At 40.5% G+C, this 144,179-nt stretch overlaps 1 protein-coding gene across 1 annotated transcript; it reads right to left on the bottom strand.

The window, feature by feature from the left end:
* Window positions 1-48,729: 48,729 nt before the first annotated feature.
* Window positions 48,730-124,262, bottom strand: DPY19L3 (dpy-19 like C-mannosyltransferase 3). The gene is made up of 18 exons (XM_052656515.1): window positions 123,942-124,262; window positions 120,663-120,796; window positions 97,943-98,033; window positions 90,723-90,844; window positions 89,998-90,143; window positions 86,794-86,917; window positions 86,132-86,266; window positions 73,534-73,665; window positions 72,098-72,199; window positions 69,902-69,975; window positions 69,579-69,737; window positions 66,339-66,461; window positions 65,859-65,970; window positions 65,011-65,067; window positions 60,767-60,849; window positions 53,571-53,703; window positions 50,682-50,840; window positions 48,730-48,891 (listed from the first exon to the last, which is right to left on the bottom strand). The coding sequence occupies exons 1-18, from the start codon at window positions 124,042-124,044 to the stop codon at window positions 48,730-48,732; spliced, it is 2,151 nt and encodes a 716-aa protein (XP_052512475.1). The 5' UTR covers window positions 124,045-124,262.
* Window positions 124,263-144,179: the final 19,917 nt, after the last annotated feature.

The raw sequence follows: 144,179 nt of genomic DNA, 5'->3' as shown, positions 1-144,179 counted from the left end.
TTGTTTGGGGGCACGTCTTGTGCTTCTGTTGCCTAGTTTTGTTGTTAAGCAAGCCTGCTTGGTTTTGTGGTTAAGCAAACCTGCTCTCTTGAGTAATCATTAACTTACAGGGGCCTCCTATATATTTTTTTACTTACAATCTCCTAGTGGGATTAATTATTTTATCACTTCCTTTGTCCCTTTGGGCTTCACTGATGGGTCAGCTGGTAAAGAATCTGCCTGCAATATGGGAGACCTGGGTTCAGTCCCTAGGTTGGGAAGATCCCCTGGAGAAGGGAAAGGCTACACTCCAGTATTCTGGCCTGGAGAATTCCACGGACTGTATAGTCCATGGGGTCACAAGGAGTCGGAAATGACTGAGCGACTTTCACTTTTTGCCCCTTTATTCTGTCCCTATCAATAGGATTGCTGGTCTAGATAGAAAACTGATTCATCTCCTACAGGACTATAACCATAGCATCTGGGTTTTTTTTTTTGTTTGTTTGTTTGTTGTTTTCACTGCTCAGAGATTATTTGCATATCTAACTGAAAAAAGCCTTTAACCTCCATTCTGCTCATGCAGAGTTGTATAATAGCCCTGTCAATAGAAAAGCAGTCACAGGTGCAAACCCAGCAATGCACTGGACATTCGACCAGCAAATCTCATTAATCTATTTTCAAGTTTTGGATAGCTTTTGTGACACTGAAAATAGATCTCTCCTTAACCTAGTCTGAGAGTTTTGGTACTCACATCCGAAGTTCTGATGAGAAGAAAGGGAATCGAGCAGTGGGGAGCAACCAGGTATATCCTCAACTGCTTGGAGGACCAGCCCAGAGCACACATACTCCCATACAAGTGTCCCTCCCCACATTTCTAAGTCAAGCTCTGTAAAAGAGCAACATTTGACAAATACCAGTGAATTTTAGTTCATTATAAATTAACCAAGCTATCAATCAACGTGTGTCTTTGAGAATCTGCTGCATAATCATGATCTGATTGGAAGCACAGTCTGCCCTCGGTAACCATGGGTTCCACATCCACGATTTCAGCTGATCAGATCCATGGTTGGTTGAATCCTTGATGTGACTGGGGATAAGGAGGGGCCCACTGCACTACACCTTTTTACAGAAGGAACTTGAGTGTCCACAGAGTTTGGTATCTGCTGAGGTCTGGGAAACAATCCCCTGCACAGATGCAGAAGTACTCTAAGACTACCCTGCAAGGCTTCATAGTTGTAACTAGAACATTGAAATTTGTTTTGCATGTATCATCATATACTTATTATTTTTTCCTAGAAACTTTTTATAAGCATGATCATAGATGTTACTGTGACTTATGGAGAGACCAGGAATACTATGTGAATTAACACAGCAGCAATACTTACTAGTGAAAAAAAATGAGAAAAAGGCACTTTTATGTTTTCAGGGATTATTCATGGTAGTCACACCCACTGTGGTGGTCTCTGGTATCATAGGGACATTCCTGGAAAACTGGAGATTTGGAGACAGTGTCAGTTATCTAAGGATGCTTAACAAACCACTCCCAACTTTAATGTTTAGAAACAACAATAACTTATTATTTTTCGAGTCCATGAATTGGCTGGGCTCAGCAGGGGTATCCTTCTGTTGGTCTCCCCTTACATTTCTTAAATGACTATAGCTATTTGGCAGCTGGAGGGTCCAAGATGGTCTCCTCACACGTCTGGGGCCTTGATGCTGTCAGCTGGACTTCTCACTCCACGTGGCCCCTCATCACTTGGGAGTCTCGGGAAGACTCACAGAGCAAGCTGGAACATTCCAAGAACCAGAACAGGAAGCTGCAAGGTTTCTGCTTGCCTAGTTTCATGTCTACCGTGTTCTACCAGCCAAACTTAACAAAGCTTAGATCCAAGTGGTGGGGAAACTGGGCCACACACCCCCGATGGGAGGAGCTACAAAGTCACGGGGAGTAAAGGGCGTGGCCCTAGGGAGATGGGCCGGATTTGCAGTCTTGTCTCATCTACTGCAAAACTGAAGGAGTTGCATGAGACAGGCTATTGGCACCTATGATTCAGGCAGGGCCCAGCGAGTGGGAGAATTTTAATAAACACTTACTGTATTGAACCAGACTGAATTAATTTAGGCCCAAAATGTTTTGTCTCCTTGTTTTATAACCTTTATAACCTTACCTTGTACAGTCAATGGACCAAAAACCCTGAAAAAGATAGTTAGAGGATTGAGTAAAACTGTCTTCAAAATTTTTCATTCTACTTAATTGTAACAAATAGTATATGTATCAGCTAATGAATATTTCAGTCTTTCATGTATGAACCAAAAATGTAATTATGGATTTGATTGTACCAGCGTTTGCTGCCTGCAGTAGTCAGTGATCACAAATCGCATTAAATGAAAGGTGAACCCCATTATGGTATCTAGAAAATGGAACTTAATAAGTTATGTAATTATGGGGCAAATCTATGCAAATTGCAATTTTTATTAGGCAATTTTCCATCTTCATCTAGGCTCTAATAGTCTATTAGACTTGTGGCAGTTCAGTGCTTTTATTAAGGAAGTTCTTTAACTTCTTTTCTGTTTGGTTCTTTATAATGAAGAAATTGTGTTTTGGGGTAAAATGGTCACAAGCCTGCTTTAACTTATCTTTTTCAATCTTATTACAAATAACCTGAATTATAAGTTAATTATTCAGCTAAAACTTCTGTAGAGCCAATTTATGCCCATCTTATATAAAGACTTAGAACATAAGAGACTTTTATGAAAAAAATCATACAATTGAAATCTTTTCCATTTATTGCACCATGCTGAAATGTTGGCTGAAAGAAAAAGAACTTGATTTTTAAATTTTCCCAGGTCAGTTTTTCATCCTAAAAATGTTGTTTCGCCTGTTTGGTGATTATGAAACTATAAATCATTTTATAGACTGGAAATTCAAAATTGACACATGAAATTACTTATCACACTACCTTTTTCTGTACTATTTTGTGGTTGTAGGAAGATTTTTATATGTCAGATCTAGTAATTCTGTGTTTAGCAAGTTCTCAGGTCTTACTGTCATTTAAAATCTTTTGTAGTATGTTTTAAAATTGTGATTTGATGAGAAGTAAATGACCCTGTGTTGCTAAGTATTAAGAATAGCCTCAGACTTCCCTGGTGGTCTGGTGGTTAAAAACCCACCTGCTGATGCAGGGGACATTGGTTCAATCCTTGGTCCAAGAAGATCCTCCATGCCAAGAGGCAACTAGGCCTTTGCATCCCAACTACTGAGCCCTCACGCCTGAGCTCTGCAACAAGAGAAGCCACAAGAGCGGCAGCCCACACACTGAAATGAAGAGTAGCCCCCACTCAGTGCAATTAGAGCAAGCCTGAGCAGCAAGGAAGACTCAGCACAGACAAATAAACTAATTAATTAATTTTAAAAAGCCTTGTGGAAGGTTTTTCCAGGTTGCCTGTATATTTCTATATGCAGTGTTGGAGGTGGCTCAGGTAGGACAGGGCTGGACTCTGCTCTAAACTCAGTTAGGGATTTAAAGAATGAACTTGACCTAGAAACAGAGAGCATGACAAATAATGCTTGCCAGGAATAATTCCCAGTGCACCAGAACTCTCCTGACTAGGCCCAGGGACAGGCACACTTTTGGTTTCGTTTTAAGAAGGTTTTATGCCAGGTACTCATGTCTCCATAATACTTTAGGTTTTCAAGGATGTGAAAAACACAACTGTCTTTTCCAACAAATTACTTTACATCTTGTACATGTTGCCCTTGCAGACGGTGCAAATAACCTCTTACTTGGTGGGGTGGGTGTTCCCAAGTAAATGATTATCTGAGTTTTCTTGGGATCAATGATCCAACAGAATTATTAAATTTGATCAAGATTTGGCATTCATTAATATCCATGTTGTAAGACAGTTCCTCTTTCCTCTCTTGTTAAAGTGATAGGTGACATCAATCTGACAACTGAGATATAACTATACTTGCATTAGTATCTTTCTTTACTAATGTGGTACGATTCCTGGCTCCTCAATGTCTGTTTTTGTCATCTGATTCTTAATTTGGAAAGATAATCAGACTGGGAATGGTATTCTAGGTGCAGAATTATTTCCCTTAAAACCTTGAAGATGTTGCTTTCTTGTCTTATGATTAGGGTTGTTCTTGAGAAGTTTGGACTTTCCTGGTGGCTCAGATGGTACAGGATCCAATTGCAATGCAGGAGACCTGGGTTTGCTCCCTGGGTCAGGAAGATCCCCTGGAGAAGGGAATGGCTACCCACTTTAATGTTATTGCCTGGAAAATTCCATGGACAGAAGAGCCTGGCAGGCTACAGTCCATGGTGTCACAAAGAGTTGGACACAACTGAGTCACTAACACACTTTGAGAAGTTTACTGATTCTTCTCTGTTGTAGGAAATATTTCATTGGAACCTGCTAAAAGTTTTCTTTCTCTGCCTCTCTTTCCCCGCCCCGCCTCTCTCTCTCTCTCTCTTTTTCTGATCCTCTGCCTTTCTCTCTCCCTCTCTGTGCTGTTCTGAATTTTACATGCTATGTCTGAGGTAGGTCGCCTTTCCTACTGATGTTCAGAGGGCACTTGGATCTGGGGACTCAGGTGTCTTCAGTGTCGGGTATTCTTCCTCCATTTTTTTTTCTCCTCCATTTTCCTTCTGGATCTTCTGCTGAATTGCTGTTAAAATTCCTAGATCTCTCTCTGGCTCTCAGCCTTCAGGCTTTCCATCCTGATCTCGTGTGTGTCCAGATCCATACTGGATTCTCTCCCTGGCTCCTCGACACTATCCATTCTGTTGCTTGGCCCATCCCTTCATTTTCAAGATTCTTTTTCACACAGCCCTTTCTACCCACTCCAGTATTCTTAGGCTTCCCTTGTGGCTCAGCTGGTAAAGAATCTTCCTGCAATATGGGAGACCTGGGTTCGATCCCTGGGTTGGGAAGATTCCTTAGAGAAAAGAAAGGCTACCCACTCCAGTATTCTGGCCTGGAGAATTCCATGGACTGTATAGTCCATGGGGTCCATAAAGAGTCGGACATGATTGAGCGACTTTCATTTTTCTTGCTTTGTGGATTCCCAGGAGCTCTTCCTCTTTGCTCTTGACCACTGTTTGGCATGGCCTGGTGGGGGGAGGCAGACTCGGTGGGCCTGCCTAGGGGTCACTGCTGCAGTGTGACCAGCATCTGTTTGAACACCTACTGGAGCGTGTAGCCCCCTCCGGTCCCAGCATTCCAGCTACTGTCACAGTCCACAGAGGTTCACTCTTGTGCGTGTTTTGGCCTGGTGAGTTCCTCCAATTCAGGCCCATCTGCCTTCTGAATTTCAGGAATTCTTCATAATTACTGTGTATTGAAGACGTTTCTTCTTTTTTTGAGGACTATGTCATAGATTAAAACATACGTGTGTGTGTGAGTATGCATGCATGCGATTTTTAGGCAGTTGCGATTAAAGGAAGCTGGGTACACTATCTTGTCTAGTCTCTTTGTGTTGTTCTGAGTGTTTTTGCCCATTGTGCGTGCGTGCTTAGTTGCAAAGTCGTGTCCAATTCTTGGCGACCCCATGGACTGTAGCCCGCCAGGTTCCTCTGTCCATGGAATTTTCTAGGCAAGAATATTGGAGCTGGTTGCCATTTCCTACTCCAGCAGATCTTCTTGACCCAGGGATCAAACCCACTTCTCCTGTATTGTCAGGCGAATTCTTTACCACTGGCTCCACCAGGGAAGCCTTTTTTCCCATTAGATGATATATTTTTCAGTATCTTAGAGTAGTCTTGAGAACAAGATTCTTAGTGGTTGCATGACATTTTGTTGTCTCTATCGTTGTTTATTTAACTAACCTCATATTATTAGATTATGATTTTTGCTATCATAGAAAGATGTATAACAAATATTATATACATTATAACTGAGGACTTCTTTCTAGTTATTACCTTTTCATTTGTATTTCCTTGTGTTATTATTCATATATTCCATCTCTTGTCTTTGAGACTATGACCTTTTTGTTTCTTTTGGCGTTATAAATCACATTTCTTTTTAATTGAAATATAATTGGTTTGCAATGTTGTGTTGATTTCTGCTGGGCAGCAAAGTGGTTCACACACACACACACACACACACACATATTCTTTTTTATGAATCACAGTTCTAGTGACTCATTTTCCAAATGTCTCTTGAGGTACATGTGAAGGATTTCCTTTAGTTGGGGAATTACTGGATCAAAGAATATGTGTGTGTCCAACGTCACAAAATTGCGTGTTCTTTTCCAGAGTGGTTTTAGGAGTTCACACTCTGATCAGCAGAGGGGCAAGTTCTTGCTGATCTGTGAGCTCATCAACATGGGTCAGGCTTCCTTTTCTGCTAGTCAGTTGGGTGGAAAATTATGGGCTGAATCGTGTTCCCCCAAATTCACATGTTGAAGTCCTAAGCTTCAGAACCTCAGAATGTGACTGCGTTTGGAGACAAGAGCTTTAAAGAGGTAATTAAGTTGAAATGAGGTCACTACGGTGGGCCCTATTCCAATATGCCTGGTGTCCTTAACTGAAGAGCAAATTCTGACACAGATATGAGCAGAGGAAAGAGGGTGTGAAGATGCAGGAGGAAGACAGCCAGCTGTAAACCATGGAGAGGGTCTGCAGCAGATACCCACCCAGCTGACACCTGGATCTCAGACTTCCAGTTCTCAGAACTGTAAGAAAATAAATTTGTGTTGTTTAAGTCCCCTGGTTTGTGATACCTTGTTATGGCTGCCTGAGCAAACTAATATAGTCTTTGTACAGTTTTGGAAAACTTTTTAATATGGACATTTTCAAGTGTTTTTAAGTAGAGAGAATAGTATAGCTGGCCTCATTTCCCCATCACCCAGCTGTGTTTATTTACTGAAGCAGTTTAAGGCAGGTCACAGACATCATATTCACTGCGGTCTTCAGTTGCGTTTCCTGGATGTCTAATGAGGTTGAGTCATGATTATGTTTATGGGTCATTCTTGTGTGAAATGACAGTTTATCTGTTTTTGCTTTATTTTTGTGTTTAGTATTTTGTGTGTCTGTGTATGTACTTTTTTGTCTATTAGGTTATTTGTATTTTTTTTCTTATTAGCTTTTAGTGGTTCTTCACATAGTCAAGACATTAATCCTTTTAAAAAATATATATTTGTTTTATTTTTGACTACACTGGGTCTTGGTTGCTGCGCACAGGCTTTCTCTAGTTTGGGTCACCAGGGGCCACTGCCCAGTTGCAGGCTTCTCGTTGCAGTGACCTCTCTTGTTGCAGAGCACAGGCTCTAGGGCACACAGGCTTCAGGAGTTGTGGAGTGTGGTGTCAGTAGTTGCGGCTTATGGGGTCCAGAGCACAGACTCATTAGTTGTGGCACACCAGCTCAGCTGCCCCTTGGCATGCGGGATCGTCCTGGACCAGGGATCGAACTGGTGTCCCTCGCATTGCTAGCCAGATTCTTAATCTCTGAACCACCAGGGAAACCATGACATTAATCCTTTGGCTGCTTATATGTGTTGCAAATATTCTGTGGCTGATCTCTTCACTTTCCCTATACTTGGTTTTAAACTTTTAATTTTGAGATTATTTGAGACTAATAGAATAATTGCAACATAATACAGGAAATTCTTATATACCCTTTACCTACTTTCCTTTCTGTTAACATCTTATATGACCTGCATAACATTTTTGGATGAACAAAAGTTCTTAATTTTAATGTATGCATTCAAATTAATATATAATTTATGTAATATATATCTATATACAAATCTATATAATATATAACATATTATTTAAAATATAATATAAAAATATATTCAAGTAACTAAATTAATATAATTGTATATAAGCATACAATGTGTTGATATTCCTTTACATTTGGTGCTTTCTATATCTTATTTAAGGAATTCTTCTCTACTCAAGGTGTTATCCTCTACTAGCTACGAGGCATTTTTAAAAATTTATTTTTTGGTCTCGCCAATGTGGGATCTTAGTTTCCCTACCAGGGATCCATCCGGTGCCCCCTGCATTGGAAGAGCAGCGTCTTAAACATCCAACACTAGTGAAGTCTCTCCTAGGCATTTTTAAAGTCTTGCCCTTCATATTTAAATCTTTATAACCCATCAAGAATTTCACTCATCTGTTAAAAGATAGGGCTTCGATTTCATCTTATCTATATAGATGTCCTTTTCATTATAGGGGACTGGAATGCAAAAGTAGGAAGTCAAGAAACACCTCGAGTCACAGGCAAATTTGGCCTTGGAATGCAGAATGAAGAAGGGCAAAGACTAATAGAGTTTTGCCAAGAAAATGCACTGGTCATAGCAAACACCCTCTTCCAACAACACAAGAGAAGACTCTACACATGGACATCACCAGATGGTCAACACCAAAATCAGATTGATTATATTCTTTGCAGCCAAAGATGGAGAAGCTCTATACAGTCAACAAAAACAAGAACAGGAGCTGACTGTGGCTCAGATCATGAACTCCTTATTACCAAATGCAGACTTAAATTGAAGAAAGCAGGGAAAACCGCTAGACCATTCAGGTATGACCTAAATCAAATCCCTTATGATTATACAGTGGAAGTGAGAAATAGATTTAAGGGCCGAGATCTGGTGGATACAATGCCTGATGAACTATGGAATGAGGTTCGTGACATTGTACAGGAGACAGGGATCAAGACCATCCCCATGGAAAAGAAATGCAAAAAAGCAAAATGGCTGTCTGGGGAGGCCTTACAAATAGCTGTGAAAAGAAGAGAAGCAAAAAGCAAAGGAGAAAAGGAAAGATATAAGCATCTGAATGCAGAATTTCAAAGAATAGCAAGAAGAGATAAGAAAGCCTTCTTCAGCGATCAATGCAAAGAAATAGAGGAAAACAACAGAGTGGGAAAGACTAGAGATGTCTTCAAGAAAATTAGAGATACCAAGGGAACATTTCATGCAAAGATGGGCTTGATAAAGGACAGAAATGATATGGACCTAACAGAAGCAGAAGATATTAAGAAGAGGTGGAAAGAATACATAGAACTGTACAAAAAAGATCTTCATGACCTGGATAATCATGATGGTGTGATCACTCATCTAGAGCCAGACATCCTGGAATGTGCAGTCAAGTGGGCCTTAGAAAGCATCACTACGAACAAAGCTAGTGGAGGTGATGGAATTCCAGTTGAGCTGTTTCAAATCCTGAAAGATGATGCTGTGAAAGTGCTGCACTCAATATGCCAGCAAATTTGGAAAACTCAGCAGTGGCCACAGGACTAGAAAATGTCAGTTTTTATTCCAATCCCAAAGAAAGGTAATGCCAAAGAATGCTCAAACTACTACACAATTGCACTCATCTCACATGCTAGTAAAGTAATGCTCAAAATTCTCCAAGCCAGGCTTCAGCAATACGTGAACCGTGAACTTCCAGATGTTCAAGCTGGTTTTAGAAAAGGCAGAGGAACCAGAGATCAAATTGCCAACATCCACTGGATCATGGAAAAAGCAAGAGAGTTCCAGAAAAACATCTATTTCTGCTTTATTGACTATGCCAAAGCCTTTGACTGTGTGGATCACAATAAACTGTCGAAAATTCTGAAAGAGATGGGAATACCAGACCACCTAACCTGCCTCTTGAGAAACCTGTATGCAGGTCAGGAAGCAACAGTTAGAACTGGACATGGTTAGAACAGACTGGTTCCAAATAGGAAAAGGAGTACGTCAAGGCTGTATATTGTCACCCTGCTTATTTAACTTCTATGCAGAGTACATCACGAGAAATGCTGGACTGGAAGAAACACAAGCTGGAATCAAGATTGCCGGGAGATATATCAATAACATCAGATATGCAGATGACACCACCCTTATGGCAGAAAGTGAAGAGGAACTAAAGAGCCTCTTGATGAAAGTGAAAGTGGAGAGTGATATAGTTGGCTTAAAGCTCAACATTCAGAAAACAAAGAGCATGGCATCTGGTCCCATCACTTCATGGGAAATAAATGGGGAAACAGTGGAAACAGTGTCAGACTATTTTTTTGGGCTCCCAAATCACTGCAGATGGTGACTGCAGCCATGAAATTAAAAGATGCTTACTCCTTGGAAGAAAAGTTATGACCAACCTAGATAGTATATTCAAAAGCAGAGATATTACTTTGCCGACTAAGGTCCATCTAGTCAAGGCTGTGGTTTTTCCAGTGGTCATGTATGGATGTGAGAGTTGGACTGTGAAGAAGGCTGAGCACCAAAGAATTGATGCTTTTGAACTGTGGTGTTGGAGAAGACTCTTGAGAATCCCTTGGACTGCAAGGAGATCCAACCAGTCCATTCTGAAGGAGATCAGCCCTGGGATTTCTTTGGAAGGAATGAGGCTAAAGCTGAAGCCTCATGGGGTTGCAAAGAGTCGGACACGACTGAGTGACTGAACTGAACTGATATAGATTCAGTTCAGTTCAGCTGACTCTTTGTGACCCCATGGACTGCAGCACGCCAGGCTTCCCTGTCTCTCACCAACTCCCAGAGCTTTCACAAACTCATGTCCATCAAGTCGGTGATGCCCTCCAACCATCTCATCCTCTGTGGTCCCTGTCTCCTCCCACCTTCAATCTTTCCCAGCATCAGGATCTTTTCCAGTGAGTCAGTTTTTCACATCAGGTGGCCAAAGTATTGGAATTTCAGCTTCAGCATCAGTCCTTCCAGTGAATATCCAGAAGTGTTTCCTTTAGAATGGACTTGTTGGATCTCCTTGCAGTCCAAGGGACTCTCGAGAGTCTTCTCCAACACCACAGTTCAAAAGCACCAATTCTTCGGCGCTCAGCTTTCTTTATGGTCCAGCTCTCACGTCACACATTATCTTGATGCTATTACTGAATGCTCTAGCCTGTAGTGCCTCCTCTGTCACATAGGGTTTCAACATCTGCCAATGTGACACGTGAGAAGGCACACCTAAGTGCAAGTTTAATGTGCATTTCTCTTATGCATTTAGGCTTATCTTTTAAGTAATATTTTCAAGACAAGAGATAAGAAGTGGTGGGTGGAGGAAGAATGAACAATTGCTGAGAACCCTTTATGAGGCCCAGATGCTGCACTTCATTTAATTCTCATGGTGGCCTGATGAGGAACCATTACCTTCCCCATTCTCGGTGAGGATGCTGTGCTCACTGAGCCAGCAAGTGGCTGAGCAGTGGCTCTGGCCAAGGCTGTCTGGCTCCCCCATTCTGCCCCCTGCAACGCCTTCAGGGATGGTGCATACGCCCCAGCCCGTATGGGGTCAGAGGTCTTTGCTGCCAGCTGTACTGCCTCTCTCACTGCGGAAATGACAATGATGGGGACTGGTTAGCTGCATAGGGCCTTGGTCTATGTGGAATGCAGGCTTACTCCTTGCCTGACTCCTTGTCTACCTTCTCCGCATTGGGACACAAAGCTTTATTGAAAGAAATAATCTTGCTGTAGACACATAAAGCTTTATGATTTTTCTAAAGAATTAAATCTATCAATCACGGAGATATTGTGATTTATAGGAAATATATATTGGGTCATTCAGATGGCCACAATACCTTTCTCATATATATTTGGTCTGCATTCACAGTTCCTGGCTCACAACTCCCCAAACCCTTGGAACTTCCTAAATGTTGAGAATGATAAAGGTGTCTTTTACTATGTGAATGAGGTAACTTTTAGAAGCACCTAAGAAAGGGGGCTGGTTGCCTGGAGAACTAGGCAGGTGATTAGAGGGTGGGGGAGGAGAAAGGGACTAGGGGTTGAATAAATCATCATCAGCTCGTTTAGTTAATCATGACTGTGTTATGGAGCTACCATGCAGACTCGGCATGGGTACTGTGCGGGTTTCGTTGCTCAGTCGAGTCCGACTCTGCTGTCCTTTAGGTTGTAGTCTGCCAGGCTCCTCTGTCCACTGAATTTTCCAGGCAAGAGGGGATCTTCCTGATCCAGGGATTGAACCTGCATCTCCTGCATTGCAGGTGGGTTCCTTACCCGCTGAGCCCTCGGGGAAGCCCAGTAAAGATCCAGAAGGACAGCTTTTTGGCCCCTTTTCACATCAGGCAAACTGACTGCTTCTAAGTGCCCCCTTGTGTGCCCAGGGCTTCATGAAGACAGAGCTTCTCTGTTTGGAACCTTGCTTTATGTATCTCTTCACTCGGCTGTTGATTCATATCCTTTAACAGCCTTTTATAATAAAGTGGCAATCGAGTAAGTAAATGGGCTTCCCTGAGTTCTCTGAGCTTTTCCAACAAATTAATCAAACCCAAGGAGACGTTGTGGAAACTTCTAGCTTATGGTCAGTTGGTCGGAAACACAGGTAACAACCTACGTTAACTCCTGGTGCCTGAGGTAGAGGGCGGTTTTGTAGGACTGAGTCCTCTACCTGTGGAGTCTGATTCTATCTCTAGGTAGAGAGGGTCAGAATTGAGGTGTAGGACACCCTCCTGGCATCTGAGAATCACCGGCTGTGGGTGTGGGGCAGCCTCCACACACACGAGTTAAAACTGGGTCCAGGAACCCTTTCCAATCACTGACTATAGGAAGAAGCTACAGAGTCTCTTGGTTTAGGCAGATATTTTAAATAAGGTTGGCTTTGTTTATTTACTTTAAAATTTGCTTGATTAGTTTTGGCTGTGCTGGGTCTTTGTTGCTGCATGCGGGCTTCCTCTAGTTGCGGCAAGCAGGGGCCGCTCCCAGCGGTGGAGCACAGGCTTCTCATTGGGGTGGCCTCCCTTGTTGCGGAGCACAGACTCTAGGGGCCCTGGCTTCCGTACTTGAGGCGTGTGAGCTCAGTAGTTGTGGCACATGGGCTTAGTTGTCCCACGGCATGTGGAACCTTCCGGGACCAGAGATTGAACCTGTGTCCCCTGCATTGGCAGGCAGATTCTTCACCACAGGATCACCAGGAAAGTTCCTATATATATATATATACATATTTTTTTTAATTGATAGTTTTGATTGAACAGAGTTAAACTTGAGTTGTTGTGACTTTAAGATAAAAAAGTTATGACTCTAAATTGTTCAATGACATTTGGCAACAATTATTTACATGTATGTCTGTTTCAGTGAATTGGATGTGACGCTCATTTGATACCCTAGAGCTTTTGAGTCAATGTGCTTTTGGTATGTAAGTGGTCTAGAGCCCTAAGGGTCTATCTCTGTGTTGCCTACAGATTCATCTTCATTTGTGTGCAGGGAGACAGCCTAAGGAATCCCAGGGGACAGAAGCATCTTAGACAGGGTGCTTTAATCTCTTGCTTCTTGCCTCCGTAGACAACGTGCAAGAGCACATTTTTATCAATGACATGAATGATAAAAGCAAAGTCTCAGGATTTCTGCTTTCAGCCCCAACATCTAAACAGCTTAGAAGAAATAGATAAATCCACTATTTGGAGATTTTAACCTCTTCTGTCAGTAATTGATAGATCAAGTAGGCAGAAAATCAGTAAGGATATAAATGATCTGAGTGTTATCAATCAGCTTCATCTAATTGACACTTATGGAGTACTCCATCCAACCACAGAAGATCACCAAGAGAGACCAACATCCTGGGCCATAAAACACAACTTAACAAATTTAAAAGAGCATAAAGCATATAAAGTATGTTCTCAGAACAAAATGTAATGAAGCTAAAAATCTGTAACAGAAAGCTGGAAAGTAACAGAAAGCAATAAAGATAGCTGGAAAATTCCCAAATACTTGGATATGAAACAACCTATTTCTAAACAGCACACGTGTTGAAGAAGAAGTCTCAAGACCAGGTGGCCAACAGGTTCATTAAAAGATGCTCGACACCACTAATCATTAGGGGGCTTCCCTCATAGCTCAGTCAGTAAAGAATCTACGTGCAATGCAGGATACCCAGGTTCAATTCCTAGGTCGGGAAGACCCTCTGGAGAAGGAATTGGCAACCCACTCCAGTATTCTTGCCTGGAGAATCCCATGGACAGAAAAGCCTGGCAGGCTGTACAGTCCATGGGGTCACAAGAGTCGAACACGACTTAGTGACTAGACCACAAATCATTAGGGAAATGAAAAGCAAAACTGTGATGTGATACTACCTCACACATTCAGAATGGCAGGAATGAAAAAGACAAAACACAAGTGCTGGAGAACACTTGTTAAAAGGGAACACTTGTGCACTGTTGGTGGGAATGTAAATTGGTGTAGCTACTATGGAAACAGTAATTTCAAAAAACTAAAAATAAAACTTCTACAAGAAAACATAAAAAAGCTTCTTGACTTAGAGTTGGTGATGAGTTTTTCGGTACAACACTAGAAGCACAATCCATGAATGAAAAAAATTGATAAGCTGGACTTTATTCAAAGGAAAGCCTTCTTCTTTGTGCAAGACACTCACTGTTAAGAGCATGAAAAGACAAACCATGGTAATTAACATATATATGACAGACGACTCGCATCTAAGATATACAAAGAACGCTAAAAATTCAAGGATAAGAAAGCAAACCCCAGTTTAAAAATAGGCAAGATACCTGAACAGAAACTTTATCAAAGAAGCTATCAGTTCAGTTACAAATAAACATATGAAAAGATACCAAACATCTTTTGCATTAAGGAAATAGAAATGAAAATAATAAAACACCACTAACATCTATTAGAACGGCTGAAATCCAAAAAACTAAATGCCAATTGTTGGCAAGGATTCAGAGCAAGAAGCACTCTTACTAACTGCTGGTGAGAAGGCAAAATGGAACAAGTACTTAAGAAGACTTGTTTGGTGGCTTTTTTTGAGGCTAAGCTTAGTCTTACCGTATAATCCAGCAATTGTGTACCTAGGTATTTACACAACTGATTAAAAAGCTTACATCCATACAAACCTTGCACACTAATATTTATAGCAGTTGTAATCATGATCACTAAGAACTGGAAGCAGGGACCTTCCCTGGTGATACAGTGGTTAACAATCTGTCTTGCAATTCAGGTTCAATCCCTGGTCTGGGGCTAGATCCCATATGCTGCCGAACAATTAAGCCTGCCCATCACAGCTTACTGAGCCTGTGTGCTTCAGAGCCCAAGCACCACAAGGAAAGATCCCACGTGACACAACTAAGACCTCATGCAGCCAAATAAATAACTAGATGTTTTGAAAAAGAACTTGAAGTAGCCCAAAATGAAATATTTTCTCCTCATCAAGGTAAAATGTATGTAATATCAAGCCACACAAAAATACAAGTGAATCTGAAAAACATTGCTAAATGAAAGAAGCCAGTCTGTAAGGCTACATACTGTATGACTGTGATTACATGACGTTCTGGAAAAGGCAAAATTGTAAAAACAGTAAATAGATCAGTGATTGCCAGGGCTTTGAACAGGTGAATTACAGGGGAGGTTTTTAGAGCAGTGAAACTATTCTGTATGACATGAATGGTGGTGACGGATATGCAAGACGGGCATTGATCAAAACCATCAAGAGGTTTCTGTGTGCTTTAAAGTTTGAGAAGCACGGGTTTGCCATGACCCATGTATTTCCAGGTGGTACAGTGGTAAAGAATGTTCCTGCCAATGCAGGAGACGCAAGAGACACGGGTTCGATCCCTGGGTAGGAAAGATCCCCTGGAGAAGGAAATGACAATCCATTCCAGTATTCTTGCCTAGAGAATTCCATGAAGAGAGAAGCCTGGTAGGCGACAAAGAGTCAGATACGACTGAGGGACTGAACTCACAGCAACACACTCAGTCCAGCTCCACTGGTGCCAGACGTATGAGTGAAGAGGACCTCGGATGACTCCAGCCCTAGGCCTCATCTGAGTGCAACAGCATGATGGACTTCCCTGGTGGTCCAGTGGCTTGGAGTCTGCCTGCCAATGCGAGGGACACAGGTTCGATTCCTGGTCCAGGAGGATCCCACATGCTGCAGCTCGTGTGCCTAGAGCTCGGACACTGACTACAACGGAGAGTAGCCCCTGCTCACCACAACTAGAGGAAGTCTGTGTGCACGGAGAAAGACCCAGCACAGCTAAAAATAAATAAATGCGATAGCATGAGACACGAGAGTCACTCAGCTGTGCCCAGTCAACCCACAGACTTGTAAAGAGATAATAATAAATTGTTGGTCTTTGCTATTCAGTACTGGAGTGGTTTATAAGGCCACAATAGATAACCAGTCCAGATGTCTCAGAGGGTAAAGAATCCGCCTGAAGTGCAAGAGATACAGGAGACGCGATTTGGTCCCCTGGAGTAGGAAATGGCAACCCACTCCAGTATTTTTGCCTGAAAAATCTCATGGACAGAGGAGCCTGTCAGACTACAGTCCATGGGGTTGCAAAGAGTCAGACACAACCGAGGAGAGCCAGACCTCTAAGGTTGTACCTTGATCTGGGGACTCCTACCATGTTGCCTTGCTTACACCAAAGAGAGAAATGCCTGAACTATCAGAGGAGAAAAATGGAAAAGATCTCTAGGCAACATTCCCAAGTCAAGGCAAACAGTTACTCCAGCTCATTCCTCACCCTTCTCACCCATTCTCCAGCAGAATGAACAGATTTCATTATAAATGGTCAATAGCTAGTTCTTCAGCTCTCTTTCTAAGGGAAGAATTATAACAATGCTCAGGTTATCAGGAAAAAAATGGGGATGGCATCATGCAGTTATCAGGAAGGCTCTGAGAGCTACCCCACTCAGTGTGACCAGAAAGGAACCAGCGAGGGACTCAGGCCTAGATGTTACAAAAATAGCGGTGCAGAGTACAGATACACACTTGAACAAGAATTAGCTCATGCAACGGAAGAAGTGAAAGTGAAAGTGAAAGTCGCTCAGTCATGTCCAACTGTTTGCAACCCCATGGACTATACAGTTCATGGAATTCTCCAGGCCAGAATACTGGAGTGGGTAGCCATTCCCTTCTCCAGGGGATCTTCCCAACCCAGGAACTGAACTGAAGAAACATACTTCTTTTCTGGCTGCGCTCTGAGACCTGCAGAATCTTAGTTTCCTGGCCAGGGATTGAACTAGGCCAGCAGTGAAAGCGCTGAGTCCTAACCCCTGGATTGGCAGGGAATTCTCTGAAGAAACATTTATATAAAACATCTCTGAAGTCTCAACGAAATGATCTTTAATCTTAATCATAGGGCATGCCTACAAAGCAAGAGGTTAAACAAAAGGTCAAAGGCAAGAGCATCAACCAGCAGAAAGAGAAGGGAAGTGGCTCTTGGAAGCTGAGCAGAGGGGAAAACTTTATAGAATGAAAAGCACCTCAGAAGCACCTCGAAGCCAAATGTGTCTTGCTGCCTTGGAGATGAGGTCCAAGGGAAAACCTGTCAGATGCATGGGGCAAAGGCAGCGGAGAAACATGAGGAGATGATGGATAAGAAGCTGGCAGTAACGATGCAGCACACAGTGGGTTTTCCCAATGAGAACAGAGCAGTGTAACACAACCAAATCTGTAAATAAAGTAGAAGGATGACTGTAATGTGTCTACTAAAAGGATTCTCTTACTATAAGACGACAAACAGTGTAAAACCATCAGAACCAATAAAAACCCTATAAGCATCAGGGCAGAATAAGGCCAGCTTATCATGGGAAATTTAAGGCTGGCTTTAGACTTTCCTCCAAAATTCAAGATGCCAAAGGAGAACGGAATAGTCATTTGTAGAGTATGGTGGGAAAGCCTTTGAGCTGAGAACTCACAAATGCTTCTTAAACTATATGCTTCAAGGGAAGACATATTAAAAGAAGAATCAAAATAAAGGACATATGAACATGAAGGACATATGAGCCTTGAATCTAAATAACAAAATTATTAGGTTAAAGTGACTGACAATTGTGGCCATACACCAGAATTTACTTATTAAAATGGTATTATTTTTACATTATGTTGCTTACTCAAGAAATGTAAGAGATCTCAAAAATCTCAGCTAGTGCCAGCAGAAGCAATGGAAGCAGAGAAAATTGGAAAGGATCTTGGCTTCTTCATTTTTTTCTACAAGGGGAGTATCTTAGTCCATTTGGGCTGCTATAACATAATTCTACAGACTGGGCAGCTTATAAACAACAGATATGTATCTCTCACAGTTCTGGAGACTGAAAATCCGAGATCAGAGGGCATGCGTGGTCAGGTGAAGGCTTTTCTTGCTGTGTTCTTGCCTGGGGGGAGGAACTGTGGGGTCTCTCTCTCTCTCTCTCTTTTCTTTTTTTCCTTATATAACATTTTATTTAGTATAAGCCTTATATCTCCTTCCTTTTTCCCCTTTGAACTTTTTATTTTGTATTGGAGTATAGCCGATTAACAATGTTTTCAGGTGAATAGCAAAGGGACTCAGCCATACATGTACATGTATCCATGCTCCCCCAAATTCCCCCACCATCCAGGCCACCACATAATATTGAACAGATTTCCATGTGCTATGTAGTAGGTCCTTGTTGGCTGTCCAATACAGCAGTGTGTACATAACCAACCCAAACTCCCTAACTATCCCTTCTGTCCTCCCAGCAACCATAAGTTCATTTTATAAGTCTGTGAGTCTCTTCTGTTTTGTAAGTAAATTCATTTACATCATTTCTTTTTAGATGTATGGGGTCTCTTTTATGAGAGCTTTAATCCCAATGGTAAGGGTTTCACCCTCATGACCTTATCATCTCCCGAAGTTCCAATATACTAATGCTATCACCTTTGGGGATTAGGATTTTAAAATATGAACTTTGCAGTGGGGAGGACACCTTCATATCATAGCAGGGAACCAAGAAATGATATTTTATTAATTTATTTGCCAAGTGGCACTTTGGGCTTCCCAGGTGGCACTAGTGGTAAAGAATCCTCCTGCCAATGCAGGAGATGAGGGTTCGATCCCTGGGTCAGGAAGATCCCCTGGAGGAGGAAATGGTAACCCACTCCAGTATTCTTGCTGGGAGAATCCCATGGACAGAGGAGCCTGGCAGGGCTACAGTCCATGGCGTTGCAAAGAGTCGGACGTGACTGAGCGTGACTCACTTCACATGTGGGATCTTAGTTCCCTGACCAGGGTGGAACACCCACTCCCTGCATTGGAAGCTCAAAGTCTAAACCATTGGACTGCCAGGGAAATCCAATAATATTTTATTTTTAAAGCTCATAAATAGGGACTTCCCTGGTGGTCCAGTGGTTATGAATCTGCCTTCCAATGCAGGAGATGCAGGTTCCATCCCTGGTTAGGGAACCAAGATCCCACATCTAAGCCCACAATTAAGCCCAGGCCCTACCACTGCAGAAGACCCAGCACAGCCAAAATTAATTAATTAAAAACATAATAAATAACTAAATAAAGCTTATAAATATACTTTAACTTTTTTATGTTATTGTTCAGTTGCTAAGTCGTGTCCAACTCTTTGTGACCCCATGGACTACAACACGCCAAGCTTCGCTGTCCTTCACTATCTTCCAGAGTTTGCTGAAATTCATGTCTATTGAGTCAGTGATGCTGTCTAATCATCTCATCTTCTGCTGCCCTCTTCTCCTTTTACCTTCAATCTTTTCCAGCATCAGGGTCTTTTCCAATGACTCGGTTCTTCACATCAGGTGGCCAAAGTATTGGAGCTTCAGCTTCAGCATCAGTCCTTCCAGTGAATATTCAGGGTTGATTTCCTTTAGGATTGACTGGTTTGGTCTACTTGCAGTCCAAGACTCTTGAGCATCTTCTCTAGCAGCACAGTTCTAAAGCATCAGTTCTTCTGCACTCAGCCTTCTTTATGATCCAACTCACATCGGTACATGACTACTAGAAAAACCATAGCTTTGACTAGACGGACCTTTGTAGCAAAGTGATGTCTCTGCTTTTTAATATGCTGTCTAGGTTTGTCCTAGCTTTTCTTCCAAGGAGCAAGCATCTTTTAGTTTCATGGCTGCAGTCACCATCTGCAGTAATTTTGGAGCCCAAGAAAATAAAATCTGCCGTGGTTTCCACTTTTCCCCCATCTATTTGCCATGCAGTGATGGGCAATGAAGGGCAGAGTAGGCATGGGTGATTCCAGTAACAAATCTGTTTCCTCCAAGACAAAAATATACTTCCCTTAATAAGCATTTCCCCACTTTTATGTTGCAAGCTTAATTTAGAGTTTTACTTGTAAATGAATCTTTGAAGATGAAGATATCATGCAAAGACAGCCTAGTGTAGTGGTTCGGAGCAGACCCTGGACCTAGGCTGCTGGTCAACTCCAGCACGTACTAGCTGGGGGATAATTTTTTTGCCATGTGGCATTTGACATCTTGGGCTTCCTTGGTGGCTCAGCTGTAAAGAATCTGCCTGTGATACAGGAGACACAGGAAACAAGGGTTGGACCCTTGGGTCAGAAAGATCCTCCTGAGGAGGGCATGGCAACCCACTCCAGTATCCTTGCCTGGAGAATCCCATGGACAGAAAAGCCTGGTAGGCTACAGTCCATGGGGTCACAAAGAGTCAGACATGACTGAAGCAACTTAGCACACACCCATGCATGTGGGATCTTAGTTCCCCAACCAGGGTTCAAACCTTGAACTTGTACCCCCTGCATTGGAAGCACAGAGTTGTAACCACTGGACCACTACGGAAATCCAGCTGGGGAATCTTGAACAAATGCATTGGTTGAATTTTCTCATCTGAAAAATGGGGTTTGTGATAGTACCTTTCTCATGGTGCTGAAGTGAGGATTAAATAAATTGCTATATGTATATCACCTAGAGGGCTTCCTGGCGGAGAAATGATGCTATGGAAATGTTAACTGCAATAAATACAATAGATAAAGGGAAATAGAATGTCTGACTGCCTTTTACTGTTGCCCTTGCTAAAGGGTGCGTTGATCGTGGTTAGGCCAGCACATGAGTATTCTATCTTTGTATGTTGTGAGTGGGGCAACACACTGGAGTTGGAGTGATGAACTCGGCATCTGGCTCTTAAGTCTCTGGGTGGAGAGAGCACCTCCTTCCACTCAATTTAGAAATTCCTGTCCAACACCCGTAGATTCTGGACTTTAAGCTTGATGCCATGACTGGATGGAACTTTTGGATATCATCCGTGGAGGGCAGGTGTGTAAGTATATATTGCTTGTAGGGAAGAAGGGTGGTCTAAATATTTAATGACAAGAAGCATAGACTGTGATAATCTTAAGTTGGCCAATATTTCCACTTCTCCCATTTCTGGGTACCCTGCAGGGTGCACTTTGGGGCCCCCTGGTGGTAGAATGAGTTGTGAGCAAAAGAGATGTATCATTTCCAGGTCAGAGTTTGGGGTGTGTTTCTTTTTAAGTATTTATTTATTGATTTTTAGTTGCGCTGGGTCTCTGTTGCTGTGTGCAGGCTTTCTCTAGTTGTGGAGAGCGGGGCTACTCTAGTTGCAGTGTGCAGGCTTCTCATTGTGATGCCTTCTCTTGTTACAGAGCATTGGCTCCAGGACGTGCAGGCTCAAGTAGCTGTGGGGCACAGGCTTAGCTGTCCTGTGACATCTGGGATCTTCGGGACCAGGGATCAAACCTGTGTCCCTTGCACTGGCAGGGATGCTTAACCACTGGACCACCAGGGAAGTCCAGGCCAGAGCTTTTAATTACTGGTGCAAGACCCCCTCAAAGCCATCTCTTCCTCTGCCTCGGTGACCAGGTGCATACCACACAAGGGCCGCTTCATCAATCAGTCTAGGGGGGCGGATAGCATGATGGAAATTTCCAGTCAACTTGCTGGATATGTAGGGAGAGTGGGAAATAACATTTCATCGCTACAAGCCGCTGAGATTTTAGGGCTGCTGGCAGCAGAATTAAGCCTATCCTGAAGACACAGAAATGTGAAGGGAACATTTCACTTGTGTGAAATTGCCTTACACTCCATCTCCCTGTTTGGGGGCCAAAACCCTTGTTAAGGCCAGAGAGGAACCACCACAGCGCTGATATGTCGTGGCTGCCTAGAAGGTAGTTTATGATTGATCGGTGAACGTCATATTTTTCATGCTAGAAATTCACTTCCATTGGACCTCTAAGGTCTCCACTAAGCTATTATTAGAACATAAATTGGAGCAGACTGCTTTGCAGTGACAGGAATATGAAAGTTGGTAACTTAGAGGCACTTCATTTTGAAACCGTTTGGACAGCTCACATTCAGGTATTACAGCAGGAGAGTTATAAGGAAAGATGAGCATGGGGAAGGCAGACAGGTTTAAAATGCAGCTGCTAGAAATACTCTGAGGGGATTCCAGCATCTCAGTATTTACTATGTGATGAGTGTTGAAGGGAGGCAGATGCTTTTTAGCATATCAATGTCCAATGACTTTGTTTTCTCATAGACCAGAAAAGGGGCCTAGTAACCCATGGGTATTAAATTTAAGTATTTAAACAATTTAAGTATTAAATTGTTGGATGTTAAGTTGTTGGGTATTGAGCAGGCCGAGGCCAAGTTCAAAGTCATTCTTTTTTTGAAAGATTAAATGTGTTTGAAGTATAGTTGATTGACAATGTGTTAATTTCTGCTGTACAGCAAAGTGACTCAGATAAAAACACATATACATACTTTTTAATATTTTCCTTTATGATTTATCCTAGAATATTGAATATAGTTCCCTGTGCTATACAGTAGCACCTTATTGTTTATCCATCCTATATGTAACATTTTGCATCCACTAACCCCGAACTCCCAATTCATCCTTTCCCTACTCTCCTTCTCCTTGGTATAACCACAAGTTTGTTCTTTGTCTGTGAGTCTGGCTCGGTTTCATTGTTGTTGTTGTTCAGTTGCTAAGTTGCATATAACTCTTTGCGACCCCATGGACTGCAGCATGCCAGGCTTCCCTGTCCTTCACTATCTCCCATAGTTTGCGCAAACTCATGTCCATTGAGTCGGTGATGCGATCCAACCATGTCATTCCCTTCTCTTCCTGCCTTCAATCTTTCCCTGCATCAGGGTCTTTCCCAATGAGTTGGCTCTTTGCATCAGGTGGTGTTTTGGCGAAAGTTTTCACTTTCATCTCAGGTTCAAAGGATTTGTTAACAAAATAAGCCACACATTATATACAGATAAATAATATAGATATTTATTAGAGAATTACCTAGCTTACTTTCAATAAGAGAAATAGAAAGACCAAATCGGGTTTTGACCAACATCCAGACTTAAACTGCGCTGGGACGTCCCGTGTCGCAGCACATCTGGAGTCACAATTGGGAAAATGTCTCAGGCACTGTGTCCACTCCGTGGGTGAGACTTTAAGATTGCAGTTCAGGGTTCCCGGTTATAATCCCAGGAAGGATGCCAACTGATGCCATCATCAATCTGTGACCAAACTGTAAACCTGGTTTCCTGTTAATGCTGTTTGTTTTGTCTTGTAAAACTTGGAATGTTGCTAAGCTTGGGGCTTGGCTGGCCAGGCCCCCTCAAGGGGCTCAACAATCTCAAGATTCCTCCCCCATCCCACCTATGGTGTTGCACGTCTTGCACTCACAGCAGGCAGTCACTTAGAGTCACTCCCAGTCAGGGCAGTGTCCCGGCAGGGTAAAAGCAAGGTCAGAGGCCTGCTCTGCTTAGTCTCTGAAGCCTAAACAAGGCTGTTCATTTAATTCCCCAAGAGGTGGCCAAAGTACCGGAGCTTCAGCTTCAGCATCAGTCCTTCCAATGAATATTCAGGGTTGATTTCCTTTAGGATGGACTGGTTGGATCTCCTTGCAGTCCAAGGGACTCTCAAGAATCTTCTTCAACACCTCAATTTGAAAGCATCAATTCTTTGGGGCTCAGTCTTCTTTATGGTTCAACTCTCACATCCATACATGACTACTGGAAAAACCATGGCTTTGACTATATGGACCTTGTCGATAAAGTGATGTCTCTGCTTTTTAATATACTGTCTCTGTATCATGGATAAGTTCATTTGTGCCATATTTTAAATTCCTCATATAAGTGATAGCAAAGAGTATTTGTCTTTCTCTTTCTGACTTACTTTACTGAAAGTGATTATCTTTAGTTGCATCCATGTTGCTACAAATGGCCTTATTTCATTCTTTCTATGGCTGAGCAGTATTCCATTGTGTACATGTCTCACATCTTCTGTATCTATTCGTCAGTCGATGGCCATTTAGGTTGTCTCCATGTCTTGGCTAGGGGTGCATGCAAAATCATTCATTTTTGTAGTGACTCTTCTTAATTGTTTTACAAAACATTTCTTTGCCTGCTATATATCACCTTTTTCAAGACTTCATAGAGTTTATCCTTTTAATTCATTCTCATTTTTAGTATGGACTGTTATTTCTATTAGTTCATTTCATAAGAGCAGTGAAAGAGGGCAAGTGGCTTGGGCAGCATAATCAGATTTGCATTTTGAAACAACTCCTCTGCAATATGGAGAAGAGATCTCGGCATAGGAGTAGGTGCAGACAGACAGAAAGCTGCCCAGGACTCTAGGTGAGAGATGATGTTAGCTTGGATTAAGTTATATAAAAATGAGGAATTGACAGGTACTAGCAATGGCACCCCACTCCAGCACTCTTGCCTGGAAAATCCCATGGATGGAGGAGCCTGGTGGGCCGTAGTCCATGGGGTCACTAAGAGTCAGACACGACTGAGCAACTTCACTTTCACTTTTCATTTTCATGCATTGGAGAAGGAAATGGCAACCCACTCCAGTGTTCTTGCCTGGAGAATCCCAGGGATGGGGGAGCCTCACAGGCTGCTGTCTATGGGGTTGCACAGAGTCGGACACAACTGAAGTGACTTAGCAGTAGCAGCAGAGATATAGAAGAAATAAAATGACTTCTGGATGTGTTGGATATTGGAGACAAGGGAAAAGATAGTACAAGGATAGGTTTCTTAAACGTCAGGCGTAAACATCAGGATGGACGAAGGTACCATTCATTGAAGTAGATGCAGTGGGTTGAATGGTGCTGTCCTCAGATGTCTACATATTAGAACCTGTGGTTGTGACCTTATTTGGATAAAGGGTCTTTGCAGAGGTATTTATGAGTTCGGATCTTGAGATGAAATCATCTTGGATTTTTCCAGGATCTTCTAAGAGAAAGGCAGAGGGAGATTTGAGACATACAAGGAGAGGAAGTGAACATCACGTGAAGTTGGAGGAAGGGACTACAATGATGCGGCCACAAGCCAAGAACACTGGGAGCCACCGGAAGCTGGAAGAGCCAAGGGAGGATTGCCCCCTAGGTCTCACCTTTTGAGGGAGGCTTGATTTCAGACTTACGGTCTCCAGAACTGAGAGGGCATACGTTTGTTGTCTGAAGTCACCAAGTTTGTGGTAGTTTGTTATAACAGCTCCAGAAGTGAATGCACTAGTGAACACTGGAAAAGGAACAAGCTTGGGAGAAGAAATAGTGAGTCTGTTTGGACATGTTGAACTTGAACTGCCTTTGAGACAGCAAGGAGGAGAAGTTGAATGGGCCCATATGTACTTGTCTAGGCTGGAAAAATCAGTTTGTGTGTCATGTACATTTAGGTGGTCTTGGAAGGCAGGACATGGTAAGATCAGAGGAGAGAAAATACAAGGAAGAAGTATTTACAAGAAGACTAAGTCCTGAAGTACCTCAGCCTCTAAAGAGGTAAGTAGTAGAAGATACGCCTGTAGAAGAGCTAGGGAAGGGGAGGGCAGGGAAAAGAATGAATCAGGAGAGCACTGTCTTAGAAAATAAGGGAAGAGGGTTATTTTGGGAAGGATGGAGTGGTTTATATTTTTTACTAAAATATACTTGATGTACAATACTGTGTCAGTTTCAGGTGTACAGAAAAGTGATTCAGTTTTATATATATGTTCATACATACTTATGTGTATATATCAATTTGGATAAGTCTGAAAATATATGTATTCTTTTTTCAGATTTTTCCCTGATAGGTTATTACCAGATATTGAATACAGTTCCCTGTGTATTGAATACAGTTCCCTATGTATACAGTAAGTCTTTATTGGTTATCTATCCGCAGTAGTGATTATATGTTAATCCCAAGCTCCTGATTTGTCCTTTCCCCACCACCTTTCCCTTTTGGTAACTATAGGTTTATTTTCTATGTCTGAGAGTCTATTTCTGTTTGTATATGAATTCATTTGCATAATTAAAAAATTCTACATATAACTGATACTATATGATATCTGCATTTATCTGACTTACTTTATTTCGTATGATAATCTCTAGGTCATCCATGTTGCTGGAAATGGCATTATTTCATTATTCTCTATGGCTGAGGACTATACCACATCTTTATCTAGTCATCTGTCAAAGGACATTTAGGTTGCTTCCATGTCTTGGCTGTTATAAACCACCAATGTTTAAAATCAAGAGAGCACAAGGACTAACAAGTGTCCCCAAGTCTCGTGAAGTCATTGGTAACAAGAGCTAGTCAAGTAATCCTGCTAAATCTACACTGGAATGGGTCAAAAGTGACTACAGGCAGCTTTTTTGGGGAGAGGACAAGGGCATTAGGCCTGTTCAACAAAGGAGAGAAATTTATACATTGGAACGAGAGGAGGTGAGGGTTTAGTTGGTTTGGTTTGTGCTTTTGTTGGTCTGTTTCTGTGAGAAGAGTCATGAGTACACTGAAAAGCTGATGAGAAAGACCCAGTTGAGCTGAGACGTAGGCTGTGGAACAAAGGAGGGATAATCCATTCTGAAAGCATCCCGAGAAGAAGGGTCAAGACGGGAACCACACCACGGGTGAGAGGGCGCTTCTCTGTTGCGACAGGTGGTAAGGGTGATAAGATGATGCAGATGAATGAGCAGATGAGAAAGTTCTCATGCCATGGCTTCTATTTCTGTGTAAAATTGGAAGTGGGCTGTGGTTGGTAGCCTTGAAGATGGCCCCCAGTGATGCCTCCTGGTGCTCATGCCCTTGTGTGACCCCTCCCTAGAGTGTGGGCTGGACCCAGTGACTTGCTCCCACCAGACCCAACGTGGCACAGTCACGGGAAGCCACTTCAGTTATGAGATGCCCTGAAAGGCAGTGGCTTCTGTCTTGAACTCTGTTGCCTGCAAGTGCACTTAAGGAAAGCAAGCTGAGCTGCCCTATGGAAAATCTCGAAAGGTGAGGAACTGGGGAGGGGGGCTTCTAACCAATAGCCTGCAAGGAGCTGAACACCACCAACAAGCATGGGAATGATCTTAGAAGAGGATCCTGCTCCACTTGAGTCTTCAGGGGAGGCACAGACCTTATCGACAACTTGGCTGAAACCAAATGAGATCTGGAGCCAGAGGCATCTAGCTGATCCACACCTGAATTTCTGAACAACAGAAATGATGGACAGCAAATGCTTTTCATGTTTTAAGCCATCGAGTTTTTAAAGGTAATTTATTACACAGCAATAGATCGCTAATACTCAGTTTTATCTACTGAGAATGAAGGATGGTCTTTCTGTGACATCTTCAGGGACATAGACTCATTCAGCACATTTGCTGAGGGTTTCTTATGTGCCAAACACCCTTTATGCATTAACAAATATTTACTGGGTGTCTAATTGGGCTTCCCTGATGGCTCAGACAGTAAAGAATCTGCCTGCAATGCAGGAGACCTGGGTTTGATCCCTGGGTCAGGAAGATCCCCTGGAAAAGGGAATGGCAACCCACTCCGGTATTCTTGCCTGGAGAATTCCATGGACAGAGGAGCCTGGTGGGCTATAGCCCATGGGGTCGCAAAGAGTCGGACACAACTGAGTCAGTAGCACTTTCACTTTCACTAACTGGTGCCAGGGTTTCCCTGGTGGCTCAGACAGTATAGAATCTGCCTGCAATGCGGGAGACCTGGGTTCGATCCCTGGGTAGGGAAGATCCCCTGGAGAAGAGAAAGGCTACCCACTCCAGCATTCTGGCTTGGAGAATTCCATGGACTATATGGGGTTGCAAAGAGTTGGACACAACTGAGCGACTTTCACTTCAATTGGTGTCCACTGTTCTAGACACTGTTCTTATGGGTGATGTGGAAAATTAATAAGTAAACAAAAAGGTGATGCAAACTCAAAAGGAAAGAGGAAGGGATGGGATGAAGGGGACTCTTTTATGTAGGGGGCCAGGGCAGCTTAGTTGCAGGGGCTTCTGGAAATAGAGCACAGTGCAGTGAACAAGATAAAGTCTTTGCCTTCTTGATAGTTACATTCCTGGGGAGGAAATAGAAAATAGAACAAGCACAATTGTGGGACTTCCCTGGGGGGTCCAGTGGTTAAGAATCCACTTGCTGATGCAGGGGACACAGATTCAATCCCTGGTTCAAAAGGATCCCATATGCTGTGGGGCAACTAAACCCGTGTGCCGCAACAACTGAGCCGGTGCTCTGGAGCTCCACAACAAGAGGCCCAGGCACCACAACTTAGAGTAGCCCACACTCACCCCGCTGGAGAAAGCCCATGCACAGCCGTGAAGATGCAACGCAGCTACAAATAATAATTTTTTAAAAGTATAGCTGTAGGCACTGAGAGATGGTAGGAAGCAGAATCAGAGTGAGCAGGGCACTCCTCTCATAAAGGGTAATATCTGAACAGAGTTGAATGGAGGGAGGGAGTCCTGTGGAAACAGAATCCCAAGCCAAGGGGATGATACCTAGAAATGCTCTCGGATGGGAGCTTTGGCCAGTGCTCTGGGAAGTGAGAATTGCTTTTTGCTGATGGCACGGAGTATTTCAAAATTTTCATGGAGTTAAAAAAAAAAAAACAGCAGAAATTGTCTATTAACAGATGATCTAGTCACACCAGGGGTAAACATTTTATTCCATTGGGTAAGAAGAAGAATTACACGAGCCAAACTCCCCTTTAAGAACTGTCAAAATTGTGTTAATAACAGCAGTAAATATTTATTAGGTGCTTACGCCATGCCTGACACTGCCAGAGAGCTTTAAATTATTAACTAATTTAATCCTTTCAAACCTTATGGGATGAGACTATTGATTTAATCTATTTACAGTTCAGGAAACTGAGACACAGTTTCTTGTGTTTATGTGTTTCTTGTCCAAGGTCACGCTGCTGTCAAGCGATGATGCTCTGGCAGAACCCTTCGCCCTTGTGCTGCCTTCATCCAAATCTCTTGGAAGGATACTAGAAAATATTAGCAAATAATATGCATTATGATTTAAGTTTAATGGAGTGGATTATATATGTGAAGGGGAAATTAATTTCAAATATCTTAATGTAACATTAGATTACAGTAGTTGGATAGAAAGCAGCTTAGATTTTACAGATGGCTTACTAGTTGTTTGGGTTAGAATTCTTAAAATGTCACTCACGGAGTTTGTATCTTATCATAAAATATTAATGGGCTAATGATTTATGTTGAACTCTCAGCTGCTGATACGCCAAATCTTTTCAAATATTGTCCATCTGGAAAAACCCTAACTGATCATGGGGTAGTAGTCATTCTTTGTGTTTTATAGTCTTTCTGTTTATACAGCAGGCTCAAATACTCTGCATTTGTTTTTCCTTTGATAGTTTTGAGCTCTGTCTGTTAATGACTGATTTTCATATAATTAACTTAAAAATAGACTTTATTTTTTAGAGCAGTTTTAGGTTCATAGAGAAATTGAGCAGAAAGTATAGCGGTTTCCTATACACTCCCTGCTCCCCGCTGACTCCTAGACAGCTTCCCCCACCATCATCTTCCACAAGAGGAGTGCGTTTGTTACAATTGATGAACCTACACTGACACATCCTAGTCACCCGAAGTCCACAGTTTAGGGTTCACCCTTGGTGGTGTACATTCTATGGATTTTGGCAAAGGTATAACGGCAAACATCCAACATATATTTAGGGAAGATGCATGTCCCTAAAAATCTATGGTCTGCCTATTCAACATTTCCTCCCACCAACCCCTGGAAACCACCGATGTTTTATGGTCTCCATAGTTTTGACTGTTCCAGAATGCCATATAGTTGGGATCATACAGCATGTGACCTCTTCATACTGGCTTCTTTTGCTTAGTAGAACGCCGACTCCTCTATGCTGCAGGCTTCTCATGACTTGATAGCTCATTTTGTGTGTGTGCTGAATCATATTCCACTGTCTGGACGTACTACGGTTTATCCATTCACCAACCAAAGGACATTGTTGTTTTTGTTGCCGTTGTTCAGTCGCCCAGTCGTGTCCAAATCTGACCACATGGACTGCAGCACTGAGGGACAGGGAGGCCTGGTGTGAAGGACATCTTGGTTGTTCCCAAGTACTGGCGGTTATGAATAAAGTTGCTATACAAGTAGATATACATTTCCAACACATTTGAGTAGCGTGACTTCTGTCTGGGTCATGCGGACTTGGTGGCAGAGGGACCCCTCCCTTGCTTTCAGAGGAGGACGCTGGCTGAGGGCAGCAGCTTTCCGGCTTCCCAAACTGCCCTTCCTGGCACTGCCCCTCAGCCCTATGAGTAGGGCCTGGTGCTTGCAGTGTGCCATCCTTGAGGAGAGCCCCCATCTGCGGGGGCCTGGGTGGAAGAACGGAGGGAGCCCCATACCCTTGGCCACACCTGCCTGGAGTCTAGTCTCTGCAACACGTAACTGGGGTTGAAGGGTAAGAAACGCTGTGCCTCCTCGAAAGACACTGCAGCCATCAGTTGGGAGGTTGGGGAGGGAGGTGTGTCCTCATCTACGCTGGCCTGGACTGGAGTTCCTGTCACGCTGAAAAGGCAGGGGAAGGGGAGAGAGGGGCTGGCTGTGGTTCAGATACCACAGACTTGCACTGTGTTTATTAAGTTTAAACAGATTTTCTTGAATAAATGTTTTTTTATAAGATAATTTCCAGACACTTTAAATGGTTGGGTTAAAAAAATTATTTTCTCAATTTATACTTGTTTCACTGATGAGCAGGTCCATAGAATTCCTCGTGCTACCAGTGTGGAAGTGGCACTCTTTGGAAAGGTTTTTGCTAAATTCAATTTTATTAAGACATTAATTCCTAAAGTATTATCTAAATAGCTACAAATAAAGTGTGGTAAAGAGCGAGGGTGAGGGAGATCGCTTTATGGTTAACAATAGGTACCTTCATTACCGAATACCTTCAAATAATACTGTATCACTTCAGGTAAAATATAAGAATCTTATAACAGGTGGAGACAAGGGTGAGAAATAACAGTAAACAGAATATAGTCTGACAAAGTGTAAGTTGTGACTGAAATTTGGAGGAGAAGGGAGAAAAGCCAAGGCAAATGTGATAATTGATTGTTGAACAGATAACAGGTGAGACTCAACAGACACCCGAGACAGCAGAGAGTAAAAGCTAAATGAGTTTTTCTCACTTATGCCTAATGAAGAACATCAAAAGGACAAATATAAAAGTAACCAGTGAAACAAGATACAAGCTTTCCTAAATATAAACAGTAATTTTAGAAAGAAGTTGACATATCACATAAAGAAACATGGCAAACATAACATGCACAATAATTAAAACAATACGAAGGCATTAAGACCAGACATATCATATCAATAAATGTTAATGGGCTTAACTGCTATTAAAAATGAGTAAAATTTCTATGAAAATATGTGAGATGATTTCAAGGCTATATCATTAAGAAAAAATAGCAAAGTGCAAAAGGATATATTCATTTTGCATAAGGAAAAATGAAAGGTAAGAAAACATACACACACCTGTTTAGTTTCGCAAAAAGATACAAAGAAAAAATAAACACCAGAAACTCGTAAAATGGATTGTGCACAGGAATGAAGTCAGGTGGGAAGGATAATGGAGAAAATGACACTTCTTTTTTTATTTTTTTGACTTTTGCAATCATATTAATGTTCTAAATGCTAACAAACAAAAAACAGAACAGCATGGATGGGGAGAGGGGAAAACTCAAACTAAATGCAAACATAAACCAGTGAATCCAACTGTGTTTCATAAGAATAACAACCACAATAAAGGGGGACGGGATTAATTTGAGCAATATTTGAACATAATACTTTGACTATATACCCACCCTCAGTCTAAAAAATAATAAATACTGAACACTTCCAAGTAGGTTTTATTTTCATAGTGACTTATAGGCATAGCAATTCTGAAACTATTTTATGTGATTTTGGATTGCTAACATTGGAAACCAGGGTTCTCACTGCAAAAGTAAGATATAAATATCAATTTTTTGTTTAAATAGGGAAAGCAAGGAAGAACATTGTGGAGTTGTATTGGAATTGGCTGTATCAGCACAAAGTCATGTGTATGTTTATACATACATGCATGTATATATTTATGCACACACATATATAAATTTTCTCATGCTTGAATATATGCACATGCATATGTGTGCATGTGTTTCTGTGTATTTCATCATATAGTCCACTGGAAAAGCCTAGAAGCCACAATGGTCAATAGCAATGAGCACAGCTAGCACTCAGAGTTTGGTTTCTAAATACCATTTCTTATTAAAAGGACCAGAGCTCCTTAGAGAAATGCTTGGTTATAGGGCTCAGGAAGGAATCACACAAAGTAAGTATGGACTGTCTTATTGTACCAGAAAGAGAGGAAAGGTTAAGATAAATAACAGGGCATGTGAAAAAGGCAGAAGAGTCAGCTTGAAGGACTTCCACTGTTCAAAGCTAGAAGAATGTGAACACTGATGTAATAAGATCAGGAATGGTTTGTAAATCTAGTGGAGGAGCCGGAATTGATGAAAAACAGTGTTTTTGTTCTCAAAATATCTTCCCACACATCACTTACTATTTATGTTTTCATAATTGTTAATAATAACTATACAGTGGGTTGGAGAAGGCAATGGAAACCACTCCAGTACTCTTGCCTGGAAAATCCCATGGACGAAGGAGCCTGGTGGGCTGCAGTCCATGGGGTTGCTAAGAGTCGGACACGACTGAGAGACTTCAGTTTCACTTTTCACTTTCACGCATTGGAGAAGGAAATGGCAACCGACTCCAGTGTTCTTGCCTGGAGAATCCCAGGGATGGGGGAGCCCGGTGGGCTGCCGTCTATGGGGTTGCACAGAGTCGGACATGACTGAAGCGACTTAGCAGCAGCAGCAGCATACAGTGGGTAATTGGACGACACCTTAAATAAGTGACCAAAATTAATATCATTGAGAAAAGCAAAATGGTATCATGTATCTTCAGGTGTGGTGCCCTGAGAAGGACACAAAATCACTGGTTTAGTATCACTGTATCTACATAATATATTTATCCATGATTACGCTAAAATCTAAATAAACTAAATATTTCTTGAAAAGACAACATTTTCAGAATTGAGGAAAAAAACCCTACTGTATGTTTATAAGAGACATCATAAATGTAGGAATACAGAAAGTTTCCAAGAAGAAGGGTGGAAATATATATATATATATATACCATGCAAAGAGAAATGGGGTAACTCTACTAACATCAGACAGAGTAAGCTAAGCCGATAAGCATCATTTAGAAATTAAGTGAGGAATCTCATAATACTGAAGAGATTCATCTGCTAGGAAGGCACAGCCATTTAAAACATTTTGAAATTAATTTATTTATTTTGGGTTGTGCTGGCTCTTCGTTGCTGTGTGTGTGCTTTCTCTAGTGGCGAGCAGGGGCTACCCCCCGGTTGTGGTGTTCGGGCCTCTCATCGCGGCTTCTCTTGTTGGGGAGCACAGGTTCTAGCTGCGTGGGCTTCAGCAGCTGCTGCACATGGACTCAGTAGCTGTGACCTGCGGGCTTAGGTCCCCCCATAGCATGTAGAATCCTCCCAGACCAGGGATCAGACCCATGCTCCCTGAATTGACAGGTGGATTCTTAACCACTGGACCACCAGGGAAGTCTGCAATTCTAAATCTTAATGCATCCAGTAGCATAGCTGCAAGACGTGTAAAGCAAATTAACAGGAGTAAACTGAGAAAAAGGCGCGCCCATAACCATAGTGGGTTATGGGTTCTGCCACCTTTCTCAACAACTGACAAGAAGAAACAAAGAAATAAGTCATTATATATATTGAATATGTAAATAACAAAATTAAATTTGGCCTAACAATAAATATTAGAGCACTGTATTCAATCAATGATGACATAATAGATATCCTTTTAAAGTGTACATATATATGTGTGTGTGTGTGTGTATAGTCACCATTTTTTTTTTTTTTTACTGTTGAACGCTTTGAGTGGAATTCTCATATTCATACCTTCCTTCTGGAATGTAGGTGAATCAGTTTCTTCAATAGGTAGTAGGAAGGGAAGGTTAGCTTGCCAGGAAGCATGCTCTCATTCCCTTTCTCTCCCTAAGAGGAACTGACTGACTATAGCTAGGGGAATATTTGGCCATTTTGATCTTAATTGCAGAATCCAATGCAATAAGCCCTTACAACACACTCACTCTGGGTGTCCATTCAGAGTTTGAAGATGAAAAATAAATAGTCCCTCTCAGGAAGTTCACAGCACAGTCAGAAGGGTAGAAACTTACATAAGTAACCAGACCCTGGTGCTGGGAAAGACTGAGGGCAGGAGGAGAACTTAGTGACTAAACAACAGGATGACAAGTACCACGTTAACTGTGCAGAAATGTCTCATGAAATTAAGAACATCAAAAAGAGACATCTTAAGAAAGCCAGACTCCTGAGAATTCTCCGCCTGTACTATCGTCTTCATCAGGGATCATTTGGTTGTAAGAAACAAACACACAGTAGCTCAAGTCAAAGAAGTAATTTACTGGAAAGTGAATTAACGGGTACTTCCTGGAACCCAAGAACAATGCGTGAGGCCAGCCTCAGGGGGACTATGATTAGGCTCTGATCATCCGCAACCTGCCATTTCTCCCCGTCTCGCCAGGCAGCCGCATGGCTTCTTAGGGCCGCTTTTTCTGTCTGCTTCACTCCTTCTTTGCGGGCTGGCTCTGTGTAGTTTGGTGTGCACACAGCTGCTCCAGTCTTGTGGTTTTACAACACAAAATGCCAGTGAAGACGGATGGGGTCCTGAAGTCATAGCTCCAATTGCACTTATGGTAAGATAACCCATGTAGTAAGTCAGCTGTGGGGAGGATTCAGGAATATGGTCTTTTTTGTGTTAAACAGAGGCTGAGGGGGGCAAACTCTCTGGGAAGCAGATGTGGGCAGTGCGGGTAACACTTGCCATCGATGGACAGACCCGTAAGTTTCTCAGACTTCTCTCTACATGGTTAATTATCACAGTTGTGGCATTGGAAACAAATGTTAATTATTGTTTTCATAGTATCTACAGGGAAAATGTCAAGTTAAATTTGTGGGTAGATAAAAGTTACATACATGATATCTGCAACAATTTTAGCTGAGATTAATAGTGCTCATAATGGGTTCCATGAAGGATGGGATTACTGATAAAATGGTACATGCTGGGAATTCCCTGGTGGTCCAGTGGTTAGGACTTTGCGCTCTCACTGCTGAGGGCCTGGGTTCAGTCTCCGGTCAGGGAACTAAAATCCCACAAGCCACATTCAGTGCAACCACAAACACCAAAAACAATGGTACAAGCAAAGTATCAAGCATTGTGCCAGACCTACAATAGGAACTTGAAAATGTGTTCTCCTTTTGTACTGAACATGCATTCCCAGCAGCTTCCCTCTCAAGAATGCCCTGGTTTTCCTAGTCAGGTGAATTACATGCGATTGGTTTCCCATTCAACTCCAGAGGGAGAAACTGATTGGCCTAAGTTGTCAATATAACCCATTCCCATGGTCTCAGCAGTTGGTTCTAAGACAGACACATGAACAAAATCAGGTCATAAAAACTCCATTTTTTGGATCTCTGAGCTATAGATCTTGAGAGCAGCTGACAACAAGTCTAGAAACAGGAAGAGTTCTGTGAGAATGGAGGTAATACCTTAGTACTAAATTGCACTCATTTCACATGCTAGTTAGGTTATGCTCAAAATCCTTCAAGCTAGACTTCAGCAGTTGAGCTATTTCAAATTCTGAAAGATGATGCTGTGAAAGTGCTGCACTCAATATGCCAGCAAATTTGGAAAACTCAGCAGTGGCCACAGGACTGGAAAAGGTCAGTTTTCATTCCAGTCCCAAAGAAAAGCAATGCCAAAGAATGCTCAAACTACCGCACAATTGCACTCATCTCACATGCTAGTAAAGTAATGCTCAAAATTCTCCAAGGCAGGCTTCAGCAATACGTGAACCGTGAACTTCCAGATGTTCAAGCTGGTTTTAGAAAAGGCAGAGGAACTAGAGATCAAATTGCCAACATCCGCTGGATCATGGAAAAAGCAAGAGAGTTCCAGAAAAACATCTATTTCTGCTTTATTGACTATGCCAAAGCCTTTGACTGTGTGGATCACAATAAACTGTGGAAAATCCTTCAAGAGATGGGAATACCAGACTACCTGACCTGCCTCTTGAGAAACCTGTATGCAGGTCAGGAAGCAACAGTTAGAACTGGACATGGTTAGAACAAACTGGTTCCAAATAGGAAAAGGAGTACGTCAAAGCTGTACATTGTCACCCTGCTTATTTAACTTCCATGCAGAGTACATCATGAGAAATGCTGGACTGGATGAAGCACAAACTGGAATCAAGATTGCCGGGAGAAATATCAATAACCTCAGATATGCAGATGACACCACCCTTATGGCAGAAAGTGAAGAGGAACTAAAAAGCCTGTTGATGAAAGTGAAAGGAGAGTGAAATAGTTGGCTTAAAGCTCAACATTCAGAAAATGAAGATCATGGCATCTGGTCCCATCACTTTATGGGAAATAGATGAGGAAACAGTGGAAACAGTGTCAGACTTTATTTTTTTGGGCTCCAAAATCACTGCAGATGGTGACTGCATCCATGAAATTAAAAGACGCTTACTCCTTGGAAGGAAAGTTATGACCAACCTAGATAGCATATTGAAAAGCAGGGACATTACTTTGCCAACAAAGGTCCATCTAGTCAAGGCTATGGTTTTTCCAGTGGTCATGTATGGATGTGAGAGTTGGACTGTGAAGAAGGCTGAGCGCCGAAGAATTGATGCTTTTGAACTGTGATGTTGGGAGAAGACTCTTGAGAGTCCCTTGGACTGCAAGGAGATCCAACCAGTCCATTCTGAAGGAGATCAGCCCTGGGATTTCTTTGGAAGGAATGATGCTAAAGCTGAAACTCCAGTACTTTGGCCACCTCACGCAAAGTGTTGACTCATTGAAAATGACTCTGATGCTGGGAGGGATTGGGGGCAGGAGGAAAAGGGGACGACAGAGGATGAGATGGCTGGATGGCATCACTGACTCAATGGACGTGAGTCTGAGTGAACTCCGGGAGTTGGTGATGGACAGGGAGGCCTGGCGTGATGCAATTCATGGAGTCGTGGAGTCGGACATGACTGAGTGACTGAACTGAACTGAACTGAAGGACTACAATGCTAGTCTTCTCCATTTCAAAAGGTACTACCATCATATACCCAGTTATCCAAGTTAAAAAAAAAAATTAGGTGTTCCTTTGATTTTACCCTTATTCTCAATGTATAACCAACCAGCAACTCCTATTTAACCCTCCTTCTCTTCCTTCTCCGTCACTACCATTCTGTTTCCCAAGCCACACCCTTTTACTTGGAGTACTGAAATACCCTTCCAATCTTACCCTCTGCCCACTCAAGTCTGATTTCCACACAGCATCTGTGGTAAGCTGAGTAATGCCCTCCTCCCCCAATTTCTACTTCTTAACCTCCAGAACCTGTGAATATGTCATGTTACTTGGCAAAATGGTCTTTGCAGGCTATAAACCTTGAAGGTTATAAACCCTGAGATGGGGAGATTATCCTATAACTTCTGGTGGGTCCAATCTAAGGCCACAAGCCCTTAAAAGAACACTTGGAGTTTCCTGGTGGGCCAGTGGTTAACAATTCACTTGCCAACGCAAGGGACGAGGGTCCGGGAAGATTCCATGTGCTGTGGGACAACTAAGCCCAAGCGCCACAACTACTGAGCCCGTGCTCTAGAGTCTGTGCTCTGCAACAAGAGAAGCCACCTCGAGAATAAGCCTGTGCACCCCAACTAGAGAGCAGTCCCTTTTCGTCACAACTTTCTCTTGCACACAAGAGAAAGCCCGTGTGCAGCAATGAAGACCCCAGCGCACAGTCAAACATAAATACAATGTTAAAAAGTGGAAAACTTTTCCCAGCTGAAATCAGAAAGACGCGGTAGGCAGAAGGTAGAAGTAACAAGCGATGCAGCAGAGAGGGCTCCTACACCTTGTTGCTGGTCCTGAGACGTCGGGGGCTATGGGAAAGGGTCACAGAGAGATCCCCAGGAGCTAAGGGTGCTCCCCAGCTGAGAGCCAGCAGAGAAATGGGCACCTTAGTTCCACGTGTGCTTGGAACTGAAATCTGCCAACAACCAGAATGAGGCTGGAAATGGACTCATCCCCAGAACCCTCAGAAGGGAGCCTCCATTTCTCGGGAGAGTTTGAGCAGGGCAAACAGCTGAGTTATGCAGACTTGCAACTACAAAACTGAGAGGTAAGGTTTTAAGCATAGAAAGCGAAAGTGAAGTCGCTCAGTCGTGTCTGACCCTTTGAGACCCCATGGACTGTAGCCTACCAGGCTTCTCTGTCCATGGGATTCTCCAGGCAAGAATACTGGAGTGGGTTACCATTTCCTTCTCCAGGGAATCTTCCCGACCCAGGGATCGAACCCGGGTCTCCCGCATTGGAGGCAGACGCTTTAACCGCTGAGCCGCCAGGAAAGCCCAGTAATTTGATACAACAGCAACAGAAAGTGAATATAGCATCCATGGATACCGTCTTTGAAACAGAAATTAATGTCACTACTTTGCTCAAAATCTTCCATTATTTTCCTATCATATTGGAGTAAAATTAATATCCTCTTTCCTATGGCATCCACGATCTGATGGCTGCATGCTTCCACCATTCACTTCCTTCTCTATGCTCTCCTTTCTGACCCTTAGTCGACCCAGACTCCTCCCACCTACTTGCCTCCTTCCTGCCGGTCAAACCCTAGCCTAAGTGCCATCTCCTCAGACAAGTCTTTCTGAGCACTTAAAACCAAGTAACCCCCTAATTGGGCTTTTTAGGTGGCACACAGGTAAAGTATCTGCCTGCCAGTGCAGAAGAGGGTTTGATCCCTGGGTCTGGAAGATACCCTGGAGGAGGAAATGGCAACCCACTCCAGTATTCTTGCCTGAAAAATCCCATGGAGAGAGGAGCCTGGTGAGCTACAGTCCATGCGGCAGCAAAGAGTTGGACACGACTGAGCAACTGAGCACTGTAACCCCCTAATTACACTGTCACAACACCTTATTGTCTCTCTAAACATTTAGCATTTTCTTATTTTTTTTCTTATCGTGTGTATCCTCCACTAAAATATAAGTTCAGTGAAACCATGGACCTTGTCCGTCTTGTACAGTAATGTGTTCTGAGTGCCTATGGGTCTCGATAAATATTGAGTCCATTTAGTCACTGCGACATTAGACTAAGTCTTATCTAAAGGCCTAATGTGCTAGTAAATTCCTTTTATGGTTTGAGCCAGTTTGAGTTAGGTTTTCTGTAACTCTCAACATGAAACCTCCTAACTGGCACATCCTTTGTTTTCCCTTAGAGGAGTTTTGTTTTTTTGATTAGAGGATAATTGCTTTGAAACGTTGTGTTGGTTTCTGCTATACAATGTGAATCAGCCAAAAGTATACATATGTCCCTTCCCTATTGAGCCTCCCTCCCCCTCACCTGTTTCACTCCTCTAGGTCATCACAGAGCACCAGACTGAGTTCCCTGTGTTTATACAGCAACTTCCCACTAGCTATCCATTTTACACATGGTTTCATATATATATATATATTTTTCAGTATTTACTTTCTCAATTCGTCCCGCCCTCTCCTTCTCCCACCATGTCTGCAAGTCCATTCTCTACATCTGTGTCTCTCTTCCTGCCCTGCAAGCAGGTTCGTCAGTACCATTTTCCTAGATTCCATGTATATGTGTTAATATACGATATCTGTTTTTCTTTTTCTGACTTACTTCCCTATGTATAACATGCTCTAGGTTCATCCACCTCAGTTCAACTGACTCAAATTTGTTCCTTTTTATGGCTGAGTAATATTCCATTGTATATATGTACAACTTCAGCTCTGTCTAAAGCATATCCTTATAACCTTTTCACTCAGTATAACAAGGGTATTTCTATTCATGTTTATATTATAGGACCTTCCCTATCCTTAGGTTTCACCTTATCATAGAGTAGGTCCTCAGTAAGTTCTCATGGAAGGAATCACTGAGCTGAATGATGGTACAGGGAAGGTTGTGTCCATAATGTTTATAACCCAACAGGCTCTTACAGATAATCAGATTTCCTATTAAACAAGCAAAAACTACTGCCCACAAAGCCAGAGCAAAATAGCTGTACAGCAGGCCCTCCGACAATGGTTTTGTCCATTTGTGTTACACCATTAATTATCAATAATTCCCAAATACTTTCCTGGCCAGAAAGAGAATTGAGCGTGAGATCAGGCATTGTTTAAAAGAAAAAAAAAGCATTAAGAGTGAATTTTGAATAAGCACATGTAAATAATCTTAATAGCAATGATAAAAGAGATAATTGTTCACAGGTGTCATTTCCTGGGGGAGGGAGAAATCCACCATTTCTTGCAAGAGAAAATGCTAATAGTTACATTAAATTTATGAGCTTTAATTATCATTCTGCTGTTCTAATTACTATGGTAATTCCTGAAGTCATGTTCTTTTACTCCTTTCCCTCTCTTAAGTAGATTCATACACAATCAAACACTTTTACTTTCTTCATGAATATGTGCATTTTGGCAGGGCTTTGACATTTATCTTCAATAATGATGATGTTGCTTCCAAAAACATGCAAATAATTAGCTTCTCAGTCTTTGTCTATGGCTCTTTTTTCTCTCATATATATATATATATACACTAAGCTAGCCACAGACACAAACATTCCTCTTTGTGATGTAACTCAGAAAATACTAAGAAGTTAGTTTCCTTACATGCTGTATGTCCATAAAGGTTTTTGTTTTTTAAAGATTTTTTTTTTACAGCAATACAGCAAAAATAGTTCACAAAATTATCAAGGGTTCTTCTGTCTGAGTCACATAACTTTGTTCTTCATACTCTTCTTGACATTCTAATTTTGATGACAATGATGATGGTGATAATATCCTGTAGCTTCCACCTACTGTACTCACCTTGTACAAAGTATTAGGCCTATTGCTTCAAATGTTATCTCATTTAATCCATCCAGTGACCCTATAGGTAGATTCTGGCTCAGATGGGTAAAGCATCTGCCTATAATGCGGGAGACCTGGGTTCAATCCCTGGGTTGGGAAGTTCTCCTGGAGAAGGAAATGGCACCCTACTCCAGTATTCTTGCCTGGAAAATCCCATGGACGGATGAGTCTGGTAGGCTACAGTCCATGAGGTTGCAAAGTCGGACATGACTGAGCGACTTCACTTCACTTCTTCATATACAAAAAAGGAAGCTGAAGCTAAGAGTATATGTAGCTTGTGCAAAGTCATATAGCCCCATTCTCTTCCCTCTCTCTGTGGGGCTTTAGCTATAGGAAAAGTAAAATGTTTTAACATACACATCTCATGCTTTTTCCTTTTTCACTTTTTTTCTCCTTTTAGTCTGAATATTTTCTTCTAACCTACCATCTAGTTGACTAAGTCTCTCTTCAGCTGTATCTAATTTTTTATTTAACCCTTCACTGAAGACTTCTTATTTTTCTATTCTAGTATTTCCATTTTATTCTTATTTCTCAGTTTTCAGTTCACCTAAATTTTCCATCTTGTCATTTAATTTATTGGATATAATAAGCATAGTTATTTTTGAAAGTTTAAATGGGTTTCCCAGGTGGTGCTAGTGGTAAAGAATCCACTTGCCAATGCAGGAGACATAATGAGCTGTGGGTTCAACCCCTGGGTCGGGAAGGTCCCCTGGAGAAGAACATGGCAGCCCACTCCAGTCTTCTTGCCTGGAGAATCCCATGGACGGAGGAGCATGGTGGGCTACGGTCCATGGGGTTGCAGAGTCAGACACGACTGACGTGACGTGGCAGAGCATATGCTTTAAACTCCAATGTTGGGCTTTTGTGGTGGTTCAGTGGTTAGGAATTCACCTGCCAATGCAAGGTCAGGAGTTTGGTCTCAGATCTGGGAAAATCCCACACATCCCAGGACAACTAAGCCTGTGTGAGACAACTACTGAAGCCCAAGCACCTAGAACCTGTGCTCCACAACAAGAGAAGCCACTGCAATAAGTCCACGCACGGCAGTGACCACTCACGGCAACTAGAGAGAAAAGCCTGTGCGCAGCAACGAAGGCCCGGTGCAGCCAAAATAAATAAATAAACATACAAAGATGGTGCTCTGGTCAGTTGCTGCCAGATAGTCAGTATTGGCCAGACTCTAGTTTTCTTTTTAACCTGTCTGGTAGGCAGAATTCTAAGATGGCGCCTAAGATTCCTACCCCACGGTGATGACGCTGTCTCTAATCCCTCTCCCAAGTACCAGCGGGCCCTGTAATTATGATGAATGTCACTCCTCTGATTACATCACAGTCTATGGTAATGGTGAAGGAAACTTGTTGATGTAATTCAGGCCCCAAGTCAGTTGATTTTGAGTTAATAAAAAAATGGAGATTATTCCGAGGGGGGTGGAGTTGGGTGGGTGGTGGAGTCTGACTTACTCAAGTAAAAGGCATTAAAAGAATCTTTCCTGAAGAGAGATGCATTCCTGCTGGTCTTGAAGAGGCAAAAAGCCATGTTATGAAATGCTTACAGAGAGGCATGGGCTGCAGGGGCTAATGCGCTCAGTCCTATAATCACAAGTCACTGAATTCTGCCACCAATTTTATGAGCTTTGAAGAGGATCCTGAACTCCAGATGAGCAAGCCGCCTGGCTGACATCTTGACTCAAGTCTTGTGAGACCCAGCTAAGCTGTGCTTGGACTCTGCCCCATGGAAACTTTGAGATAACAAATGTATGCTGTTTTAAGCTGCAAAGTTTGTGGTCATTTGTTATGTAGCATTAGAAAACAAATACACTATCTGTGTTGAATTCTAGTGAACTAACTGAACAGGTTTCCTAGAAGAAATGTGGGAGATTTCCTTATTTTTCCATGGCCCAAATTAAATTTGGAGTTATCCTTTCTTTAAAAGTTGGAATTTGGCTGTGTATCCTTCTTGCCCAGGTGTCCTTTACAACCTTTGGACCTCTTTCCAGATTCTTCTATGGTTCTTATCTAGTCAAGATTTCATCTTCTTCTTGGGATTCATTTTGACAATTTCTGTTTTGTTAGGAAATCACCCAATTCTGGTAGGGTTTCCCAATTTATTTTTTGCTACAAAATTGTATACATTATTTCATATATATTTTTTGTCACTTCTGATTCTGTGATTGTCTTCTTTTGCTCTTTTTCTTAATCAGGCTTACCAGATGTTGTTTTCAATAGTCTTTAAAAAAAATATCCAGCATTTTTGGGGTGGGCAATTTATTGATTCTATTGTTTTCCTATATAATTGGCTTTAGTTCTTACCTTTTAAATTTTTTATCTTCCTAGCTTCCTGGTTAAATTTGTTAGTTTTTAATAACATTACTTGGATAAGTTAATGTTTTTTTAGTTTAATTTTTATTTTTGGCTGCACTGGGTCTTTGTTGCTTTTGCATGGGCTTTCTCTAACTGTGGGAAGTGGGGGCTACTCTTCATTGCAGTGCTCAGGGTTCTCCTTGTGGTGGTGTCTCTTGTTGTGTAGCAGTTTGGCTATAAACCCTGTATATATAATCTCTCCTGTAAATATTTCAGTATATATTCTAAAAGATAAGGATCTAACAAAATAACAATGTCCATATCATACCTAAAATGTATAATTCTTTAATAACAACATCATTGTTCAAAAGGGTCTACTCTAGTAGAGTTGGGGGGACAAGCACAGAGCCAAGTTCAAGCTGCCATCCTCCCAGAGTCCTCCCTGCTGTAAGGGCATGGCTTTCAAATTGACTATGAGTTCACAGTAAGAAACACGTTTGACATTGCATTCCAGTGCACAGATATTGACATGTATAACCGAAACAAACATTTCACAAAACAATACTTATAGTTACCATATTGGCTGCCTGCTCGCTCCCTTCCCTTTTCCTCTCTCTCCCCGTCCTTCCTCTCTCTCTCTCTCTCAACTACTAAATGTTGGCTGCAACCTGCTAAGCTGATTTCACATTACACTATAGCTCTGTTATCTGCACTTCAAAGAACAATCCTATAAAGCAAACCTCTAAGTATTAACTGAAAAGGGGTACCTCCTTGGCAGCCCAGTGGTTAAAACTCTGTGATTCTATGGCAGGTGGCATGGGGTTGATCCCTGATCAGGGAGCTAACATCCCACATGCTTCATGGTATGGGCAAATAAAAATAATAAACTAGTTTAAAAATTAAGTGAAAAGGTTTGAGATGCGTTTCAGATCCCTCTTCTGAGAGGAGGGGCAGAGAACTAGCGTTTTATCTGCTCTGTGCCTGGTGTCACTCGTCAGAGCACTTCATGTTCATTCACGTCCTGAATCTCTCGCTTATCTGTACTGTTCACAATTCTCAATTTGCTACACTGTTCTAGCAACATGTACTTAACTGTAAGTATACTGAAACTGCATATGTATAAAGAGTCAGTATGAAATAGCTGAGATCCCAATGCCATTTTCTTCTGTTAGGAAGTATACTTGTCTCCCTGACCATTTTTGCTTGGAATTTCAATATCTGCTTTGAACAACAGTCAAGCACATTTGTTATCTAAACACTTAGCAAAAATGTGAACCATTGCCAATTTTCTTGAGCTACTAAAGACTGAGAATTTGATCAAGAAGTAGAAATAATTCCAAAGGTCAAAACAATAGTATTTATCTCTCTGAAGATAAATTCTGCTGATAGCAGCCTTCTCTTTAGAAACCTTAACTATAACCTTGAGTTTCAAGTGAAGCAAATAAGCAGCTAGCAAACCAAATTTTGTGAAAAAATGAACCCCTTCAACATTAGCAAGCACAATTAAGACCTTGCCACATCCATCCTTAGTGATGATACTCTATTTAGCACATATTTAATACACTTCAGTAAGCCAGTTCCTTGGTTTTTGACTTTCAAAGAACTGAGAGACACTCATTTTGTGTAACTTAAAAGAGCTTTATTCAGTACATAATCTTCATACAGTTCAGTACAACAAATTATAAAAGCTCTTTGTAAGATTTTACCCATAGGATATTAAGCACAGAAAAGGAATTGCCACAAGAAAGTAAGCCACGCTCTCATTTTCAAAGCTTTTTCCCATGAACAAACAAGCACTCTCTTTTATGCCAAAAGGTTGTTGTATATAAAGCATTTGGGAGCATACTGGCCAAGTTATATAATCTGAGAACATTTTGTCTTCCTGTTAATTTCAAGGTTTAAATGAAAATTTAAAAACTGAATATTTCTGTGTTACTTTAGGTAAGTTTTGGCCAAAGATGAGCTAAAATTGTTACAAGATTCATGTGGAATCAGAATAACCATTTTTAGCTCTTTTAAAGATGCAGGCCAGATGAAACACTGGTCTGCAGTATCTCCATATGCCCTTGCCATCACCAGCACCAACCCAACACATACAAAGACACACACACTCACATAAATACATTTGTCTAGTTGATCTCAGTGAGGTCAAGAAAATCACCTTTAAGTGGACAACAAATGACGTAGATAACACCTACTTACGGTCCTGGCTGCTATATCTGAAATGAATTTCTACTTTTAAGTCGGTAATAAAGTGACTGGAACCTTTCAGCTCTAGCAGATCAGTCACTGTGATCAGCATCAGCACCTAGTCATTTAATGAAGTTAAGTAGGTCAAAGCGGGGAATCGTAACTTCACGCGTATAATTTGTACATTCATTTGCTCATCTTTTGATGTAAAGCTGAGACCTTTCCTTTGCATAAGGGTCCAATGACTGTGGTTTTATTCTTGAATAAATCATACCAATAACATGCTCTGGGTACATTTTAACATCTTCTGATCAGTCTAGATTTTTTTAAAGGTGAAATGAGGACTAAAATAAATAAATCTGTGAAGCAATCTAAGCTCATAAATTTTCTTGAATTTTAGGTTCTCCCAATATTTTATAATTTTCCCAAACACAATTAATTTAAAAGCAGTTTTTACTAGTGGCAACGTTTATCAAATATGACCAAAGCATTCTAGCTAACTTTCACAGAAATAATCCTTTTGTTTTAGATCGAAATGTCCTGGATTTATGTTGAACCGTGTATTTACAACAGGAAGTAGAGCATGCACAGACAAGCAGAGAACTCCAAGGAGGGAGCTGAGGCCTGTGAGAACAGAGCAGCGTGGAGCAGCCCCCAGTGGTGCTGGGTGGCAGTCAGCGTACATGACGATGGAAACTATGAAGGAATCTGGTGAGTTGTGTAAGTAAAGGATAATTAAGAGCACTTACTGTACTTAGGGTTTCTTTTGAATGCTAACTCTGAAGCAAAATCAAGTGGCATTTCTATGCATAAAATACAGCCATAATTTGAGGTCATTATCAAATATTAGCACAGCCACTGAGATCCGTGTGGAAGGGATCTTGGGCTTCAGGTCACTCGCTTTGGCTCAACACAGAGCCAGGAGTCAGCCGCTTTTCCTCTCTTTCCTCCTGTGTACTCCAAGGAGAAGGTCATAAAAGAGAAAACTGAGGAGCACTAAAAATATTTAACATGATTCATTGAGAGATTTGGTCATCAGGAAATAAAACGTCAACTATACATGGTCACAGTGTTTTGGAAAGAGTGTATGTATGGATTCTGTCTTGCAAGATTTTTTGGCACTTTATATTTTTCACTGAAGACTGAACACTAAGTGTTTTGGCAACAGATGGCACCTAAACCATGAAAAAAAGATTACTGTGTGCCATCAATGCAGTGATGATAAGCATAAAAATTTAAGTACATGTTTCTAGTATATTGAAACTCCAAATACCCAAATGTGTAAATTATAATAATACATATAGAAATATTTAAAATAAATCAAAATATTTCTGAGAAGGTAATAGGGGGTTTTAAAAATGTAACTAGATAGTCTAACATACTGTACCTTACATGTGCTTGGTTTCAATTAGAGTAAGGCACTCACTGAAGAGTGGACTGACCCATGCTGTCAGCTACAACAGGCATGCATCATTACAGAATTAAAGTTTTAGCACTGATTAAAATGTTTTATTATTGTATTATCCTAAACTGCAGTGGTCTCCAACCCTATTAAGGGATACAAGATATAATTCAGGAGTTTCAGTTGCATAATTTAATAACCCAGCTACTGTCAATTTTTTATTTAAATAAGTTGTGATAAAGGCCAAGTGTCCTTGAATCCAACATGACAGTGTAAAATTTCTTTCTGAATATTGCTTAATAAGTAGTAGGTGAATATAAAATCATTTGGACATATGATATATCCATCTTCTAAGGAGGAACATTTAAATCATTTCCAACTGGCATGAGAGATGAAAGTTAATTTCATTAGCCGTCTTGATTTAGTTGAAAACACAATATGCTTTTATCAGCAACTTTTTTACATGTCCCTATCATTAGAAATTAACTATAAAAGCAATTATCAAAAAACTTTTGAGCAGGTGCAAGGTACACATAATCCTCTTCATTGTTGTTTACAAGTAAGCATGACTTAGAGGCACTTGGTTACCTTTGAGTAAGAAAAAGAACAACCTATCAAGGGCCCTTGCAGTAAGATTGGAGACCACAAATCAAACCTAGTATGAAAATGCTTTCTGCCAAAAATATCATAGTTGTAAGTTAGTTAAGATACAACAATTAAAAAATAGTAAGACTTTGCAAGGTTCTAGGCTGTAAAAAATACAAAGGCTAAAAACAAAGAGTTTACAAAATCTTGCAAACCCAGTAAATTTGAATGAGTAAGAAATAAAGAAAAATTTTCTTACTTGTAGGATAGGTTAAATAGTATCAATAGGTTTTAAAATGATAACACTAAACAGTAACGAATTCGGCTCAGCTATGTAACACTGCTGCTGCTTTAAGGACTGACAGTATGGAATTTGTAACCCTTTTCTGTGTCCAGCATTAAGAGATGCATGCACATGCTCGTGTACACACATACACACACAGACGCACACTGCTGAAGCGCTACCCGTTACATTTCAGACAGAGCACGACAAAAAATTCAGATATACACGAAGACCTAACATGATCTTTCTTTAAATACTAAAAGCATGACAAATGGAAGACATTATAAAATTTTTAGGTGAAACAGGACAGTAAAGAGCTTTTTTAAAAAAGTCACCAGTTGGTCTTCACTGGTAAAATAATATTAAATAACTTAATTATGCATTTCCTCAATTCGATTCAGCTATAGCTATTGTGAGTCAATTAAAAATTAGAAGTATTTCAAATCCTGAACAGGCTCTGGATTTACAACAGGATATGCAACTGTTCCGGGCTCCCTAGGTGGCACTAGTGGTAAAGAACCCACCTGCCAATGTAGGAGACGTAAGAGATGCAGGTCAGGAAGATCCCCTGGAGGGCATGGCAACCCACTTCAGTATTCTTGCCTGGAGAATCCCATGGACCGAGGAGCCTGGTGGGCTACAGTCCATATGGTCGCAAAGAGTCAGACACGACTGAAGTGACTTAGCATGCACACACGCATGCAGCTGTTCAGGCTTCCTAGAGAACACGTACTGTTCTCCCCAACAACAAACTTCTAGATCACTTTTAGAAAGTGGAAACGTTTAGGCTAAAGAACATTCATGGAACAGGACAAAGACTGAAGCTTGTATAAGATACTTTCAAAGATGGTAATGCTTGTGTAAACATTTGTAGACTTAATCATATCACAGCTTTAAGGTTCGGGCTACCTAATTACATATGAAACATCATCTGAGTTTCATTATGATGGAGTTTCATGTATCAAAAATAGAGATTGAATAGAAAGCTCTGTTACTTGTTTCTGGATAGCTTGTAAACGTGGAATGTTTTGTTCTGGAACACTCTAGTGAAGTATGCCGTGTAGGTGGGCAGGTTTTTTTTAATCTCTTCACAGAAGCGAGGGTGGCCTGCAAGTTTCAAATCAGGATCATTTTCTCCTGGGCCGTCCATCATCTAAAGCCAAAACAAAACCAAATACAATTTGGGAAAAAAATCATATTTACAAGCCAAACATAAGTAGGAATAGGGATTGAGTTTCTTTAAGAATGATATGCTAGTGAACTTAAATTGAATGATGTCAACGTCACCTGCTGCTTGGAGATATCTGGTTCATCCTTTTTCCCTTGGGAAGTATGACCCAGGGCTGAAGAGGAGAGTTCTGTGTCAAACAGTGTTCACCTTTAATGGTAAAGCTAGAACTAGAACTTGGATCTCCTTGTCCTGAGGAACACACTGCACTGTTCCTCTCACAAAAATCAAATATAAGACAAGAATTCCTATGACCAGAGAAAGCTTTTCAACTCATTAGATGGCCTTGTTAGAAACACTTACGAAAGTTACCCACGAAGCAAAATTTAAATGCAGGTATTTGGTCTGTACCTTCTCTGAATTCAAGATAGTTACGGACAGTTATTTTCCTTGGGCAAAAATCAAATATTCTTTTTTCTTCCCTCGGCTTTATTGAAGCATAACTGACAAATAAAATTATATATATTTAAGGCATATCAGAGAAGGCAATGGCACCCAACTCCAGTACTCTTGCCTGGAAAATCCCATGGATGGAGGAGCCTGGTAGGCTGCAGTCCATGAGGTCGCTAAGAGTCAGACACGACTGAGTGACTTCCCTTTCACTTTTCACTTTCATGCATTGGAGAAGGAAATGGCAACTCACTCCAGTGTTCTTGCCTGGAGAATCCCAGGGATGGCAGAGCCAGGTGGGTTGCCGTCTATGGGGTCGCACAGAGTTGGACACGACTGAAGTGACTTAGCAGTAAGGCATATAATTGATGATTTGTTACACATAAACATGGTGAAATTACGACCACAATCAAGTGGATCAGGACATCTGTGGTCAAAGGATATAAGCTTGCCTTTGTAAGATGAGCAAGTTCTGGTGACCTAAATGTACAGCATGGTGACTAGTGTTAATACTGTAATTTGCTAAGAAAGTAGATCATTAAGTGTTCAGAATCTCAAATTCTGTAGTTAAGTTTTTTCTTTTCAGAGTTAGGCTAGATTTATCCCCCCCCCCACCCCAATTTTAGAAATATCTATCAGCTTTTAACACAGCCCCAATAATTACAGCAAATACCACTTCTGTAGGGTGAAAATCTTCTGTTTGCTCTATCTGGCATAGCTCCAAAAATATTTTCCCTTAGAAGGGAGAAAAGAGAAGTATCTGTTTTCCTGCTCTGGAGTGTAAGCTTGGCCATAGAAACCCATCTCTGTGGAAGTGTGTCAGAGGATGAAAAGGGACACCCAACGGGAGAGCAGGGCGAGAAATGAGATTCTATCATGGGTGGCGGCAGGGTGGGGGGAGGGCACAGGGGTGGCAGCGATGTGGGGATGGGGCACTGCAGTCATTTTGAAAGAGCCAAAATGATGGTTTAGAGCAGCAGTTTTAAAAGGCTGAGGTTTCTTTTTTCACTTCTGAAGCAAAATTGTAAAAAAAAAAAAAAAAAAATTATACGCAGAGCATGACACAGACCAGGTGAAGACAAAGTTGCTTTATTTGGTGTGAAGCTGGGGACTAGAGCCCCACTCCCGTCTCTCCCACTGCCCAGCTCCCGTGGTAAGTATCTAACATGCCAAGAAAGGAATTCTGCAGAACACAGCAGATGAATACTTGATCTAACATGTAATTCTGCAGACACTCAGTCTAAAGGCTGTTATGTTCCTCAGGACTCACCCTGGACGCTCTCCTCCCTGGGAGATGCCCCGTGTGTGCTGGCTGGCATGCTTACGTGTCCATTGGCGACGTCTAGCAGGTCCCGCAGCCGGCAGCCCCGGTGGTGCCTGCGCTCGTAGCAGATGCTGTCTTCCAGGATCACGTAGTCAGTGCCAAAGGACCTCAGCAGGGCATGCACTTCCTCTGGGGCCCTCTTTGCATATATCTGATAAACCTTCAAAAGGAGATAAAAAGTGAATAAGGCAAAATACCACTTACCATAGAAAGTCAAGACCATCTATCGATGTAACTTCCCCCAGGGGTGAGTCTAATCGCAGCCACCCAGCTCCCTTATCTCTTCCCATGCAGGTCATCTCATTCACCTATAGTCCTGGAGTGTGTGGGATATTTCAAAAAAAGAAAACTGTTGGCAAGAGGGAGAGTCAGTTATGCTGAATATATTTGGATTTAGACACCAAAGAGATCTGGATTGAGAATGTATTACCTTGAGTTATGAATATATTCATTAGTAGATGTTGATTCTAAGAATGCTGCACCAAGGTAAAGAATGAGGCAAAGTGAAAGTTGCTCAGTCCTGTCTGACTCTTTGCGACCCTGTGTACTATAGCCCACCAGACTCCTCTGTCCATGGAATTCTCCAGGCAAGAATACTGGAGTGGGTTGCCATTCCCTTCTCCAAGGTAAATAATGCGATTTAGTAAATAAGACATGACCTTTCCCTTTGAAAAGGGGACCTTCAGACTAAGAGGAGTGGAGGGGCCTTTGGAGGCACAGATGCGTGTAAGGAGACCCAGCCTCTGATGATGGCAGTTGGGGAACAGGACCCTCACGGGGCCCCTGGACCCGGGCAGGGGCAGCAGCCATCCTCTACTGCTGCTCTGCTGCGCTCGGCTTGACCTGCAGACCCTACACTTTCTCTCTCGTCTTTCCTGGAGGGAAAGCAACGTGCAGAGCTCAGGGGCATCAATAGGAGGTGTCTTCCCAGTCACCGCCAGCTTCACACACCTGAAGTCCTGTCTCCTAGGACTTGGCGGGGTGGGGGCGGGGGGAGGCTGGATGGGGTGTGCATGGGGAGGGGGTGGTAAGGAAAAGCGGTGTTGCTTCCCGTGCTGCCCACTGATTCTCACACGTCTTGGGATTAAGAGCCTGGGTTCTGACAACCTCGGTCAGCGTGTCCGGACGGATGTTGAAATGGCAGAGGGTATCTGTTTATACTGCTAACACTGTTAGGTTAATCCTACCTACAGTCCAGCACCAGCCTCAGAGTAAGGCATTTCAAGGATTTGAAGGTCATGACTGAGGAGGGGCACTGGGACCTTCAGGACATCAATTTTTAGGGCCTAAAACAGCACTGAGGTAGGGACTGGATCTTGGAGAGGATGAAACACAGCACTCCCATCTCTCGAGTCAAAGCGGTGGCCACCCCCTGGCTGAATTTTGGAGTCCGGTGAGCCAGGCAGCTTCCCCTCTTCCTCAAGCTAACCTGGGGCTATCTGGAACCTTTGGGCCAGTTGGAAAATTCCCGTTTTAGCTGGAATCAGACAGTTCTCTTTAAAATGGAGGAGTTAGTAAAAATCATTTGCTTTTAGGCTGCTGCTGCTAAGTGGCTTCAGGCGTGTCCGACTCTGTGCGACCCCATAGATGGCAGCCCACCAGGCTCCCCCGTCCCTGGGATTCTCCAGGCAAGAATACTGGAGTGGGTTGCCATTTCCTTCTCCAATGCATGAAAGTGAAAAGTGAAAGTGAAGTTGCTCAGTCGTGTTCGACTCCTAGAGACCCCATGGACTGCAGCCTACCAGGCTCCTCCATCCATGGGATTTTCCAGGCAAGAGCACTGGAGTGGGTTGCCATTGCCTTCTCTGGCTTTTAGCCTAGTTATTAAGAAATCTCATCCCCCCAAAAGCCTTTTCAACAGACTTTTAGCCACCAAGATTATGAAGTGACTGACAAGAAACACTAAAAAGTCTGGAACCCCTGCTGGTAAGGACCAAGACAGGTACCCTTCTGTAGCACTGACCGGAATGTAAAGTTAGTGTAATTCATACAGACTTAGTAATTCTATCTCAATAAAAATGCCCATACCCTGTGACCCAGCAATTTCACTTCCAAGAATCTGATGAACATTTTGTACCTGTGCAGAGTGAGCCCTATACAAGTATGTTATTTGAAACACTGTTCGTGGAATTGCAGAAGACAGGAAAACAACCTAAATGGTTAAGTAAAATTTGCTATTTCCACATAACAAAATATTAGGCAGCTTTAACAACTGCAAGGAAGCTGTTGATAAACCAATATGGAACAATCGCCAAAATATATTATGTGCTCAAAAAAAGAAAGATGTAGTAGGTTCCTTTGTTTTAAAAAAAAAGAGGGAAAAGAATATGAATTTACATGTGTTTATACATACACATACATTTGTACATACATAAAATTGCTGGTAATGTTATTTGCCTTCTGGGAGAAGAACCGCTAGTTGAAAGACAGGGTTGGGATGGGGACTTTTCTCTATGTTCTCTTTTGCATGTTCTGAACTTCTTAACTGTGTGTTGCCCCCCTACACACACACACACACACACACACACTCACTCACTAGAAATGGCCCATAAACAGGGTGACCAGCGCAGCTCTCAGCACAGCTCTCCCCCTTTCTCTCCTCGCTCCAGTTCCAGGCTCCGAGGGCTCCATCCTCAAACACTCTGTCCTAAACATCTCAAGGCGCACTTCTCCTCGGGTACTGTTCTAACCCGAGAGGAACGTAAGGCCTAAATGGCACGCTTTAATGGACGGGGCAGGTCAAGGTCTAGGTTCCGGAGATGTGAGTCCTGCCAGGCACTTCAGTTGTGCCTTCCCTTCAGGACCCGCAAGACAAGCAACTGGAGCCCTGGCTTTACCAAACACAAGCCAGCCCACGGCTGCCCCATGAGAAGCCAGGTGAGGCCCTCACCGCTTTCGTCCGCTCTCTGAGGCTGTTGTCTTCGTAGTGCGGGTGGTTGGTTAAGGTCCGTCCCGTGCACAGCTTGACGCCCGCCAGCAGCTGCATGCTTCCAGCAAACACAGCCTTCTCTGGAGTGTTAGCGCTAAAAGATTTTAAGAGTCTGAATTAACCTCACTGCTAAGACTTCCACGAAGACAATGCCACACACTCAGGATGACCCGGCTGTGTTAAGAAAGGCTATGTATGAGTTGGGAAAAACAAGAGGCTGCTGTGATTCTGATCTGCACTCAAGTTGTTCTATGAAATTTTTCCTATCTGATTTTGACAATGACTGGGAAGTTTCTGATTTACTGTTTTGATGGGTTTACTCTTACAATGAATTGTCTTTGGATGTGGGTACCTCCTGAGTCTTCTAGGCTCAATCCCACAACCCTCTCCTACTCCTGTTCCAAAGGGACAGCTTCTAACAAGAGGCCTTAGAAGACTGTCAGTGCCTTTTGTATTAAACAATTAAATGGGCTGCCCAGACTAAAACAAATTATGCTAGAAACTGCAGCGACCATGAGTTGATTCCAAGGGTTTTTGGTTAAAACCAGAAAAAAGGATCACAGATACTACTATAAATTACTTTTCAGAAAAAAATAATTGCTAAAAACAAAAGAACATGGAAAGAAGATTCTGAACTAGCAGGTATCCTATTACTCAGTATGAAGCTATACAACATTTTTGATGCGGGGCAGAAGTATTTTATGTATTTCTCTCCTTTCGTCCTGATTATGAAAGACTGCATGCATCTTAAAAAGTACAGGACATTCTGATACTAAATTATGGTCTCACTTTCCAGTTATCACCAAGCTATGATTCTCTGCCTCCCCATAGGGTGTGAGGGACAGCTGACGGAGGGCCAAGGGAAGACTTCCTGATTACTGTGATACTGTGAAAGCATGTTTTTCTTTTCCCCCTGGAAAAAAATAATCTTAGTCACTGATTCAATTCCCTTCTAGTTTTTAAAACCTGGGAGCTACCATCAAATCAATGAGGTGTCATTTTATCATGAAGAACATAACAGTTGTTCTATGGACTCTCCTTAATGCAGAATTTCCAGTAAAGGTCCACTTGAATAGTGTGAGATACATTCACCCTTCTTGTGTTAAAAACAAGGAGTTGACGGCTGCTAGGCTGAGTTAAAATGGACATAGTCTGTTTGAGAAGGAGGCTAACTGAAATCATTAAAACTCAACATGAAAGTGAAAGGGAAGTCACTCAGTTGTGTCCGACTCTTTGCGACCCTGTGGACGGTAGCCCACCAGGCTCTTCCGTCTATGGGATTCTCCAGGCAAGAATACTGGAGTGGGTTGCCATTTCCTTCTCCAGGGGATCTTCCCGACCCAGGGATCAAACCCAGGTCTCCCACATTGCAGGCAGACGCTTTAACCTCTGAGCCACCAGGGAACGTTGCAGAAAAAGCCAGAGCATACCATTCTCAATGTTTTGGACATCAGGGCATGAAACTTGCTCTAATGTTCATTCTAAGAGAAGCCTCATCATATTCATATATTCCATGAGGTTGTTCTACTTATTACATTTTTACGCTAAGACTGCAGCACAAATGCCACCCAACAAAGGCCTTAGGATGTCTACAATCAAGGCATTCTACAGCTCAAGCCGAAACATTGACAAATAATATACTTTACAAAAGTGCAACATTTTCTAACAACGACATCTCCTTCACTTGAATTCCAATAACCTTTCTTAAAGTGACAGAATTACAGTGAGCACACACAGGGAATAACATAGGCTGTACCCTCCCTTATTCCTGTCGGACGCCAGAATGGATTACAAGGGAAAAACTTTTACATGAACCTGGCTGTGCTTCACAGGATATCATCATTCTGACAACCAGATCCAGAACACAGGCATAAATACATGTCTGCTCTGCCCCCCGCCCTGAACCAGCAATTTATAAGAAATTCTTGACATGTGTCCCACACGATCAAGGAAATAGGAGGGTTTAAATAAAAAAGGGTAAAGGTGCACAGAGTTCCTTAGTGAAAGATTTTCTAAAAATTTAGCTTAATTCAATGAACACTTACTAAATGCTCAGTCTGTGCCATATATACTGTGCTGCTCTCATTTACAGTGGATCATAATTGCTAAAGAGAATAGATATGAACAAATAAGATGAAAGAAAATGTCATCATTTTTCCAAATCTGTCTTCTTCCCTTCTGTATACTCTTAACTGGCACAAACTGTCCTACTGCAATAAATTATACAAAAAAGCCCTCTTTGGGTCCTCTGAACCAAAGGTTTAGAATGCAGGGAGAAGATGCGTCTGGTCTCCGTGTTTAGCAAAGCACGAGGTCAAGGTGAGAACTCACAGAGACAGAACCATCCTGGTCTATATGGTCTTACTGAAACGCAGCAGCTGTGCTGACAGTATCCACTCAAATCTTTAGGCTGTCTGAGGATCATCATTTTGAATATGCAACAGAATTCAACATCAGGGAGATGTACAGAGCTGTTGGTAATGTTGGCCAAGACGGCCGACTGGCCTGTTATCTATTCATGGCTAACGAACAAGGCTTCTTTCCCTTTCCTGGGCTATCATCAGAATACTTCAATGAGTTATATAGTTCACAAAGGTTTAAAATGTCAACAATCCTAAACTGCTTGCTGGGGACTTACAAGATTCTACTTGCTTCAGAGTTATAAAGTTCTACTTGCTTCGGCCAAAACATTACTGAGAGCCTACTACGTGCTGGGCTGGTATGATACCCTGTCTTCAAGAAGCTTACTGGTTGACAGACTCAGCTCCCACCACAGGCAAACACTTCAAAGCAAACCCACAACTAGCCCACCACATACTGATGCCTGCCTTTTGTGGGCCTGCAGCTGTGCTGGAAACAGAACACTTCAGACGCGGCAGGATCGTGGTAAACATGCCTCTCCCTTCTGACAGCACCTGCCGCCCCTGCCACCCCGCTGGCTACGGTCCCCAAGGCAACGGCAGCCTCACCAGGAGAGCAGGTCACGCCACATGACCACTTAGAGGAGGTGAGGCTCATTCGATTGCGACAAGATTTTCATGTTTGGCCTCATTAGTAAAAGAGTCAGAAAGTTTAAAAGAAATGTAATCCGTCTCAACTGCCGGTGCTACAATCCTCCGGATTCTTAAGAGTGTTTCACTAAAGGTTCTTGGTTTCATTTTCAGCAAAATACAAGCACCCCTAATGCCTATGAAATGGATTTAGATATAATAATTTCTTTGAAAACGACTGACTTCCAAGCATATAAAGATGCTGTTTATTCATGGCGTTGTTTGACTTGGTTTTATGTGCTAGCCCTGTGGTAAATCTGGGACATTTAACTGCTCCCTTAAATATTTAATTTTACCCATAAAGCAAATGCAAAAGTAAAACAAGGAAAGGGAAACAAAATGAAAAAAAAAATCACACGTTTTCTAAACTTTAAAGACCTAGGTTTGCAGTATTTCATGTTTTCCTTGGAAAGCTCAGTGGGCAAAGGGAGCAGGGGTTCTTTGTCTCGACTTAAAATATGCAGCATGACAGATGGAACGATGGGTATTCTTCCTTCACGGACACTTCTGCTGACACAGTCTGTGGTCTGTGTCTAAAATAGCTAATGTGCTTTTAACCATTGAATGACACTTCTCTATTATAGAAAAACAAAGCAATTTTTACCAATGTTTGAACAAATGATGTATAAAATGAAAGAATAATTTGTTTTTATAGCTCTCTGCCAAGCTCCATAGCAGGCTGCCCAACCTGCAAACAATTTATTCTGTAAGAAATGTCACTAAATAATGACAAGGACTCACAGGTCAAATGGATTTACATTGTATAATGTAAATGTCATTCTAGGAAGACCTGATGGCATTTTTGAACAAATAATCTCATTTATTTTTGAAGCTCTAAGCTTCAACAAGTTAATTACTGTTGAACTAATAGGTAAACTGAGCATTATAATATAACGTGTGAACATTTGCTTTATCTACACTTCAAAAATTTATAGAATTATGCAAATGCCACAAAATGATTCATTAAATATAAAAGAGGCTTATTGGCATTTAAGGTCTGAACTTAACCTACATCATATTTAAAATATACTGTAATTCTTTCTGCTTTGATTAAATGTGAAGGAAGTCTGGTCCATTTTTTCAGGCCCATTGAGAAAATATTGCACATGCAGGCTTCATCACTGGCAAGAAACTATTTCTAGTGAAAATCTCCTATAGTAGGTAAAATGTCACACCTCAAAACAGTCAGTCTATCTGAATTGCATAATGTCCGAGAAATGTTTCAGGAGCCAAAAATGAAACATTCTAAGGTTGCAAACGAACAAGGTATGAATTACCAATTGCTGTGAGATTTGGCCTTGAAGTGAATGTGCTTTCTAGTCACACATAAAACCTATAAAAGCTCCACCTGGGTTCTGCTGAAAGAGGTACCAGAAAGTAAAACAGAAAAGGCAGGTTTTTAGTTTTCGTATTCAGGAAAAACATCATTAGCAAAAAGGGGTTAATGTGAACACACACACTTAAATCTACTGGAAAATAGGGCATGTGGCAGCTCAGTATAACATGCAAGGTAGGCAACCAGCCCCGTGAACACACAGATGGGGCTGCGGAAGGTGTGCAGAGATGACGTCCTAGTTCTCACCGGGAAGACGCTGGGGGCCAGACTGCAACAAAAGGTCCTCACTGGTTAAAGAAGAATTTAATCTTCAAGCATCGAGCCCTAGCATCAAGTACATGAGGTGGACTAGGAGATGGTGGTAGCTCCTTCTGAACACTTAGCACAAGGGTTGCCCCTGTTGAAATAGAGAGTCATTTGTCTTCCCGAGTTTCTTCAGGTCACCGTTTCTTGTTTGACTCATTTTAGAGGCCGGGCAGCCATCCTGTGCTGACCCCAAAAGATGCGGTCATGTCCACCCTGACAAAGGACAGATGTGAGCATATCACTCTGGCTACCTGAGAAGAGAAGCAGACAGGACGGAGAGGAGGCATCTCTCAGTAACAGTGCTGGGTGGGACCAGAGGCCCAGCTGCTGCCTTCAGACAATTCCAAACAGGCTTTCAGATACACTCCACGAATCCTTAGCCCACAGCCTTTCCTCCAGCACAGCTCAGACCTACTCATGTCACGAACACTGTGTGATTAGTCAAGGTAGTAGAGTCAAAGTAGAAGGTCATATTTGATATTTAAAAGCAGAAGAAATCAGGACAGGTTAAATGAATAGTAAAGTACATTTGCTTGTGTTTGGAAATGAAGCCTAGACCAGAGCCGATTTAAATGTTGATTTAAACAAATGCATTTTGTGTCTAAACAGACCCTATTTTGACATACATTCATCATCACTTAAGCTTATTTCACAAACATGCCTAGCAGCTATTTTTGCAAAAACAATAATTTAGATTTGAAGACTTTGAAGGGAAAACAGGCAAGATTAGATCACAATGGAACCATTTTTAGGGGAACAATACAGATCCTTCAGCTGCTGAGATTTGTAAACAGTGAAAAGAATAAGTCTACATACAGGGAGAAGAACTGTTAGTAGAAGGAGAATATAAGAACAAAGCCCACTTTCCCAAATGCAGACCAAAAGATTATCTTCTTTACACATGGAACAGACTCTTACCCATAGTTTTTCAGAACCAGAAATGTTATTTTAAATAACCTCTGTGAGCAAGAGCATGAAAATAAAGGCACTGCAATAAGTATATCCAGTCTGACACAGCCAAAGATAACTCCACTAGAATACAATCTTAATGACACTACAATTAATTCCTAAAAGACTGGGAATTGGAGGTGGGATGTTTATAATGCCAATCCAAGTAGATCCAGAAGGTGTGCTACCTCCGGGACTGCGCCAGAGTGGGCGCCCTACACCACTCCTACCAACAGTGCAATTTGAAAAACAGAAAACAGCAGCCTCACCTTCAGACGCACATGCCATTAATTTCCAGTTGACTATAGCTAATGCCAAAGTAATCAGCTTTTCTTTATATGAATAAGCCTTTTTCCTCTTACACAATACATACGGAGGGAATTATTTACTCTACAATTGTCTGCCATGATTTAAAGTTAAATAAATAAATAAAGATAAAGCACTGCTTCACACTCTCAGCACTGGAAATATATGAAAAATTATACTCATTGCATCTAGTCAAATCCAATCCGACACTGGGACCAAAGCCACATATATATTTTAGATACAAATCTCTATCAAATCCAAGTATTGTACTCAAGAGGCCCAAGCTATCAAACATTTACCATCGCTTAATACACAAGCCGTGCTAAACTGTACTGGTTAGTAAACATCAGTCACGAGCAAGTGCCAATATGGCTACTAAAATTCTAAGTGATGGAGACAACACAGCCGATGCGTTCAGAATATGTCATATAAGATTTGCAGCATCTATTTATGTGTAAATAATTACACTGCTGCTGTTTGGTTATAAAATAGGGAAATACAACATTACAGGGCACAGGAATGCTGCTTGGAGTAAAAGAGTTAATTTTTGCTGGTGGGAGGTGGGTTTCATTAACAAAACTTTGAAAAATATGAATCTCATTCTGCTGCTGAATGCTGAGGTGAAGTAACTGTGCAGGCAAAAAGAAAAACCAATATAACATGAAAGCATTGTGATGTTCGAGGAAGGAAAAGCTCTAGCTTTTGTATTTTAAATTTTCTCTAGGCCTAATCTTGGTCTATATGATCAGTTCAAAGAAAGTCTGCACTGAGCTAGTAATTAACTATATTTTTTTTTACCGTATAATTTTTAAATGATTAACAAGGAAAGAATACTTTATATGTCAGTATTAATAGAACATTTGAATGTTATTAAAGTGGAAGAAATGCTAAAGATAAAACTGGCAGAGAACATAAAACTTGATTTCCACTGCTGCCACTGATCTGATACATCCTCCGATTCTGTTTCCCTCTCCATATCGCTACTTTCCCTTCTTCACGGGACTGTGGTTAGAGAGAACATTTCTTGAATGGAAAGAAATTATTTTCAAGTATAGAGTTTTAAAGAAAAAACTTGAGAATGAATGTATCTTCATAATTAGATTCAGGAAAAAAAAAAAAAAACCCCAAAAGACCAAAAACCAAATGAGGCCTACAGTGACTCTTAAAAAAGCACTTTAATTTTCAAAGGTTAAAAAAAAAAATCCTCTTACTTAATCCAGTTCATCAGCTCCACTGTATCTGGATCATAGAATTCTCTCAACTCGGAGAGTTCATCCATCATTCCTGGCCAGAACTGAAATTAAAAACAAAACTAAACAAAAACAAAATCCACCCCCAGGCCCACAGCTATCACTAAAATTAAAGTGAAAAAGGAGAAACTGCATATAACTTGGGAACTAAGTAAACCCAGTAACTGGAAGAGTAGAACTCCTCCACCTCTGAGGTCAACCCTTCTAAGTGTAAAGTGAGATAAAGTCTGAGAAAAGTTCCCCAAATCATTTTGAGCTGCAGCTAATTAGAAGTACTGGTGTTGCCAACTTTAGAAACTGAACTTTTATTTTACACTAACAAAAATGCTGTTGTATGTGTGTCAATATCTAGTAAAACATTAATTTGGATATGATAGGAGTGGTAACCATGAGAAAGTTCACAGGACATGAGAAAAATGTGACTAACTAACTTCCTGTATTTATCTTTAAATGCAGAATGTACCCTTTGGAATACAGAATCTCATTGTATCCTCACAACTCCTCAGGGAGAAAGATGATGCAGAAGGCATCATTACCATGAATATCTGTTCTTTATTTTTCTAGTTTAGAGACCTTGGCTGAGAGAGATAGATAACTGGACTTGCTCAGATCAGACTGGCAGAGTCATAACTGGAAACTTTTCATTCTGTGCTATGGTGAGTATATTGTTTGTACTAGAAATCTGGACAAATGGTTTGATGAACATTAATATAATTACAGGTACAAAGGGAGGGAACAATATTTGAAAGAAGGGTGGTCCAGGAAAACCTAGTACATCTGAGTATTATCTTTATGCCACTGGTCCTCCTACGCAACTTGAGTTACTTAAGCTATGAAAATATAATGCAAAAATACATGCTGAATCCACTGCTTTTATATTATAACTTGTCTGTTTAATTCAACAATTAATTAAATGTTGTTTTATCAAATGGCAGTTGCCTAAAAAGAACTGATCATCTAAATACATGTTAGGGTGAACCACAGAACTCATGACCTATATTGAAACAGAAGCCCAATATTAATGTATTTATACTTCATTAATGTTGTAAATAGAAATTTTCTATTTAAGAACCATTAACTAGAAACAAAGTGGCACCTGACTGGTCTGTGGCTGTTTTTTTAATCCCCATCACTTTCTTATCTTCTTATCATCTCATCTTTGGCCATTTTTACTGCTCATTCATATCTGGTCTCTAGGGTGGGTAAATCAGGAAAATTGTTGGTGATGGAAAATCAGGTGCCTGCACTACTAATCCTAGGTTTCAGAAGAAATGTAATAAAAATTACTGATTAAATGATAACGCTTGTAAAATTTCAATTACCCACTGTCCCTATTAATTTTGATAATAATAGAATACTAACTTTTAAATGATATTTTAATTATTTTGGTATAAAACATTTTGAAACCTGTGAATTCAATGATTATCAGATATTTTTCTAGTTTGAAAGTTGCTGTTAATTCTGAAAATGTTATAATGTAATAACACAGTCTTACGGTAAATGTCTTAAATGCTGTGTGAAAAAATGCCTAATTAACTAAATGCTGTTGGGTAAATGATCAGCAGTAGTTTCTATGAGACTTTAGATATTCAAATAAGTGAATTAACATGAGGGCGATGATTTTATTAAACTCGATTTTTGAGTGGAGACTAGCACATATTTTTCCCTTTAAAAAAGTATTATCCTAAGCAGACATAGAGCAAAATAGGTATTATTAATAAGAAAATTTGAAATCCTCATTAAAAGTGCTATGTAAATAAACTTAAATCAGACTTTGAAATATTAGTTGCTATTTCTTACAGATAAATCTGTTCAATAGTTGGAAAACATTCAGTTTCAGGGTAACTGCTAATACACATAAAATCTTTATTGTCTTTGTGATTTTGTATTTTACAAGTTCTGAGAAGCTGAACTATTTAAATTAAACTATTTTATACAGTGAAAGCTGGATGCATCAGGATTTCTCCTGAAGTCCAATACTGAGAGAGGCCTGGCCACCTCTCTTTGAAAGGATTCTTCAGAATTACTACTATCTGTCATGTGTGTGTGTGTGTGTGTCTGTGTGCGTGCACGCGCTCACATACACACACACACAAACACATTCAGTCTTGTCCGACTCTTTGCAACCCCCCGGACTGCAGCCCACCAGACTCCTCTGTCCATGGGATTTTCTGGGCAAGAGTACTGGAGTGGGTTGCCATTTCCTTCTCCAGGGGATCTTCCTGACCCAGGGATTGTACCCATGCCTCTTGCGTCTCCTGAATTAGCAGCCAGAGTCTTTACCACTGCGCCACCTGGGAAGCCCACTAACTGTCTTACTCAGGATATATCTACAAAGATTTCCTAAGGAAATGATGGCCTTTTCAGTGCTATCATTGGTTCTTTTCCGGCAATGGTTCTCAAGAGGGGTGGTGACAGGGGATTCTGCCACACCGCTAAGGGCACGTTTTGCAGTGTCTACAAATGTTTTTAATTTTGACAGTCACACCTGGAGGTTGGTGCTATTAGCATGTAGTGGGTAGAAGGTAGGGATGCTGCCAAGTGTCCTAGAACACTCAGGACAGCCCTTAAGTCAAAGAATTATCCGGACAAAGTGCCCACAGTGCTGCCGCTGAGAAGCCGTCCTACGTAGGGGTTTCTCAAGCGTGAGGGTGCAGTAGCGCCACCTGGAGGGCTGGTTAAACCTGGATCCTTGGACCCCACTCCCAGGGCTCCTGCTGCGGTAGGTTTAGAGTAGGACCCAAATTTCCGCAGTTCTAACAGGTTCCCACGTGATGCTGATGTTGTCTGTTTATTTCTTCTATTATGTCCTTCCTCAATTTTGTCCAGAACAAGAGACTTTAGTCCTCAAGTAGCTTTTTAAGAAAATCAACAAATTTTCAAATAAATATCTGAGACATCAAGGAACTCAGCCCCACACAGAACAGTGGGAGAAAAGACTGTTGGGGTGTGTGTCTTTAGTGGCGAGTCAACAATGAAGGTGAGCTGAATCTTTCCTGTGGTCTATGCCTGAGAATGAATGTGTAAAGATAAAGTTACCTCCTTCATCATCACACTTATACTCTGCTTAATCCTTAGTTGTTGCTTTCCAGATGTTTTTAAGAAGTTTCATTTACTTACAGTAGAGCAATAAAATTCCCAGAGGCATGGTGGCAGAAATGATTAGTTCTATGTTTGCCAGTATCTGGGAATTGGCACAGTGGTCTGCCTATAATAGCAAATGTTTTGGTAGACAGGAATATGATAGAACACAATTTTTTGAAATAGTTACAACAGAACTGTCCAATACAGTGATTATCAGACACTTTTCTTAGCCTAAAACCTTTGCTTCAAAAAAATCTAAAATGAAAATACAAGCAAATAAACCCAGAAGCTGAGCTGCCAAAGCTGATCTTTTCTGTGGGAGAGTCTCCCCACCTCTTGCCACCTTCTTTAGCTACCCTCCTAAATCAGAAGCTATACACAGGAGAGTTTGAAATCTACTGTTCTAAAGTCTGAAAAAAAAAAACCCTAAAGTTAAAATATATATGTTTTTTTTTTTTTCCTTTAAGAGAGGGTAAGAGCTCAATTGGATAAAAGCATCCAAGTTCCCTTACCGAGGTAACAGTTCAAGCCTCTAAATTTCAAAGATGTGAAAACACAGACTCATGGTCTTCTATGGAGGAGTCTCAGAACTGAAACACAGTTAATGCTGTTTCAGAAATCAGTCAACTGAGAATATGAAGAATTTCTTTACTTCTTGCTGAAACTGAAGGACAGATCACAAAGCTAATCTTAGACTGTATTTATATGTGCTCAGTGTTCTTACACAGATGATTTTAAGCATCTAATAAAATGTGTAGGCTAAAGTAAGATGCATTTTAAGATCTTACTCTATCAAAAGCAGGTAATGGGGAAAACTAATTTTTCTCAAAATGGGTCTGAAAACATCTTTATTTTCAGAGCTTGTATCAGCTGAATAGTAAGTCAGAACCAAAATTAATTAGAATAATTAAACTGTAGTATTTTTTTGCTATAATGTTTTTATCTGTTAAACCCCTTTTTGGGAAGTAGATTACTTTTCCTACCAATGTCAATTGCCGTAAAAACTAAGCAGATAAGTGTAAGCTCTGCAAACCACTCTCCTTGCCAATGACACTGAAGTACACTGAGTCAAAGCAATTATTCTGCTAAATAAAGACAAGAATGAGGACAATCAGTCTTACCTTATAGCACAGATACAGCAGTATTAATATCGGTATTGAATATCGCATTATACATATCTATATAAGAAAGACATTATTTAGATTACAAGTATTTGGAATAGTTTTACTTTATATTTTTGCTTTGTAAATATGTTATTTTAAAAAATATATATATAATCTAACAGGGCATGAATCTCCAATAGGCGAAAAAAACTGAGTCAATCATTTGTAAAGTATTTGTAGCTTCCATCATATTGCCACCTAGTGAATTTACAGGGCAGAACAACCCAGAACTGCACTTATGGGCTATTAATCATTACCATATTCTTATTAGTAATTATGTACATACTATATATTATAGTAATTAACAATAATAATAGTGATAACTCTAGATAATGGGATTACTGGTAATTTTTAATATTCCTTTTTGTGCTTTTCAGTATTTCCAAATTCTGTATTATGAACATATCTAACTATGAAAAAAAATTGGAAAATAAAATAAAATTAAGCACAAAATTATTTTAAAATAATTCCTTATAATGCAGGGAACCCAAAGCTGGTCCTCTGTGACAACCTGGAGGGATGGGATGGAGGGGGGAGGTGGGAGGGGGAATTCAGGAAGGAGGGGACACATGTATACCTGTGTCCAATTCATGTTGATGTATAGCAGTAGCCATCACAATACTGTAAAGTGATAATCCTCCAATTAAAATAAATTAAAAAAATCATAATATATCAATTAATTTAGTTTTAAAGTTTAGTATCCATTTTATCAAACTGATACTTAGACAACTCTTGGGAAAACAAATTGATAATGAAAGAAATACTGAAAGTCATAAAAATGAAATGGAAAAAGAGATAGCACTGACCCTCTTTGGGTTATAAAGATGGATCAACTTCAGAAGTAACTCCCATATTTCAGGGCTGCATAAGCCAAATGACGCAAATACACACATATGGGATGTCCAGAGGTACTTCATTCTATAAGGACACAGGTAGGCAAAGGTCAACAGTGCTAACTGTATAGAAGCCCGAGACAGCTGTAAAGGCAGCTATATTATTTGTGATCATAGAACTTACTAAAACTATGCAGAAACCAACCGCCAAGGTGTTAGTTATTAATTCCATTGCTTTTTGAGAATGATCATATAAGTAAAAATAGAGGAACATTTGGTAATTAGAACTGGTTTATAAGTGGTATTTTGTACTGGGAGAAGACAGTAAATAAGGATGTTTTTATGGTAACCATAATCATTTAAGAAGATGATTGTCAGTTTCCAAATTACATTGCTAAACTATGTCAGGTAAAGAGTGGTCATAAAAAAATAAATAGATAAAGACAAAAATACCTCATTGTACTCAATGCCAAGAATCCAAACAGAATCGTATGTATTAAATTGTAGGCAGTTTCTGGTTTCAGGCCAATTGTGTACTTTCCCATTTTACACATGGACTGCTGATTGGTAGAATCACTGGATAAAATAGCACATATACAAAATTAGTTCTTGATTTTAATTCAGCTAAATCTTTGTTAAAGAAGAAGATACAAGAAAGCTATGCCTTCATATATTTAGAAATATTTTATTTCCCTAAAATAAAGTGAACAGCTCTGATCAATTTTGAATTTATGAGGCCCAAACTGTCATAATATAAATATATTATTAGAGTACCTAAAATTGCATAAATTTCATTTTAATTTAAACAAAACCTTAAAGTCCTTCAATCTCTTCAATTATAAGAGACAGCAAAAAATTTTGCAATCACTAAAACTATAAGAGATCTTCAGAGGTGTTGTAGTACTCATATTTTTCTAGTTTTTACAAATAAGAAATAAAAGTATATCCATAAACTTGGAACTCAGTAGTTTTATGAACCAATGATCACATTCTTAACCTATCACCATATCTCATTACATATGTCTAACATGATTTTTAAAATCAAATATGGCTACATTAAAATGATTGTACCCATAAAATTAACAATAATCCTTTAACATCACCTAACACCCAGTTCATATTCTAGTGTCTATATTTGTTACAATAGCTTTTTTCAGGTAGTTTCTTTGAATCAGGATCCAAAGCTTTCATACTGCATTTCAGTAATGTCTGTTTTAAATTATCTTTCAATCAACAGAATTACTCCCCACTCCCGACTTTTTAAGGGCATTTACTTGTTGAAGAAAATGTATCATTTGTCCTATAACTATTCCCACCTTCTGGATTTGGCTGATTGTCTCCTTGTGGTGCCATTTAACCTAATTCTCTATTCTCATATTTTTGATAAACTTTTTACTAGATCTAGAGGTTAATTATCAGAGTCAAGTTCATTTATTTTGGCAAGTACACTTCATGAGGGTACAACGTATTCCATACTGCATCAAGTAGGAAAGTATGTACTGTCTGGTTATTCCTACTTGAGTGATACTGAGATGGATGAGTGCGTTCAGATTTGCACAATTTGTTGTCAACGGGAAAAGGAAACAAGTAATGGCTGCCAACTTAGGATAAAAATAATACTTCCATAAAGGCTCCACTTATCCTTCATACAAATCCAGTAGGCTTGGATATGTACAATGCTTCTGTATAACTACCGACCTATTATTTCCTGGAATTCTCTTTTCACAACCCTAGATACTTAAGAAAATGAAAATGATACTCTATGATAAATTTCACCACTGGTGATATTCTTTACCTAAACGTTATGTATCACAACCCAAACTCTGGCTTCCAGTGACACTAAAAGATTACTCCAGACAAGAACATACACTTTCATCCTCCCTTAATACTTGGGAGAATTCTGCAACACCTCTCCCAGGCCCTGCAACTGAGCTAGAATGCTCAATTAACTCTGTGAATATAGAGCAGGGCGCCCCTTTCAGTTATATACTGCACACTAATGTAGATGTGCTGTATAAACATAATAGTACCATCCTTCCTAGCACCAGAAGGCAGGAATACTTTAAATACTTGGCGTTGACAGTATTTCCTTCAAATTACTTAGACATTAATTCACATTAAGACACTGTAATTCTTTAGAGACTTTTAATTAACGTAGTGCTTTCCTCTAATCAAGTCCTAATATCCCTACCTGGTAGATGAAGACGCTCTAAAATCTTTATCTATAATCATATACCAAATCAGCTCCCAGGGACGGCTCATAGATTCACACTGAGCATGGCAGACATTTTCACACAATACTGCAGGCCAACTGAACTTCCTGCTTTGCATGCAGTCTAGAGTCCTGTCGACACTTGATGTGTCTGGAATAATATTAAATTACACTGTCTAGAATAATTTCCATCTATTTTCACAGGGCTAAATTTTTATCTTGGGCTCAGTATAAAAAGAACACTTCTGAAAGATACTAAAATAGTTTATAGTCAATGAAATATCTTCATGGTTCAATGTTGCTTCATTCTTAATAATCATAAAACACCTCAGCTGAGCTGGGCTCACTGTAATGACTTTCTCCCAGCCAACTCTTGGTGGCTGTGAATCAGCTCACCAGCACCTTAATTGGCAAGGTAACTACACAGAAAAAGGGCTTCCTTCTGGGCTTCATTACATTTTCACAAATGACAGCAGCTTCAACTTCTTACACTTAATTTTCTTTCAATTTAACATGGATAGTAAATGCAAAAACCTCCATCAGCTTGATAGGTAGGTATTCCATAAGGTTTTAAAAAGTCTTCATACTCCCTGACTTTTTCTTTTAAGTAGGTTAGCAGATTGCTACATTAAAAAAAAAACTGTCAATTAATACCTTAAGACTTTTAGTAGACGCTAATAATTATGGTCCATTCCAACTTCATAAGCCCTTAAACAAGATGCAACAAAACAAACAATGGTTTGTAAATCAATAATAATACCTGCTGCTGCTGCTGCTGCTGTGGCTAAGTCGCTTCAGTTGTGTCTGACTCTGTGTGACCCCATAGACGGCAGCCCACTAGGCTTCCCCGTCCCTGGGATTCTCCAGGCAAGGACACTGGAGTGGGTTGCCATTTCCTTCTCCAATGCATGAAAGTGAAAAGTGAAAGTGAAGGCGCTCAGTTGTGTCCGACTCTTCGCGACCCCCTGGACTGTAGCCCACCAGGCTCCTCCGTCCATGGGATTTTCCAGGCAAGAGTACTGGAGTGGGGTGCCATTGCCTTCTCCGAATAATACCTGATAATGATAGCTAAAACCAACAAAATACTCTATGCACAAGGCACTAAGTACTTTGTGTAATTTTAACTTATTTCTCACAAAGCTTCGATGGGTAAATACTCTTAGTGCTCTCATTCTATAGAAAGGGGAATGGAAATACGGAAAGGTTATGTAACTGGCTCAAAGATCCCATCATTCCCAAGTGCAGGGGCCAGGACTTCAACCCAGACCTGGGTGCAAGGCAACCACGACTATTTACAGTCTCTTCACTGTTCCACCCATAACAACTGAGAGTAGCGTCCATGCTAACCTGGGCATGTTCTCCCTTTAAGATGACTGTACTCTGCTCTGTATCTAATGCTTCGATTTTCAATTTAGCAATTTTTCTGCAACACAGAACAAGGTCATTAAAGCACAAAATTAGATTTCTGAAATATGCCATACCTGAGATTACGGAAGGCCACAGCTAATGCTGCAATCACTGTGATGGACAGAACAAATATATAAGCATAAAAAAGCAGAGTATCTGAAAGTCTTTCAAATGTATTAAGAGGTAGAAGGCCAAATGCTTCTTCACACAGGTATAGGTTTGCATCAAAGTCTCTGGGAAATAAAAAGAAAGCAAAGTATTTAATTCAATACAAGATAAGTAAACCTCACATTTTTCCTCAAAACAAGCCTGAAATTAAAATAACTGATAACTTACATTTTAAAGACTCTGCTGATTTAATATTAAAAACAAACACAGACTTTAAATTTAATCATACCTTGTTGCTCCAAATCCAAATTTTGCCTTGAGAAATTTAAATATGTGTTCGTCTGACTTAAGGTTAAGAATTTTCTGTCAGGGAGGGAGAAAACAAAAATTGCTAATTAGCTCCTTATACATGGTTTTCTGATCATTTCCCATTGAATACACTTATTCAATGTCCCATTTCATAGGACTGTATGTGTGTATGTATAAAATTAGTAAATGTTCAAAACAATTCTTAGAATCAAGAAATTAGAAAGCTGAGATTTTCTTTTTTTTTTTTTTTGAAGTTTTTTAATGCAGTGTGGTTGATTTACAATGTTGTGTTAGTTTCTGGTATACAGCAAAGTGACTCTGTTATACATACATATATTTGTTTCCATTATGATTTGCTACAGGATATTGAATATAGTTCCCTGTACTATACAGCAGGACCTTGTTCTTTATCTGTTTTATATATAGTAGTGTGCATCTCAGAGTCGGACACGACTGAAGTGACTTAGTAGCAGCAGCAGCAGTGTGCATCTACTAATCCCAAGCTCCTAATTTATCCTTCCCTGAACTCCTTTCCCCTTTGGTGACCATAAGCTTGTCCTCTATGTCTGTGAGTCTGTTTCTGTTTTGTAAATAAATTCATTCGTATCATATTTTAGATTCCACATGTAAGTGATGTGCGATACTTGTCTGTCTCTGTCCGATTTACTTCACTTAGTATGATAATCTCTAGATCCATCCATGTTGCTGCAGATGGCATTATTTTATTCAAAAGCTGAGCTTTTCAAATTCCCTTTCTTCCCCCTTTTTTTTTTTTTTAGCAGAATCACTTTTGCAAACAAAATCTAGGCTTAAGTTCAATATGCAAAATAGATAAAAGATGAGGTTCTTTGGTTTCAGGGAAAGCAAGATGGCTGAAGCCCCAGTGAGTACAATTTTTTAAATCAGAAAACTGATAATATCATGATCTGAAACCTCAAACAGGAACATAGTCCACAAATCCTATTTTGCTGATACAAGACTCATTCACTCAAAGATAATTCAAGACACAGGAGTAACCCTCAAGGGGTGAAGAGACAAATGCCAGTGTTTATCATTAATGAGTATAATTTTAATTCACATTATTTTATTTTTAATTTATGGCTTACAAAAATTCATATAACATAAATGGGTGAAGAAATTATATCAGAAGAAAAATGAAGATAGAAAAAAAATATGATTAATCCAGAACTGAGGTTGGTACATAAAATATATTCACTAGAGATGAGCCACAAATCTGGACTCAAGCATTCTAGCAGAAAATGCAAAGAAGGAAATAAAAGCCTTTATGCTACTCACAGGGTCATAAGATTAAAACCAATCAGTTGCTTAGAAGAGATCCTTATGGTCTTAAAATTGAGACTCAAGAGAAATCTTGTATATTAAAAACAGTGAGCAGTCTCAAAGAGTATCTCTCCCTAACTCTTCTCATTAGGTGGCTGGCAGAATGTCAAGTGCAATTCAATAGACGTTATTTTTTGGGGGAGTCAAAGAACAGTGGTCCAGATATGCAGCTCTCTCCTGGTTTAATCCAGACACAGATAACTGAACATCTAGAGTGGTGAAATGAACAGACTGCATAACTTTCAGCCAGTCTTTCAGAAATGCTGATTGTTCCGCTCAAATGTTTTTGGTGAGTACTGACCAATAATGGAGTTTAAGGACATAGTGACAAGGACCTGGAGTAAAGGTGTGTAATGTAGCTGGCTGAGTGAAGGGTCTTTTTTTCTTTCTTTGACAGTCAACACACAGGGGGAGGGACTGCCATTCTCCTAGAGAAAGGGTCTGTCCTGGTCCGGCCTTCCCAGAGGGGTGAAATCATCTCCATCAATCAATGTGGCTCTGATAATAAAGCTAGTTTTATTTATGAACTTAATCCAATAAAAATCACATCATTTTTTTTAGTACTATATATAGTACAGAAAACAATCTCTAAAAAGTAGATTTTTTAAATTTAGAGAAATGCTTGTTAAATGCTCTTAAAGCTGAGTTTTTAAAAAAGTTTAATAAACTTAAAGGTGGGTTCAAAGTAGAACATGTTAAAGAGTGAATAGAAATCAAGGACTAAAATAAAGAAAACAATCCTGTTACTGAAACAAAGGTAAAACTGAATCTGTTTAAAGTAAAACTAGTAACTCTTCAGTAATGCTAAATTAAATACATCATTTTATAAACATACCTTAATAATGTTGTTGAGAAAAAGTGTCAAACATAAAACGACAAATAAATGTAACAATAGTTTCCCAAGTCTATTAAGGAAGTTTCCAGTTTTCAGATTTTTCTAGAAATTAAGAGAGTTAAGTTTTAATTTTTTAATATTCATTTCACTTCATAAACATTTAAAATGAGATTACTTAAAAGATTTAAAACATTGAGTCATGCAACATACAGAGAAAATATAACCTAATTTTCATGCAGTAACATTGCTTAAAATTTGTTATTTTCTAATAGTAAATGAATCACTTAATAATAAGCTCCATATGATAAAGAATGTAACCAAGTCCTTTCTGTTTTAAAGACCTCTTCAACCAGAGAATGGAGTCGGTTCCTTAGAAGGTACTCAGCTCATACTGACTGAAGAAATCTTTTGATGATTTATCCACTGCTTTGTATGTCACAGACTATAACCCATTAAATAAAAACACCAGCATAAAAAATAAATTGTGCTCTTTGATATATAACAGTTTTATTGTAACACTCAAATAACTTCACAGATTATCAAATATAATATCTAAACAGTTCAAAGATGAGTGATAATTCATTTCTAATTAAGGTTAAAAGGATAAGTGAAACATACAGTTTCTAACAGTCAGCTAAAAGCCATTTACTAAAATCTTTGTGAGGATTTGCCATAGCAATTCTCACTCAAAAGACTAGTAAGAAAAAGGATTTATTCTTCCCCAAATGGAAAACAAAACAGCTTCTTGATTTAAAAGTGATTATGAGAAATGTTTCTCATATGCTTATGAGACAGAGAATAGGCTTTGCAGCATTATTAAGGAAACGACAACTAACTCAAATTTTATGTAAATTTAACAAATTTTAATTGTATAATAAAGTCAAAGATTAGGTGAATGTCAAACATGTTATTCTAGTAAGTGTCCCAAGGTATTTATTTATTTGGAACCTCAAATTCTCAAAACTGTTAATTTTAACTGACTTAAAAATCAATAATAATAATAATATAATATGTAAGAATGAGGGAGAGTGGTGTTACTACTTCAAATAACAAGGTGTCCACCAACTTTAAAGACTGTGACAAACTTCCTACAAGCAATAGGTTCTTCTCATTCTTGAGTTCACACTTGAAAAGTTAACATTTTTTTCTCTTTTACTTCAACTTTAAACCAATAGCATTCAAATAAGTATATAATAATTAAGATTTTAATTAAGATTCCAATTTTTTAGGAAATAATAATGTCACAACAAAGGGATGATGACATATCAGAGAGCTTGAAAACAAATGCTATACCATGCACTTCAAAAAAAAAAAATGCCCCTACTGTGATTTAGTGGGAGTTTGGTCATAAATTTTCCTTTGTATCCTATAAGAAGACATGGTCCAAACAAATACACATTTTTTAAAAAGTTTAAGGACAAAAAAAAAAGTCCTACCTGAAGTTTTCTTGCAATTAATACTGAAAGGTTAAAACTAATAAGCAATGATCCAAGAATCATGGAATTAAAAAACTGAAGCAGGCAGACCAGGAGTAAACCTGTGAGCTGTATACCATACAGCCATGTCACCTGCAACAACCAAAGATTAGATGGTTAAACAGATTTTATCAGGGGACTCCCACATGCTGAAGGGTTGGTCCCTAGCTGAATACATCTCTAGTTATAAATAATGCAGAAAGCACACCTAGCTTCAAGTAATACAATCTAAGAAAGGAAAATACAACATTATACCTTTTAGTTATAGAACATTTTAAACTTTATAACATTAAAAAGAAAGGAAATATATGAAGTAGAGGAAGCAAACAATGGTATAAATAAATTCTAGAAATAGGCAAATGCTGTTAATAGCTTTCAATTTTCTAAATTCCTTTACAGTTACAGTTTATAATATTTTATCATATTCCAATAACCAATGATTTAACGTATACATTATTTCCCAATCTTTTATTTCTCAATCTTCCCTAATGATGTTGAACATCTTCATGGGTTATTGAACCTTTATGTATCTTCTCTGGAGAAATATTTATTTAAGCTTTTCCTATATTTAACTATTGAAAGTACTGTAAGAATTCTTTATATATCCTGGAAATCTCTTTTCAAACATGTGATTTGCAAATTTTGTCCCCCATTTTCTAAGCTGTCTTTTTACTTTCTTGGTAATATTCTTTGAAGTACAAAAGTTTTTAATTTTGATGAAGTCCAATTCATCAATTTTTTTCTTCTTTTACATACTCGTGATTTTGTTGCTGTTGTTTAGTCGGTAAGTTGAGTCTGACTCTTTGTGACTCCCCGGGCTGCAGCACGTGACTCCTCTGTCCTCCACTATCTTACGGAGTTTCCTAAAATTCATATCCATTAAGTCAGTGATGCTATCTAATATGTCGTCCTCTGTCAGCCTTTTCTCTTTTTGCCTTCAATCTTTCCCAGCACTAGGGTCTATTTTGGTGAGTCGGCTCTTTGCATTAGATTGTCAAAGTATTGGAGCTTAAATTTCAGTCCTTCCAATGAATATTTAGGGTTGATTTCCTGTAGGATTGACTGGTTTGATCTCCTTGCAGTCCAAGGGACTCTCAAGAGTCTTCTCTAGCATTACAATTTGAAAGCATAAATTCTTCAGTGCTCAGCGTTCTTTATAGACCAACTCTCACATCCATGTGACTACTGGAAAAACCATAGCTTTGACTATACAGACCTTTGTTGGCAAAAGGATATTTCTGCTTTTTAATACGCTGTCTAGGTTTGTCATAGCTTTTCTTACAAGGAAAAAGTGTCTCTCAATTTCATGGCTGCAGTCACTGTTCACAATGATTTTGGAACCCAAGAAAATAAAATCTGTCACTGCTTCCACTCCCTCCCCCACCTTCTATCTGCCATGAAGTGATGGGCCCTGATGCCATGATCTTAGTTTTTTTGAATGTTGAATTTCAAGCCAGTGTTTTCATTTTCCTCTTTGATCCTCATTAGTTCAGATCAGTTCAGTTGCTCAGTCGTGTCCAACTCTTTGCGACCCCATGGACTGCAGAACGCCAGGCCTCCCTGTCCATCACCAACTCCCGGAGTTTACCCAAACTCATGATCCTCATCAGGATGCTCTTTATTTCCTCTATACTTTCTACCATTACAGTAGTATCATCTGGATATCTGAGGTTGCTGATATTTCTCCTGGAAAGCTTGATTCCAGCTTGAGATGTAGCCAGCCTAGCATTTCACACGATGTCCTCTACATATAAGTTAAATAAATAGGGTGATAATATACAGGCTTGACGTATTCTTTTTCCAATATGATCCAGTTTATTGTTCCATGTCCAGTTTTAACTGCTGCTTCTTCACCTGCATACAGGTTTCTCAGGAGAAAGGTAAGGTGGTCTGGTATACAGTCAAAGGCAAGCCATTCAATATCACAGTAATCCAAGTCTATGCCTCAACCAGTAATGCTGAAGAAGCTGAAGTTGAACGGTTCTATGAAGACCTACAAGGCATTCTGGATCTAATACCCAAAAAAGATGTCCTTTTCATCACAGGGGACTGGAATGCAAAAGCAGGAAGTCAAGAGATATCTAGAGTAACAAGCAAGTTTGGCCTTAAAGTACAAAATGAAACAGGGCAAAGCCTAACAGAGTTTTGCCAAAAGAACACACTGGTCATAGCAAACACCCTCTTCCAACAATACAAGAGATGACTCTACACATAAACATCACCCATATAGTCAATACCAAAATCAGATTGATTATATTCTTTGTAATTGAAAACGGACAAGCTCTATACAGTCAGGAAAAACAAGACTGGGAGCTGACTGTGGCTCAGATCATGAACTCATTGCAAAATTCAGACTTAAATTGAAGAAAGTAGGGAAAACCACTAGACCATTCAGGTATGGCCTAAATCAAATCCCTTACAATTATACAGTGGAAGTGACACACAGATAATCGATTCAAGGGATTAGATCTGAAAGAATGCCTGAAGAACTATGGACGGAGGTTCATTACATTGCACAGGAGGCAGTGATCAAAACCATCCCCGAGAAAAAGAAATGCAAAAAAGGCAAAATGGTTGTTTAAGGAACACTTACATACAGCTGAGAAAAGAAGAGAAGTGAAAGGCGAAGGAGAAAAGATATATCCAACTAAATGCAAAGTTCGAGAGAATAGCAAGGAGAAATAAGAAAACCTTCCTAAGTGAGCAATGCAAAGATATAGAGGAAAACAATAGAATGGGAAAGACTAGAGATCTCTTCAAGAAAATCAGAGATCCCAAGGGAATATTTCATGCAAAGATGGGCACAATAAAGGACAGAAATGGTATGGACTTAACAGAAGCAGAAAATATTAAGAAGAGGTGGCAAGAATATACAGAACTATACAAAAAAGATTTTAATGACCCAGATAACCATGATGGTGTGATCACTCTCTTAGAGCCAGACATCCTGGAGTGTGAAGTCAAGTGGGTCTAAGGAACCAGCACTACGAACAAAGCTAGTGGGGGTGATGGAATTCCAGTTGAGCTACTTCAAATCCTAAAAGATGATGCTGTTAAAGTGCTGTACTCAATATGCCAGCAAATTTGGAAAACTCAGCAGTGGCCAGAGGACTGGAAAAGGTCAGTTATCATTCCAATCCCAAAGAAAGGCAATGCCAAAGAATGTCAAATTACTGCACAACTGCACTCATTTCACAAGTGAGCAAAGTCAAGCTCAAAATCCTCCAATTCAGCAGTACGTAAACTGAGAACTTCCAGATGTACAAGATGCATTTAGAAAAGGCAGAGAAACCAGAGATCAAATTGCCAGCATACACTAGATCATAGAAAAAGCAAGGAAATTCCAAAAAACTTCTACTTCTGGTTCATTGACTACACTAAAGTCTTTGTGTGGATTGTAACAAAGTGTGTGAAATTCTTAAAAGGTGGGAATACCTGACCACCTTACCTGCTTCCTGAAAAATATGTATGCAGGTCAAGAAGCAACAGTTAGAACTGAAGATGGAACAAGAGACTGGTTCAAACTTGGGAAAGGAGCACATCAAGGCTGTATATTGTTGCCCTGTTTATTTAACTTATATGCAGAGTACATCATGTGAAATGCTGGGTTGGATGAAGCACTAACTAGAATCAAGATTGCAGGGAGAAATATCAATAACCTCAGATATGCGGATGACACCATCCTTACGGCAGAAAGCGAAGAGGAACTAAAGAGCCTGTTGATGAAGGTGAAACAGAAGAGTGAAAAAACTGGCTTAAAACTCAACTTTCAAAAAACTAAGATCATGGTATCTGGTCCCATCACTTCATGGCATATAGATGGGGAAACAACGCAAACAGTAACAGACTTTATTTTCTTGGGCTCCAAAATCACTGCAGATGGTAACCGCAGCCATGAAATTAAAAGACATTTGCTCCTTGGAAGAAAAGCAATGACAAACCTAGACAGCATATTAAAAAGCAGAGACATTAATTTGCCGACAAAGGTCCATCTAGTCAAAGCTATGGTTTTTCTAGTAGTCATGTATGGACATGAGAACTGGACCATAAAGAAGGCTGAGCATCAAAGAATTGATGCTTTTGAACTGTAATGTTAGGGAAGACTTTTGACAGCCTCTTGTACTGCAAGGAGATCAAGTCAGTCCATCCTAAAGAAATCAACTCTGGATATTCATTGGAAGGACTGAAGCTGAAGCTGAAGCTCCAATCCTTTGGCCACCTGAGGCAAAGAGCTAACTTACTGGAAAAGACCTTGATGTTGGGAAAGACTGAAGGCAGTAAGAGAAGGGGATGACAGAGAATGAGATGGTTGGATGGCATCACTGACACAAGCTCTGGGAGATGGTGAAGGACAGGGAAGCCTGGCATACTGCAGTCCACGGGGTTGGAAAGAGTCATACATGACTGAGTGACTGAACAAGAGAGCAGATTAAAGACAGAGACATCATTTTGCTGACAAAGGTCTGAATAGTAAAAACTATGGTTTTTCCAGTAGCCATGTATGGATTGTGAGAGTTGGACCATAAAGAAAGCTGAGGGCCAAAGAATTAATGTGTTTGAATTGTGGTGCTAGAGAAGATTCTTGAGAGTCCCTTGGACAGCAAAAGATCAAAGCAGTCAGTCCTAAAGGAAATAAACCCTGAATATTCTTTGGACTAAAGCTGAAGCTCCAATACTTTGGCCACCTGATGTGAAGAGTCAACTCACTGGACAAGACCCTGATGTTGAGAAAGATTGAGGGCCAGGGTCCCTGTTCAGGTGCCAAATGTTGGGACCAGCCCAACAACGAACCGACCCGAGGGAAGAGTGCCACAGAAGAATAAAGAAAAAGAACACTCAGAAATAAAAAGACGACTCAGGGGTCTGATGCCATTCACAGGCAAAAGCCCAGATCCTAATCCTTGCATGCCTTTTATTGTTAACTTCTACTTCCTTGTTTGTGCTCTAAAGGCATCTGTTCTTTACAATCTCAGATTGGGGATAAACATCTACAATGCACGGTCCACAATGTCAAGCCTTCAGGCCTTTCATGACTTTGTTTAGCTCTTTGGTTAGTGACAACCTTTCTCAGCAATGCCCTCAAGGCTCTGGTTACGGTTTTCCATCAGTCACATCAAAACTTCAACATCTTGTTTTCAAGATGTCTTTCCATGATATACGTTTTACTGCTCCCAGCCCTTCATCAGGGGGTGAGGAGAAAGTCATTCTTTTTCAAAGAAGCCATGTTAATTATAGTACAAGCCTGTGCATAGCATATCCCCTACATAGGAAAAGGGGACGGACAAAGGAGGAGATGGTTGGAAGGCATCACCAACTCAATGCGCATGAGTGTGAGCAAACTCTGGGAGATAGTGAAGGACACGGAAGGCTGACATGCTGCAGTCCACGGTGTTGCAGAGAGTTAGACACAGCTTCGTGACTGAACAACAAAAAGCCGGCAGCTTGGTCGTGACTGAGGTCCCCCTTTGTGAGTGAGCATGTAAGTATGCAGTGCTCCAGATTTCTCTCTTCGTGCTGCTCTAGCTGCACCCCGAAAGGCTTGACGTCTTGCATTTTTGTTGTCACTGAATTCATTGTTTGCTCAAGGCTGCCTTTTTGTCCCATAGATTATTTAGAAGTGCACTATTTAGTCTCCAAGTTTGGAAAGTTTCCTACCTTTTTGTATGATTTCCAGTTTGAATCCACTGATTCAATCCACTGGGTATTCTGCTGTTGTTGGGTGGGGTGTTCTATAAACGTTAGTTAGATCCTGTCGGTTGATGATGGTGTTGTTCAGTGCTATATCCTCAATGATTTCTGTCTGGTTCTCAATTGTTGAGAGAGGGTTGCTGATATCCTCGACCCTGTCTGTAGGTTTGTCTATTTCTCCTTTTAGTTCTGTCCGTTTCTGTTTCATATATATTGTGGCACTGCTGTTTAGTACATATGCATTTAGAGTTCTCATGTCTTCTTGGTAGATGAATCCTTTTTTCAATATACAGTATTCTGGTAATTTCCTTTGTTCTCATGCCTACTTTATCTGATATTAATACAGCCACTCCTACTTTTTTTGGTTAATATTTGCAACGGTGTTATCTTTTCCAACTCTCTTAGTTTCAATCTTCCTATATTGTTTGTTTTGTGTGAAGTGAATTTCTTATGGAAAACATTTTGGTTGTGTGTTTTTAATCTGCTTTAACCCATCTCTGTCTTCAAGTTTTTGTATTTCATTGCCCTGTGTGTGTTAGTAGCCATATGTGTGTTAATAGCTCAGTCGTCTCTGACTCTTTGTGACCCCGTGGACTGTAGCTCACCAGGCTCTTCTCGCCATGGAATTCTCCAGGCAAGAATACTGGAGTGGTATGCCATTCCCTTCTCCAGGGCATCTTCTCAACCTGGGGACTGAACCCAAGCTCCCTGCACTGCAGGCAGACTCTTTACCCTCTGAGCCACCAGGGAAGCCCTAAGTAATTATTGCTGTGCTAGATCTTAAAATCAGTCATTTTATCATTTGCTCTTTGTTCACTCTGTTTTCTATTTGTTTTCTCTTTTCTGCCTTCCTGTGGGTCACTTGAACATTCTTTGAATTCTATTTTTACTTATTTATAGTATTTCTGAATGTATCTCTTTGTACAGGTTTTTAGTGGCTGTCCTGGATTATTACATTATGCATTCTAACTTATTCTAGTCTACTGGTGTAGACATTTTATCAGTTTGAATCAAGTCTAGAAATTTTACCTCAATTTAAGTCCCTTCACTTTTCTCATTTACAACTGTCTTAAGTATTTCCTCTACATAGAGAACCACAGGCAATATTAGTAACTTTTGCTTCAGCTATCAAACATAATTTAGAACACTCAAGATGAGACAAGTTTATTATACTTAATTCATATTTTTAAATTAAGTATAACTCAAAATTAAGGGAGCTACTCACTCCAGTATTCAGTATTCTGGCCTGGAGAATTCTATGGACAGAGGAGCCTGGTAGGCTACAGTCCATGGGGTTGCAAAGAGCTGGACATGCCTGAGCAACTTTCACAAAACAAACTTGCTTCATCTGGTTCCAAATTGGGAAAGGAGTACCACAAGGCTGTATCTTGCCACCCTCCTTATTTAATTTATATGCAGAGTACATCATGCGAAATGTTGGGCTGGATGAAGCACAAGCTGGAATCAAGATTGCAGGGAGAAATATCAATAACCTCAGATATGCAGATGATACCACTCTTATGGCAGAAAGCAAAGAGGAACTAAAGAGCCTCTTGATGCTAGTGAAAGAGGAGAGTGAAAAAGCTGGCTTAAACCTCAACTTTCAAAAAACTAAGATCATGGCATCAGTTCCCATTACTTCATGGCAAATAGATGGGGAAACCATGGAAACAGTGACAGACTTTATTTTCTTGGGCTCCAAACTCACTGCAGGTGGTGACTGCCATCATGAAATTAAAAGACACTGGCTCCTTGGAAGAAAAGCTATGACCAACCTAGACAGAATATTAAAAAGCAGAGATATTACTTTGCTGACAAAGGTTGATGCAGTCAAGGCTATGGTTTTTCCATTAGTCATAAAGCTGAGTGCTGAAGAATTGATGCTTTTGAACTGTGGTGTTGGAGAAGACTCTTGAGAGTCCCTTGGACTGCAAGGAGATCAAGCTAGTCAATCCTAAAGAAAATCAGTCCTGAACATTCATTAGAAGGACTGATGATGAAGTTGAAGCTCCAATACTTTGGCCACCTGATGAGAAGAACTGACTCCTTAGAAAAGACCCTGATGCTGGGAAAGACTGAAGGCAGAAGGAGAAGGGAACGTCAGAGGATTAATGGTTGGATGGCACCACCAACTTGATGGACATGAATCTGAGCGAGTTCCAGGAGTTGGTGATGGACAGGTAAGCCTGGTGTGCTGCAGTCCACGGGGTTGCAGAGTCAGACATGGCTGAATGACTGAAGTCAACTGAATTAATATTTTTATTTTTAATTGCCTTTTATTTGTTCTTGATGTCCCAACATTTCTCCTTTTATCACTTCCTTCTGTTTCAATAACTTCATTTACCAGTTTTTAAAAACAGTAGGTCTGTTGGTAAGAAATTCTGTTAGTTTTCCTTCATCTGAGAATGTTTTGCTTTCTCTGTCTTTCCTGAAAGATATTTTGGCTGGGCATAAGACTCTGGGTTGACCATTGTTTTCTTTCAGCACCATGGTTTCTGATGAGAAATTCACTGTCATTCAAATTGGTTTACCCCTATCAGTATCATTTTTCTCTGATGGATTTCACAGAAAAATCCTTAGCCTCCAGAAGTTTGATTATGATGCATTTTGGCATTGATTTATTTGGTTTATACTATTCGACATTAGCTCAACGTCTTGATTCTGTAGGTTCTCCCAAATATGTAAAGTTTTTGATCATTCCTTCAAAAACGTATTTTTTGACATACTTTTTTCCAGTTTAACACTCCTTCTCTCCTCTCGGGGTTCTGATTACATGAATTCAAGTTCCTGCTACGGTCCCACCAGTTTCTGAGGCTCTGTTCACTTTTTCCAGTCTATTTTCATGTTCAAATTAGTTAATTTCTAAATTGTCCTACCTTCAAGTTCACTGATTCTTTCCTCTGACCATTCCAGTCCACTGTTGAATTGATCTTCTGAGGCTTTTACTTTCATTATTGGAATTTTTCAGTTGTAAAATTTTCATTTGCTTTTTATCTTTTAAATCTCAGTTGAGAGTTTCTATTTTTTCTTTTGTTTCTGTGCATTTGTAATTGCTCAATGACAATTTTATGATGGCTGCTTTAAATTCCTTGTCAGATAATTCAACTTTCGTGTGTCTTGGTGTTGCCACCTGTTCATCTCTGTTCATTCAAGAGATTTCCCTGGTTCTTAGTTTAATAAATGATCTTCAACTGTACTGTAGGATATTATGGATCTTGGAACCTTCTGTAAACCTTCATTGTCAGCAGACCTCCTCTGATACCATCCCAGCCTCAGGCCACTGAGGAAAGAAGGATGCTGCCTAATTATTTCCAGATGAATCTGGCTGTCCAGGATGCCCATTTGACCTCTGCTGACTTTTAAGGGGGCATCTCATTACTGCAAGGTGAAGACGAAAGTTTAGGCTCCCCAAAAGGCATCTGCTGACACCATCCTGGCAAAGAGGGGAAGGGCTGTCTTATTACCAATAGTTAGAAGTTGGAGATTCCCCATGTGGCATTCATGCTTCACCTTTTCCTTGAGGCTTTTTTCCCCTCTGAATCCATTTCCTGGTTGTTAACTACTCTAGTACTTAGTCTGAGATAAATACAACAAAGAGAAAATTGAGGGAACTCACTGTCATGTTTTTCTTTGGTCTTGAGGTCTCGAGGCATAGTCTACTTTCTTTTCTCCACCTCTCAAAATCTTATGTTTGTTTTTTATATAACATCTAAGGCTGCTTTTAATTCTACTTAGTAGGAGGAATAGGAGAAGGCAATGGCACCCCACTCCAGTATTCTTGCCTGGAAAATTCCATGGATGGAGGAGCCTGGTGGGCTGCAGTCCATGGGGTCGCTAAGAGTTGGACACGACTGAGCGACTTCACTTTCCCTTTTCACTTTCCTGCATTGGAGAAGGAAATGGCAGCCCACTCCAGTGTTCTTGCCTGGAGAATCCCAGGGACAGGGGAGCCTGGTGGGCTTCCATCTATGGGGTTGCACAGAGTCAGAGACGACTGAAGCAACTTAGCAGTAGCAGCAGCAGTAGGAGGAATAAGGAGAAGTGTGTTTACTTCATTTCGTCTGGAAATTTATTGAGTATTTTTAAATTGCCTCCCAGGTATTAATCACTAATGTGTCTTGTTTTCATAATAGGTAATCTCTATATTCTTAGTAATGGAACAGAATTACATGCTTAATAATAACATTTACTGTTCTATTTTATATTTTTAAATTCTGTACACATTTCTCACTGAAAACTTCACTTTTGATTTTAAGAGATTTTCCATCATCCATGAAAAGATGATGTGTACAGAAAAATATAGTTTTTTATCACCACATCAGGCTCTGAATTTGTATTATCCTTTTCTGTATCAATTATTCTGACTCTTTCCCATGTGACATGATTAGAGATCATGATTCCAGTTTATGAAGAAACTAAGGCTCTTAAAGAGCTAGTTATTTTCAGAACTGATAGTAGCAACTTGGTATTATAAGCCAGGATCCTTTCATTATGATACTGTTCCTCCTTAAATTCTGACACTACTTCTAACACCAACAGAGTTTCAAATATGAAAAGTTCGGTGAAGTTCAGAACTGAATATAAAATAAATCAGCTGTATTATTCTTTAGTTTTGCGTGTGCAAAAATAGTATCTTTTATTGTTTTCTATTTAAAAAAAAAGAAAGATGTTTATTATGGAAAATCCAAGAGATCTATAGAACAAAAAGAAAATAAGAGTACTAAGCACATTTTGTTGTTGTTTAGTTGCTAAGTCATATCTGACTCTTTTGCGACACCATGGACTATAGCTCACGAGACTCCTCTGTCCATGGGATTTCCCAGGCAAGGATACTACAGCGGACTGTCATTTCCTTCCTCAGGGGATGTTCCCCACCCACGGATCAGATGACTGCTAATACTTAATGTATATATTTCTGGAAACTTTCCTTTCTATATACATGTTTTACTCTTGGAAACAAGGGAGAAGGAAAACTAATGGTTATATAACACTCTGTTACATAGTTAAGACATGTTTATTTAACAGTACTCTATTGCTATTGACTTAGGTCATTTCCAGACTTTTCTTATTACAATACAACTAAAATGAACATCTTTGATTATTTCCTTATGATAAATTTCAAGAAGTGCAAGTCTGGTGAAAAGACAAAACACGTTTTCTTGGGCTTTTGATACTTACTGTAAAAATACACTAGAGAAAATTATATACTACAGAAAAACTTCATAATTATATTTTCAAAATTTATCATTATTTATTTTTAAATTTCTTCCATTAATTAATTAATAAATCAATTTATTTATGTTACAGTGGACAGTGTTCTTTTGAACGTACTTGTTGGTGGGGGTGGGGGAGTGATATGAAGACACCAACTGGCCTAGGAGTGTATGACAAGGAGAAATACAGAGGCATCTAGGCAGTCTTTCCCCTTAACTTGCAAGTCTCCATGAGCTAAGTATAAAGAGTTAACAAAACAGGAAAGCCAAAATAAACCGACAGGAATGGACTCAGCTTCATTTGTACATATAGCTTTTACAGGCACGTGGGTTCTATTATTATTATCCAGTATCACACATATACACATACACACGTATACATTCTAGCTTTCGCTTATCCACCTGCTTTCTTTTTTAATTTTTTCTAAATTTTAAAATTTTTATTTTATGTTGGAGTTTACTTGATTAACAATGATGTGTTGGCTATTAGGTGCACAGCAAAGTGATTCAGTTATACCCATATCAGTATCCATTCTTTTTTGATTCTTTTCCCATTTATCCACCTGCTTTCTTTACTGTATTTTACCTTTATTATTTTGCCTTCTCACACTCCATCCAAATTCTACTCTCTTCATTTTTTGTCCAGCTCGAGCATCTCATTTCTGTGAAACCTTTTTAGCCTAAAAATAACTTTCCTCTCCTAGACTTCTATTGCTTATTATCACTACAAATTGACATCTATCTATATAGATAGAGGAGAGATATAGATATATAGATGTATATATTAGACATCTAATTGTATAGACATCTTCATTTCCCAAGTTAGATGGCAAACTCCCAATGGATGGGACAACATCTTGTATGGGTTCCCATCTGTGTTTTCTGTGCTGACTGATTTTAATATTTCCTAATTCAGATTCAGTCAGTTTTCAAAGAGTGCTACACCTCTTCGGACATGGAATATGTGAGCTCAACTCTTCTCTATTAGATTATATTGCTGCCCTAGGTCTGGGGATAATATTTCATTGTACTTGGGAAATACTTAAGAATATTTACTTTATATACTTTACTTTAGAATAGTAACTATGAGCAAGTTAAAATTATACACAATACATTATAACATATTTCTGCACGTGACAAAAACCATGCAGTTAAATGACAGCAGCACACACTGGGAGACAAACAACGCTTTCCTTCATAATTTCCTTATTTCATAGGTGGCCTCTGACCAATCAATAGGGATTCAGACCCCACACTGGTAAATGCTACTACGAAAATTTTATAAAGTACCACAGCAAAGTTGTTATACATCCACTGATTTCCTTAGGGGGGAAAAGGATGGGGCAATACACAGTAACGCATTTTAAGACAGCTATCCTATATTTTACCATTTAAGTAAACTCTATAAAGGACCACTGACTCAGACACTAGTGCTCCAAATAAATATGTCTTTTAATGTAAAATAAGCAGGACAAAAGTTAAAATCATCAAACTAGGCTGTATAAATTACTCAACTTCAACTGACTACAACATATTTACATTACAGTTAAGAAGCAGCTTCAACTTTATCATTAAGCATGTGCATATTTTGAGCTCACTCTATGATATAAAACATTAAACAATGACCATCTCAACTGAGAAAAGAAAGCAAAGCTTACCTTCACTGCTGGCAACATGTCTAGGGAGTCCAGAATGAACAGCACTAATGCTTGCATCAGCATCATAAATTGATTAAATTGCCATGTTAGACTAAAGAGAAAAGTTGATATGAAAATGGCAAGAAGTGTCAGCCTCTGTAAAAAGAAAATCTTATATAATTTACACGTCTCTACTAATAAAAAGCCTCTCAGACAAGTGTTCTCAAGAGCAGCCAATATCTCTATAAACAAAACAGAAAAAAACTATAAAATGTTGCTCTGAAAACTCTTGCATTTGTTACTTATGCTCTAAATATCCTAAAGTGACACTTTGCATATAAATATTCACATACAGTATGTGTACTCCATATTATTATGGAGGCGATAATGCACCAAGTCACATCTCAAGAGCAATCGCTTAAAAATTCTGACAGCTCTGCAGAAATTTTGTGTGGGTTTGCTGCAACTATTTAAGGGCAGATGATACAAAGAACATTTTTAACATCAAAAATGAAAACATTTTCTTTGTAAAGTAGTGAAAGGCTTGGGAAAAAAGTTAAAAAGCTAGTCGTGGAATAAGAATTATCAACAGACACTGGGACACTATGAACATCACATTTTCTGAAGCTTCTAAGATAAAACTGGAGAACTAAAAATAGACACAAAGGATTGTAAAAACTTACTTGAGAGAGAGGCTGTAAGTTTGGTCTCAGGAAGTATGTAATTGCTGCTATCTGGATTGCAAAGAATGGCAGCGCCCAGTTCTCTCTCAGGGGGATGGTAAACTCCACCCTTGTGGTATCTATTCTGTACACGGAAAACACAAAGGCCAAAAGGGTAATTATTACTATCACTACCTCAAAGATTTCCTGAAGTGAAAGATGTATTACATTAAATATATTTAGATTTTGGTTCTTGGTTCTCACTAATTTGTCCTTATCATCATCCCTGTAACATAAAACTGTCATTGAGAAAATTTAAATAACCTGTCCACAGGTAGACAGGGGTGGAACTGGTAGTGTTTTATACTCGAGTCTTAATTTTGTCATTAATAATATGTAAAAGTGGTACCGAAGAATTTATTTACAGGGCAACAGTGGAGAAACAGACATACAGAACAGAATTATGGACATGTGGAGAGGGAAGGAGAGGGTGAGATGGATGGAGAGAGTAACATGGAAACTTACATTACCTATGTAAAATAGATAGCCAACGGGAGTTTGGTATATGGCTCAGGAAACTCAAACAGGGGCTCTGCATCAACCTAGAGGGGTGGGGTGGGGTGGAGAGGGAGATGGGAGGGAGTTTCAAAAAGGAAGGGATATATGTATACCTATGGCTGATTCATGATGAGGTTTGACGGAAAATAACAAAATTCTGTAAAGCACTTATCCTTCAATAAAAAATAAATAAATTTAAAAAATACTGGTAAAAACTGCTTGACCCACCCCTGCTAGAATGTGAACACCCACAGGGCAAGAATAGTTTTCAAGTTTGTATACCCAGTACCAAGAACCATTCCTACACACACTAGGTATCCAACAAATGCCTTTTATTTACTTTTAATAGAAGCAAATTTGACTTTTAGCAGGAATTATATGTTAGATTAAAATGTTAAGAAGCAGCATAACACAGCGGTCTCACACTTTGCATCTGAATTCTGATCAAAACTTAGCTCCGTGTGTGTGTGTATACCTTTCTATATAAGTATATATACCTAATAAATAGTCTCATATACATGTCTATGCATATAACTTAACCTTTTACATATATTTATATATATAATATATACTATAAAACTCAACCTTTGAAGCTTCAATTACCTCATCTCTGAAATAGTAATAATAATAGTACCTGCACTATAAGGTTGCTAAAATAATATACATAAAGCACTAATGTAGAGTGCTTGGCATATAGTAACCACTTAATAATGTTATAATAAAAAGTAATCTGTTGAGGATTAACCAGGATCATCAAAAAAGCAAGAGTTCCAGAAAAACATTTATTTCTGCTTTATTGACTATGCCAAAGCCTTTGACTCTGTGGATCACAAGAAACTGTGGAAAATTCTGAAAGAGATGGGAATACCAGACCAACTGACCCGCCTCTTGAGAAACCTATATGCAGGTCAGGAAGCAACAGTTAGAACTGGACATGGAACAACAGACTGGTTCCAAATAGGAAAAGGAGTACGTCAAGGCTGTATATTGTCACCCTGCTTATTTAACTTACATGCAGAGTACATCATGAGAAACGCTGGGCTGGAAGAAGCACAAGCTGGAATCAAGAGTGCCGGGAGAAATATCAATAACCTCAGATATGCAGATGACACCACCCTTATGGCAGAAAGTGAAGAGGGACTAAAAAGCCTCTTGATGAAAGTGAAAGTGGAGAGTGAAGAAGTTGGCTTAAAGCTCAACATTCAGAAAACAAAGATCATGGCATCTGGTCCCATCACTTCATGGGAAATAGATGGGGAAACAGTCGAAACAGTGTCAGACTTTATTTTTTTGGGCTCCAAATCACTGCAGATGGTGATTGCAGCCATGAAATTAAAAGACGCTTACTCCTTGGAAGAAAAGTTATGACCAACCTAGATAGTATATTCAAAAGCAGAGACATTACTTTGCCAACAAAGGTCTGTCTAGTCAAGACTATGGTTTTTCCAGTGGTCATGTATGGATGTGAGAGTTGGACTCTGAAGAAAGCTGAGTGCTGAAGAATTGATGCTTTTGAACTGTGGTGTTGGAGAAGACTCCTGAGAGGCCCTTGGACTACAAGGAGATCCAACCAGTCCATTTTAAAGGAGATCAGCCCTGGGATTTCTTTGGAAGGAATGATGCTAAAGCTGAAACTCCAGTACTTTGGCCACCTCTTGAGAAGAGTTGACTCATTGGAAAAGACTCTGATGCTGGGAGGGATTGGGGGCAGGAGGAAAAGGGGATGACAGAGGATGAGATGGCTGGATGGCATCACTGACTCGATGGACTTGAGTTTAAGTGAACTCTGGGAGTTGGTGATGGACAGGGAGGCCTGGCGTGCTGCGATTCATGGGGTCGCAGAGTCAGACACAACTGAGTGACTGAACTGAACTGAACTGAACCAGTATTAGAACTCATGTTCAAATTTTAAGACTGATACTGAATACTGATGTTGCTTTTACAGGTCAGGCAATAATTCGATATATATTGAATATGTTTTTTTTAATGTTATTTCATAATGCTCTGGTATTTGGAAATTAATATATATTAATTAAATAATGTAAGAACTTCCTTACATTTATACAGTGCTTTATGCTTTGCTAATTAGGAGGTCCACACAATCTTATTGAGGTTGATAATAAAGATATTATTAAACCTTTAAGAAATGAGATTGATGACTAGAGAAATATTAATCATACAGCAAGTTAGTAACAGGATTGGGACTATTATAGATGATTCTTTTGACTTACAATTCAATGTTTTATTCCTCAGTTATAGATATATTAATACAGAAGTAGGACTTTCTATGTTACTAGATAAAAACTTCACGAGCTAACCCAAAGAGAAAATGGTGGTTGTTTCGTCACCAAGTCGTGTCCAATTCTTTTTCAACTCCATGGACTGTATCATGCCAGGCTCCTCTGTTCATCGAATTTTCCAGGCAAGAATACTGGAGGGGGTTACCAATTTCTTCTCCAAGGGATCTTCCCAACCCAGGGATCAGACCCATGTCTCTGGCACTGCAGGTGGCTTCTTTACCACTGAGCCACCAGGGCTTCCCCAAAGAGAAGCCCACACTCTCACCCAAATGTGGAAGAACAACCTTCTTTAAACTGGAAATGAAGTAACTTCACTTCCTAAACTTACACTTTAGAAAGGGAGAAAGGAATACTGACTCCAACTCACCTGTTTGTGACGTACCAGAAGGCTGCTAACAGTCCTGACAGCCACGTGCCACTCAGGAGCCAGCTGGTTACGTAAAGAGCTGTGACGTAAATTGCTTGGAGTCCAAATAAGGTGTAGATATAAAAATAAACTGGCTCTATATATTTCTGTAAAAGGGAATGATAAAAAAAATGTTTGTTACAGAACTCCTACTCCTACTCATTGCCACTTAAAAAACATGCCAGTGGAAATTTAGTATTTAGAAGTTTGGTATTAATTCCAAGAAATAAGCATATATCACTCCTGCCCATGTAAAAGTGTGCTAGCAGCCTTCTTTCTCAGTATCAAGAGCAGAAGAGGGAAGTTCCTGAGGACTTTGGCTTCAGAAAAGTTTTACACCTAATTTTGTCTAGCATTCCCTTATTTAGGTAAGGAGGGTCACTGTGATCTGCTAATCTTCCAGGTTTTTTTTTTTAATTCAAAGGTAAATGAGGAGTGATTACACATTTCCAATTGAAAATATTTACCATCTTTCAAACTGCACACTTATAAGCCTTGAAGTATCTATATGTAAAAATATCTTATAAAATATAAATAAAAAGCAAAATTCACAATATGTAAGGAGAAAATTAGCATACTGTTGTTTTTATATCAAGACAGCTGAAGATCAGAAAAACCTATGTGAAACATTTCAACACTTTTACTTTCATCTGATATTAAATTCAATGTCACAGATCACAACATACCTGTATGGGTAGAACTCTATACAAAATACTGAGAAAAACCTCTTGGTAAATATTCATTCGTTGAAGGAGGTTAATTGTCCTCATAGATTCCGTTTTGTTATCATATATTAAGCCACGAAAACCTAAGATTAATATTTGAAAATTCAGGAAAAGATAATTATAATTACTCATTCAAAACTATTCATAGATTCTTTAGTATATGTCAGAGAATGTGCTAGGTACTGGGGATATAATATAGTCCTATCCACAAAAGGCTTGGGCTTCCCAGGTGGCTCAGCAGTAAAGAATCCACCTGAAATGCAATGCAGGAGATGTGGGTTTGATCCCTGGGTTGGGTAGATCCCCTGGAAGAGGGCACAGCAACCCACTCCAGTATTCTTGCCTGGAGAATTCCGTGGACAGAGAAGCCTGGCAGGCTACGGCAAGTGGGGTTGCAAAAGAGTTGGACCCGACTTAGCGACTAAACAACAGCAACATTCACAAAGAGCTTACCCCCCATACATCAGATGGACACTTGTTTAAATGTTTACACAAACATAAGTAAATCGTAACTTTCGTGATGTGAGAGAATCTTCTACAGAAATTTGCACAAGAGGATTTTATATTTTTCTGCCCTGCCTTCCTGTCATGGGGCCTGTAGGACCTCCTTGGGGAGAATATATGAAGCCTCCCTTACTCCCCTGGGAGGGGTTTGGCCGCATGACTTGCTCTGAGCAATGGCATGTGAGTGGATGTGACAGAATCATCAGCAGAATCACTGCATGTTTCCACCAGCAGCCTTGCTTTTCCCTCTGCTGTGATAACAGTATGCTCCACATAGGGGTTGGATAATAGGAGTGAGAAATAAATCTGTTGTTAAAGAATTCCACTGCTATAATTTGGTCATCTGCTACTGTAACCAAGTCAACTATTCAACAGAAGGTATGAATAGATAGTTCAAAGAAGAACATGCACACAATTCTTACACATTTGAAAAGATGCTCAACCTTACCCCTACTAGAAATGCAAATTAAGATTTCACTGAGATACCACTTCTCAACTACCAGCTTGGGAACAATCAAGAAGCTTGACAATAAATTCTATTAGTGAGCCTACAAGGGAAAGGAGTGTGTCAAGGCTGCATATTGTCACCCTGCTTATTTAACTTACATGCAGAGTACATCATGTGAAATGCCGGGTGGAGAAAGCACAAGTGGGAATCAAAATTGCTGGGAGAAATATCAATAACCTCAGATATGCAGATGACACCACCCTTATGGCAGAAAGTGAAGAGGAACTAAAACGCCTCTTGTTCAAAGTGAAAGAGGAGAGTGAAAAAGCTGGCTTAAAACTCAACATGCAAAGAATGAAGATCATGGTATCTGGTCCCATCACTTCATGGCGAATAGATGGGGAAACCATGGAAACAGTGTCAGACTATTTTCTTGGGCTCCAAACTCACTGCAGATGGTGACTGCAGCCATGAAATTAAAAGACACTTACTCCTTGGAAGAAAAGCTATCGCAAACCTAGACAGCATATTAAAAAGCAGAGACATTACTTTGCCAACAAAGGTCCGTCTAGTCAAAGCTATGGTTTTTCCAGTAGTCATGTATGGATGTGATAGTGGGACCATAAAGAATGCTGAGTGCCAAAGAATTGATGCTTTTGAACTGTGGTGTTGGAGAAGATGCTTGAGAGTCCCTTGGACTGCAAGGATATCAAACCAGTTGTTCCTAAAAGAAATCAACCCTGAATATTCATTGGAAGGACTGATGCTGAAGCTGAAGCTCCAGTACTTTGGTCACCTTATGCAAAGGACTGCCGGACTGCCTCACTGGAAAAGACCCTGATGCTGGGAAAGATTGAAGGCAGGAGGAGAAGGGGACAACAGAGGAAAGATGGTTGGATGGCATCACCGACTTGATGGACATAAGTCTGAGCAAGTTCCAGGAGCTGGTGATGGACAGGCAAGCCTGGTGTGCAGCAGTCCATGGGGTCACAGAGTCAGACATGACTGATGGACTGGACTGAACTGAAGGTACTTTCATACACTGTAGCTGGGAAGGCAAAATGATATAACCCTTGTGTAAGAGAATTTGGCAACACCTAGCAAAATTACATATGCATTTACTCTTTGATCCAGGAAGCCCATGTCTAGGAATTATTTCCACAGACAGACTGGCAGAAAGACAAAATGACATGGGTACCAAATTATGCATGCAACTCCAAAGTCCATCAATGGGAGGTGTTTTGGACTGAAGTGCGTCTCCCCAGATTTCTGTGTTGAAGCCTTAATCCCAATGTGTCTGTATTTGGATAGGGTCTATAAGGAGGTAAAAAGGTTAATATGTGAGGTCATAGGGCGGGACCTTAATCTGACAGGACTGCTGTCCTTATAAGAGGAACCGACAAAAGGGGACTCTCTCCCTCTCTCTAAGAATACACATGGCGGAAAGGGCATCTAAGACCACGGCAAGAATGGGGCCATCTATAAGCCAGAAAGAGGCTTTACTAGAAACCAACCCTGACAGTACCTGATTGCAGACCTCTGGCCTCCACAACAGAAAAAAAAAAAAAAATTTATACCGTTTAAGCCACCCAGTCTGGGTTATTTTGTTACAGCAGTCCTACTAGACTAACGTAGCAGTGTTACGGAGTCTTTAAGTGCCTCCCGTCCATGTCAAAGACCCAAGGACCCCCAGTGTGATGGTATTTGAAGATGAGCCTTTGGGACGTAATTAGGTAGAGATGAAGGTTAGAAGAGGGGGACCCTCATGATGGGATTAGTGCCCTTATCAGAAGAGACGCTGGAGAGCTTGCTCTCTGTCTCTCCTCCACGTGAGGGTGCAGCGGCGGCCATCAACAGGCCCGGAGAGTCCTCACCAGAGCCCGACTGTGCTGGCACTCTGATCTCAGACTGCCAGCTTTCGGAACTGTGAGGAAATAAACTTCTGTTTTTTAAGCCACCCAGTCTGTGTTAGTTTGCTATGGCATTCCAAGAAGACAAAGAAGACTACCTGAATAAAATATGGTTACCCACACAAAGGACTACTGTGCCACTGCACGGATGTAAGTAAGCAAATAAATAAGGAATATCATGATACTCTACTACAGAGTGATGAAGATTTCAGTCAAGTAAAAAAAAAAAGCAAAATAAAGAACAGTGTGTACAGTAAGCAGGGATTTTTCTACAGTAAAAGGGAAAATAAGAATATATAAAATATTTGCTTACATTGAAAATAGTAACTGTAGAAGAATAAACCAAAAACTAATACAAACAGTTACCTTAAGAGTAAGCAAAGAAACAGGGTGGAGATGAGACGGGGACCTTCCTGAATGCTCCCCGTTTTAAAGTTTTGACTTTGGAACCATGTAAACATTTTAAAAATAAGTATAAATAAATAAATAAATAAATAAATAAATAAATAAATAAATATATATATATATATATAAATGTTTTACAAAGCAATCCCTGAAAACCAAAAGCAAGATAAAACAAAGATACCTACTGAGTTGGTACTAAAAAAACCCCCAAAAACCCTTTTTCCAGTGTTCTTGAGAATAGAGAAACATGACTATAAATTTCTAGGAGGCCACATCCTAAGGACAAAAATCCCTGGTGGCCCAGTGGTTAGGAATCCACACTCTCACTGCCGTGGGTCCAGGTTCAATCCTTGGCCAAGGAACCAAGGTCCCATAAGTCACACAGTGTGGCCAAAGGCAAAAAACACACAAACAAAAAATACAAAAATGAAAAAGAATTACAAAGACAGCTTTGTTTTTCAGGCAGTCACACTGTTGGCAGCAATATTATCATTTCTACACTGTAAGTATTATACATAGCAGCAAAAGATAGGTAAGTGATGTAAATGTCATAAGTCAAAGTTTTTGACTTAAGTAAAAAAGATACAGATATAAAGTTGAAAAAGTAAAACCTTGTTCTAAGTTTGAACTAAAAATAGCTATATTCATATTTTCTCTCAGGGGAAAAAAAAAATCACATTTCCTAGCTCTGCTCACTAAAATAGTCTGGAAACAAAGACCAACCTAGCAGCAGTAAGGGCCTTGAGTACCCAGAATGTGGTCTCAAAATAGCCACAAAAGAGGACTGGGGCTCCTCTGGAGAAACAGCTGATTCTAAGCCAGGGGTAGAAAACACACAAAATGGGTTTGAAACAACTTGTCATGCCAAAGAAAGACTACAGGAGTCATATCAGGAAGACATGAAGAGCATCCCACTGGCCAAAGATTGGACAGCTTATTGTAAGAAGAATAATGCAGAAGATTGAAACACATCAAATATGTTAGAGATCCACGCATCTATGGTGATATTTTAAAAAGCAAACCTTTAGGGGATGCGAGAGATGTACCTCATTCTACAACAAAAAGAGAGGACCAATGCTTCTCCCACCTCTCCTTGAGGAACTGAAGTTCTGGGTTGCCAAACAGCCGAAAAGAAAATGTTTTCCTTTAGAGAGGAATTCCGTCTGATAATGATGGCAGGAATTATAGACTTGGATTATCACCACGTTATAGTCATGACACAATGAACAGATTTAGGTAGTGATCCTCAGCGGTGCCAAACCAATAGGTGAAAGGCCGAGAATTCAATAATGGATGGCCTAGGCCTAACTCCAAAAGAAAGAATTGTGCATTCCCTGATGTGGAACTGTACAACACCATCTATAAAGTATTCTTGCCAAAAAGCAGAACCTAAATCTGAGCAAGCCTCTAGATCTAACTGCCAATCAAGGGGAAATTCAGACAACAGAGAAACACCAAATGCAACCACTGGGGCTCCCGCAAAACGCAGAAAGTGGAAAACTCTCAGACAAAGCAATCCGTGTTTGTTTTCAACAAGGAATTACAAGAAAAAACGATGGTAAGAAATCTATAGCTTAAAAGAAAGAGACACAGCAAAAGATTACAATGGATGAGCTTTACTTGGATCTCAAAAAACTACATCAAAAATCTGTAAGACAATCAGGAAAATGAGAATACTGAGTGGATATTTGATACTAAGTCATTTCTCATTTGTGACAATGACAACTTGGTTATATTTACAAAAAGGAGTTGCCATTCTTTAGAGAAATATACTGATATATTTACAGATGAAGCAATATGAAGTCTTGGAATTACTCCAAAATAATCCAGATTGAGGGTGGGGGATAGTGAGGAGACAAGATTGGTCATAAATTGGTAACCACTGTAGCTGAGTGATACTTGACTGCAAACCCATTAGTGAGTTCTACATTTTTTTATGTTTGGACATTTGCAAAAGAATAATCTTAACAAATGACTTAAATGAACTGAAATATCAACTGTTGCATTCATAGTGATACTTAGGAAATACTCATTATTCACCTTTAGAGTAGTTTCTCAACTTCAGCACTACCTGTATTTTGATATTTTAGTCCTGATAATTCTTTGTTTGGGGGACTGTCCTGAGCATTGCAGGATGTTTAGAAACATCTCTGCCCTCTGCTCACTAAATTCTAGTAGCACACTCACTCCCTCCCTTCTAAATTGCAACAATCAAAAGATCTCTGGACATTCCAGTTGTCCCCCAGGGACACAACTGCCCTTCAATAAGAACCACTGCTTTAGAGAATGCTAGAGAAGCAACTCATAATTTTGAGAACTAGTGAGTACAGTTGATTCTCATACTCACTGTAGTTATGTTCTATAAACCTGCAAAGAAAACTGAGAGATACTGAACGAGTAGGAAAAACAGGGTTAGGTTCTTCCAAGCTTCTGGTCATGTGTTTTCATCAAATGATCAACTCATGACCTTGATTTATGTGAGTTTTTGTCTAAAGACATCATTTGTTGATTCACTAACATTTAACTCAACAGCACGCTAACTCACACTTGAACAAAGCGTATCTAACACATGTATTTTCTCTGTATGCCTTCCCCACAGCCTTCTCGCACTTAAGAAGACTACATAGCATTTCAGTGCTATGCTTGGGGATCACTTTAAATATCCAAGTCATCAACAAAAGGCATAGAAGTGCAAAAAACATAGCACTAAACAGACTGCGCAAAGGACTCTGCAGTCTGAGAGCTGGAACATGAAAGCAATGTACCACCTTGTTCACCTTCGGCTGGGAACACGCACACCAGGCAACTGAGATTTGTCACTGCTGTGCACACGCTTGTGAATGACCACGGAAGCACCAGAACTGCTGACTCTGGGGTTACAGATAAGTTGCAGTGAGTACGCGCATTTGCAAACACTGAATCCATGAATAATGAGGATCAACTATATGGGATGAGAAATCAACACTTGCCCTGACATTTTTTTTTTTTAAATAAACTACTTCAGGGTAACCAAACAGCTGATGAGAAAAAGGTTTTCTACATAACAGAGTTTCGGCTAATAAATGCAGGAGGAATGAGTCACTTCTGTAACTACTGAAATAATGTACATAGGCAATAGGCATCAATGGCTGCTAAAACCATTAAGTGCAAGGCTGGTGGGCAATTTGCCTTCTTATGTCTGAATGTGATTATCTACACAGGAGTCAAGGGATTAACTTTTATGGCACTAAAATGAAAGGCGGCCAAAATTTCAAGTCTCCTATTGTGATAAAATTAGAAGTACAAAACATTACCTGTGACGAATACTTGCCAAAAATATACCTGACTCCAAACAAAGCCTAGAAAAAGGCAATTCTCTGTCACTGCACCCATGTTAAGGATATAAAGCATATATTAAGTAGGAGAGAGACTTTTGTGGGGGTTCCATTTAATGGAGTAAAGGTAAAGAGTACACACAAAACCACTTAGAAACCCAGGAAATGGAGGAAAAAGGTAACTGCAAATAAAGGGACGAATGGGGGCACTGGAGACAGAAAAGACAACCGTAATTCTCATTTGTATTGCCAAAATGTCTCCTGTTTTCAGACAACACTCCTTTTAAATACAGGGACCTTTTCCAAAATGATCATGAGAAAACGACGACGACAACAGTAAAACCAAGAAACTGCAAACAGATAATCTGGGATGGAGCAGAGCTGAGATGCAAAGAGAGGAGAGCTACAGACAATATTACATGCAACTTCTTCCCGAGCAAAACATCTTCACGGATAATGTTTAGGAAAACCATACAAGTACAAAGAAAAACTACACAAGCCCTATAAAACACTGAAAATGTACTAGTGCAGAAGTATATTTTGGCTGGAATATCGAAAAGAATGCAGGAGACTCTGAATAAGACTGTTGGTTGTGATTACCTTGCATGAGGGTAGGAGCCTGCAGCATCTGCTTGTAGTAGGAGTAATACAGTCCACATTCTGTTCTGAAAGAGATTTCTCGCTCCACTTCCTGAAATAAAGTGAGGTTTATTGGGTTTACATGACCTAGTTTTTGTTTAAACATCTACTGTCACTGTAGAAACAGGACACAGAACTACAACCTAAAAAAAAAAAAAAAAAAAACTTCTGACAAAATAGTCTTAAGAAATCTTGGCAAATAAAACAATGGAAGGCTTGATACATGTATACGTATAGCCAAGTCCCTTTGCTGTTCTCCTGAAACTATCACAACACTGGTAATCAGCTATACCCCAATAGAAAACAATGGAAGGCTTGATACATAATATGTATATGTATGGCTGAGTCCCTTTACTGTTCACCTGAAACTTACAACACTGTCTGTTAACCAGATATAACCTAAAATAAAACAAAAAGTTAAAAAAATATAAACTACAAAGACATACTGTATAAGACAGGGAATATAGCCTACATTTTGTAATTACTATAAATGGAATACAACCTTTAAAAATTGTGAATCACTATATTGTATACCTGTAACTTATGTAATACTGTGTATCAACTATTAATATGCTTCAATAAATAAATAAGCAACAGAAGGTTAATAATTATTGAAGCTGGGTATATATTATAGGGGTTGATTTTACTATTCTATTTTTCTGGATGTTTAAAATTTTCTCTAATAAATAATTTTTAACAATGGATAAAACTAGTTCCATTTAAGTTAATGTTCTGGAGTTACTGTTTTTTTATTTCATACAAATTAAAACCTTAAAAAAAACACCATTCTTATGTACTATTACTTAGAAACAAAATAGGGACATCAAAAAAGTCTCTCAAATAAAAAGAACTACAATTGCATTAGATACTCACCTAAAAGCTAATAATATTATATAAGATTGATAATCTTTCTATTCTAAGAATATAAGGTATTCTTAGTAAAATGGGGCAGATTTCTTACATGTGAATTTTACTCTGATAAGTGTAGCCTTGGTGGAAATATTTTCTTGTAGGAAAATGGATATAAGAAATATTAAACTGCCTTTATATAAATATTCAATTTTAGAAGAACTGAAAACCTAAAGTCGTAGCTATTAGTCAATTTGGTTGCAAGATGCTTTTATGAAGTTTAAGATTTAAATCAGTAATACAAAATATGGAGGCAATTGGTAATAAGCATGGAGAACTTTCCAAAATCATCCTATTAATATTCTTAGACCTTATATTTCATATATATATATAAACAATATAAATGAACAAAAATTTTTATAACCTATTATAGATTTTTAACACCAGTATTTAAAAAGACCAGGTTCTGTAACACACAGTCTAAAACATAATACCATCTATGTGTTTTTCCTATACAGCAGATCCATATTCCACAAATGCAGCTTTACTGGGGAAGAAAAGCACAGAAAATCTTACTTTCTGGTTGATAACTTCTTTTAGCACATCTTTGCTTTCCCCATCTCCAATTATTTTTCAAATAACAATAAACATTTCATTAAAAGAACCATTCATGCTATTTATCTTCAGATCTGGAAATTATGCAATGTATTTCCTTTTGCCCTTACGATACTTAAACAAATATTTCTCCTACCCTTTAAAAAAGTATTATAAATCAATTCATGAATAGAGCACTGAAGAAATACTCAACTTTCAAAGAGTGTGTAAACATCCGCTTAGTGATACTGAAACAAACTGTTACGTTTTATCATTATTAACTCTTCAGCCAGGAGATATGGGGTAGCAAAACTTCTTATATACTGAGTTGCCTTTCATAGAAAACAAATTTATCCTTGGGAAATCAAACATGAAAGCAAACATTCCAGGCCCATGAGGTTCTGAAACATAATTTCATGAGCACACTTGCTTTATAAAAAGAACAGAAAATGATATAGCTCTTTTAGCTTTTACATTTGCTACTGATCTGTGATGTATCTTTTATAGCTACAAAGTTTTATCTTCTTAGCAGTCACATTAATCCATTCACCTTCAATCTTTCAGCAAAACCTGCTCCATTGCTTTTGATAACATAAAACTAAATTGTATCACTTGTTCCTAGAATGTTCAACCTCCTCCTTGATCAAGTAACCATAGAAGCTAGGAATTGACATTAAGCAAATATTAGCTTTTGTCCATACCAAAAAAAAAAAAAAAAACCCCAAAACAAACAAACACCAAACCATTAAATGTATTACATTCCCTTCCTTCTCTCCTGCTGCCTTAAGGTGTTGAAAGTATGCCTGCTTTCGGTGGAATATTATAACATCAAACTCACATGCCCAACCAAACTGGAGAACCAAACCAGCCATTCACATGTAGGGGGCTTCCAATTTGATACGCTTTTAGAAATAAAAGGATACTGACTTCATAAAGATGAGGAAAAAAAAAAAAAAAAACAACACTGCTCAAAGTACTAAAAGTAGAAAGCCACTTCTGTGCCCCATCTCCCTCTCTAACATAGCCAGAATGTGTAAAGAACAGAGGGGATCCTGATTAGTAAAAATGCATTTCGACATGATTAATTGGTAATCTTAGCACCAGCTGTATAGAACCAAATGCTGTACTTTATTAGACAGACACTTGCAAGTTTTACATCTGCTTCACGCTAGGAGAACATCTGCTTTACTCATTCAAACACTTTTCCAGTTTTTATACAGCAATTTATACTTTGCCTGGTGGATAGTGCCAATGAAAATGTACACCAATAGAAGTTACCCTCTAAAGATTGTAAAATGAACAAATATAATACTTCACATTTTAATCTGCACAAGTTCCACAGGGGAAGAAGCACTGTTGAAAGAATAAAAAGAAACATGGTCTCGGAAGATAATGACATAAAAAAGGAGAAAGACAAAAGACTGCGTTTTTAAGAAATTATACAGCTAAAACCATGTAAGCGCTAGTTTATATGGTAATTTAACAAAAGTATTAAAAAGAAATAAGCATCAGGAAAAAAATGACAGCTCACAGTTAATGATATGCATATCCTGGCAACATACAAAAGGTAACAAGCCCTTTCAGACAAAATCACACCAAATGTGCAAAGAAACCATATCATTAGCTTTTAAAAATCTCATGTAAATAACTTTTGTTTATAAAAATTGCCCCCCAAATAACTAGGCAACTGTTAGTGGGGAAGCCACTGAAAAACCAACATTAAAGATCATATTAACGTTAAAGATTACATTAAAGATAAATGTAACCTTTCAGAATTCAGTTAACAAATCATCTCACCAAGAAACAGTAGCTCATGATAAGACAGCTGTTCTTAAAGTTCTGTACAGGGAATCATGCCCTCAGCAAACATATTTATGGCACATACATGGTTTATTGTCTGGTTAAATTCATGTCCATCTGTTAGAATGGGATGATTCTTGCCCTAGAGTTGATTAAAGCAGTGACATGTGACAGTTGCCAAGCAGTGTTCGTGAGTAGGTTAGACTAGTTGAAGTGACAGTACTTCCACTGGGCTCAGTTGAAGCAATTATTATCCCTTGTTCTACCATAGTTACCACTGTGCAAATTAACCCTACTTGGTCTAAAGACTCCTTGCTTTGCAGGAGTATTTAATGGGGAGATGTACAAATTCTATAGTATCAAATACATACGCAAAAATGTTAGCATAAGGTAAAAAGACTTTTTAAAAAAGTGAGTGACTTTAGTACTTTTAGCCAAGTGTGAATTACCTATTCTCATCACTGAACATTCATTTGCTGAGGAAATAAAAGGTGTTAAGAATTCAGTCCTTGACCCCAAGCAGTTTGAGTTTCAGTGAGAAAGAACAATGCATTTTTTAAAAGGGGAAATAACTATTCCAGGAAAGACTGCTATCAATACAAAGGAACGACTATTCTTTGCCTATTCAGCTAGCCTCCCAGACATCGAAGGTGGTCTAGGGGCTGAGACTCCGAGTTCCCAGGTTGCGGGGCCTGGGTTGGACCCGGGTCGGGAATTAGATCACAGATGACACAACCAAGAGTGTGCATGCTGCAACTGCAATAAAAACACAAGGTCCTGTGCACCACGACAGAGACTGAAGGTCCTGCGCGCCATAACTGAGGCCCTGTGCAGTTAAAGAGGTAAATAAAAATAAATATAAAAAACCCAAACCTAGCCTGCCAACTGGGTTCGGTGCTTCTGATTGGTATCTTTCTAATCTCCTCATTCACTCACTCATTCATCCTTCCATCCATTCATTTATTCATTCAACAAATACCTACTAACCACCAACAATTTATAAGCAATCTTTTGCCGGGAGATTTAGCAGGGAACAAAAGAGGCACAAATCTCTGCCTTTGTGGAACTTATAACCCAGAGCAGGAAGAGAAGAGAATAAACCAGTAAAACAGAAAAGGGAAAGCAGAGAAGAGGGGTGGAAGGGAAGGGGGTGGTACTGCGGTCCTGGAGGTGGGCACTGAAGGTCTCACTGATGGACTGACACGGGCCAGAGCCTGGAAGAGGTGGGGCAGTGGGCCCCGCGGAGGTCAGAGCAGCCCACACACTCCCTGGAGAGCACGGAGAAGACAGGGTGCTTTGAGCAGAAACAGCAAAGGAGGGGTAGCCTTGTCAGAGCGGCCGAAGGTGCAGAGAGAGAAGCTGAGATATAAGGGGGGGTTGGGGGCTGGCCCCTGAGTCTGGGAGGCACACAGACTCTGGGCTTGTGCCCTGAGCTAGAAGGTGGGTGTGTAGGGAGGTGTGAGGTAGGAGTTGGGTGTTAGGCATGCTGTGCTTGACTGTGAAGGGTTTTGAGCAGACATACATTGCTGAACATCGAAAAGAATCTCACTGGCTGTTACGCTCAGGATAGACTCCACAGGGCACGGGCAGAGCACGGAAAGCAGGAGGGGAGCTGCTGAAGTAATCCTCGCAGACACAAAGGCGGAGGTTGTGAGTGGTGATCCGATTCTAGATACTATTAAAAGAGAACTGAGACTTCCCTGGCGGTCCAGTGGTTAAGACTCCATGCTTCCCAACCTAGATGTCCATCGGCAGACGAATGGATAAGGAAGCTGTGGTACATATACACAATGGAGTATTACTCAGCTATAAAAAAGAATGCATTTAAGTCAGTTCTAGTAAGATGGATGAAACTGGAGCCTATTATACAGAGTGAAGTAAGTCAGAAAGAGAAACATCAATATAGTATATTAACACATATATATGGAATTTAGAAAGACAGTAACAACAACCCTATATGCAAGGCAGCAAAAGAGACACAGATGTAAAGAACAGACTTTTAGACTATGTGGGAGAAGGCAAGGGTAGGATGATTTGAGAGAACAGCATTGAAACACGTACGCTATATGTAAAATAGATGACCAGTGCAAGTTCGATGCAGGAGCAGGGCACTCAAAGCCAGTGCTCTGGGACGACCCAGAGGGATGGGGTGGGGGGCGAGGTTGATGGTGGGGTTTCAAGACGGGGGTACACACGCACACCTGTGCCTGATTCAAGTTGATGTATGGCAAAAACCACCACAATATCGTAAAAACATTATCTTCCAATCAAAAAAAAAAAAAAAAAGACTCCATGCTTCCAATGCGGCAGAGGGGTGGGGAGGGGGGGATGGTGGGGGGGGGGGGTGGGTTCAATCCATGATGGGGAAACTAAGATCCTGCATGCTGCGCAGCGCAGCCAGAAAGAAAACTGATAGGATTTCCTAAAAGATTTAATGGTGTTTGAAAGGACTAGAATTCTCTAAGGACAGAAACCCTGAGCCAGTGAAGGACAAAGTTGCTATTTACAGATTTGGTTTTTAAGGAGAAACACCTGCAGCCAGGTAAGGTCAGGTGTTTAAGTCAGTTAAGTCCAAAATGCCTACTGGACAAATGCAGGTGATCAAGCAGGTGGCTGGATACACAAGTCTGAAGTTCAGGGGGATGTCTGAGCAGGGACATCTGGGAGCTGCAAGCGCAGAGATGGTGCATGCGTGCCCAGTCGCTTCAGTCGTGCCCAACTCTTGGCAACACTGTGGGCTATGGCCCACCAGGCTCCTCAATCCATGGAATTTTCCAGACAAGAATACTGGAGTGGGTTACCATTTCCTACTCCAGGGGATCTTTCCAACACAGGGATCCAACCTGCGTCTCCTGCACTGGCAGATTCTTGACCATTGAGCCACCTGGGGAGCCCACAGAGATGACATTTAAAGCTATAGACAGGCTGTTCTTAGCAGTTGAGGGTGGACAGAAACATACAGGAGCTGATTCTTAGGGTTCTCTGCCAATAAGAGGTCACTCAGGAGGCTGAGGAGTAGCCTGTAAAGGAGTCAAAGGAGCAGCTGGAGAGGCAGGAGGAAACCCAGGAGTCTGTGTATACTGGAGCCAAGAAAAGAAATGCTAACAGGTCAAGTAAAATGAGGACCGGGAAATGACCACTACAGTTAGTGAAGTAAGTGAAAGTGAAAGTCACTCAGTCGTGTCCGACTCTTTGCGACCCCATGGACTATGCAGTCCATGGAATTCTCCTGGCCAGAATACTGGAGTGGGTAGCCTTTCCCTTCTCCAAGGGATCTTCCCAACCCAGGGGTTGAACCCAGGTCTCTCACGTTGCAGTCAGATTATTTACCAGCTGAGCCGCAAGGGAAGCCCACAGTTAAGTAACTTGGGGGATATCCATGATGTTAGCCAGACATTTTTAAGCACAACATCATGGGTGAAGCCTGACTGCAATGGGTTTGAGAGAGAGAAGAAGAGAGGAACACAGATGACCAGTCACCAAACTCTGGGGTGGGGGGGAATTCTGGTGTTAAGATGAGCAGAAAAATGGGACAGTAAGTGCAAGAGAAGGGGGAGGGTAGAGTAGACTATTCCTTCCAGGATGGGAGAAAGTGTGAGACGGAAGTAACCGCTAGAGCGACGTGCATCAGTGGAGGACAGGGCCACGTGGGGCAGGAAGTCGGCGAGTACGTGGGCAGCTATGGAGTGGAGGCAGGCGGGCGATCTCGTCTACTCTGCTTCTACTTTCTCAGCTGACAAAGTTCAGAACACGTTACCTCAAAATATGGCACCTTGGCATACTGAACACTTTAAGCTGAAGAAACTGGATGGACGGCAGGTGCAGAATGGACTCTGACCTTTCGTTTCGCCCTGGAAGCCGTCATTAAGACTCTTGTGAGAGGTGGCTTCTGAGAGGAAAAGAACCTCTTATCTCTGAAGATGGAGGGTGCTGAGAGGACTCTGAATGAACAGGCCTTGCTCAGTGTCCCCAGTGTACTACCCTGGGCTCACACACCATCACATTCTCCCGTTACTTTTGATTCTTCATCAGATCCAGTATAAACATGCAAAGGTTTAAGGATTTCTTTGGGTCATTTCGTTATGAAGGTGTTTGTCTCTCGTAAAACTTGTATTAAAGAAATTCGTACGCTTTTCTCTTGTTAACCTGTCTTTTGCCAGTTCAATTTATGAGACTCCAGCCAGATGAACCTAGGCGGGTAGTAGGAAAAATAATTTCTTCCTTCCCTACACGGTGAAACAGGAAGCAGTGTCACTAGCTGACAGTGAAGACTGGAGGTCTGGTGAAGAGGAGGAGGGAAGAAAAGGCTAAAACAGTCACAGGAGAGCTGGGGACCGAATGAAGTGTTCTAGGACTGCCAGACAACACTTATTAAAAGGGCATGTGTGAAGTCTTCCTTCCCTATTAATTGCAGTTTTTGACAGATGTAAAAATAAAATTATCGTGGCTTCTGTATATTTAATTTTGGCTTCAGCATATCTAAACCCTGGTACATTCTGAATTTTCTTATTGCTTGTAACCATTTTTTAGATTCTCTTGGGGTGAACAGGTACATAGTTGCGCCGTCTGCCAATAACTCTATCTCCTCTTTCAGTACGGGGCAGAGCAGCACAGTGCAAGATGCCCCAGCCCCGGGGCCAGTGGACAAAGTTTGAATCCCAGCTCTGTCAAATATTAGTGGACGGCCTCAGGCAACTCATGTAACACTCCTGAACCTCATTTTTGTGTGTGTGTGTGTGAAAAAAAGAAAATAGAATCTACCAGGAGGAGATTTTAGGATTTAAGACTACAACCTCTGTGTGATATGAGTGTGCTATACACATGTACATATTTCCCCAAGAGCAGTGGTTCAGTATTCTCTAACTCACGGTTCCCAGTGACTTTATAGATCGCAACTGATGGAAATAAGAACTGACTATAGCTATATTCTGATCCTCAGGTTCAGTGTGTAATTCTTGATTTATAACAATATCTTGGAAAGTTTCTTCCTCTTTAGTGTTCTAGAATAGCTCAAATGGCAGTGGAATTTTTTAAGAGTTTGACAGAATTCCTCCATAAAATCAACAGCATTTGGTATTTTGGGGGTGGGGGTTAGGTAGGTGTTTTTCAAGTTTTCTCTATCACATGTACAGAAATAATGTGTTTACCAGGGCCATTTTGGTCATTTATATTCTTCTAGAAAATCATCCATGTTACCCACTCATCTAACTTGCATAAAATCAAACAGAACAGTATCATGTGGCTCTTTCTTACTTCATGGTCTTTATGGTTATTTCTCTGTGACCATATTTCATGATCTCTGTAATTTTTGGATATTTTCACTTCCTAACACATCTTTATCTTTCTCTAGTTTTCACTCCCCAAATAACCATTCATTCATGCACTTATTCTTACTTTTGAGGTGATAATTTCTCTTATTAATACTTTTATCCTTCCTTCTGTTGTGAGACCTCATAAGTGGAATAATTCATTTATTTCATAATAAAAGTATTTTCAGCTGTAAATTTTCTTCCAAATAATATTTCATTTCATTAATTCTGAAGGAGAAGGCAATGGCACCCCACTCCAGTACTCTTGCCTGGAAAACCCCATGGACAGAGGAGCCTGGTAGGCTGCAGTCTATGGGGTCGCTAAGAGTCGGACACGACTGAGCGACTTCGCTTTCACTGTTTACTTTCATGCACTGGAGAAGGAAATGGCAACCCACGCCAGTATTCTTGCCTGGAGAATCCCAGGGATGGGGGAGCCTGGTAGGCTGCCGTCTATGGGATCGCACAGAGTCAGACACAACTGAAGCGACTTAGCAGCAGTAGCAGCATTAATTCTGAAACATAGTTTTCAATATTTTCTAGATTTCATTTGCAATTTCTCCAAGTTCAGTTTTAATTACCCATGGTCAAAGATTATTTTTAAAATTCAAGGTACTGATTTTTCTTTTTAATTAGTTATCTCCAATCTTTATTTAAATTTGCCTTTTATTTAAATTTGTGACCTTTATGCCAAAGTCAGGAACAAGCCAAGACTATGTGCTATCACTCTGTAGTTAGAGAATATTATCATATAATTTCTGTATTTTGGGACTGAGATTTTTATTATGGCTTAGTTTATCAATGTTTTAGTGAATGTTCTGTGGAAACTGGAGATAAGTGTATATTCTCTCTTTAGATATTATAGATTAGGTCTATCATATTCAATATTACTAGGTCTTTATATCCTTATTTTTTAAAATATTTATTTATTTTGCTGTGCCAGGTCTTAATTGCAGCATATGGGATCTAGTTCCCTGACCAGGGATCAAACCCAGGCCCTCTAGCATGGACTCCTAGCTACTGGACCACCAGGGAGGTCCCTCCTTACTTATTTTTGTTCTCATGCTTTTCTATGAATGGGAAAGAACTAAAACTCAATACTAATGTATTTCTATATTCTTCTTGCATCTCCTGTGGTTTTTGCTTTGTAAATATTTTGATTATTTGATACACAGATAGTACTATTTATAGTTTGTATGTTTATCACTGAAACACTGTCCTTCTTTCCCTCAGTTCAGTTCAGTTGCTCAGTCGTGTCTGACTCTTTGTAACTCCGTGGACTGCAGCACACCAGGCTTCCCTGTCCATCACCAACTCCTGGAGCTTATTCAAACTCATACCCATTGAGTCAGTGATGCCATCCAACCGTCTCATCCTCTGTCATCCCCTTCTCCTGCCATCAATCTTACCCAGCATCAGGATCTTTTCAAATGGGTCAGATATAAGCATCTGAATGCAGAGTTCCAAAGAATAGAATGAAGAGATAAGAAAGCCTTCTTCAGCAATCAATGCAAAGAAATAGAGGAAAAGAACAGAATGGGAGACTAGAGATCTCTTCAAGAAAATTAGAGACACCAAGGGAACATTTCATGCAAAGATGGGCTCGATAAAGGACAGAAATGGTATGGACCTAACAGAAGCAGAAGATATTAAGAAGAGGTGGCAAGAATACACAGAAGAACTGTACAAAAAAGATCTTTATGACCCAGTTAATCATGATGATGTGATCACTAATCTAGAGCCAGACATCCTGGAATGTGAAGTCAAGTGGGCCTTAGAAAGCATCACTACAAACAAAGCTAGTGGAGGTGATGGAATTCCAGTTGAGCTGTTTCAAATCCTGAAAGATGATGCTGTGAAAGTGCTGCACTCAATATGCCAGCAAATTTGGAAAACTCAGCAGTGGCCACAGGACTGGAAAAGGTCAGTTTTCATTCCAATCCCAAAGAAAGGCAATGCCAAAGAATGCTCAAACAACCGCACAGTTGCACTCATCTCACATGCTAGTAAAGTAATGCTCAAAATTATCCAAGCCAGGCTTCAGCAATATGTGAACCGTGAACTTCCTGATGTTCAAGCTGGTTTTAGAAAAGGCAGAGGAACCAGAGATCAAATTGCCAACATCCGCTGGATCATGGAAAAAGCAAGAGAGTTCCAGAAAAACATCTATTTCTGCTTTATTGACTATGCCAAAGCCTTTGACTGTGTGGATCACAATAAACTGTGGAAAATTCTGAAAGAGATGGGAATACCAGACCAACTGACCCGCCTCTTGAGAAATCTGTATGCAGGTCAGGAAGCAACAGTTAGAACTGGACATGGAACAACAGATGGGTTCCAAATAGGAAAAGGAGTACGTCAAGGCTGTATATTGTCACCCTGCTTATTTAACTTACATGCAGAGTACATCATGAGAAATGCTAGACTGCAAGAAACACAAGCTGGAATCAAGATTGCCGGGAGAAATATCAATAACCTCAGATATACAGATGACACCACCCTTATGGCAGAAAGTGAAGAGGAGCTAAAAAGCCTCTTGATGAAAGTGAAAGAGAGTGAAAAAGTTGGCTTAAAGCTCAACATTCAGAAAACGAAGATCATGGCATCTGGTCCCATCACTTCATGGCAAATAGATGGAGAAACAGTGGAAACAGTGTCAGATTTTATTTTTTTGGGCTCCAAAATCACTGCAGATGGTGACTGTGGCCATGAAATTAAAAGACGCTTACTCCTTGGAAGGAAAGTTATGACCAACCTAGATAGCATATTCAAAAGCAGAGATATTACTTTGCCAACTAAGGTCCATCTAGTCAAGGCTGTGGTTTTTCCAGTGGTCATGTCTGGATGTGAGAGTTGGACTGTGAAGAAGGCTGAGCGCCAAAGAATTGATGCTTTTGAACTGTGGTGTTGGAGAAGACTCTTGAGAGTCCCTTGGACTGCAAGGAGATCCAACCAGTCCATTCTGAAGATCAACCCTGGGATTTCTTTGGAAGGAATGATGCTGAAGCTGAAACTCCAGGACTTTGGCCACCTCATGGGAAGAGTTGACTCATTGGAAAAGACTCTGATGCTGGGAGGGATTGGGGGCAGGAGGAGAAGGGGATGAGAGAGGATGAGATGGCTGGATGGCATCACGGACTCGATGGACGTGAGTCTGAGTGAACTCCAGGAGTTGGTGATGGACAGAGAGGCCTGGCGTGCTGCGATTCATGGGGTCGCAAAGAGCTGGACACGACTGAGCAACTGAACTGAACTGAACTTCCCATCAGGTGGCCAAAGTATTGGAGCTTCAGCTTCAGCATCAGTCCTTCCAATGAATATTTAGGATTGATTTCCATTAGGATGGACTGGTTGGATCTCCTTGCAGTTCAAAGGACTCTCAAGAGTCTTCTCCAACACCACAGATCAAAAGCATCAATCCTTTGGTGCTCAGCTTTCCTTATGGTCCAACTCTCATCCACACATCACTACTGGAAAAACCATAGCTTTGACTAGACAGACCTTTGTCAGCAAAGTAATATCTCTGCTTCTTAATATGCTGTCTAGGTTGGTCATAGCTTTTCTTCCAAGGAGCAAGCGTCTTTTAATTTCATGACTGCAGTCACCATCTGCAGTGATTTTGGAGCCCAGAAAAATAAAGTCTGACACTGTTTCCCCAACTATTTGCCATAATGGGACCGGATGCCTCGATCTTTGGTTTTTGAATGTTGAGTTTTAAGCCAGCTTTTTCACTTTCAATTTCATCAAGAGGCTCTTCAGTTCCTCTTCACTTTCTCATAAGGGTGGTATCATCTGCATATGAGGTTATTGATATTTCTCCCGGCAATCTTGATTCTAGCTTGTGCTTCATCCAGCCTAGCATTTCTCATGATAAGTTAAATAAGCAGGGTGACAATATACAGCCTTGATGTAGTCCTTTCCCAATTTGGAACCAGCCCGTTTTTCCATGTCCGGTTCTAACTGTTGCTTCTTGACCTGCATACAGATTTCTCAGGAGGCAGGTAAGGTGGTCTGGTATTCCCATCTATTGAAGAATGTTCCAGTTTGTTGTGATCTACAGAGTCAAAGGCTTTGGTGTAGTCAATAAAGCATGTGTTTTTCTGGAACTCTCTTGCTTTTTCAATGATCCAACAGATGTTGGCAATTTGATCTCTGGTTCCTCTGCATTTTCTAAATCCAGTTTGTACATCTGGAAGTTCTTGGTTCACATACTGTTGAGGCCTTGGTTGGAGAATTCTGAGCATTACTTTGCTAGCATGTGAGATGAGTGCAATTATGTGGTAGTCTGAATATTCTTTGGCATTGCCTTTCTTTGGGATTGGAATGAAAACTGATCTTTTTCAGTCCTCTGGCCACTGCTGAGTTTTCCAAATTTGCTGACATATTAAGTGCAGCATTTTCACAGCATCATCTTTTAGTACTTGAAATAGCTCAGCTAGAATTCCATCACCTCCACTAGCTTTGTTTGTAGTGATGCTTCCTAAGCTCCATTTGACTTCACACTCCAGGATGTCTGGCTCAAGGTGAGTGATCACACCATCGGGATTATCTTGGTCATTCAGTTCAGTCGCTCAGTCATGTCCGACTCTTTGCGACCCCATGAATCGCAGCACGCCAAGCCTCCCTGTCCATCACCAACTCCCGGAGTTCACTCAGACTCACGTCCATTGAGTCAGTGACGCCATCCAGCCATCTCATCCTCTCTCATTCCTTTCTCCTCTTGCCCCCAATCCCTCCCAGCATCAGAGTCTTTTCTAATGAGTCAACTCTTCTCATGAGGTGTCCCAAGTACTGGAATTTCAGCTTCAGCATCATTCCCTCCAAAGAAATCCCAGGGCTGATCTCCTTCAGAATGGACTGGTTGGATCTCCTTGCAGTCCAAGGGACTCTCAAGAGTCTTCTCCAACACCACAGTTCAAAAACATCAATTCTTCGGTGCTCAGCCTTCTTCACAGTCCAACTCTCACATCCAGACATGACCACTGGAAAAACCACAGCCTTGACTAGATGGACCTTAGTCGGCCAAGTAATATATCTGCTTTTGAATATGCTATCTAGGTTGGTCATGACTTTCCTTCCAAGGAGTAAGTGTCTTTTAATTTCATGGCTGCAGTCACCATCTGCAGTGATTTTGGAGCCCAAGAAAATAAAGTCTGACACTGTTTCCAGTGTCATTAAGATCTTATTTGTACAGTTCTGTGTATTCCTGCCACCTTTTCTTAGTATCTTCTGCTTCTGTTAGGTCCATACCATGTCTGTCCTTTATCGAGCCCATCTTTGCATGAAATGTTCCCTTGGTATCTCTAATTTTCTTGAAGAGGTCTCTAGTCTTCCCCGTTCTATTGTTTTCCTCTATTTCTTTGCATTGATCACTGAAGAAGTGATACCTTGCTATTCTTTGGAAATCTGCATTCAGATGGGCATATCTTTCCTTCTCCTTTGCCTTTAGCTTCTCTTTTCTCAGCTATTTGTAAGCCCTCCTCAGATAACCATTTTGCCTTTTTGGATTTCTTTTTCTTGGGGACAATCTTGATCACTGCCTCCTGTACAATATCCATTGTTCTTCAAGCTGTCTATCAGATCTAACCGCTTGAATCTATTTGTCACTTCCACTGTATAATCGTAAGGGATTTGATTTAGGTTATAACTCATTCACCTTCTTTGCTTCACTGAATAAAATTTTTTGTCTGAGAGTTTCTTTCCCTCTTTTGCATTTATTAAGTCTTTATCTACACTTTTGGTCTATGGGCTTCCCTGGTGGCTTAGAGGTTAAAGCGTCTGCCTCCAATGCGGAAGACCTGGGTTCGATCCCTGGGTCGGGAAGATCCCCTGGAGAAGGAAATAGCAACCCACTCCAGTATTCTTTCCTGGAGAATCCCATGGATGGAGGAGCCTGGTAGGCTATAGTCCATGGGGTCGCAAAGAGTCCATGGACACGAATGAGCGACTTTACCTTCACCTTCACCTTTGGTCTAATCCCTCTAAGTAACTTTGTTCTGGGAGGATAATATGCATATATGATGTGATTCGGATTTTGCTTTATGATCCAGAGTTTTTATCAGATGAGTAAAACCCATTGACACTTATTTAAACAAAAACATTTGGATATAGTTATGTCAATACATTTTGTATCATGCTTTTGGCTGCTTAGAACCCCAGGGATCGGGGAGCCTGGTTGGCTTCTATCTATGGGATTGCACAGAGTTGGACGCGACTGAAGCGACTTAGCAGCAGCAGCAACAGAACAAATCTTTCGCTACATGATTTGTCTGCTTGTTTCTATGTGTGTGTGTGGCTGCATGTGTGTACATGTGTCTTTAACTTGGACGGTTTGTTTTTGTTCTAGGGGTTACCTTTCTTTATAACCTCAGAGGATAACTTCTTTACCTCTGTGGATAGTATCTACTTACTTCCTATAAGGAGTAATGACAATCTTATTATGAAGTTCATATTTCTCCTCTGCCAATTTTACTTGATATTTTTCTTGGAATGTTCTTTTATACATACTGTGTGTCTGTTTGTGGACATGATTTTTAGTTAAAACTTTGAATTCTAGCTATAAAAAATACATCAGGATACCTCCACCATCTTTTACCTTCTCTTTCCAATTCTTCTATTTTGTGCTATTATGTTATTATTACACTGTGGTGTGTTACTATTATAGAATAACATTATTACATGTTATTACATTGTTCATGGGCTTCCCTGGTGGCTCATCTGGTAAAGAATCCACCTGCAATGTGGGAGACCTGGGTTCAATCCCTTGGTTGGGAAGACCCCCTGGAGAAGGAAAGGGCTACCCACTCCAGCATTCTGGTCTGGAGAATTCCATGGATTGTATAGTTCATAGGGTCATAAAGAGTCAGACATGACTGAGTGACTTTCAATTCATTCCCATTGTTCACGTATGTTTTGTTCTGTAACTATTTAGCCTTAGTCCTAGAGTTAAATTTGAACCTCACTGACAATCTTTGTATCACTGTTTTGCCTTTTATCTCCTGACAGGATAAAGTTTTTCCTCTACCAACTTCTCCAAGTGTTATTAAAAATACATGTTTCTCAGAGTCAAAAAAATCTGTATGGTGTTTTATATATGATGGAGTTCGCTCAGTCACGTCCGACTCTGTGACCCCATGAACTGCAGCATGCCAGGCCTCCCTGTCCATCACCAACACCTGGAGTTCACCTAAACTCATGTCCATCGAGTTGGTGATGCCATCCAGCCATCTCATCCTCTGTTGTCCCCTTCTCCTCCTGCCCCCAATCCCTCCCAGCATCAGACTTTTCCAATGGGTAACTCTTCACATGAGGTGGCCAAAGCATTGGAGTTTCAGCTTTAGCATCAGTCCTTCCAAAGAACACCCAGGAATAATCTCCTTTAGAATGGACTGGTTGGATCTCCTTGTAGTCCAAGGGACTCTCAAGAGTCATCTCCAACACCACAGTTCAAAAGCATCAATTCTTCAGCGCTCAGCCTTCTTCACAGTCCAACTCTCACATCCATACATGACCACTGGAAAAATCATAGTCTTGACTAGATGGACCGTTGTTGGCACAGTAATGTCTCTGCTTTTGAATATGCTATCTAGGTTGGTCATAACTTTCCTTCCAAGGAGTAAGCGTCTTTTAATTTCATGGCTGCAGTCACCATCTGCAGTGATTTTGGAATCCCCAAAAATAAAGTCTGCCACTGTTTCCACTGTTTCCCCATCTAATTCCCATCAAGTGATGGGACCAGATGCCATGATCTTAGTTTTCTGAAGGCTGAGCTTTAAGCCAATTTTTTCACTCTCCTCTTTCACTATCATCAAGAGGTTTTTTAGTTCCTCTTCACTTTCTGCCATAAGGGTGGTGTCATCTACATATCTGAGGTTATTGATATTTCTCCCGGCACTCTTGATTCCAGCTTGTGCTTCTTCCAGCCCAGCGTTTCTCATGATGTACTCTGCATAGAAGTTAAATAAGCAGGGTGACAATATACAGCCTTGACATATTCCTTTTCCTATTTAGGTTAAAATATGTAAATCACTTTCTTAGAAGTCATTTGTGGTCTTGGAGCACTAGATGTTACTATGGAAAACTTTGAAGCCAGGTTGATCTTTGTCTCCTATTATACGTAACTTGATGTTTTTGTCTGGATGACAAAAAGTTGTTTACTACTCAAGTACAGCCATTTCATAACTACAACTTGCTAATGACTTTTCTAGGCCAAATCTTCCTGGGACCCACTGTGCCTGTTCAATTTGTAGACTGAAGTCTTCCTTTATTTTTGGAAAGTTTTCTTGAATTACACATTTAAACTTCTTTTTCTTTTCCTGTTTCATGGTTTTGGTTCCTTTGGGACGCAAATTATGCAGTCTTGCTGCTGTTTTTCTCAGCTGTCACTTCTCTTTGCTATTTTAACTTTACTAATTTGATTTTGTTGAATCAGTCCTGTCCAACATTTCTCTCTCTGTGCTTTCTGCAGGTTCTGGCCTCCTGTAGTCATGAGTTCTATCTATTATGATTATGCCTTTAAATATTCTATTTATTGACTAGCTTCTATCAGCTCAAGTTTCGTCTCCTTTTGTCATCTTCCTGCTTCTCCTTAAAGACGGCATATACCTTGCTATATCCCTAGCCTGCATTCACCTTCTGCAGTGGCAAACACTGTACTCTGCTTGCTTTTCAGTGTGACATGACTGGCTAGAACCTTCTTGTCTCTGCTGTAAAAGTTTTCTGGTGACTATTCTTCATGTATCGTTTGTTCTTGTTTTTCTCTTCCCTTTTTTCTTGCAGTATCACTGTACAGATCCTGTACTAGCTCCTTTTTGAGTATTAAGTCATTTCTGAATGTGGCAAGTTCTTACCCAATCAGCTACATGTCGGAAGTTCATGCAGGGGAGAGGCCTGGGCCATAACTTATGCCTGCAAGAATTTTTCTGGTGCTTCAGAGTGGATTACAGAGTGAGGTTTTAGTCTTTTCCTCATTTTAGTGAACAGAGATCGGCGGCTTCGGGGCTGTTGAAAATGCAAGTTTTCTCTCTTTATCCTGGTCTTCTTAAACTTCTTAACTTTTATAAAAATGGCGTGTTTCGGTGACGCCTTTCAGCCTGTCTATCTTGTTTCTCTTTCACATCAGAGTGTCTCCAGGAAAGTTTCTGTCATTTCTCCTTACATCGAGTCCCATTAGCCATCACGGCCCCCAACTCAGGATATACCAGTGAGTTTGGAGGACTAAACTTTGGGTTTAGGTGCAGGTTTTTCTAAAATCTGCAGCTTTGAGATTCCTCTCTCAGCATGTTTCTACACTTCTAGGAGTTTCACTGGATTTGGCAGCCCTTCCTCATATACTGCGATTCCAGATTACAGGACTCTCTAGTTTCATCAGAGAAGGAATTTGACTATTTTTCATTTTCTCAATTGCTCTGAAGTAATTCTAAAAAAAGAGTAAGAGAACTAACATCTTTATCCTGCCACTTTAAAATGAGAAGTAAGCAATTTTAGGGGTCTAACCACACAGTCAGAACAATCTACCCAAATTGGGGAACAAGGAAACAGTGAAATGACCAGGGTATAAAAATGCCAAAAAGATTAAATTATATAGCTATCATTATTTACATAACAATTGTATATTGAAAAGCATATGATCATTATAAAAACTACTTATATTGAAGTCATAAATAAGTAAAATACATATACAGATACAGGATGAAGAAGAATGGAAGGGAAAATGAAAACTGTCTTCTGTTAAAGGTAATAAATACCGAGCAATGTTTTTCATTGAAAAAGTTTTTGTTGTTATCACAGTATAGTTTGTGCAATTAAAAAAAATACATGTTCAAAAAACAAAAACAAACAAGACCATACAGATATTTACTTTAGCACCTACTAAACACAAATTATTAAAAATGCAATTAACGGCTCCCCATTTGCCATTGCTAGCCATGCACTAACCTTGAAGGCAAGCTCCGAAGGCTGCACCCTTCGGCTCTAGTTCCAACCAGATTCTCTGCAGCAGTCAGTTGTCCCCAGGCTACACCACTCCCTCACCCCTAGAGGCTGACCCTGCTCCAAAAGAGCACTGGCTACTCAGCACTGATGACGTGTGGGTCACTGTGAGGGGAGCACAGCAAGTAAGAGTATGGGCTTTAAATTCTCTTTGTTTTTTTAAAATAATATAGAGCAGAAAAAAAAAAACCACGTTGCATTTAAAAGACACGTTAGAGTTAAAGTGCTTGGGCTTTGGAAACGGCCAGATTAAATAAACTATGTGTAAAATGCACCTAAAACAGGGTCTAGCACATAGCAGACATTCAATTAAGGTTATCTGAAAAAAAGCTCTTATACTCTGAAAATGACTTTTTAATTAAAGAAATATGCTAGGAAAGGATACTACATACACATTTTCTAGGACCATTTAAACCAACATTTTCTCCTTTTCAGCTCTCCAGTTCCTCTGTTCCAGAGTTTCCCGCATATTAAATTCTAACATTGCTATGATCATTAAGGAAATTACTTTGAATGCATAAACTGAATGTGTGATTAGTCTATTTTATTAGCAATATCTATACTCTCTGAAGGAGAAGGCAATGGCACCCCACTCCAGTACTCTTGCCTGGAAAATCCTATGGACGGAGGAGCCTGGTAGGCTGCAGTCCATGAGGTCGCTAAGAGTTGGACACGACTGAGCGACTTCACTTTCACTTTTCACTTTCCTGCATTGGAGAAGGAAATGGCACCCCACTCCAGTGTTCTTGCCTGGAGAATCCCAGGGACAGCGGAGCCTGGCGGGCTGCCGTCTATGGGGTCGCACAGAGTCGGTCACGACTGAAGCGACTTAGCAGCAGCAGCAGCAGCATACTCTCTGAATAATTACAACTAATTCAAAAGAGCAAACTATTTTCATAAAAAAGTAGCCTAGTAATTTTGGTAAGTTATAACTCACAAATAAAGAAGAGGAAAACAGATTTACACATCTCAAATATTTCCATAATCCTCCAAGATGAAAGTGATGAAATGGAATAAATCTAGGTATAAACTCTGAAAACGAGCTTCTCCCTTGGCTAAGTAAATCACTGATCAATAACGGCTAGAACTGTCATTGGTTTATTCACAGAAAATGTACACATACTTTAAAATTAAAGTTCAATTTAAGTAAAATTTGAAGTGCAATTCCTGTGTTGCATTAGCCACATTTCCAACGTTCAATCGCTACACCTGGCTGGCAGCTACTGTACAGGACAGTGCGGGTTTACATCATTTCCTTCAGTGCAGGGCTCTGCAGATCACTGGGTTTAGATGGTTCGAAGATGAAAAATAAACCAATGCCTGTAATCTGGTTTGAGAAATGATCACAAAATCTCAGGACTCCTCTTGTGACATAGGGGAGAAAAAGAGAGAGAGGTTGAATAGAGACCAAGAAAAAAAACGCATGAAGACTCTGGCTCAATTTTAAGCTTGAGGGGCTGGGGGTGGTGGCTGACGGTGAGAGGGAGAAACCTGTCAGAGGATGGGCCTCTTTCACGGCTTCTCCCAGATGCCACGTGAGGCGCAGCCAGAATCTAGCGTAGGGTCTCTTTCTTTTCTCACCCTACTAACTCCCCAAACAATCTTGCCCACACAGCCACAAGCTGGTAACATCAAAGTGTCTGTTTCCAACACAGATGGAATCCCTGCCTTCAGGTCTGTAAATCCAGCTTCCTTTACTCTAGGTCTTTACTTGGATTGTTTTGAAAGTGACTCACAATGTATCCAAACCCAGACTCCGCATTTCTTGCCTTACTGACTCCTATATAATAAAGGACTTGGTTGCCCTTTGTCCCCCGTTCCTGCGGGCAGCCAATGAACCCTGGAACTTCCCTGTGACAAGAGTATCTTTGTTACTCACGGTGGGCTCCTCGGGGCCCACATCTGATAGCTTGTGTTAACAAGTGACTCAGCGTGGACCCCTAGACCGTCTTCGCTAAGGAGATGATTCAGGATGGGAGTTGGTCAAGGCAGAAAGTCCAGCCATATCATCAGAGGCTTGGGGCATTGAGACAGCAGATATCAGACCAACATCTGGGGAGTGAAGAGGGGCTGGAGATTGAGTTCGACCTGTGGTCAATGATTTAATTAATAATGCATACATAATGAAACCTCAGTAAAAACTCTCAACACCAGAGCTCAGATAAATTTTGCTGGCTGGCAATACTCTATATATTGCCACACAAGAACATGACAGTCATGTCCTGACTCTGGGAGATGGGACAATGGAGACTTTGAGTCTCGGGTCCTCCCGGCCAGCTGGATGCGCCTCTCCGTTTGGCTGGTTCTGGTTTGTATCCTAGTTCTATGATGAAACTGCAATGATAAGTATAGAGCTTCCCTGAGTTCTGTCATCTGAGTGAATGTATGGCCAGTTGGTCAGAAGTGAGAGTAGCTGGGGGACCCCCAAGGTTGTGACTGGTATCTGAAGTGAGGGGCTGTTTTGGGGAGGACCGTGCCATCAACCTGTGAAGAGTGGCTTAACTCCAGGTCGTTGGTCAGATGTTACTGCCCCCTCCAGACCTTCTCTTCTCCTGGGGTTCATGATCACAGTGAATGAAGATCCACCCATCTGTCCTTCTGCTAACAGGAGAAAGGTCTTCACTGATGATTCCTCCTCCTCAATCGTCCTCCACACAAACGATCAACCATTACATCCTTCTGACTCTGTCTCGGTCAATTTCTCTCCAATTCCTGCCCAGTCCACAAAGCCCTACATGACCTGGCCTTTTCCTCAGGCTTCTTGATGAGGGGGTATATTAGTAAGGCCACTTATCAGCTTTAAATTAAAGAACTAAACTTACATTATAAAATTATGTGATCTCTTTCACCTGTTACCTGCTACACAGCTCCTAGCATTTAATTTTGGCTTTACGCCCACAAAGGGGAAATTTCCTGCTTTATTCAAAATACTTGTGTTAAATAAGTTTTAAATTTCTTTTCTCCAGGGAATCTATTTACAGGTACTCCATTTTAAAAAGACAGGTGAGTAAAATTTTTCTTGACAAGAAAAACTACCAAGCATCATTGAAAGATAAGAATTATTATTCTTTGGCACCATGATCATTTGTAAAAAGATACATACATAGATACTTGCTGTACCTATAAAGTAATATGACAGGTTTAAAAAAATAAACATAATAGACATTATTCATAAAAATAAAACTTGTCATTCAAAGTAGTCTCCTTTGGAGACTCGTTCCAATAATGGAACTGAAGCTCCAAATATTCTGGAAAACACTAGACACTGTCTTTATATTCTGCAAAGATGCTTTTGAATATTCTCACAGACAATAAACTTTGCTTGTGAAAGTCAATTTTACCTTCATAACCAAACTAGTCATTAGAAGTCATGGTGGGAAATAAGGTCAAAGATCATGACATTTTTGGATGAAAAGCAAGCTACATTTGGACGAAAAACACTGGCAACATGTTAAGTTTCCTTTTAAGTGATATCCTTGCTCTGAACTAAAGCCAAATTGAAGGATGTATAGAAATGTTGAGAGAGAGAGAAAGACACCAAGAAAACTGGTGTTTAAAGAATCACAGACCCTCCTGAAAATCTGATGACATTTATAGCTTCCCCCAATCTTTTGCATATACTTTTAGAAAGGTATACCACATCAAGGTCATCTATGGAGCCAGATTAAAACTCCTTGGTTTAGAATAGTTGTTTTGGCTTTCTTTCTTTCTCCCCATCCCCCCTTTCTTTTATACCTAACAGAAAAAAATTATAATGTGACCCGTTCTGTATATACATACATATAGTTAAAAGTTTCACAAATAATTATCAACCTTACTATGTGACCATATTCTCCTGTATCTGATTTCATTGAGAAAAATGTTACTCATGACCTACTACACCAATTTCACAATCTACAGTTTGAAAAATACTGGTTTAGAGTAACTGATACATAATTGGAATAAGTTAACGAAAATGGGAAAACTCATTTGACTATAAAACTTCTGATGTTATTTTAAATTAACAGAAGTCATTTTACTCTGCATCTAAGCGTAAGAGCCTGAATTCTTTATGGCAAAATGGAACTGTCTTGGTCATACATCTAAACGGCTAACTAGCTACTGGAGACATTGATGGGTAAATCATACAATGTTCATACCTTAATATTAGAAAACCACAAATCGTTCTCATGTAAAGTGGCCAGGTAGACAGATGTAAGAAGCCCAATGCACAGGGCAACAGTTCCGCCAATTGTAAATGACAGAATCTTCCATAATCTTCTACTGGTACAACCTTTTAGAAAAAATAAAACATGAAAAACCAAATCAGTAAAGGGTTTAGCAGGTAAAAGTTCTATTTCAGACTGTCAAGCATGCTAAGTTCCAGCTGCCTGTCATTGGAGAATTTTTCCCTGTTAAGGGCTCCTTTCTGTGATTCCACAGATCTTTCTATACTTTTATTATAGCTTTCCCCACCACTGTATCTAACTGTTCATTTGTCCATTTTGCCAACTAGAATGTGAACTTCGTCAAGACGAGCACACTATCTTATTCACCTTAAAACCTAGGACTGATGTTTGACTTAGTCTAGCTACGGTTTCTTAAATGGAAGAATAAATGTGTTATAGTTAAAATATAAAGTCTTTTAAGATGATCTACTTAAAATGTGTGGTTTATTCATTAAAAGCTACCCCAAAATTTGATTAAAATTTTAAAATCCATAGCAAAAAATCCATCACACTAAAGTTAAAGGGCATATAAACTAGGAAACATATTTATAGTACATATAAGAAAGGTTAAGTATTCTTAATATAGTATACTTTCAAGATAATAGAACAATGAATATTCCAGTAGGAAATTGATTGAGGATATGAATAGGCAATGCACAAAAGAAAAAATGGCCAATAAAATTAATAGAAAAAAAAAGGCTAGTATTAAAGAAATGGAAATCAAAACAAAGAGCTATAACTTTACAATACTGGGTAATTCGATAGCTTAAAAATGGTTAGTATTCTGTTTTGTTGTACACACAACACAAAAAAAGACATTTTAAAAACAATGCTGGTGTTAGAATAAATTGATACCTTTCTGCACTGCAACATGGCAATAGGAAGTAAAAGCCACTGTTTGAACAACAATTCTAAATCTAGGCATATGCCCTAAATAAAAAGTTTTAAACAAAACATTTGGCCACAAGGATATTTATCACAGTTCAGTTCGTATAGGTAAAAGCTTAAAAATCATCTAAATATTAAATAAGAAATTAGTTAAAGAAATTATGCCATAGTTATGCAGTGACTAAACACTGACAAATTTAAAAAATACACTAACTGATGTATGTTCATATATATCATAATAGGAAAAAGGTAGCAAGTTACACAACAGCATGTAGGATCTCAGTTTTGCAAAACCACATCTGAATGCTTGTAGGTATACATGTACAGAGAGCAACATGCAGATTGTGAGGTAATCAAAGGGCCATAAGTGGTAATCTCAGGATGAGTGGGTTTCTGGGAATATCTGTTCCTTCCTTTTTGCTTTTGTTTTTTTCTGACATAGATACTGCTTTGGTAGAATTAACAATTCTCAAAGCTGTGTTTTAATTTAATGTTAGGGAAACTAAAATGGAGGAAATCTTGTTCAGGCTTCAGAAGCAGGAGAGCAGGTCTCTGACCTGCTTCTGACCTTCCTGGACACTGCCTGAATTCTGTGCCTGCCTGCAAGTACAGCAAGTCAGGTAGCACTTTAGATAAGAATGGGAGTGTGTCCTGAAATTTTTGGGGCCCTGGAGGCTTGGCCAGTCCCCCAGGGTCTAAGAAATCTTGTGACTCACAAGGTGAAACAAACAGCATTATAAAAGTTAAAGAAAAACCAGAGCTTCATTTTTGTGTGCAAACCAATAATGATGATATCAGTTTGTGACCTGGGATTATAGATGAAAGTGGAAAGTGAAAGTGAAAGTGAAAGTGAAAGTTGCTCAGTTGTGTCCGATCTTTTGGGACCCCGTGGACTGTATAATCTATGGAATTCTCCAGGCCAGAATACTGGAGTGGGTAGCCTTTCCTTTCTCCAGGGGATCTTCCCAACCCAGGGATCAAACCCAGGTCTCTGGCATTGTAGGCGGATTCTTCACCAGCTGAACCACCAGGGAAGCCCAAGAATACTGGAGTGGGTAGCCTATTCCTTCTCCAGGGGATAGTCCCAACTCAGGAATTGAACCAGGGTCTCCTGCATTGCAGGCGGATTCTCTGCCAACTGAGCTGTGAGGGAAGCCCCGGGATTATAAGTGGGAGTCCTTCTACCTGCAATCTCAAATCTTGCCTGTTGGGTGGACACACCACCCAGGATCCTTCCCCAACTGAGAGTCCAGATTTGCTATTAAGGAGGGCCTGCCCAGCACTGTTTAAGTCTGGATGTGGGTCAGCCCAATTTGGTGATATATGTGCTGTTACTTTTCTCTATTGTTTCCATTTATCTTTTTTTAATGATTGTATATTGAAATTAAGTCAAATAATCCTCTATTAAATGCTGAAATTGTTTATTGTGTGTGACAAGTGTTTTCTTTTGTTAACGAATCCTTCCAACCTAAAATGAAAGTAAAACTTTTGGCAAAAATTTAAGAGGACAAACTTGAACTTGTGTTTCTATAAGATTTTCAGAGAGTACTCTGCATTGTCTCAATTTGCTAACAGCTTCTGCATTGTCTCAATTTGCTAACAGCTGAGTGGCATGACTGCTCAACACAGATTGTTTACTTTATAAAACTGCTACCCCCAAATTACTTTACTAGCTCTAGCTACAGTCGACATAAACTCAGTCATATCCAAAATGGCTGATGGACATGGACTTTTTCATGCCTACTTTTAAAAATCCTGATATGCTTAGTCTAAGAAAGCAACTCAGGAAGCAAAAGGTTGGCAATTAATGCCATTTGATGCATGGCTTAGCAAAAGTCTTCAACATTGTATAAACAATTTACCAAATTCTGACCACTTCCCTCTCCACCCCCCAAAAAGGTAAAGAAAAAATATTCAGGAATTTGACTGAAAATTAAAAAATGTTCTTATTCATCTTTCAATACTTTAATGAATTGAGAAACTCACCCAAGCTAAGGCTGTCTACTGTTAGCAGCATACACAAACCAGAAAAATAAGAACTAGACTAAAATCTGAACAGTGGGAAAAAGTATTACCCTGAACGTCAAAAGATCAGGTTGGCATAATCATACTGAACAGACACCTGAGAAGCAAAGGATTCTAAGCATAATTGTAAAATGAATATTATCAGATTGCAATCAAATCATCTGTAGACCCCTCAGGTAATAGAACAAGTTTCTTCAACTATTAGGTCTCTCCAAATTTTGTTCCTGTTGGAGAGTGATTATTTCAATATGCAGACAAAAAACAATCCAAAATGCTGCTTTAATTTAAATCACATACTAGATGGCAATTTATCTTCCAACTTCGCATTTTCTTCTTGTGCCGTGTAATCCTCAGAAACTTCTGTGGTTTGTATTCCTTTTCTTTGCCTGATGGATATCATGGTGTCAAAGACTCACATGCATTGTTCTTCCAACCACTCCTACAAACAACACAGAAGTAAACCACCAGCCATATGTGAGTACCCTCTCTAGCAAATACACCCTAGTGCTCATCTGTGTTTTAGAGACTTTACCTGAGCCATTTTCCCATGCTTACCATGCCCTCCCATTTTCCCATCCAAACCTTAACTAGCATTCAAAGCTACTCTCAAGACACAACACAAATATTTCTTTAACACAACCACATTTATAAAGCGCCTGTTCTATGGCAGGCACTGCCAAGAGTTAGGAATACAGGTGAGGATCACAGACAAACCCCTGCCCTTCTTCTAGGAAGTCTTCTTTTCCTGGGATGCACCGACCCCTACTGATCCTTCCCTTTTCTGAGTTATAGCAGTCATCATGCAATTTGTCACATAATTAGGTAGCTTCCATGGAAATGGTATTAAGTAGAATCTGTTGAGTGTTGATAGCCTGATTTTGAAGAACTGAAATACTGTTTTGTCTCAGGTATCTGGATTCTGATACCTGTGTTCCTTCAAACAATCCACTCTGGAAGCTTTAGGAATATGCCTGGGCGGTGATGGCAGCGAGGGTGTGCCAATCAGGGCAGCTGCTCCGCCAGGGAGCAACAGTGGGAGTGCCAGCAGGGAGCAGGAGCCTGGTTTGGAAGCAGCAAGTGGGAGGCGGGGGAGTGCTGGCAGTGAGTAAGCTGGCTACCGTCCCCCAGAACATCTTGCGTCACTCCTCCGACGAACGAACAGCCTTAACTAATTATTTATCAACTATGACCTGCAGCCGGACATGATTGTTGGGGCAATTTATTAATTCCTAAAAGTAAAGAAGTTGCTCTATTGAAAAGAACACATCATCCCACATTATGCAATTCATTCATTCAAACAAGCAAAAAAACCTGAGAGGCAAAACAGACTTCGGTGCAAACACGGAAAATGGAGAATCTGGAGCAACGAGACAGAAAAGGAGTGTCGGCAAAGTCGTATCTTCAGAGATGAGCTTATCCCCAAGTTACCTCATCCTAGAGTCACGCTCAGAAAGAGGCTCCGAGCGGAGTTGTGAAAAATCCCACAACTGATACACTGTAACATATTAGGATAGACGGCAACAAATATTTAAGTGTCAACTATGTGTGATAATTGCATGAAACCATGGAACAAAAGTTTCCCCATCAAATTACAAGCTATCTTAATGATTAAAAAGGGAAACGACAACGGTGCTTTTTTCCTCCATTGCTTAGGAGGACCAGCGCGTACTGGACATCCGGGGCGCTGCAGGGCACGTTGTTCAGCTCACCTCCGTACCCCAACCCTATAGTACCAGCGGTCCCCGCCGGCGGCCGAGGGGCCGGAGAAGTTCAGTAACTCGCCCGGACTCACCCAGGAAGTGGCGTGGCCGCCAAGGCCGGAGACCACCCGGGCCCTCCCTCCGCTCGCGTGGCCAAAGCAAAAAGTCGCCTGAGAAGGCGCCCCGCCCTCGGCAAACTTGCTCTCTCCAGAGTTACTGCCCCCGGCCCCGCACGTCGGATGGACAAGGGGCGACCCGTCCCAAATCGGGTGCCCCAAGACGCCACGAGGGGCGGGGCCGCGCCCCCAGACAGCGCGACGGAGCGGGGCGGCCAGTGGGTTTTCGGTCTTTGCGGCTGATCCGGCCGAACGCCACCAGGCAAACGCGCAGCGCCACCCACCGACCCACCCGCCGGACAGTCCCAGACCGCCGAAGCCTGGCGCCCAAGCGTCCCTTCGCGCCGCCCGCGGCCCGACACGCAACCACAAACCTGCAGCCTCAGCCGTCCTCGCGCGCGGCTCGGGACCGGGAAGGAAGGCGGCGGGCCGGCCGGGGGCGCAGAGGGTCGCGGGTGCGGGGCCTCACCACGGCCTGCAACGCGCCGGGGGTACGGCCTGGACCCCGCAGCCGCGGAGCCTTGTGCAGCACCCTGGAAATGGGGGGCTGGGGGGCGTCTGCCGCCCCGGGGAGGGGGCGCGCCGGGGAGGCTGGGCCGCTGCGGCCGCGCCCATAGGTCCCGGGAGCCGTCCGTCAGCGCGGGCCCCCGCCCCCTCCCGGGACGCCCCACCCCGTCTCGTGCAGCGCCGGCCGGAAGGAAGCAGCGCACTTCCGGTCTGCGAAACGTCCCAGCCTGCGGGGTGCAGCTACCTCCCCGGCACGCGGGACCCCGGGAAGAGCACTGGACTCGTGCTGCAGACCGCAGGGCCGGAGGCCACCTTCCCCCACGCAGACGCCCACCACCCCGGGACCAGAGCGAGCGCTGGGGCTTGGGGGAAGAGGGCCGAGCTGCGAGGAAGGGTGGCTCGGATCAGACCGCGGAGCCTTGGCACCTCTTCGTCCCCCAGGGGGAAGGTGGGCGGGCAGCAGAAAACTCTTCTTTCCGCCGGCGCCCTCCTGTCCCCTGTGCTGGTCGATCCGGAGGGGCCGGTAAGGGCCCGACGGACGGAAGCATTCCGACCGCTCGGACTTCTCAGCTTCCTGGGTGGCAGGGCCTGCGCGCCCCTTCCCCGCTCTTGGCAAACTCCCCAGGCCCCAGCTGTCGCTGCTCTGTGCTTGGAAGTCTTTCACTGACTGCCAGTGAAAGTACCTACAGAGACAATTTCGTATCTCCATAGATGCCCTTTTTGGGGGGCGGCGGCCCACTCCAGTACTCTTGCCTGGAAAATCCCATGGACAGAGGAGCCTGGTGGGCTGCAGTCTATGGGGTCGTGAAGAGTCAGACACCACTGAGCGACTTCACTTTCACTTTTCACTTTCATGCATTGGAGAAGGAAATGGCAACCCACTCCAGTGTTCTTGCCTGGAGAATCCCAGGGACGGGGGAGCCTGGTGGGCTGCCGTCCGTGGGGTCACAGAGAGTCGGACGCGACTGAAGCGACTTAGCAGCAGCAGGGCAGTAGTGTCTTCTCCCAGTTTTGTCTTCTAGAAAACAGTATGTTCCTGTTTTTACTCTCCTGTGTTACTCGTCTCAAAACTGGTGTCAGCTTTTTGGAGGGCTTTTACTGTTCTGTCTACGTAAATATCTTTCTTAATCACACTGCGATGAACAGTAGGTAAAGCCTTTTGTCAGCAGATTCTCAGAGCACATGTTAATTCATTTTTGTTAAGGAATGGCCCTCTAGGTCCTCCACCTGTGAAAAGGCTGCCCATCTGTTTAATTCCAGGAATTAACTTCAGCCAGGTGCCTTTCCTAGTTACCCCTGTTTGATATTTTTCTCCTCCTTTGTGTGTCTGTTGCTACTAATAACAAACACACATTCTGTGAGTATGGATTGAGGTAACTGCTGGGTGGTTTTAATAAAACTAAATGTCAGCTGTTTTTTCAGATGGTGTTTGTCATGTTTCAGCATGATTGTTGGTGTCTTTACTTCATGGTGTGGACTTGCGAACAGGGACTGCGTATTTATAATTTGCCTATTTCACCCTAAGATGCAGTAGTGAAATACATTTCTGTGCTTAATAAATACATATGTGAGTTGATTCCTCATTAACTAGGATTCCCCCCTTCTTATATAGGATTTTTTAATTAATAAATTTTCATGAGTCTGTTGTGAAACATGTATCTTTTGAGTAAAGGAAATACTGTTTGTTAGCAGCTGCTTGTTGTTTTAATATGAAATGGTTTTTACTAAACAAAGCTTTGAGAGAAATAGACACCCACTGCAGAGAGTAAGTCTTGGTAATAAGTTAATTAAGAATGAATTCTTCATTCTGATACAGCAGTTGTGGCTGTGGGGGTGATGGGTAATGAGTGGTAGACCTTAGCCCCCACTGAGCTCTGGTCATGGAATGTGACCGCAGAGGTGAGCACTTCTTGTTTGTATTATGTTTTGAAACACAGTGGACTCGGGCTTTTCTTTTGTTGGGGTTAGCAACAGGTAAGTTGTGCTGAAACAGGTCAACTCAAAAAGTACGGTCTGGAAACCTGGGTCATCATGGACAGCTTGTTGGAAATTGTCAGAGTCTCTCCATGCCTATTGAATCATAATCTGTAGGGGTCAGGGACTGAGAATCTGTAGAAGTTCTCCATGTCAGTCTGTGTTCAGCAAAGTTTGACACCCATAGCAGGACCTTGCTATTCAAAATGTGATCTGTGGACCAGCAGAGTTGGCATTACCTAGGACCTTAGAAGTGCTGGATCTCCAGCTCTCCCCAAGACCTACTGAATCAGAAACCTGCGTTTTAGTATAATCCTCAAGTTACTTGTATGTATGTCACACTGAGAAGCACTGCCCCAGAAGTCATTAATGCTGTTCACATCTTTCCCATAAAAGCATCTTGCCTTGGACCAGCGGAGAGAGAGAGCTCTACTCCCCCGGCTTTCTTCTCATGCACGATGTTTGTGCAGTTTTTAAGTTGTTTGGCTTAGTAGTGTGAACACTCTGGATCACTCCTGTTTTCTGTGGCAATAGACTCTCCTGGTATTCCTTCTTTGTCTTGTTCAGTCTGTTAAGCCATGCCCGACTCTTTGCAACCCCATGGACTGCAGCAAGCCAGGGTTCCCTGTCCTTCAGGGTCTCCCGGAGTTCGCTCAAGTTCATATCGATAGAGTTGGTAATACCGTCCAACCGTTTCATCCTCTGTCGCCCCCTTCTCCTGCCCTCAATCTTTTCTACCATCAGGGACTTTTCCAATGAGTTGGATCTTCCTATCAGGTGGCCAAAGTATTGGAGCTTCAGCATCAGTCCTTCCAGTGAATACTCAGGGGTGATTCTGGCAGTCCTTGATTTCTGGCTTTCCTTTTCAGTCTTTTGTAAGCTCCTTTTCCTCTCTGGCTCATGTCTCCAGTTTCCAGTGATACTGTGGTGACTCATAAGTTTTTATGTCGAGGCATAGCTCCTCACCTTCAGGTCCCATATGTTCAGTGCCTGTTGGAAATTTCCATGTTTACAAAGCACCTCAAACTCACCTTGTTAAGAATTAAACTTTTTCTAATCCCCAAAACTACTTTTCCTCCCACGTCCCCCCATGTACCTAATTGCCATTAACCTAGGAACCAGACTTTATTCCTCCCTGTTGTGTAACCCAAATACCTAGTCAAATACTGAGTCCCATTGGGTTTATTCCTACATATCTCAGAACTTGCCCAACTTTTCTCCCTATCGCCAGTCCTATAATCCAAGGTCCCATCTTTCTGTCTGGATCATTTCAATAGCCTGCTGACAGATCACCTTGCCTCTGGTTCCTGGTCCCTGGCTTTGTCCACTCCATCCACCCTCCATATAGTAACCAAACTGATCTTACTAAGACATAAATCTTTTGGTGGCTTACTAGCTTTCTATAAAAATCAAGCTCCTTAACAAGTTTCTAAGTACTGCCATGAATCAGGCTCCATTTACCTCTCCGGCCTCATCTCTACTTCCTGTTCATAAATTTCCAAGTTTTTATAAGTGGTCTCCTTGCCTGACTTATCTACTATTCAGCCTTTAAATTTCAGCTTGAACGATCCTTGCCGCTTGGTATTTATATACTCCCCTCTCACTGAATACAGCTGTTCTGTGTGCTGCATAGGATGTGGTGGAAGTGATACTGTGGGACTTCTGAGTCCAGGTCATAAAAGACATCCAGTTTTAGCTTAGCCTCTCCGGGACTGTTCAACTATAGGGCCACCAGCCCCTGTGTTGAGAGGACATTCACACAGCCTGTAGTGAAGGCCCCATGGGCAGCACCTGGCCTGTGACCAACAACCTGCCTGCCGTGTGAGCAAGCCACCTCAGAGCAAGACCTGCCAGGTCCAGGCCCTCTGTGCCACTCCCAAATATCTGATGGTGAGAATAGTAAATGTTTATTTTTGATATAGCCGAAGGGATTGGGGGGTAGTTTTGTTACACCATGATGGCTAATCAATACAGTAGTCATCCTCCATATGGATATATTGTCCATTATATCATATGGATATATTTATCATCATTTAATATTTCCCTGTAATTTGACATTTACATGGTTTCTAGCTCTATCCTATTATAAGTAATGCTATAGAGAATATCCTTATATATATATTTTTAGGATATATTTCTAGAATTAAAATTGCTAGAACTCATATTTTAAATTATGATAGACATTGTCAAACTACATTCCAAAAAGGTTAAAACTTCTGTGACTTTACACTTGGACCAGTGTGCGTTATGGTGCTTATTTCTCCGTGTCCTTGCCAACAATGGCTGTTTTACATCTTTGCCAATCTTAGGTGACAAATGATATATCACTTTAGATGTATTGCTGAGGTGGAGATAGTTATAGCCGGAGATTATTGACTTTGTATTGCTTTTTTCTGTGATTTATCTTTTCCTGTTCTTATATCCCAGGATTATTGTAGATAATGGATATTAATTTTTTGTCATTAACATGCAGATATCCTCTCAGTGTTGTGTACTTCATACTGTGTGTTTACTATGCACTGATTTTCCATTTTATGTTGTCAAATCTAGCCTCTTCCCTTTATAGCTTCAGGGGTTTTTGCTATGCTTAGGAAAACTTTTACCATCCCAAGATTGTAAAATTTTTAACATAATTTTTACTAGTTTTAAAATTATTGCATCCTTTTAATATGAGGAATGATAGAGATCTGATAGTTTTTTAAATCAGAGAATCACTTGTTTCACCTTCATTCTTACTGATTTGAATTATCTGTATCACATACTAATTCTTGTATGTATATGGCCTGTTTGTAAACTCTTGTTTAAATGATTGTAAAAAAAGAACTAGTGTGCAACAGTTCTGCATAGTGTATTATTTTACAATAGGTCCTTGCAAGGAGATCAAACCAGTCAATCCTAAAGGAAGTCAGTCCTGAATATTCATTGGAAGGACTGATGCTAAAGCTGAAACTCCAATCCTTTGGTCACCTGATGCAAAGAACTGACTCACTGGAAAAGACCCCGATGCTGGGAAAGACTGAAGGCAGGAGGAGAAGGGGATGACAGAGGATGAGATGGTTGGATGGCATCACTGACTCGATGGACCTGTGTTTGAGCAAGCTTGGGGAGTTGGGGATGGACAGGGAAGCCTGGAGTGCTGCAGTCCATAGGGTTGCAAAGAGTCAAACATGACTGAGCGACTGAACTGAACTTGCTGATCATCTGTTTTAAATATAGTAGTGTGTACATGTCAATCCCAAACTCCTTATCTGTCCTCCCCTCCACATGTCACCCCTGGTAACCATAAATTCATTTTCTAAGTCTATGAGTCTGTTTCTGTTTTATAAAGAAGTTCATTTGTAACATTAAAAAAGATACTGTATATAAGTGATATCGTATGATATTTGTCTGTCTGTCTGATTTACTTCTCTGTCTGATTTAATATGATAATCTCCAGGCCCATCCATGTTGTGAAAACTGGCAGTTTCATTCTTTTTACTGGCCGAGTAATATTCCATTGCACGTATGTACCACATCTTTATCCATTCATCTGTCAGTGGACATTTGGGTTGCCTCCGTGTCTTGGCTATTGTAGATAGTGCTGCAGTGAACACTGGGGTGCGTGTATCCTTTTGAATCATGTTTTCCTCCAGATGTATGCCCAGAAGTGGGATCGCTGCATCATACGGTAGCTCTATTGGCAGGTTCAGTCAAACAGTTCAGTCACTCAGTCGTGTCTGACTCTGCAACACCATGGACTGCAGCACACCAGGCTTCCCTGTCCATCACCAACTCCCAGAGCCTACTCAAAACTCAATCCATCACATCGGTGATGCCGTCCAACCATTTCATCCTGTCATCCCCTGCTCTTCCTGCTTTCAATCTTTTCCAGCATCAGGGTCTTTTCCAATGAGTCAGTTCTATACATCAGGTGGCCAAAGTATTGGAGTTTCAGCTTCAGCATCAGTCTTTCCAATGAATATTCAGGACTGATTTCCTTTAGGATGGAGTGGTTGGATCTCCTTGCTGTCCAAGGGACTCTCAAGAGTATTCTCCAACACCACAGTTCAAAAGCATCAATTCTTCGGTGCTCAGCTTTCTTTATAGGCCAACTCTCGCATCCATACATGACTACTGGAAAAACCATAGTTTTGACTAGACAGACTTTTGTTGGTAAAGTAATGTCTCTGCTTTTTAATATGCTCTCTATGCTGACATAGGATTAATTTCCAAAATATACAATACTCATGACTCAATACCAGGAAAATAAACAACCCAATCAAAAAGTGGGAAAAAGACTTAAACAGACATTCTCCAAAGAAGACATACAGATGGCTAACAGACACATGAAAAGGTGCTCAACATCACTTATTATTAGAGAAATGCAAGTTAAAACTACAATGAGCTACCACCTCACACCAGTCAGAATGGCTATCATCAAAAAGTCTGCAGACAATAAATGCTGGAGAGGGTGTGGAGAAAAGGTAACGCTCTTGCACTGTTGGTGTGAATGTAAATTGATACAGCCACTATGGAAGACAGTATGGAGATTCCTTAAAAAGCTAGGAATAAAACCACCATATGACCCAGCAACCTCTCTCCTACGCATATACTCTGCGGAAACCAAAATTGAAAAAAACACATGTATCCCATTGTTCATTGCAGCACTATTTACAAAAGCTAGAACGTGGAAGCAACCTAGATGTCCATTGACAGATGAATGGATTTAGAAGTTGTGGTACATATATTCAATGGAATATTACTCAGCCGTAAAAAGGAATGCATTTGAGTCAGTTCTGATGAGGTAGATGAACCTAGAACCTATTACACAGGGTGAAGTAAGTCAGAAAGAAAGATAAATATATTCTAACATATATACAGAATCTAGAATAATGGTAAGAATTTATTTACAGGGCAGCAGTGGAGAAACGGACATAGAGAATAGACTTAAGGACATGGGGAGGGGGAGGAGAGGGTGAGATGTATGGAGAGAGTAACTTGGAATGTTACATTCCCCATTGCCAATGGGAATTATCTGTATGGCTCAGGAAACTCAAACAGGGGCTCTGTATCAACCTAGAGGGGTTGGATGGGATGGGAGATGGGAGGGAGGTTCAAAAGGGACCTATGTATACCTATGGTTGATTCATGTTGAGGAAACGAAATTCTGTAAAGTAATTTCCTTCAATAAAAAATTAAAACACCCGCCCCACAAAAAATAATAAAAGAGCAGTGGTCTCCAAACTTTGATCTCACAACTTAAATAACAAATTTTGTCCTGTCTCTGTGTGTATACACACATATTGTTTATGTATAATGTACAGATATAATACAGATAAATATATGTGTGTATGTATACATTGTTTAGTCACTAAGTCATGTCTGACTCTTGTGACCCCATGGACTGTAGCCCACTAGGCTCCTCTGTCCATGGGATTTCCCAGGCAAGAATACTGGAGTGGGTTGCCACTTCCTTCTCCAGAGGATCATTCCAACCCAGGGATCAAACCTGTGTCTCCTTCATTGGCAGGTGGATACTTTACCACTGAGCCACCAGGGAAGCCTGTGTATGTATGTGTGTGCACACACACACACACACACACAGACACTACTTATGTATATGGAAATGCTAGTATGTCTTCCTGCATCCCATATACCTTGCACACATGCACACACATGCACACACACACACTCACACTACTTATGTATATGGAAATGCTAGTATGTCTTCCTGCATCCCATATACCTTGCACACACACACACACACACACACACACACACACACTACTTATGTATATGGAAATGCTAGTGTCTTCCTGCATCCCATATACCTTGCACACACACACACACACACACACACACTACTTATGTATATGGAAATGCTAGTATGTCTTCCTGCATCCCATATACCTTGCACACATGCACACACATGCACACACACACACTCACACTACTTATGTATATGGAAATGCTAGTATGTCTTCCTGCATCCCATATACCTTGCACACACACACACACACACTACTTATGTATATGGAAATGCTAGTGTCTTCCTGCATCCCATATACCTTGCACACACACACACACACACACACACACTACTTATGTATATGGAAATGCTAGTATGTCTTCCTGCATCCCATATACCTTGCGTGCGTGCACACACACGCACACACACACACACTCACACTACTTATGTATATGGAAATGCTAGTATGTCTTCCTGCATCCCATATACCTTACACACACACACTACTTATGTATATGGAAATGCTAGTATGTCTTCCTGCATCCCATATACCTTGCACACACACACACACACACACACACTTATGTATATGGAAATGCTAGTGTGTCTTCCTGCATCCCATATACCTTGTGTATGACCCATGTCATAGACCTCAGAGATCAGGTGTGTCTACAGCATTCTTTCCAGCCTGATTTGGCACACGTGGTCTTCAGCACCCCATGCTGAGTCCTAAGGAGGATCTCAGTGCTCAGAGATCATTCCGGAGTTGCACAGGAATCAACATTACCACAGAGTCCTCCTCCCTCCGTACTCCCTCTCCTCACCCTCCATCCCCATTTAAAATATTTGGTACCTTGCTAAGAGTAGGCAGTGTGTAATATCATTCATAACTTTTTCTCTCTTCATCAACTGGGTTTGTAATGGTTTAAACAGTGAAATTTATAGGCAGATTAGCATAGGTGCATAGTTATCCAAGGACTCTATTATTTACACATTGTCAGTGTTGTTTTATTTTCTTCAACACCTGCTACTCTTCTTACCTCCACTCTGTGTTAGTTTCCACCTACACCTTTCTTTTCTGATTCTATGGTTAGATTAATTATTGTACTCGTGTATTTTTGAATGGGGAAACAAAGTGCTAGTGGTTTATCACTCAAGCTCTAAGCCAAATGTGACGATTCCTAGATGCTGGCTTTTCAAATCCACAAATCAGTGGCCTTGGCTAGGCTTTCCAATTTGTTCTCCTAGACTGCACTAGTATCATTCCCTGCAAAACAGCATATACACAACAGTGTCTGGAGACCCTAGAAGCAGATATTTCTGGCTTCGGTATTTTTTTTTTAATAGGAAGAAGTAGGACTTTTAGCCATAAATATATGTGTTTCTAAAACCCTCAAATTCAGATGTTTTATCATTTCTTTTTTGTGTATATTTTATTAGTTCCAGGTTTCTGATGGGTTCAGAATATGTCCAAGTATATTTATTTATTTATTGACTGTGCTGTGGCTTACTTGCCCCATAGTTGCAGCATGTGGGAGTTAATTCCCTGACTAGGGATCAGGCCCCCTGCATTGGGAATATGGAGTGTCAGCCACTGGACCACCAAGTCCCCCTAAAATATTTTTTAACCAACTCTCACAATGGAATTGATGATTGGTTGTTGGACGGGATCTTGCTTTAGGGATATATGCCTTAGTCACCTGGAGCCCAGAACAAAGATCTGGCCAAATATTTACCCAAAGGCGTTATACCAGGGAACTTTGACCACATACTTGTTTAATCATGCCACTTAAGAGAATCAGCATTACAAATACCACTGACGAGAGCAGCGGTAGGGTAGAAAGCAGGGCAGCAGGGTTAGTTACAATACAGTGACTGTAATAATGGAGTTCAGATTCCAGAGAAAACAGAGGTGGTGGTGTGGTTGCTGTTGCTGTTGAGTTGCCAAGTCCTGTGATTCTCTTTTGACCCCATGGACTGTGGTCTGCCAGGCTCCTCTGTCCATGGGATTTCCCAAGCAAGAATAGTGGAGTGGGTTGCATTTCCTTCTATCATTTCTAAAGTTATGGCTAATCTAGCGCTGGGTTGAATTTTCATGAACACTTATCCAATCCTGGTCCCCAAACCTTCCTGAGTCCACCCGTGGGTTGATAAACTTGCTTTAGAATTCAGAGGGCTGATTGCATCTCATCAGGCTTGAAAGCTGCTAGGACTCAAATGACCTCAATACCTGTGTGGAGACTGGAGTGGGCGGGCTTTGTCTGTTGTGCTCCCCACAGTGATGGAGGAAAGAACACAGCTGACTCTGAGAGGTTTTTAATCACCATCTCTTGATGGATTAAAATGTTTTCAGCCAAGATACTGGGAAACAAGGCTTGTTTCTTCTGACCACTGTCACCAACCAGCTCATTTGTATGAGCCTGACTTCTCCATGGTGACACTATTCCCTCCACTCCCAATAGGGAGAAAACTGTTTCTTAGGAGTTGAAAAAAGAATTTGTGTTATGTATTGGGTTGGTCAAAAAGGTCGTTTGAATTTTTGCATAATATGTTACAGAAAAATCCAAATGAACTTTTTTGCCAACCCAGTATAAAATGCAGATATAGTGTATCTAAGGTATTCAAATTTCATGGAGGAGAGGGGATCAGGAAATATAAGTCTAGAAAAGTTTCCTTAAGGAGGTGATAATGAGAAAAAGGTTGAAATGCTGATATAGATTAAGTTTTGGGGGTTGGAACCCTGACTAAATCCTAGCAGTAAACTTTTTTCTTTAGTGAATTTTCACTATGCATGAGTGTGTGGCAGGAGGCAGGGAGGAAGATGGGAAATAATGTTAGGTTACATCAACAGATAATGGTTAAATACAAATGCTGCTTTGGGTTTTATCTTTGCCCCTTCTGCCTTTTTCCTTTGGACAAAAAAACAGAAAGTATTAGTCACTGAGTCATGTCTGACTCTGTGATCCCATAGAGTGTGTAGCCTGCCAGGCTCCTCTGTCCAGGGAATTCTCCAGCCAAGAATACTGGAGTGGGTAGGCATTTCGTTCTCCAGGGGATCTTCCCAATCCAGGGACTGAACCCAGGTCTCCTGCATTGCTGGTGGATTCTTTACTGTCCGAGCCACCAGGGAAGCCCTTTCTCCTACCTGATCCTAATTCTTCTTGGTGGAACTACAAGAGCTATGCCCCATGCCCACAGGACAGTACCCCACAGAATGAGGCTGGCTTTGGGGCTGGCCTGCAGGTGTACTTCAGAATTAGGATTGCTCTGCAACCAGAGTCCTGCAGGTCAAACTGTCCTGTGTGACGGTTAGAAGACTGACTTTCATGTCAGAGCCTTGCATGGTCTAAGGACACTTCTCACTGTTTTCAAGAACTTCCACCCTTCCCTAATAGTCCTCTGCACTCCTATATAGTCAGCAGTTGGTTATACTGAATGCATACAATTTAAAGTACCATTCTTTTTCCTTGGGCCATTCTGCCAGGTTACTAGCTTATTTAACGAAAGAGGCATTCTTACATAGTCCTTAATGGCGGTTTATGGGTGTAAGAGAGGGACTGATATAATGCTAGCAGGGTAATGTTCTGATACTTTATCCCAGGCCATTGTCTTTTGAGATGTGACATGAGTTGTATATAGTCCAAGTACCAAGTTTGTCTTTTTGGGGTCTATTTTAAGAGAGAGGATTATTTTGAGTTATTGTTGTTCAGTCACGCCGTCGTGTCCGACTCTTTGCCACTCCATGGACTGCAGGACTCCAGGCCTCTCTATCCCTCACCATCTTCTGAAATTTGTCTAAGTTCATGTCCATTGCATCAGTGATGCCATCCTCGGACGCCCTCTTTTCCTTCTGCCCTCAATCTCTCCCAGCATCAGGGACTTTTCCAACAAGTCAGCCATTCTCATCAGGTGACCAAAATACGCGAACTTCAGCTTCAGCATCAGTCCTTCCAATGAGTATTCAGGGTTGATTTCCCTTAAGATTGACTGGTTTGATCTTGCTGTCCAGGGGACTATCAGGAGTCTTCTCCGGCACCACAGTTTGAAGGCATCAATTCTTCCGTGCTCTGCCTTCTTTACGGTCCAGCTTTCACAACTGTGTGTGACCACTGGGAAGACCACAGCCTCGACTATACGGACATTTGTCTGCAGTTATGTCTCTGCTTTTCAACACACTATGTTTGTCATAGCTTTCTGCTGAGAAGCAATCGTTTTCTGATTTCATGGCTGTAGTCACCCTCCACAGTGACTTTAGAGCCCAAGCAGAGGAAATCTGTCACTACTTAAACCTTTTCCCCTTCTATTTGCCCTGGGGTTGGATGCCATGATCTTAGTTTTAAGCTGACTCTTTCACTCTCCTCCTTCACCCTCATCAAGAGGCCCTCTAGTTCCTCTTTGCTTTCTGCCACTAGAGTGGTATCATCCACATATCTGGGGGTGTTGATGTTTCTCCTGCCTATCTTGATTCCAGCTTGTAACTTATCCAGTCAGACATTTCTCATGATGTATCCTTCCTCAAAACACAAAACAGTATGGTTCTTTCCAAGGCTGTAACAGGAGGCTTTGATACCATGATTTATACGGACATTTAATGCCTCCCTGTCCCCAACACACACACTGAATACTCAAACAACGATAGGAGCCACTGTTTGAGCTCACAGATGGCCAGACCCCTTATACCCCTGGTTCCTAATCTTCAAACAACTCTACAAGGTTTAAGTATCACTGTTTTACTGAAGAAACCAAGGCTCAAAAAAACGTTGAAAGCCTTACTCAAGGTTACATAGCTTAGACCCAAGGACCATCCAGAACTGGCAGAACTTGACTAGAACTTGTATCTTCTCCTTTAGTCCACATAACTCTGAGGTAGGTATTATAACATCAGTTTGACATTTCAGAAAATAAAAACAATAACTGAACTTACAAGAGGTTAAAACAGGTAAAAGCAAACTATATTTCGCACCAGCTAAGGTAGCAATACTCACTCTGCGTGCAGCCTAGTGGGCTGTCCAGGGACACGATGACTGCTTCCTCATTAGGAAGATTCACACTTTTTTCCTTTCCTGTGATTACAAAGCAGGTTTTAAAAAGTGTCACACATAGGGACTCAGGATAGAGGGGACACATGTACGCCTATGGCTGATTCCTATCGATGTATGGCAAAAACCATCACAATATTATAAAGCTAATTATCCTCCAATAAAAGTAAATAAAGTGTCACACAGTAAACTGGAAGCTTTTTATCAGCACTGGCACACAGAGCACAGGGGTGGCTCCAACGGGGCAGATGCTGAAGGGTTTGTTAACCTACAAGGTGACACCCTGCATGGACTCGTCTCAGCGTCATGACCATACCGTCTGCCTTCTCATGCTTCATATGGAGAAGGGTTTAGAAAAGAAAGAACCTTGAAACCACTGGTTTCCCACAATTATTTAATTATCTCTGCACAACTATTTTTTGGTAGAATGTTAGCTGTAGAGACCAGAAATAAATACAGCTTAAGATTTGAACCATATCCCGCTGTACTTTTTCTTAGAAGCCCGAAATAGAATTTTCCAACACCTTTTGTGGTTGGAAATACTGAATTTAAATAGGATTGCAGATACAAACATGTAGATTGATGTATCTATTTCTGTAAAATGCAGCCACCATATTGGTGAAGTATGGATACTAAAATTAATAAAGTGACAAGTAGAAAAAAAAACCCCCAAATCTGGAGATATGCACTGTAGTGACAATAAGCCTTGACATAACATTAGGTACTAATAAAAGATCTGAAAAATGAGTAACTTGTTTTATTTTGTTGAGGTCTCTCTTCAGTTCACAATTTTCTGTAGTGTACATATTTAAGATGATATACTTTATTTATAATTCAACAAGGCTTCCCTGGTGGTCTAGTGATTAAGAATCCACCTGCCAGTGTGAGGTATATGGGTATGACACCTGGTCTGGGAAGATTCCACATGCTACCAGGCAGCTAAGCCAGTGTTCCACACCTACTGAACCCCAAGCGCTCTATGGCCTGTGGTCTACAACAAGGGAAGACCCCACAATGAGAAGCCTGTGTACTGCACCTAGAGAGCAGTCCCTGCTCGCTGCAACTGGAGAAAGCCCACATGCAGCAACGAAGACCCAGCACAACCTAAATAAATACATCTTTACAAAATAATTTTAAAAACATGTTACTATTACTGATACCAGTGGCAATGACATGGATAATTATTCTTTTAATTTTTAAGACGATAAAGCTGAGAAATTGGGGCTTACCTTGTGGTCCAGTCAGTAAAGAGCCTGCCTGCAATGCAGGAAACCCAGTTTTGACCCCTGGGTAAGGAAGAGCCTGTGGAGGAAGAAGTGGTAACCCACTCCAGCATTCTTGCCTGGGAAACCCCATGGACAGAGGAGCTTGGTGGGCTACAGTCCATGGGGTCACAACAGTTGGACACAACTGAGCGACTAAAAGACAACAAAGCTGAAAAATCAGAAAGATGAAAATAGTTGCATCTGACTGCATGGTTAAAGAGTAAATAAAACCCCACCCACCCGTCTTACCCTTTTCAAACAACGGCCCCATGCGCCTCTGAATTGCCATGAGGGTATATGTCTTACATTCAGGTTTGCAAACTGTTCCAAATGGTTCCTTTACTATCTGGATTAAGTGACACAACTGGTGTAAATGTGGCTGAGTTAGGAAGCAAAACAGTACCAACATCTGAAGATCTAAGAATTTACACTAGATGCCTAAAATTAAACTTTAATTCAAAGGATGATCTACTATAATCAACATTTTTTAAGGCAAACAATTTAAACAGGAATTACTCATACTGGAAAAAGATAAAAATCAATGTCATAGCACTTTATGGTTCAAATGAGAAAACTGGATACAGTATATTAATATATCACCAGAAGAAGGAAGTCTACAGTCCCCCAACACCACACACACACTGGATTCTGCTGCACCTTTAGGACTCTGGAAATGCTTTAAGCACCTTCGTCATTTGGATTCTAAGATATAAACCAAAACATACTCTCTATTGTGTGGCACCAATTAAAAACAGAAATGTCTCTAAGAATTTACAGGGCCAAGAATGTTTATTTTACATCTTTGCTGCCTGATACAGAAGAATCTATGTAGGTGAGTACTGTGACTTTTTCTTAGATCTACCAGTTTAATCAACAGTTCTACATCAAAGGTAACCACAACCACACCTGACCTGAATACGGTTTTAGGCTCAGAGAAGCTATTCATTATAAAGAGGTGGATCTGAGGCTCTTCTTTATATCCTGGATCATGCAAGTTAACTGGTCACCACGGTTGAGTGGATTAGCTGACATGGTTACCTCCCATCACTGAAGGGGTGAAGTAGGGAGGGTACATCAGCACCGTAAGGTTGTCAGGAGGAAAAGGGTACTTTTTAAAACGGCATTATTATTTAATTATGTTATTTTAAACAAATGTTTGGCTTTAAGTAGGGATGATGAAACACTTAGGCTGAAGTTGTAAATTATGGGTAGGGCTATAGACTATAAAAATTAGAGGGAGAGATAATATAGTTATAAAACAGTGCTATATAATATAGTTTTCTGTATAAGAAGGCTCTTTTCTTTCTCAGAGCTTTAAAGCACAGATCATACCACAGTTCTATGTCGGAGGTCAGCAAACTACCAAATGATTTACTATTAAACAGACTGTAAGTTGGGTTTCATGGTGCATGTATTTTGTAATAACTATTTTGTGCTGCTGTTGTACGTCAAAATTAGCCATATGCAATACGCAAATGACTGGGTATGGCTGTGTTCCAATAAAACTTACTTTTACAAATATGGGTGTCAGGCCAGATTTCAAGCAAGAGCTGTCAGTTTACTAATCCCTCTTCTAAATCACCACAGACATACCATGTGAGCCACATATGCAATTTAAAGTTTTATAGCAGCTACACAAAAAAATAAGCAGGTGAAATTCATTTTAATATTTTATTTAATCCAAAATATCCCAAATATCATTTCAACAAGTAATCAATATAAAAAGCTATCAATGAGATACATTTAAAAAAATATGTCTTCAGAACTGTTGCATATTGTACACGTAGCATCCTAGTCATTACAAGTGCTCAGCAGCCACATGTGGCTGGGCTGGTGGCTACCAAACGGCACCACATGTTCTATGTTCTGGATCTTCTGTGCTGGGATTTTTACAGCTCTCTGGAGGCTGGCAACAGTGTTGGGATTTGGCTCTTGAAAAGACAGGGGATATAATTATGCTGCCTCTGGGAGACAGGACAAGGGATTAAAGCTTTTGGGAAGAAATACGTGGCCTCAGACATTAGCAGTTGAGGTAGCCCATGATTCTAGGGCAACATAGCTAGACCAGTGATACAGTCAGACTAGCTTCACTTCCCAATGCACTGAATCAATGCTCATGCGAAATGCTAACTGCAGTTAGGAGAGCTAGTCTTCAGCACTTAGACTGTATCAGAATTTAAAGCATATATGGATGTGGAAGATGGCTGTGAAGCAAGGAAAAACAAACTTCAAAAATTAAATTGAATTTTTAAAAAGATTAAAACAATCTAAATGCTTTTTCAATTACCTCTGTGCAACATAGTATAATGCTAGTCACCAACAGTTTAACATGTTACTAAGAGGCAATCATAACCCTTATTTTAAGCCTGGAGAAGTTCTTCATTATTTAAACCCAAATTTCTAAGTGATTAAATCAACATTTCCAAATTAAGAATGGACATAACTTTTTGTTAATAAAACTTAGAGGCAAGTGTTTTTAACAAAAAATTTATTACCAAAATACAATATTAAAGTCAATACAGACAAACTCCTGTAAGGCAAAATAAATTATTCTAACATTGTACAGTATTTCCAAAGGTAGTTAAAGAAGCGCTAAGACCTTGCTTCACTGTTTATTGAACAGATAAACTGTTCTACCATGAACACAATCCTAGAGTTTTAGGCGTTAAGGCATGCAGCTTGATGTGCAGGATAATTATACAAAATGCAAATCATCCTATTTTAATAAGATACAGTGTCAGAACTAACTGCAGTCGTTACATGTCAGTGTTCCGGAAATTTTCAGACTTTGGCTATCGAAGCAATGCCGTAGTGTTACAGAATATGCATTTCTTAAAAAAATACATGTATTCATGTTCATGGATATCAAACTCAAGTTCCTATTAAATATATTTCATAGAATATTACTTAGAGCACCTTGCTGTACAATAAAAAAAAGATTAAATAAGTGTCTATGAAAACTAAAAATATAGTAAGTCTCAATAGAGAAGCCTGCTTGTCTCTGTCAAGCCAAGTACATTGCAGGAAGATACAATGTAAACATAGGTGCCCACTGCTTGCTTTGTGAGAAGAGACAAAAAAACAAATAGTAGCAAAGCCACTGATAGCTACCTCGAATAGACCGAAGATCTAGAATAAAGGCTTCAGTCAGTGTCACTACACTGCGCTGGTTGGACTCAGAACTGGAAGTCTACAGGTCAACTGGAATATAGGCATGGTACTGTTACAACACTGGGGATACCAACCATATTCTGGATTACTAGAGAAAGGGAAAATGATAGAGCCCTGATAAAATATTATTTATAATGATCAGAATGCATCATCTTCCCCCTCCCCACCTCTGCCTTATCCAGTAAGTTTGTTTTAAAAACTATGTTCACTATCAAATCTTAGAATTTAAGTGTTCAGCATGGAAAACAGATACTGAGTTTTCTATAATAAAAGATCGAGTACCAGTACATGTTATTCCTATATAAAGAGAATTCCTGCTGATTATTTTAATACCTATTTCTTCTAGAATTAAAATTGCATATTTAGTCTTCGTCAGTACTTTTAGAAATACTCAATTGTTCTTGGTGGAGACAGTTAACTTAAGGCTTGTCACAAAACTGTAATGGGAAAGTACAGAACATTTTTGGTCTATGGTTCCTCCTACAGGCCAGGAGAAAGCTTCTGGAGATATTTTAGGCTAGAGTCAGATGAATATTTACAGACTTTTGAACTTATGGGTTAATTTTTTTCCCATGAGCTAGGGAAAATTAAAATTTGTGATTCCAAATGGAAAATTAAATAACAACCAATGGAAGTGGTTTAAGGAAATGAAGAACGTTAATTTAAAAATTCATTGTTGAAATTTTGGGAATGTTTTTTAGTTATTAGTATTTTCCAAATGTAAAATTAAAGCCAAGGAAAATTTATGTAACAAAAAAATGCTTCTAAGGTTGTCAGTTTTCAGAATAATAGATTTTAATAAAGAAACACTGAGCCAGAGCCACCAGTAATGAAAAAACTGAGTGAAAACAATATAGTTATAATGGAACCATTTAAAATGTATCATTTGAACTTGAAATAAAATTTCAGTGTGTTTTACTCCTGAAAACAGGAGAAAATGAGAAAACCGATTGTATGGGGTCTTGGGTAATACAGTTTAGTATATATGAATTCATCTTCTCTTTTAAAAAGCAGATATCAGAAATGGATTAACTT

Source organism: Budorcas taxicolor, chromosome 18 (genome assembly GCF_023091745.1).
Source record: "Budorcas taxicolor isolate Tak-1 chromosome 18, Takin1.1, whole genome shotgun sequence".
Classification (NCBI taxonomy): domain Eukaryota; kingdom Metazoa; phylum Chordata; class Mammalia; order Artiodactyla; family Bovidae; genus Budorcas; species Budorcas taxicolor.
This window is presented reverse-complemented; position numbering and strand designations above follow the sequence as displayed.

Excerpts from the sequence above, each read along its gene's own strand:
- DPY19L3 (XM_052656515.1), bottom strand. The coding sequence starts at position 124,044 with ATGATATCCATCAGGCAAAGAAAAGGAATACAAACCACAGAAGTTTCT. Across the intron at positions 66,462-69,578 it reads GTGGCCTTCCGTAATCTCAG|TGATTCTACCAATCAGCAGT; the intron begins GTATGGCATATT and ends TATTTTATCCAG. Across the intron at positions 65,971-66,338 it reads TTGGCATTGAGTACAATGAG|AATGAAGTACCTCTGGACAT; the intron begins GTATTTTTGTCT and ends GTGTCCTTATAG.